The 144,179-nt window shown below is 36.3% G+C and overlaps 7 protein-coding genes and 3 pseudogenes across 9 annotated transcripts; 1 reads left to right on the top strand and 9 right to left on the bottom strand.

Moving 5' to 3' along the window:
* Nucleotides 1-46,981: 46,981 nt before the first annotated feature.
* LOC143540250 (hyoscyamine 6-dioxygenase-like) lies at nucleotides 46,982-48,796 on the bottom strand. Its single transcript, XM_077033361.1, has 4 exons — nucleotides 48,580-48,796; nucleotides 48,222-48,463; nucleotides 47,822-48,137; nucleotides 46,982-47,218 (listed from the first exon to the last, which is right to left on the bottom strand). Exons 1-4 carry the CDS (start codon nucleotides 48,787-48,789, stop codon nucleotides 46,982-46,984), a joined length of 1,005 nt encoding a protein of 334 aa, XP_076889476.1. The 5' UTR covers nucleotides 48,790-48,796.
* A 3,132-nt stretch (nucleotides 48,797-51,928) lies between these two features.
* On the bottom strand, nucleotides 51,929-58,451 carry LOC143540258 (hyoscyamine 6-dioxygenase-like). Its single transcript, XM_077033366.1, has 4 exons — nucleotides 57,958-58,451; nucleotides 57,606-57,847; nucleotides 57,203-57,518; nucleotides 51,929-52,243 (listed from the first exon to the last, which is right to left on the bottom strand). Exons 1-4 carry the CDS (start codon nucleotides 58,165-58,167, stop codon nucleotides 52,007-52,009), a joined length of 1,005 nt encoding a protein of 334 aa, XP_076889481.1. The 5' UTR covers nucleotides 58,168-58,451; the 3' UTR covers nucleotides 51,929-52,006.
* An 8,808-nt stretch (nucleotides 58,452-67,259) lies between these two features.
* Nucleotides 67,260-68,686, bottom strand: LOC143540249 (uncharacterized). Its single transcript, XM_077033360.1, has 5 exons — nucleotides 68,510-68,686; nucleotides 68,365-68,437; nucleotides 67,705-68,136; nucleotides 67,594-67,662; nucleotides 67,260-67,519 (listed from the first exon to the last, which is right to left on the bottom strand). The coding sequence occupies exons 1-5, from the start codon at nucleotides 68,684-68,686 to the stop codon at nucleotides 67,260-67,262; spliced, it is 1,011 nt and encodes a 336-aa protein (XP_076889475.1).
* Nucleotides 68,687-76,154: 7,468 nt separating this feature from the next.
* Nucleotides 76,155-80,555, bottom strand: LOC143540259 (hyoscyamine 6-dioxygenase-like). The gene is made up of 5 exons (XM_077033367.1): nucleotides 80,539-80,555; nucleotides 78,172-78,391; nucleotides 77,842-78,083; nucleotides 77,436-77,751; nucleotides 76,155-76,451 (listed from the first exon to the last, which is right to left on the bottom strand). Exons 2-5 carry the CDS (start codon nucleotides 78,379-78,381, stop codon nucleotides 76,218-76,220), a joined length of 1,002 nt encoding a protein of 333 aa, XP_076889482.1. The 5' UTR covers nucleotides 78,382-78,391; nucleotides 80,539-80,555; the 3' UTR covers nucleotides 76,155-76,217.
* A 7,761-nt stretch (nucleotides 80,556-88,316) lies between these two features.
* Nucleotides 88,317-89,732, bottom strand: LOC143540248 (uncharacterized). The gene has a single exon (XM_077033359.1). The coding sequence runs from the start codon at nucleotides 89,730-89,732 to the stop codon at nucleotides 88,317-88,319; it is 1,416 nt and encodes a 471-aa protein (XP_076889474.1).
* A 114-nt stretch (nucleotides 89,733-89,846) lies between these two features.
* On the bottom strand, nucleotides 89,847-93,198 carry LOC143540247 (uncharacterized). The gene is made up of 6 exons (XM_077033358.1): nucleotides 93,027-93,198; nucleotides 92,521-92,890; nucleotides 91,830-92,317; nucleotides 91,487-91,729; nucleotides 90,160-91,377; nucleotides 89,847-89,980 (listed from the first exon to the last, which is right to left on the bottom strand). The coding sequence occupies exons 1-6, from the start codon at nucleotides 93,196-93,198 to the stop codon at nucleotides 89,847-89,849; spliced, it is 2,625 nt and encodes an 874-aa protein (XP_076889473.1).
* A 4,033-nt stretch (nucleotides 93,199-97,231) lies between these two features.
* On the bottom strand, nucleotides 97,232-98,655 carry LOC143540246 (uncharacterized). Its single transcript, XM_077033357.1, has 6 exons — nucleotides 98,577-98,655; nucleotides 98,426-98,510; nucleotides 97,998-98,130; nucleotides 97,708-97,919; nucleotides 97,508-97,628; nucleotides 97,232-97,402 (listed from the first exon to the last, which is right to left on the bottom strand). Exons 1-6 carry the CDS (start codon nucleotides 98,653-98,655, stop codon nucleotides 97,232-97,234), a joined length of 801 nt encoding a protein of 266 aa, XP_076889472.1.
* A 31,849-nt stretch (nucleotides 98,656-130,504) lies between these two features.
* Nucleotides 130,505-135,047, bottom strand: LOC143540232 (hyoscyamine 6-dioxygenase-like; annotated as a pseudogene). The gene is made up of 4 exons (XR_013136566.1): nucleotides 134,752-135,047; nucleotides 132,887-133,134; nucleotides 131,789-132,114; nucleotides 130,505-130,753 (listed from the first exon to the last, which is right to left on the bottom strand). The product of XR_013136566.1 is annotated as a hyoscyamine 6-dioxygenase-like (transcript).
* Nucleotides 135,048-138,235: 3,188 nt separating this feature from the next.
* LOC143540234 (RING-H2 finger protein ATL16-like) lies at nucleotides 138,236-139,580 on the top strand (annotated as a pseudogene).
* Nucleotides 139,581-140,296: 716 nt separating this feature from the next.
* Nucleotides 140,297-143,651, bottom strand: LOC143540233 (autophagy-related protein 9-like; annotated as a pseudogene). The gene is made up of 9 exons (XR_013136567.1): nucleotides 143,062-143,651; nucleotides 142,683-143,002; nucleotides 142,374-142,596; nucleotides 142,112-142,291; nucleotides 141,824-142,031; nucleotides 141,539-141,616; nucleotides 141,379-141,449; nucleotides 141,178-141,289; nucleotides 140,297-141,100 (listed from the first exon to the last, which is right to left on the bottom strand). The product of XR_013136567.1 is annotated as an autophagy-related protein 9-like (transcript).
* Between the last annotated feature and the right edge of the window lie 528 nt (nucleotides 143,652-144,179).

The following is a 144,179-nucleotide window of genomic DNA, read 5'->3' as shown; positions in this document are numbered from 1 at the left end:
CGTGGCACCGCGCCGACCACATGTCAACACGTGGCAGGTCTACTATATGACTGGCCAAGCCTACATCGCGCTACGCGATGGGCTAGCCAAAGGACCCATCGCGTACCGCGATGGGACCCAAATTCATGTCTATAAATAGCAAGGTCCGGGTTCTCATTTCCCACACCTCAAATCTCACATAGCACTCTCTCTCTAACATCTCTCTACACCTCGAAGTACGTGCCCTCGATCCACCTCGAAAACCGTGCCCGATTCCTCGATTCCCGTGCCATACCTCGATATTCATACCACTCCCCGATGACATTCCAAACAAGAAGGTGGTGCTGTTTATACATCCCGACGATCATCTCAAAGAACGTGCCAAGAAGAATTGGTGTCTCGTTTGGTGTGTTCAAGTGAAGCGTTGATCAAAGCGAGTGTTGAAAAGATCAATCGGCGTTGAAGTGCTGTCCAAGTGTCTAGGGTTTATAAGCCGAGTAAAAGGTAGGCATAATGCCCGACTGAAATAACAATATATTATAAAGACTTAATACCCTAAGTCAGAATTATACTCGATGCTTATAAAAGAAAAATATATAACAAAGAAAATAAAAGAAAAGAGATATAAATATATTTATATATGTGTGTAAATATATAATTCTTTGTTATGAATATTATTTAAGTAATAAAGAGTATTCTTAAATAATAAAAGAAAAAAAAGAATACGTTTCTTAGAGAAGAAGAAACGTCGGGTTTTTATAATAAACTAAAGGTTTATAAATATTACTTTTTAACTAAAGGTTTTAAAGTAAAAGATTATTGAACTAAAGGTTCATCGAGATAAATAAGACTAAAGGTCTTAAGCCGGATTGTATACCCGACTAATAAAAGTTATACTTGTACTATAGGTGCGAGATAGCAAGAGAAGGACTCACGGACAGTGTTGGAAACCGATCCCTATCAAAAGGTGAATACGCCCCCACTTTTACAAACTTGTTTTCAAACAATCAAATGTGTTATGTGTAAAATTTTACATGAGATTGAGTGTCTCTAAAAACATTATGAATAAGAGTAAAAGCCTAGCCCTCAGGCTGTAGTATACGTTTGTTTGGATCTTTACATATGTGGTTAAATGCGGTGGGCACATCGCACCACGCTTGGTCACGACCTCCAGCCACGATGGTCCGGACCTAAGTACGTTCGAGTGAGAATGACCATGTGTATATTTATGGCACCTAAGTACGTCGAAACGCTGCGGTGTTTTGCTGGGGTGACCTAGTGTAGAGACTCGAATTTATAATGATGTTTGTTTTAACTTGATTATTCCTAAGTCAAGATGGGCCGAGACTTACGTGGTCTCGAGGGGTGATTAAGTAAAGATAATATTTTCGCGTCAGCATATTCACCAGCATTCGTTGATGACGTATTTTCTAATATTTTGCAGGTAACCAAGATTAGAGCTTGAAGGACGAAGGGCTCAAGAATCCGATGGCTCGGATATTTTTGTTGAATATTAAAATATGATGTTTTTGTAAAACAAGTAAACAAGTAAACTTAAATTTATAATGATGTGACCTAGTGTAGAGACTCGAATTTATAATGATGTTTGTTTTAACTTGATTATTCCTAAGTCAAGATGGGCCGAGACTTACGTGGTCTCGAGGGGTGATTAAGAAAAGATAATATTTTCGCATCAGCATATTCACCAGCATTCGTTGCTGACGTATTTTCTAATATTTTGCAGGTAACCAAGATTAGAGCTTAAAGGACGAAGGGCTCAAGAATCCGATGGCTCGGATATTTTTGTTGAATATTAAAATATGATGTTTTTGTAAAACAAGTAAACAAGTAAACTTAAATGAAACTTTTGATCCATCTTTTGTAATGTAAATATTTAACTTTAAATCCACATGTTTTATAAAGTCTTCCGCTTAAACCTGTAACTCTGATTTATTTACAAATGTGGTACCAACTGTTGGGTCACACTTCTAGGCCTAAGATGGGGGTGTGACAATAAATGATGCATGTAATTGTGTGTTTCGTGCTTGAGAGTAAACATGAACGAAAATATGTCAACAATCAATAAATAACCAAACTCAAATACAAATTTTATAACCACCTTCGAAGAAATTAGATACATAATATTATTTCGATTATATCCAGATATAATTATATTTATATATATAAAATGCATGAAGAAGAAGTTAAAGAAAAACAAAATGAAGCTTGTGATATTGTCTTCTCGAAGGTAGGTGGGTTTGAGGTATGAAGGCTAGGGTGAGGGCGGTGCCATGATTTGTTAACAGAAACTCGTTGGCGTTGAGGAATGGGGGAAGAAAAATGATTTTTAACATTCATTTTAATTCGTGAATATCGGTTGCAAAGCGTGATGTTTTTATAATTCTAAGTTATAATTTCTGTATGGTAAATGAAAGTCCTTAATTAGTACTGACGCTTGCGAACTTTATGAATTTTTTTATGTAAAATAAAGGATTCCCTTTTGGTGGTGTCATATGGATACTTTATAAAGAATCGCCAAATAAAATGTCTCGTTTTGTTAGAAATGTTATAGTGATAATATAATAGCCTCGTGAGCTTAGGACTTGTTTGAAACAAAAGATTTAATTTAAAGATTTCATTTAAACTTGGTAAAATATTATATATATAATAAGAATAATAATAGGGATAATAATAGTAATAATAGTAGTGATGATAATAGTAATAACATTAATAATAGTATTGATATAATAATAATAATAATAATAATAATAATAATAATAATAATAATAATAATAAACCATTTAATTTGACTTAAAGTATTTTTGAAGAAAATCAACTTAATTAAATACTTGTGAATTAGATATATTAAAAGAGTCGATCACTTGAAATTATAAGTGTAATGTATTCATAAAAAAAATGAATGCGGAGAAACATGTGTGGTTTAAAAAAAATAAAAATTGGTATGTTTGATGAGTAGGAAGGGACTAAGTATTGGCGCAAGGCTAAGAGTGAGCTTCAAGTGGCCAGGGAATGCGGTTTAGGGTATTGCATGGAAAAACACAAGTTAAGCGTTCCTGAGCATTGTTGGTGTGTTTGGGTCAATATAATGTAATAGGCTCGCAATATGAGCATATGGTAAAACATAAGGTGTGGTAAATGGTTGAGTAACGGGTCGTGGGAAGCATTTCGATATTGTGAGGTGATTAAGTGGTGACGTATAAACGAGCTATACCAAGGCTGTGTGTTCCGTGCAGGGCTTTTTTTGTTCGGTTGGCTTTGGGTATATTGGGTTTCTGTTGGGTTTGAGATTAGTTAGGACATAGATTTGGTGTTTGTGCTTATTGTTGTCGTTGGTGTTGATGAGTTATGATGCATTTGGGTCATCATGGTCGGGATAACGACCGCCTATTGCTTGAAAATTTGGGCTGTCACTTTACGGGTTAAGTTTCGAGGGCGAAGTCGAGGAAAATGGGAAGACATGCTGCGAAGGGAAATTATTTGCGTGACACGGGACGTAAATATCAAATTCGAATTACCAACCAAAAGAAACACTACATGAAACATTTGGAAATCTTAATTACTCTGTATAAATCATAAAAAAATAAATAAATAAAGTTACATGAAGCAATATTTGAATTCGAGTTTGAAATGTCTATGACCCAACATGAGTTTTCACAATTCAGTAAGAATTTCATAAATAATAGAATTAAAACTATATCAACCTTGAAATCAGAATATCCATGAACCACGTTAGATTTTCATATCCCAATAAAAACTTGTATAAACAGTAAAATCGAATTGAAAATCGGGTGTTCATGTATCACCATGATTTTTCGAACTTTAAATTAAAACCATAATAATAAATGAATATGTGACGCTCGTCAATTTCAGGTTAACTCCGTTAACTCAAACTCCGTCAATTCAAACTTAAGATCACTGGATCTATAACGCACATCTCATTACATTTAAACTAAGGTTTTAAATGACGCTTGACAACTACTACATGTGTAGTCTTTCGGGAATTGCACCGAAACGCAAACGAATTGACGCAAACCATTGGTGAATAAACGAAAAACATCAAAACAATAATTATGTGATAATTATGTGTTAGACTTATGTGTTATGTGATAACATTGTATGGAACGTTAACTCAATATGCAAACTAGTTTAAAATAAGCTAGAAAAGTACAAATTAGAAGTTGAGGGACCTAGATGTAACATGTTATTATTAATAATAATATTAATCTAAACCCTAACACTCCCTCTCTCTCTCTACCCGATCGCCCCCCCCCCCCTCCCCTTGCTTTTGGCTGCCGTCAATCACACACACACATACATACAAGAATTGTTCAAGTTTGTTGAAGATTAAGGTGCTAGGAAGGTATAAACAACTATTCTATGCATCCTTTATGTTTAATTTTGATTTTGAATGGGTTAATCTAAAACCCTAGGTCACGAAAATTATGAATAAGTGTTCTTATGATTGATTGTTGCTAGAGGATGATTGATTATGTGTTAGCTATTGATGTTGATGATCGTATGTGATTTTGAACGGTGAAAGATTATTGAATAATTGATTGTTTGTAAACCCTAGAGGGTTATTACTGATTTTTATGATTAATCATGCTCGTCATATGTTTTGAGATATGTCGTATGCTTAGGATGCATGTTAGACGATTGTTTGTGCTTGCTGAGTTTTGACAGCAGTGATTGTTAAACTTGAACGATGTGTAACTTGTTGAATATAAAAGCAAACTGAGCTAATTATGAGTCTACAAGATGGTACTCTGAGTCTAGTTTTCAGAAAGTCCAACCACGCCTAATTTGGAGGTGTTTTGGTTGGTCAAATGATTTAAATATGATTAAAGGTCAAAACTGGTACTGGACAGATTGTAAGTTATGTTTAGATAATTGTAACTAATTGTTAATGTGGAAATTGGTTGATGTTGTTAACACTACAGGGTGCTATGTTGAGTCTAGTTTCTATAAAGTCCAAGTTTGTAATTTTTGGACGAGTAAAAGTTAATCTTTATGATTTTACAAAACTGAAGTGCAAATCTGAGTTGTGAGACCTGCTGTTAAGTTGTTTTGTAATTACATATCTCATGAACTACAAGACCAAATGGGTTGGTTCCACTTCTGGAAGTTAACTTGTTGAGTTAAGAACCTAACCCAATTGGTCTTGCATTAGTTGGATTTTTCATTTAACGGGAATAACAAATAACATTCTGTTGCGCATGAATTTGACTGTTGTGAGTTTTCTGTAATGTTTTGATCATTGTGAGAAATCTATGAAGAATAAAAATACAATAAAATATGTTCTGGAAACCTAACTCATGTATGTTTTTGTGACGATTTTTGGTGAATTAATTGAGATGCTATGATCTGTTGAATAGAGTAATCTTTCAAGTAGAATTCTGTCTTGATGAAACTAGCTGCTGAACTTTGTGAAAATACATGAAACGTGCTAATTGCTAGATAATTGTTATGTTTTGACCAATTTGCCCTTGCGGGGAATAATTGCTTGTAATGTACACTATTAATACTTGACACGTAAATAATTGTTCACAACATGTAACGTATCACAAATGTGCTTGTTAAGTCACACACGAGTCACAAACAAAACATGAAACGTATCTTGTGCATAGGAATTATGTGCCGGGTCTAGAGACTCGATAATAGTTCCGACTCTTAGAAAATCTCCTTGTTGTTATAGAACGCTAGTGGGAGTTTTCTGCGACGCGCATCACTTGGGTGACTTGTTTTTGGGAATTCTTCGCAAACAGTGAGTTTCACTTTCCCCTTTTAAACTCTTTAAACGCTTTTCACTTGGGGGAGATAACATACTCCGAAAACGCTTTTAGATTTTGTTAGTAGATTATATATCACTTGTAAAGGCTAAGTGACAAACGAAATAATTGAAGTCCTTCACACATCGAACCGTTTAGTATTGGAAAATAGCGAGTCATTGTTGAGTAGTACTACTGGGTTTGACAAACCCCACCCAATGCTAAGCTCGACTGGAGGTCGAGTGGGTGTAATCTTGGCTAAACACATTACCATGGTCGGGTTAGACCTGGTGGCAAGGCACATGATAAACAGTCAGCTTCGGTGTCGAACACTTAGTAATACTTGTTGTATAGGCTAGCTACCTATCGATATATAATTGATTTAACACTATCTGGTAACACAAAACACTAGACGCAAAACGCTAAACGCAAAACGCTAAACGCGTTATTTTATATAAACTTGTGAACTCACCAACCTCGTGTTGACACTTTTAGTATGTTATTCTCAGGTAGCCGAGGCGGGCGCGCGGTATAGGATCATGCATTGTTTTGAACACTATTGATTATGCAAACTTGTTTAAAACTGTTACTATGTGGGTTTTTAAGTCGTCCTGCGTGGCGCAACCCTTGGTCTATGTTTTTACGCTTCCGCACTTATTTACACTTAAACGTTTTCGTGGTTTGAAAACTTTATTTATGGTTTGATTATAACTAATGATTCCGATCCTGTTAGTTCACACCCTCTGACGGTAAAACTCCGTTAGTGGATTTTGAGGGTGTGACAGAATATATAACTAAAGAAAAACGAATTGAAAACTCGACTATTCATGTGTCACCATGACTTTTCGAATTTTCAATTAACACCATAATATAAACAATTGAGTCTTTGGAATCATACATTGCATATACCACCGTGACTTGTATGCAATTTTTATGAGTAAGATGAAACCACTTTCTATTCACAAAGGAAAATAATCACGTTTGATAACTTAAAGTAGTAGTTCGTATGACGTTTGGTATGGTATGTTTTGGCCTAATAAGTTTCAGCACCTTTCCGAACCCTCCAAGTAAGCAACCAGGTCTCGCGGTTGATTGTGATTTATACGTATCGCTTATCCTTAGGTTTAATAATTCGGTTTCAAGCACTACAAGAAATTGGGGTGTTTACCCACACATAATCTACCTACATATGTAAATGTGTGGGTAAATACCTACACATGTCTGTATATGTGTGAGTAATGGTTGATGATATTTTTTTCTTAATATCTAACACTTAATATGAATTGGTAATATTTTTAGCCACACTTGGTATTGGTGGGAAAGTTTCCCCCCAAAAAATGGTAATACATCAAACACTTAACACCCACAGATGTGGCAAATTTTTGTCATGTGTAGGTAAATTATCTACACATATGTTAAAATATAATATAAGTGTGGGTAATTGATTATATTTACTAACGCATAGATTATGTAAATATATATGTAGATAAATTAAATAAATAATTTTTTTACTTTATTTTTGATAATGACATGTCAAAATGAATGCCCACACTTTATTTTTGATTAAATAGATTTATTTTTCTATCACATATATTTATCTTTTTGTTGTTTTACGTTAAACATAATGAAAACAATTTCTTAGATAATCCTTTTTTTTATTGTTACTTTTTGTCAAGGTCGGTTTGTTTTACAATAGTGTGCTTAGGACACCTGGCGAAAAAATGTTTAATAAACTTTATTATGTATATATATTCTAATTATCATTTATACTCTAATCGTAATTTACATAAAAAAAACTACTTTATTGATCCTGCTTTCTATTCCTAAGTCTCGTTCCTCTTTGGTACCTTAGGTACAGACTATCTTTTATAACTTCACGTAAGTGTTAAATTACTCAATTTTTCATTCTTTCACTCTAACCACCCGTGTTATATTACTCAATGTTTCCCTCTTTCACTCTAACCCACCCTTAGGAAACGGTTTACCGCATTTAAGCCTAGTGGCATCTTGGTGGTGGGATAAGGCTCAGGGACCATAAGGTCCTGGGTTCGAATCCCATAACGGGGTTTTCCCAAGATTAATTGGGTTTCCTTATGAATTGGTGATTAGGCATTATTGCCTAGTGGAGATGGATATGATCGCGTGGTTCTGCTGGTGACACGATGATACTCCAGTGGTCCGTGAGTGATCCTAATTTACCGTTCAAAAAAAATAAAAAAAAATTAAAATAAACGAATCTGTAAAAAAATGAAAAAGACCAAGTCCATTGTCTTAAAAAAATAACTATTTTAAAATTCAAATATATATTAGTAGCTCTAAAATCCATCTTTAAGCCCGAACCTATAATTTCTTTTGAAATAAAGGCCCATCAATATAATTAGGGTATTATAAAATCATAAAAATCATCCGCGGTCTTCCACAATCGCACAGACACAAGAATTCCAGTTCAGAACCACGCTCTCGTGGATTTGCGCGGCTACACAAACACGCCATATCATGGATGAGAGGGAGATTGGCCTGGATTGCGGTGACCCTCTCATGATGCTTTGAAGCTTGCCATTTAGTTAGCGATCGATGATTGCCCACACCACTTGTATATACAGGTTCGTTTTGTAACTTTGTTTATTCTATCCTTCGATCTTCATGTTTATAATCAGTAGTTATTATTTTGTTTTATTAAATTGCTGCAGGCTGGTGTTGAATGCTTAGGTAAAAAAGTGTTGATTTTATATTGGTAAAGGTGCATTGCAGCACTTGTTTCACGTTTTGTTTTTAAATTACTTTATTTTTAGACTAAAAGAACTTACCAAATGATCAATCCATATATTTCTATGTTTGTACAGGTAGGCGTTGATAATTAAAAGAATTATAATGGCTTGGCGACTTTTTACGATTACCGACTATGGAAATTTGAGAAGACAAAATCACAAGATAATTTTTTTATTATCATAGGATGTGGTTTTACTAGATATTAATCTAAAGTTGTAACCTTTGATAGTTAAAAAAGTGTTGATTTTATATTGGTAAAGGTGCATTGCAGCACTTGTTTCACGTTTTGTTTTTAAATTACTTTATTTTTAGACTAAAAGAACTTACCAAATGATCAATCGATATATTTCTATGTTTGTACAGGTAGGCGTTGATAATTAAAAGAATTATAATGGCTTGGCGACTTTTTACGATTACCGACTATGGAAATTTGAGAAGACAAAATCACAAGATAATTTTTTTATTATCATAGGATGTGGTTTTACTAGATATTAATCTAAAGTTGTAACCTTTGATAGTTAATTATGATTTTCTTGATTTCTAATTCATTATGTTGGATTTTTTATGTAAATTTTGTATTTGTCAAAGCTCAATATATATTAGATGTCTCTATTTAGTTATTTTTTATAAAACTGTTTTGTTCATTTGCACTGGTACTGACTGGTCAAGGTTTACACGTAAACATATATTTACTAACATATCTATAATTATTTGTACATATATTGAAATCAATATCTACACATAGACTACCTTTATCCACATATAATATTACTTTTACCCACACATATATTTATAACACGTGTCAACAACACTTTGTAAAGGCATGCCATGTCATTATTATAACACGTGTCAACAACACTTTGTAAAGGCATGCCATGTCATTATTATAATCTTCGTCATATGCCACGTCAGTTGCCACATCATTTCCCACATCAGTTGCCATGTCATCAGCTACGTCAGCTTCAACCTAAACAAATTGTTATACTTCTAAAAACACATATTTGCTAGTTTTAGCCACACATATATGTGTAGGTATAGCATGCCATATACCTACACATAATTAATGTGTGAGTAATGATCTATCTCAACAGTCCCGAGGCAACACATCACGGCACTTAATTTATGTGTAGGTAAAGAAAACTAGAAACACATAACACGCTTTCACCAACACATACTATGTGTGCATAATGACCCAAATTTCTTGTAGTGAAGGTTTAAAAAAAACAAATGTAACCTTCCAGCTACTACATACCCGTCATGTAAAACCATCATTAATGACAACGAAATATCGAAACACAAATTATTTACATTAAACATCAAAAATTCGTTGAAAAATATAAAAGGTTAAAAAATTGCTTAGGCATAAGCCTTAGAGTTTGTTTGTGAGTAAGTGTACATGCGACGTTATAAAATATTATAAATATACTTGAAGCATATGAACAATCTTAAAAGATGCGGGCACATAACACATAAAGTATGCATGCAATCGGGGCCCTAAAATAAACTATAACTATACTAGGTCGTTACGTCTAACCACGTATCTTATAGTCACGGCTCTGATACCAATCTGTAACACCCCGTCTTTAAGCGGAATATGCCTGGGTGCAACGTACAGATCACTCATAAGCTCGTAACACTACTAAAAGTGACAATATATTTATTTTATTTCATAATTTCACAAGTAGACAAATAGTTTGATAATGAGACAAAAAGAACATCACATCTAAATGAAGCAAATATTATTTATTGAAATAATCCTATGGTATAACTAATTTTCTTGTCCTGTCACTTCATCGTATCAACCTGCAGCACGCTTAAAATAATATATTTTGTCAACAACACATTTTGGTGAGTTTTCATAAGTTTTTGCGTATACAAATATATATTAAATATGTGATTCAACAATCGTCATGCAATAAACATTCAAACATAATGTAAATGAAATCAAATAGTGTCGTCCTCCCGTTCATTCAGCCGAAGCCGTAGAAGTCGGGGAAATGAGAACCACCTTACGTAAACAACCGAAGTCGTAACGTTAGACAGCGCAGGTACGTCCCGTCGAACCCTCCCACTATGTGTATGCGTTTGCGTAACTTCCATCATAAAATCAGTAAACATGTTGCAAGCAAGTTGTAACACCCCGGCTAAAGCGGAAATGCCTGACTGTGACGTACAGATTGCTCAAAACACATGTGACACTATTAAGTGACAATATTATCATTAATTCATTCCAAAGCATCAAGTACACAAGTTATTTCAAATGAACAAACACAAAGAAGAAGGAACAAAACATATGTCTTCTTGTTTATTATTTAAATAACCTAACTTCTAGCATCTTCGCCAATTCATCCTCTAACGAAAGTTCCTGTAGCATATATATAAATAAAGTCAACTAACTGAATAGTTGGTGAGTTCACACAGTTGAAAATAATATATAAAACCCATACAATTCCATGAAAACTTGTGAAAATCACATAAGGGTTCTTTACACTAGAAACAATGGTCCATGAGTGTAAAGAATAAATGAAGGTCTTTTCCGGTTGGATTGTGCACCAACGTACTCAGATCGAAGTCCCTTTTCCACCAGAAACAAATGGTCCATGGGTGCAAAGGGGGGCGTATGATCATACTTATCGAATAAATCCATGCACGTAATAATTGAGCAAGTAACAAGTAAACACACAAGTCCATGATGCGAACTGTAGTTTGTAGATAATAAATAAATAAATTGAATTTTTGATAGGATATATATGCTACCCCCAAAATAGTTAAAAAGAGTAAAAAAGGGGGGGGGGTGTGAGAAACTCACCTTGATGTTGAAGACAAACTTGAAATAAACCGGAAGTACGTAAATGAAATCGAAGCAATTGAACATCACGAACTAGAATTAAAAAGGAAATACAAAATTTAAAGACTAACTATTGGGATTATAAAAGTTAAATAATATTAGTTTTAGGAATGAGGCATTAATTATAATATATATATATATATATATTTCATTAACCTATGGAAAATGGGGACTTGGGGATTTGTAATGATAACAAAAATGAATAAAGTTTATATAAATCATTTGATGCTTATTAGTTGAAGAATGATTTGTATATAAATAATTATGACTTATTAATATAAGATTAAATAACAATATTAGTAAAAATTTATGATTAAACAATTTATGTTTCTTCTAGTAACATAATTAATTAATTTACTAATTAATTAACTTAATTGTTTTGCATGAAATTCTTTTAAAGAAATTACAAATATAGTTTATGTTGAAATAAAATAAACAATAATTAATTTACTAAATTATTAATTTAAAGATATGAAGTATGTTATATCTATTGTAAAATATTTTAAATAAAAGAAATTTTTATAAATCATTATATTTAAAAGAAAGTATATAAGTTTATGATGATCAAAAAATCAAAAGATTTAGATAAATATATATATTCATGCTTGTTCTTGCACAATAACTAGGTTTGATCCAAGATTTAGAAAAATCAAAGTGTTTATTTTGGATATCCATGATCATAATGATTCTTAAGACCATAATATAAAATTTTTATGATAAAAGTAACATGATCATGAAGAAAAAATTATAAACATTCAACATTAAATCAAAACAAAACTATAAAATACATGGAATTATAAAACTTACTTGTTATTGCTTTCAATCTTAAGAAATAGTGAATTGAGGTGTGAAAATAATGGAGGATTTGTCCTCCTTTTATAGTGAAGTAGTTATGTCTTGTGGGATTTATGAAATTAATCATATTTAATATAATTAAAAAAAATTAAAATGGTTTAAAAGGTTTTCAAAGTGTTTTAACTCTTTTAGTAAATTTTATTTAATTAAAACATTAATTGCTTTATTTTTATTAGTTAATAAAAAAATAACAAATGAAAAAGATGGTAATAATAATAATAATCCAAGATTTATTCTAATGATTTGCATGGGAAAAGTTCATGAATAAATAATCTTTAAATGAGTATGCAATACTACAAGGATGGTAAAAAGTATATTTGCATAGAAATGATCACATAAAATACATCTAACGAAAATTGAGATTAATTAATAATATTATTAAAGTATATGAATTTAAATAGAAACAAAACCGAAAATTTCAAATGGGTCGGGTTTTCGGGTTTGAAAAGTAATGAATGTTACACAAGTTCACGTATAATCATAAACAACATGCAAGAATAATATTAACATGTACGATAAATGTGAATCGTTTTGTAAATAAGCGCATAACTAACGAAATAAAAACTTGTGACATGCTACACCCCAAAAATATTAAAAGAGTTAAAAAGGGGTTATGAAAAACTCACTTGTTAAGTAAGCGAGTCGAGAGCGAAAAATGCCTTTAAACGAGTGAACCGAAAAAGTTCGGTTTAACGAATGGCCCTAGATAAATAAATAGCTAGGCTTAAAAATAAGTTGCGTAAAGAAAATAATTTGGCGAGGACGTTCGGTTTATGGCAAAGCAATTAATAAGAAAATATATATATATATATAGTTTGGGTTTATAAAAAAAGGCTTTTGGTTATTTGATTTGTTAAGTTAATTTATTTTAGTCTTAGAAAAACAAAAGGGCTATAATAAATATTAATTAATTAAGATGAGTCCGGTTTGTTCCAACCGAACAATTAATTAAGAAAACTAGTTTAACAAGTGGTTCGTTTTTTGGTCGGACACGAACCTGGTTATTGAGTCGGGTTTGTGAGTAACATAATTTGAAAAATATGAAGTAGTATGTTAAAATAAATGTTTATTCTTGATTATTAGTTTGTTAAAATAAAACTTGACTTTTAAACATAAAATTCATAAACCAAACAAAAGTAAGCCAATTACGCAGGATGATATGTCTCCATGAATGTCGTTTGGGTTGTCATCATGGAAACAATAGTTATGTATAATGACAATAAATAAATATTACCCGAGGATTGTATCACAAAAGAAGAAGAAAATAATAATTTTTGAGCAATTGTCTTTTGAAAGTCAAACTTGAGACTTGAGAGAAATTGACAAGCATGAATGATTTTGAGTGTAAATTAGTTGTTCAAGAAATGTAGAGAACGAGTGAGCTTTATATAGGCTCAAAATCGTTAATAACAAGGTCAAGTGAGTTAACTTGATGGCTAGTCAAGAGGCTAGTCATAAGACTTGGAATCATGGATTTTAACTAATTGAATGTTTAAACCCATTTAATGTCTTTAACTCAATTGATTAAAGAAAGATAATATAATACTTAGAATTAAATTTGTAACATCAAAAATAATAAAACAACATTATAAACCTAAACAAATCATGAACATAAATATAAAAACAATTCACCATTTTATTAATAAATGAAGATCCGAAAGATGTCGAAATTTTAAAATGGGTCAGGTTTTTGGCTTTCAAAAATGACGAATGTCACACTATAAGCATTTGAATTAGACTACACATGTGACGTGAATAAAAAAGGCTGCAGGTGCCATCTAAGCTAAGACTCCAGAGGTACCCAAGAAGCCATACAAATGCAACCTCCCTATCCTTGTTTGCCTAGGCAAGGAGGCCGTCATGACAGAGCTTGTCAGACACCTCTAGAACCTTGATAGACAAGGCATTTGCGTAGCCCATTTAAAGTAGGTGCCAACTTACATTTGAATGAAATTTGGTCGGTGCTATCATGGTGAATACAGATGCACAAGCGAGTTGCGTGTTCTGTGGGTTATACCTATTTTGGTTGGGTTTTCTCTTTTTTTTTTCCTTATCTACTTTTAATATAATTTGTTTAATCACGTCTATTTTAGTAATTTTCTCGCTTTTCAAATTAATTCGTCACGTACAATGTTGTTCTAACTAAAATATTAATGACCTCCAAATAAATCCATTATAAACGGTGTTGATATTTTCTTCAATCTAATACAAGAAAAAGTTGAACTCCTTTTATTGTATTGTAAATAAAGTAGTCTAATAATTTTTAGGGGAAAATTAACGCATAAATAAAATTAATGTGCTAATTGTGAAAATCAAGTAGAGTAATTATGCAATTAAGTCATAGAGTAATAATAACACGTTAATTTTATTTATATTTGATCCAATCCCTACATTTTTAAAATCTCTTCTTAAATTACTGAAGTAGTATGAAATATGCATCGTTCAACTACTCGTTTACATATTTCATATTTCATGTAAAGTAACATTGATGGAAATGTTAGTGATAAGATAACTACGATATAAAATAGGATTATTGGATTTAAATAATTCCATCTTTAATGAATTGGCCAATCATAATCCCACCTCTGGTATTTTCCCGCTGGCAGTCCCACCTTTTCAATGTTTTTTGTTTTATAAACTAGCGTTAAAAAAACTTAACGGGGTTAACATTTTTGCTGATGTGGCTGTTGAGTTGGCAGTGTTATAATCCTACATGGCTTTTCCCTTTGGATTCAAATGCAATTACTATATTTTATTATATTAAATCCTATTATCCAGATTTATTAACTTGGATCTGACCCAAACCCGCGACCCGATTAGCGAACCCGGATACCCAAATCACTAGCTTGCCCTATAATTCTCGTCCTAAACTTAGAAATTGAATCTTGCATATCCTTATGCATACCATAACGAGCCCACCGACACCATAAACATGGAATGAGATCAATTATTGATTCGTAATACTCGTTTGAACGAACCGACGTAACCTGTTAATCAATATACTTTATATTGTTCATAATAATTCAATTAAACTTTCAGAAAGAACCTCACATACATCGCCTACAATTACCCTATAATTAATTATATTATCATTGATGTTTTGATGCGTGTTCTTGAGCCCCTTCCGCCGTCACTGCCGGGATCAAATTAACCCTCTTCCAATCATCTTTATAGGTAACTAATTATACCTTTGTGTTCGTCATCATTCATTCTTTAATAGCCCTAATTTCAATCGGCCAATCAAATAACGACCTGGCCGACTGATGATATGGGGTTCATAATACTCTTTGGGTTGCGAATGTCTGGTTATATAGTTCTGTTTCTGGATTTTTATCAAAGGATAACTCAGATTAGTTGGCTTATGCATGTGGGTGTTGACTGCGGGGCTGGAGGCGCAGGTTCAAATCCCCTGCGGCCCGTCTTTGTAGGATTAATATAGTAATTGCATTTTAGGATTAAAAGGGAAAAAACATGTAGGATTATGACACTGCCAACTCACCAGCCACATCAGCAAAAACTTAACCTCATTAAAGTTTTTTTAACGCTGGTTTATAAAACAAAAAACATTGAAAAGGTGGGACTGCCAGCGGGAAATACCGGATGTGAGATTATTATTGGTCAATTCATTAAAGGTGGGATTATTTAAATCCAATAATCCTATAAAATATGAGGTAAATGGTTTAGTAAAGTGTAATATCTAATTGTTAAAAAAAGTGTATTTATGCAACATTCAAATATATGATATAAGCATACAAACAGTAAGATATTTCAGAGATAACATATTTTAAAAGTAACACATTGAGATATCACTTTTTGTATTTATAATTTATCATAATCACAATCAAGAAGATCCTCTAACAACTTATCATCAAAGTACTCGATTTCAAAAACTTCCTTTCCTCGCACATTACAACTAGATGACGTTGCCCCCATGGCCGAAGCGCTATAAGCCGCAGCCGAAAATGTAGGTGGATATTCGGCAGGAAAATTAAGAACAGCCATGTTGCCTCTCATTTGATAGGCTGCTCTATCATAAGCTCTAGCTGCCTCCTCAGCCGTTGCAAATGTTCCTAGCCAAACCTTGGCACCATTCCTATTAATGTCACGAATCTCTGCTGCGAACTTCCCAGACGGCCGCATCCTAACACCACGGTATTTCATCACTTCCTCTGCCCCTCCTCCATCGTCCTGGTTGTGGTCCCTTGAAGCCCCGTGACGATCCATCAAATAGTTGTTATTATTATTATTATTATTGTTGGTGGTTGTATATACAAGATGAATATATAGGTAGTAATTAATGGCCATGCATGCAGGCATGCAAGTTATAATATAAAGGGGGGAAATAGTCAAGAATCAAACCAACGTGACAGGTAGCGGCGGAAATACGAGAATGTTTGGAAAAGTGGTTTGCATTTGAAACGTGGGATAATAGACTTCTTTTGCTGATGGCATTTTGTCTATCCATGCATGCAATGTGCATGCGTCATATTAAAAAAACTTTTACTTTTACTAGAATATAGCTTTGTTATTAACTTACTTAATAATGTCTGATATGCAGTTATATATTAGTTTCTAGAGTTTTAATTATAGATTATAAAATATGTTTATGTTTATATGTTAATTTCTAACTTTTTTAAAGGATATAAGTATTCTATATATTAACTTTTTAATTTCTTTGAATATTTACATTCTGTAAATTACGTCTTTTAAACAGTTTATTATGTTTTTTGTATATTTAATTTAAATATAATTAGGAAATATATTTGTTTTTCTTTCTATCTCAACATTATGTTTTTGTATAAAGTTAAAATACAAATGGAGACAAAAATGAGAAGGGTGAGAATGATTTGTGGCAACACAAAAAACCCTTTAACAAAAAAATAAAAAATATAATTAAAAAATCATAACTCAAAATATAAATAAAAAACGAAAAAATTAAAAAAGTACCCAAATGTTTCCCTCGTCATTCTGGTTTAAAAAAACGACGAAAAGACACAATGTAGACAAAAAAGACATAATGCCGAAAATGAACAAACAACACAATGATAAATAATAAAAGACACAATAGGTCGCAAAATTTAATACAATGTCGAACAAATTATAACACAATGTTGAGTAGTATAACACAATATCAAGAAAAAAATACACAATGTTAAGAAAAAAAAGACACAATCAATTACGAAAATAAACATAAAACACAATGATAAATAAAAAAGACAAAATGATGTTTTTTCATCAACATTGTGTATTTTTCGAGTTTTTTTTTCTAGAATCAGGAATACGGTGGAAACATTTTTGCGTTTTTACATTTTTAATTTTTTTTAATTAAATTTTGATTTATAATTTTTTTTATTAGTTTTTCATTATTTTTGTTGAGGTTTTTTTTTTGGCTAGAAATCGTTATCATCATTCTCAATTTTTTCCCCTTTGTAGAATATTATTTAGTGTAATTAAATATTAACTTTTTGATCAAGTTAATCGTAATATGAATTGAAATAAGTTAGGTGAAGGGTGTACCCTTATTTGATCTTATTACGATTTAATACTATATTGAAACTTGGGGCGAAACCTCTAAATAATTAGGGTTCCAGGGAGCAACAATCTCTTAGCGGGGATTCGGAGTAATGCCCCTGGTAGAGTCAAAGGAACAGAGTCCCTGACTGACTGGGGTTGAGATGATTAATTTAAAAAATGCATTAGAATTTAATATTTAAAAATTCGTATGCATTTTATATGTCAAAAATTAGGAGCGTATTTGATAAATATTAAAATTTAAATATGTGATAATTGCAAACCAGTTAAGCAGTTATCATCGACCGTAACCCTAATAACTATTTTTTGATCATATGAGAAAACTTCTAGTTCATCAAAGTCTCTCAATAATCCATACTCAATTTTTACTCTCAATCTGAGTTATCCGGTTAAAACATTTGGGAACCACAAATAGCTTTGATCTGAAAGTGCTTTCACGACTCTCAGATTTCTAAAGATGCCCGGTTTTATGCAAAACATTCCCCAACATGTGTTTTATAATTTATTAGAATATACTAACTCGTGATTCATTTAAAAAATGCATTACAATTTAATAATTAAAAATTCGTCTGCATTTTATATGTCAAAAATTAGGAGCGTATTTGATAAAAATTAAAATTAAAATATGTGATCATTGCAAATCAGTTAAGCATTTATTATCGACCGTAACCCTAATAACTATTTTTTGATCATATGAGAAAACTTCTAGTTCATCAAAGTCTCTCAATAATCCATACTCAATTTTTACTCTCAATCTGAGTTATCCGGTTAAAACATTTGGGAACCACAAATAGTTTTGATCTGAAAGTGCTTTCACGACTCTCAGATTTCTAAAGATGCCCGGTTTTATGCAAAACATTCCCCAACATGTGTTTTATAATTTATTAGAATATACTAACTCGTGATTAATTTAAAAAATGCATTACAATTTAATAATTAAAAATTCGTCTGCATTTTATATGTCAAAAATTAGGAGTGTATTTGATAAATATTAAAATTTAAATATGTGATAATTGCAAACCAGTTAAGCAGTTATCATCGACCGTAACCCTAATAACTATTTTTTGATCATATGAGAAAACTTCTAGTTCATCAAAGTCTCTCAATAATCCATACTCAATTTTTACTCTCAATCTGAGTTATCCGGTTAAAACATTTGGGAACAACAAATAGCTTTGATCTGAAAGTGCTTTCACGACTCTCAGATTTCTAAAGATGCCCAGTTTTATGCAAAACATTCCCCTAACATGTGTTTTATATTTTATTAGAATATACTAACTCGTGTATTACACGGGCTAGATAAAGAATATATAATGTTAATAAAAAAGATGCTTATATATGCGAAATAATTTAGTAATGTAAAACAATTTCTAATATATGAAATAAAATATTACATTATATATAAGTTTAAAAAAAGATTAATTAAATACAAAAGATTGTCATAAACTTTCAAATTACATTATATATAAATTTTAATTTGTTAATTTATATTAAGAAAGAAATCATCAAAAGTTATTACATTAGGAATTCAAGTCTTTGTGACATGTTACGTGGGCATCCTAGTTAAAGGACATGTTTCTCTTAGGACTTTTAATAGAATAGATAGATGTTAGTTATTTGTAAAAAAAAAATGATTAATTTAATAATAATATTTGAAATAAAGTATATATATTTAAATTATTAGTTTAAAAACCTAATAAATCAATAACAGAGCTAACATCCAGAGAAGAAGGTCCACGTTAGCAAATCATTAACAGAGTTAGCATCCGTTAGTTGCGGTCTGTTAAAAAAAATATCCTTTTAGTTGGAACCGCCACTAGCCAAGTTTAAAGTTGGGATTGTTATCTGTCAATAGAACATAGTTGGGATTATTATAAAGCCAATATTCCTTAATTGGCTCCCATTGTGTCCCATATAAAAAAAAGTCAACGACGTTAACTTTTTTCCGTATTTCAAACTGATTTTAGGGCTTTTGATCAAAATAGTGATATGGATCGATTAATGTAAAACTTAGCTTGAAATGATGCTATAAACGGCTTATTTTTTGTTAATTGGAAGTTCAAACACCCTATTTGAAGCACTAATCAAGCCATTTGGAGCATCGTTTTGAGACAAGTTTTACGTTAATAAACTCGTATCCTCCTTTCGATAAAAAAACCCTAAAAAGTCATTTTGAAATTCGGGAAAAAAGTTCGTTGTTAAGTTTTTTTTAGCGGGTGACCGCTGAGAGTCATTTTTTAAAAATTTGGAACCACTAGTGACGTAAAATTAGTTGAGATTAATTACAACCAATAGCCTTTAATTGGGATTATTAAAATCCGATAAACCATTTATAAAAAACTAACCAAACTCAATTTTCCAAGCCAAGCTAGAAACAAACAAAACAAAATGAAAACCCAACTTCGGACCCGCCCTTCCAATGACCCAATTCTTACACAAGAATGTCTTCTAAAAGTCACAATAGCCGAAGGCATCATAGGATGGCCATATCAGCCCACGAATGGCCCGATGCCTGTCTATTGTTCTTTGGCAATTAGTACTCATGCTCACGTGTCTTTTGTCGTTAAGGTAAGCAGAGGCTGCTGTGTAAGGTAAGCTAACATGTCTTTTGTCGTTCTATTAATTTCCTACTAGAAAACGAGGAATTTATGACGGTAATATTAGTTGCAAATAATCTTTTTGGATTTATTTATAAGCGAAATTGATGTGGAATGTTAATCCTATTTTATAACTGCGGTTATTTTGTGATCGTTTTTTCGACCGACCAGTTAACTTTATACCACAAATATTTCATTTTTCATCTTTTTGTATCCATTTTGCAACCACCTCTCCAAGGCTTAAGTGGTGGAGAATTTAGCGATTGGTATTTATAATTTGATTATGATTAAACTGCCTTTTATGACCTTTGTAAACGAACTAAGACCAAAATTAAGCACTCACAAAATTTGCAACCGATTTATGACCGACTCTGGGTGGTGTCTACTTTTTACATCGCTGTATATTAGGTCGTAACTTGATCGCCAATTTTTTAACCTTTTTTTTAATTACAATTGTCTACTTTTCTAGGAAAGGAGTGATATTTTAATTTGTATAAACCATCCCATAAAAAACTTTTTCAACCACCCAAACTATAGCAACATTACCGACCGGCAGTGGTGTTCAAGAAATCCGAAATCCGAATAAAACCGAAATCCGAATCGAAACCGAAACCCAAATAAACCGATCCGAATTCTTATTTGGATATTCGGATCGGATCAATCCGAATATCCGAATAACTAATTCGGATTCGGATCGGATTCAGATATGGAACTTTAAAAAATTCGGATTGTTCGGATTATTCGGATAGTTCGGGTTAATCCGAATAAAAAACATGTTTTTAGTGATATTTTCCGGTTTGGTATATTAATTAGACTATTATTTGAAGTTTAAACTTTAATTTGTGTTAAGAGTAGTTCGTATTTTCAGATTTGTATGTTTATTATTATTCTAAACTATTAAATGTTATGAACAAAAAAATAAGAAAATTTTTTAGGCTTATTTCGGATTATTCAGATAATTTCGGATTCTTCGGATATTATCCGAATCCGATCCGAATTGAACTCGGATAGGATAGGAATATTCCTAATTCGGATCGGATCGGATTTCGGATAGGGTCCAAACATTCTCAAATCCGAATAACCCGAATCGAATACCCCAAATAATCTGTTATCTAATCCGATGAACACCCCTACCGACCGGTATTTGGAATTAAGGTAAATTGGATTTTGATAATCTCAACTTACAACACCAATAATTTGATCTAGTGGAAAATGCGTATGGCTTTCTATTAAAAATGTTATGGGTTCTAATTTCACTTAAGATTGTGGTAAAATATATGTAAAAAAGTACTAGTTGTTCCAAAAAAAATAATAATCCAAACTTAATACCATTTGGTCGATAATAATTGTTATTGGCCGATAATAATCTCAACTAGGAATATTCCCATTGATCTTCCCAAATTTTAAAAAACTACTCTCATTGAACATCTGTTTAAAATAAAAAAAATTAAAAAAACTTAATGGCGTTAAGATTTTCTGAATTTCAAACTAATGTTTTAGGGCTTTTGATCGGAACAACGATACGAGTCAACTGATGTTAAACATATATCGAAAGATGATCTAAACGGCTTGGTTTTTGTTAATTGGAAGTTCAAACACCCAGATTGAAGCATTGTTTCGTCGTCTGGAGCACCATTTCGAGCTAAGTTTACGTCAATTGAATCGTGATCCTCCTAATCAAAAGTTCTACAATATCAGTTCGAAATTCGGAAAAACTTAACGTTGTTAAGTCATTTTTAATGGAGGTACAATGAGACCACCATCGGGAATATTCCCAGTTGGGATCATTGTCGGCCAATAACATATCGTTGGGATTATAAAATTCAAATTTGCCAATAATTAACTACTTTTTATGACTTCTGCAAACAAAAGCACTCTCAATATTTGCGACCGATTCACGACCAAATCTGGGTTGGTTGTTACTTTTACGACCGCTATGATTTCGGTTGCTATTTTTTAGCTCTTATTTTAGTTGAAAATACCTAGTAATATGCCAATGGAGGGTTCGGTTCATTTTAATATGTTAAAGGGATATATGATTATAATAATCCAAACTTTAACTCATTAGTCGATACTAAGCTCAACTTAAAATATGTATAACAATCTCAACTTTAAATATATTTTTCTCCAACAAACCTTTTACTAATGGAGTTTAACACCATTAATTTTTACTGACATGACTGCTTACTTGGAGAGTTATGTGGAAAATAAATGTTTTCATAATAATAATAATATAAATATATATATATATATATACACGTCCCCACTACAATCAATGACCACCACCATCAAATATGTTTTAAATATAATTAGATAAAAACGAAAATAAAATACGTATGAAAATAATATTGATTTGTAACTTGACTTCAAGTTAGTTATAGACCCAATGTGAATTCATTTGCTTGTGTAATTCAATTAGATTTGCACTTTGGTTTGTTGTAGATCAAATTTCATAAATAATAACTTCGTGTTCTACTATTCCAGTCAAGGTTTTCCAAGTCAAATTGATCCTAATAAAGACACGTGTTAACTTTTTTGAACCCTCCATAATCGAGAAACAAATAATTAGGCTGGCCCATCTAAATGTTTTTTCAATGAAAAAATAGTGTTAATCCAAAATATTGTTATATTGTCGACGCTGTTGGGTTGTCTCTTAATACTATTGTTAGGAGCTTAACTCTGAATCGATATTAGACCAAGTGTGTGTTGTTCATTAAAAAAGCACCCCTTAGTATTCATGAAGCTTCTTGATAGTAAAGTTTCAAAGACATATTAAATGATTCAAATTTCATCTTTTAATCAATTATATCTATTGACGGTACATCACAAAATTGACAAATAGCCCATTGTATTTGATATATGATGTGGTGTAAAACCCACATGTTTTCCTAATAGTTTTTATGTTATTTTGTGCTTAAACGTCAACGAATATCAATAGTTCTTGCGTGAATTACACGTTTGTGTATGTGATAGGTCACATGTTGAAGAGAGCGAGAAAAAGAGTTAAATGGAGAAAGAATAAGCTAAAACGGAGCTCGGATGAAGCCGGTACGCGCGTACGAAGATAAACGAGCTGGAAGTCGAAAAACGTCAGAAAATGGCATGGGCGAGCTACGCGACCAGGTCATACCATTCAAGCAGCATGTGGTGGATTCCAACATGTCCCAAGGCTGCCAAGAACATCCAGAAATCATAAAACGTCTATTTTGTCATCTAGTGGGCCTTGTGGGTTTGTTTTAGCCTGTTTTATATTAGGAAGGGGTGTTTAATGATATATTTAAAAAACCTAAACCCTATGAACGATTTGAGACCATCATTCCAGCCTTCTAAGATCTTCTAAAATCGAAATACCAAGGAGGGAGCAGCCGGTTTGTTATTTAATCACCCGGTTGCCGGTTTTGCTTGTTTTAACGTTTTTGAGTTCGTTTTTGAGTTTTAGACTTTGAAACAAGTTCTAATCAGTTTGTAATGAATACTTTGAGCTTAATTATCATTATTATCTACTTTTCATTCATTATGGTTGGCTAAATTTGTTTGAATCGCCTAGGTTTGATGTTTAACGGTTGCTTTATCACTTTTCGGGTGCTAATTTCGTGTTTGATTGTTTAGTTATTGTAAAGTTCATAATTTGTGATATTATTCCATGAACCTTGCTGCAATTAGATGTATTTTAGGTTGCATGAGCCCTAAGTAGTTTATTATTGCATGAATTTGTTTCGTGTAGTCGTTAATGGCTGGTTCGGTTAATACTGAGTGTGTTGATTGATTGTGGTAGACGCGTGCCATTAGGGTTTGTGTTTCTTGAATCATTTAGGTCAGTAGGATCATTCCCTTTGAGTTGGACCAAGACCTTAGGGGTTAGCTTATCTCTCTGCTTTAGTTGATTTAGTTATCCGTTGCGAGACCACGTGCGGTTTTCTAGCTATCGACTAGGTTAGTTTGTAAGTTGAGTTATTTTATCCTTATTATTGAATTACCCCTCTCTTCCTAGGTTTGTAATTAGCTCGAGACTTAGTGAGGATTGTGATTTTGATACGGACCAAGTAATAAATCATTAGGGTACGTAAATAAACAACCGTAAAATAAAAGCTAAATAGACGTTGTTAGGGTTTTCTGGTAAAACTGACCATAGGGACCCAGTTGCCTTGATTCTATCTATCTTAGTTCATCTTTAGAAGCCGGTTTCAAACACTTGTTAGCACCTGAGCCATCCTATACCCGTTAAGTCATCTTGCCTAGGTGATTCGTTTTCTTATTATCGTTAGTTCCGTTAAGTTTCACAGTTAGTTAAGTTAGTTTTAAATAATTAAGATAAGTAAATATATTATTTAGGCAGGACTTAGATTAGGGTTAATTATCTAAGCCGTTCTCACGTGTCTTTGTGTTCGACATCCGGACTTCCATTAGACTGCGCTGCTGCGCGACCGGTACACTTGCCGTTTGCGTGAAGCTTAGTTAGGTTTGTTTGGTTTTATAAATTTAAGACTTAGTATTGAATTGCGAGGGAGAATTAGTTATTAATATTTAATATAGCTTTTCGCACATCAATATAATTTATTGCCTCTTAATGGAAGGTCCTGGATTCCGACCCAAATAAATGATGGATGGTATATTGATTCACTAGTTTGAGACCCGTGTACTACACGAGTAGTTCTTAAAAATACAATATTTAATAAAGGAATATTGGATTACCTATTGAATGGTATTAGCCGATAATAATCCCTATTCATTTATCGCTACTGGCGGTCCCAAATTCAAAAAAGTTGGCCCCCAATGGTCCCCCGTTAAAAAGGACTTAACGGCATTATACTTTTTTCCGAATTTCAAACTAACTTTTTAGGGCTATTAATCGGAAGGAGGATACGATTCGAATGATATAAAACTTAGCTCCAAACAATGATCTAAACAACTTGATTTTGGTTAATTGTAAGTTCAAACACACGAATTGAAGCATTGCTTCGTCATTTTGAAGCACTGTTTTGAACTAAATTTTACACCAATCGACTCGTATCCTCCTAACGATCAAAAGCCCTAAAACATTGGTTTGAAATTCAGAAAAAACTATGACGCCGTTAAGTCATATTTAACGGGGACCATTGAGAGTCAACTTTTTTGAATTTGGGACCGACAGTGATGATAACAAGAATAAGGATTATTATCGGCCAATACCATTCAATAAGGATTATTAAAATCCAATATTCCTTTAATAAATAATCAGTATACAAGAACCATTAAACCCGTAAACACTATTAATATAGTCGTAGTACAATAGTTTTTAAAATAATTTTAAAGTAAAAAATAAATATAAATATCAAATGTTTGAAAAAAATAGAAAGTAAATATTAAATTAATAAGTTTGAATCATAAATTTTAATAATGATAACTAATATTTTACTATTATAAATTTATTAAAAATGGTGAGGTTTAATATAAGAGTGAGAAGTGGCAAAACTTATAACCTTTTATTAGAGAGTATAGATTGTAGTTGTAAAGTATATTAAAAGTATTGTAACTTTGATGTTAAAAAAAAGTAAACTATTGACTATTACCAATACTAGTATGAGAGCCCGCGCGTTGCGGCGGGACACAATATAAATTACAGTCCGTTATGTTGCCAACATTAGTTTCGAGTGGCGAGAGACTTTTACGTATGGTAAGGAAGAGCTTAATCACATGTTGCATTACTTTTGGTTACACATTGGTTGGTCCAACATATTTGATGGTAGAGAATCAATATGATGCCAAAGTTTGGTCCACATAAGCAAGATATGAGGAAATTTTGAATCTAAATTTGATGGTCTGGAACCAATTTTGTTTTGTAATATTCTTGAAGAACCCAATCAATTTTCTATCTCAAATACAACAATTTATACACAATAAAATTAACATTTTTATTAACCCATTGAGGGTTCATGATAGGGTAAAAAATAGTCTCGGCTTTGATAAAAAATAATAATAACTTTGTTTTCACATACTAATGAAGAATATAGTCAATATTAAAATAATAATAATAAGATTACATAATTAATGGTTTTGCAACTTGAACAGTTCAGGCTAAACACAAGGGTAAAATAGCGGCTAACAAATTATTTATATAGACATATTTTTTTAGGGGGTTTTATACAAATATAGAATAAAAAAGGTTATAACTGGTCTTACAGTCCAGCATGTTAACCAACCAACATCAAAAAGCCAAGCTCCTTCAGCAGCCTTTGGATGTAAAATTAGAAATGATTTGAAGTGTTTCAATCACCAAAGCATGTTAACACATTTCCTAGCGTAACATAAATCAAGAATACCTACAGCATTGTATCACATTGTTATTTAAACCACCTTCTTCATCATGTTTTTATAATAAAACAATTATATTATATGATTGCAACATTTGAAAAAAAATAATAATGATTTACTAACTTGACCATCGATTTGCATCTCACTGTTAATTCCATTCTCCAGCTATGTTGTGAAGGGAATCCAAAAACGATTCAATTGAAATCCTCTTATATGTAAAGCTACAATTTGAAATGCCTTTGCATGTTACTTTATTTGCATTTATAATTCTGAAAATACTCTTAGATGCAATAATACCCATTTGTATAAAACACAAACTACCCAAACCCTTTCTTACACGCAACCAGTTCCGACCCGGAAAATTACCCTTTTTATAAGTCGACCACTCGACCAGTTATGACACACACCCACATTATGTAACTTTGATTAATTAAAAGTCAAAATCCCGGTTACAAAATGAGCTACTTCATAGAATCAGACTTAAACCCTTGTGCGTCACGTCATCAAAATGCTAAAAGCCACATCAACAATGTAAGCAAATAATGAACGGCTTTAAGAGCTCTACAAAACTTAAAAGATTCAATTTTTTAAAATCCGAACACATCCAGGCAGCAATAAGCAAGCAAAACAGACTCAAATGATAATACGATGAGAGGATCGACCTTAGCTTGAGCTAAAGTTAAAAACTGGTAGATTTCACAAGACAAACCTACCAAAAAAAAAAAAGAAACCAGAGAAGGAATAAGTTAAAAGAAAAAATAAAGTAACAATGGGTTACTTGTTTATCAGTTTTTGTTTCTTGCATTTCAGAGTTGTGTGGTTTTTTGAAGTTTGATGTCATAGAACTGTGATTAATTGATTATATCAGAATTTTAAATGGAATTAGGCAATTGTAAATATAAAAAGCATAATCAATATTAGTATTACTTATCGAATGGTATCATATGACACATTTTAGTCACTGAATTTCTTGTTTAGTATCCTTAAATACAATTATAAGTACGAACTAGCATATGTGATTCTTAAGTTATAACTTATCTTGCTTATATGTATCATATGATTCCATTTTTATCGTATGCAACTATTAAATGTTCTTTTTTTAATTATAGATATGACCAACCGCAAGGCCTGGGATTAGGCAGTGAAGGAACGGTAGGCGGACACAATGACAGTGGTGGTGGTGGTGATAATGTCAGTAACGTGCAGAGTCTCACACAACCAATGATGCGTTGCATATATGAATGAAGTAAAAAAGATATATTTCAAGACCAACGGGAGAAATATGACATGTTTCGTGATGTAATGGGAGATTTCAAAGCTCAAAGATAAAATGGTAAATAATTTTTTGTTGGAACTATGTGTCATTGCGAGGGTGAAATAATTGGTTAAATGACATAATAAACTAATTTTTGGGCTTTTAACACTTTCTTTCCCCAACAGTTACGAAATAACCGTCATCGAGGACGAGGAGAACCCACCAAAGAAATTTGTGGAATTTGAAGAGGCTATAAGTTTTGTAAAAAAAAATAAAGATGGAGCTGATTTTTATATTTGGTGAAAGAAACTTGGTTGTTTGAAATTTTGATTATAACTATGCTACTATTTTATTTGCATAGACGCTTTTAAAACAACGATCATGTTTACAAGTGGTTTTTGGACATCGTGAACATGTATAGAGGAGGACGATAAGGGTATTAACGAAGTCTGGATTCAGATGACTTTTTGTAATAAATTTCTATTCATATTTTCATCCATATATGAAAAATGTGTTACTCGGAAAGAAAACGAAGTATTCAGAAATTTGTAATAAGTTTTTAAATATATTTTTATTTTTTATGTCATATTAGGGGGGAGGGGTGGTACAAATCTCCTCACACACCACACCCAATCAAATTGTGCCACATCGCCAACCCTAAATCCATCACATTTTGATGGAATTTGGTAGGAGTAGTGGTGTGCTGTGGTGTGGTGTGGTGTGGTGTGGTGTGGTGTGAATATTTTTGTTTTGTTTTTTATTGCAACTTAAAAAATTAAAACAATATTTGACTAGAACTTAAAAAATAAAAACAATAGTTTACTAGAACATAATTCAACTTAAAAAATAGAATAAAAAATAAAAGTTACAATAAACGTCTACTCCTCGTCTGAATCCGGAAATTTTAAACCTAAAGAACTTATAAGCTCAACTAGATCTCATCTCAACCGATGATGAATATCTTCATCACGCAAGTCTAATTGGACATCATCGGGAACGGGAACTTGAGTAGGAGGATCCGGTACTCAATCTGGAGAAATTGCATTTCCATCTTCTTTTATTAATATATTGTGTAATATGATGCATGCATACATGTAGTTAGAGATCGTGGGTTTTTTCATTGCAAGAACCGGTCGACTAAGTATGCACCATCCACCCTTTAAAATACCGAAAGCTCTCTCGACACATTTCTTGCCGATTCTTGCAACGTCTTGAACGCCTTTTCATTGGTCTCGACAGGAAACGAAAAGGCTTTCACAAAAACAGACTATTGCGGGTAGATACCATCGACAAGATAGTATCCACGTCTGTAATATCTCCCGTTGACAAAATATGGACAGAAAGGTGCGGTACCATTTGTTACGCTCTGAACCAACGGTGATGTGTACAGAATAGTGATTGTGACATCTGCCCCGATCCGACCCGACCCAGGTACCCGTTTCTCTGATCCGATCTCTTTCTTTTATGATTTAATATTTATTTATACTTATATTTTACTTTTAATAATAATATTTTCCTTCCCGCCTCTTCCTCTTTTTTCCTTTCCTCCGTCCCGTCCTTCTTCTTCTCTCCGCCTTCTTTCTCTCTTGTCGCCGTCCCGCCCTTAAGCCTTGAACCCCTTCTCTTATTTTTGAGTCCTTTGTTTCTTCCCGCCTAAGGTTGTCTGCGCAGCTCCACGCGCCAGACTCCTTATAAGGAAGCCTGCGCGAAGACCAGTTGTTCCTGCGATACGCGAGGCGAACTGTTCTCGCAGCGCGCTAAGAATTGTAGTTCTTCTCGCAGCGCGCTAAGAACAGAAGTTCTTCCCGCGACGCGCTAAGAATTGTAGTTCTTCTCGCAGCGCGCTAAGAACGGAAGTTCTTCCCGCGGCGCGCTAAGGATAATAGTTCTTCCCGCGGCGCGCTAAGGTTTGTTCTGTCAGCCTCCGCCCTCGCGCGTAGCGCTCGAGCCTTCTCGCGCTAAACCCTTTGAGTTTCCTTCTGTTTAATCTAGCCATTTGCTTTTGTGTTGTCTTATCTTCTGTGCTGTTGACCTAACCTGTCTTATGTCTGAAAAGCCACTTTTGGCGCAGCATGCGCACCAACCCCTCTGGTTGACAGAAAAAGTGACTGACATTATCTTTTGAGATCTGCTTTTCCATGCTTGACCAGTACCTTTATCTGACCCGCCCATGCCTGTTTACTGTTACCTGTCAGCTTTTCCTTGCCCCCTGCAGCTGCCATATCTTTTGATATCTTTTGCTGTTGGAATCTTTTACTTTTTGTGATTTTTCCCCTTTTCTAGGGATTGTGTTCCCTAGGGTTTCTCTATAAATAATAATCTTATTTTTCCTAACACATCACACACAAACACTTAATTCAACCTCCTTCTCTCTCTCTGCCTCCGTCTTCCTCCCTGTTCTGCCCTGCTTTTCCGGTAATATATATTATAATTTACTTATTAATTATGCTAACTTATATTCAAGACTTAAAGCAAATCGTTAAAACAATAATCTTTAATTATAGGTTAACTTGTGCTTGTTTAAAGTTGGTTCTTGCTTTATCTTACACCGCATCGTTTATCAAGTGAGTAATCTCGTACCTAATCCCTTTTTATTTTTTAATGTTTTGGGATGTTCATGTGTTCATACAAACTTAGAGTCTTAAACTTGTTTATGAACTTTAGTCGCGCAGTATCCCATGTGTTGAGGACGTAGACTTGGCTGTTTATTTGTATGTGTGGATCATTAACCGTCTTGTCGGTCTATTCCGCAGTTCTCATGGTACCATTAGATGAACACGGGAGAACAATCGTTTATGATTTTCTCTTTTGTTTACACTTGCACAGTCTTTCTTGTTTGTGAGCTCAATTGTGAGCACTGGCAGTCTATGAATCTTAGAGTTGGTCCCGATCAGATTACACCCTTGTTGAAAACCAGACATACACATGTTGCGCGCAGATTTATTGTTATCTATGTATTGTATTAAACTTGATTTCTCACAAACACGCAAGTGTTTGACGTTTATTTTAACACATGTTCAGGTTTGCTGTAGCTACATTTGGAGCTTGTGGACACGTAGGACGTTTTTACTTTTGGACCTAGATTAAAATGTATCAAGACAAGTTATTGTTGTTCGAATATTTTGCCTTATAATATATTGAATTATGTTGCTTTATGTTATCTTGTGTTTACTTTGCGCGTGCGCGAATGAATGTATTTATTAAATATTGACACCCAATAGTGTCACGAGTAATGAAACAATATGTGGCGCCCCGATGTATAATCCGCCTTTGGTCGGGGTGTTACAGATTGGTATCAGAGCTACGTGACTTTAGGATAGGTGGTTAGACGTAACGGCCTAGAATACCTAAGAGTCCCTTCTCGCGCATGAGAGAAATCTCATGTTTGCGCGCTTATTGTTAATTACTCGTTATTTATAAATATGCTTGCGCAGACGCAGTATATGATTTTATGATTTTCGCGATATTTCGATTTTTGCTGAATTTCGATTTTTATTGATTTTACTTACATATTCGTTTGTTGGATTTGAAAATCCGAAAAGTCATGGTGATACATGAATAGTTGATTTTCAATTTCCATTTACGATTATGTTCTGAGATGGGAGACTTGAAAAGTCATGGTGATACATGAATTGTCAACCTCCAATACTCATTTTCTTGTATATTTTATATTGAGGATTGAAAAGTCATGGTGATACATGAATCGTCAATCTCCAATACTCGTTTGCTCGTATATTTTAAATTGGGAATTCGGAAAGTCATGTTGATACATGAATTGTCGATTCTTGATTCGAATTTGTTACCTTTATTAAGTCTGCATTTAGGGTCATTTATTTTACTTTAACTTTTGACAGTAACTGACTCCGCGAAACCAAGCTTTATAAGATTAAACTTTGCGCTAAAACCAAGATATTAACAAAAATTAAAACTTTTATAGAATGCCTCCGCTATCTCGCCGTCATCAGAGGAGAGAAGCCTCGCGCAGGCGTAGACAGCAACGTTCCCAGGAAATGGCCGCCGCAATAGCCCAAGCTTTGAGCCAAAACAATACCTCCAGTTATAACATTAAGTCCTTTAACGCGGGTAACCCTCCAAAGTTCACAGGTCTTGAAGGAGCCACCGTGATGCTCCAGTGGCTTGAGAAAATAGAAAACACTTTCCTCCACACCCAATGCCCCTCAGACAGACGAACCCTATATGCTTCCAGTGTCCTGGAATCCAGAGCGCTTACATGGTGGAATGGAGTAGCTCATGCGCGTGGCGCAGAGGCTGCTACCAGCATGCTCTGGGAGGAATTTAAGGATCTCTTGACGCGAGAATTCTGCCCTCCCAACGAAGTTAAGCGCCTGGAGGAGGAATTTTGGAATCTTAAGCAATACAGCGGTGAAGCGCGCGAGTACGCGACGCGCTTCCATGAACTAAGCCTGCTTGTCCCTCACCTTGTTACCCCTTCCCGCCGAGCCATAGAGAAATTCCTTGGGGGTCTCCCCATGGAAATCCAAGATTCTGTTTGGGCCAGAAACCCAGCAACCCTCTCTGACGCCATCGAGTTGGCCGCTGTGCTCAGCGACAACCATGTCAGAGCAGGAACCCTGTTCCTGCGGGGAACTGAGAAGACCAAACCCACCAAGACTGCCCCTGAACCAACAGAAACCAAGCCAGAACCCTCAAACCGTAACAACCTCAAGCGCAGGCGCAAAGCCTATGCGCTTACCAACCCGCCCATTGTCCAGCAACCCGCCTACCAACCTCCAGTTTACGCGCCTAACCCACTGTCGACCTACCCAACACCTCCTGTAGTCCACAACTATGCCCTAACCAATCCCGCACTCCCTGCCCCGCCAACTAAGAAACCTTACACAGGAAACCACCCCTTTTGCCCAACCTGTAGATTTCACCACCCAACCCAAACCCCGTGTCGACTTTGTCACCGATGTGGCCGCGCTGGTCACATGGCGGAAAACTGTAGAGTTCTTCCCGCCAATCCAATTGCGCCAACACCACCAGTCTACCCGCAGAACCCACAACCAACCTACCAAAACCCACGACCCAGATCGTGCTTCAACTGCGGTGATCCCAGTCATTTCCGGAACGCGTGCCCGAGACTACAAGTTCAGATTACACAAGCGAATCCGGTGAACCAAATTTCGAACCAAGTGGCGCGCGGACGAGCTTTTAACATAACCGCGCACCAAGCGCAAGCGAATAATGACGTAGTTAATGGTACATTTTTGCTTAACGGATTTTATGCTTCTGTACTTTTTGATACTGGCGCCGATCGAAGTTTTATCTCTCGCGCGTTTGAGCAGAAGCTTGCGCGACCGCGCAGCGATTTAAAAGAAAATTTTTCAGTTGAATTGGCTAATGGTGAAACTGTTTTAATTAACTCAGTGATTAAAAATTGCACGCTTAACCTTAACGAAAACGATTTTCTAATCGACCTCATCCCCATGCCTCTTGGAAGTTTCGATGTTATTATTGGTATGGACTGGCTCTCGAATAATCGCGCCGAAGTTATTTGCGCCAAGAAGATGATTCGCATACCTCGAGAAAATGGTGATCTTCATATCTACGGCGAAAAACCCTCCAGTGGTCTTAAACTTATGTCTTGCGCCGAAGCCCGACGGCTCATGCGGAAAAGGTGTATTGCATTCTTAGCCCATGTGGTCAAACCTGCTGAAGAAAAGAAGAAGCTTCGCGATATCCCTGTTGTGCGTGATTTCCCTGTAGTTTTTTCTGATGATCTTCCTGGTATCCCTCCCGCTCGTGAAGTCGAGTTCAGTATTGATCTTGTCCCTGGTGCTTCCCCCGTAGCTAAATCTCCTTATCGTCTTGCACCCGCTGAAATGCAAGAATTAGCAAGTCAACTTCAAGAGTTGACCGCTAAAGGATTCATCCGCCCTAGCTCTTCGCCCTGGGGTGCTCCGGTGTTGTTCGTTAAAAAGAAAGATGGATCGTTTCGCATGTGTATTGATTACCGCGAGTTGAACAAGCTCACCATTAAGAACCGGTATCCCTTACCGCACATTGACGACCTCTTTGATCAACTCCAAGGTGCCTCTTGTTTCTCCAAGATTGATCTCCGCTCTGGCTATCACCAGTTGCGCATCCACGATGAAGATGTTCTGAAGACTGCTTTTCGAACTCGTTATGGCCATTTTGAATTCTTGGTCATGTCCTTCGGTTTAACCAACGCACCCGCCGTTTTCATGGATCTAATGAATCGGGTGTGTAGGTCTTTCTTGGATAAATTCGTGATTGTGTTTATCGATGACGTTCTGATTTATTCTAAGACCAAGGCCGAGCATGAGCAACATCTTCGATTGGTATTGCAAAAGCTTCGAACCGAGCAGCTCTATGCTAAGCTTTCCAAGTGTGAATTCTGGTCTGATGAAGTACAGTTTCTTGGCCATGTTGTGAACAAGATGGGTATTCATGTCGACCCATCCAAAATTGAAGCAATCAAGAACTGGATTACGCCATCCACTCCTACCGAGATCCGTTCCTTTCTGGGCTTAGCTGGTTATTACCGGCGCTTCATTTCGAACTTCTCGAAGATCGCTTTGCCTTTAACAGCTCTAACGCACAAAGGTAAACCGTATATTTGGGGCTCGAAGCAAGAAGAAGCCTTTCTAACGCTCAAGCGTTTGTTGTGTGAAGCTCCTGTTCTTGCGCTACCTGAGGGTAATGATGATTTTGTCGTATACTGCGATGCCTCCAACCAAGGTCTCGGTTGTGTTCTTATGCAACGAGGCAAGGTTATCGCTTACGCATCGAGGCAACTCAAGGTTCATGAAAAGAATTATACAACTCACGACCTCGAACTAGGCGCAGTTGTTTTTGCCTTGAAGATCTGGAGACACTACCTTTATGGTACTAAGTGTATCCTCTACACTGACCATAAAAGCCTTCAACATATCTTTGATCAGAAGGAACTTAACATGAGACAACGCCGATGGAACGAACTCATCAGCGATTACGATTTTGAGATCCGGTATCATCCTGGTAAGGCTAATGTGGTAGCCGATGCGCTCAGCCGAAAACCCTGCCAGCTTAACTGTATCTTGCCGCGCACGCAGCTTCACTTCGCGCCGATCCAAAGCAACCTTGAATCGCGCATTCGTGACGCGCAGCGCGCATCCATCAGTAATGGTAACCTTCGCGCCGAGTTAGCGTGTGGCGCGGAAGCGCATTTTGTGCCCAATCTGAGTGGAATTCTTTGCTATCTTAATCGCATCTGGATTCCCTTTGATGAGAATCTTCGCGCTGATATCCTGAGTGAAGCGCACAAATTTCGGTATTCTATTCATCCCGGTGCCGATAAAATGTACAAGGATTTGCGCATTACTTATTGGTGGCCCGGTATGAAAAAGGATATTGCTGTGTTCGTAGCTAAATGCCTGACTTGTTCTAAGGTAAAAGCAGAACACCAACGCCCATCTGGTTTGCTCGAACAACCAGAAATTCCTACGTGGAAATGGGAAGGTATAGCGATGGACTTTATTACCAAGTTACCTTTGACAGCAAGCAAACATGATAGCATTTGGGTAATAGTGGATCGATTGACTAAGTCTGCTCACTTTCTGCCCATTCGTGAAAACTACCGTGTTGAGCAACTCGCGCAGCTTTATGTCAAGGAGATTGTCTGCCGTCATGGTACTCCTTTGAGCATCATATCCGATCGCGATGGCCGTTTTATATCTCGCTTTTGGAAATCTCTCCAATCTGCGCTAGGAACTCGCTTGGACATGAGTACGGCATATCATCCTCAGACTGACGGTCAGTCTGAGCGAACTATTCAAACTCTTGAGGATATGCTCCGATCTTGTGTTCTTGATTTTGGAGGTAATTGGGATTCACACCTGCCTTTGATCGAGTTCTCTTATAATAACAGCTATCATTCCAGTATCGGTATGGCCCCATTTGAAGCACTTTACGGTCGTAAGTGCCGCTCCCCGATTTGTTGGAGCGAAGTGGGTGAAACTCAAATCACAGGACCCGAACTTGTTCAAGAGACAACCGATAAAATCGCCAAGATCCGTGATCATCTGCTGACTGCTAGAAGCCGACAGAAGAGTTACGCAGATCGCAGGCGAAAGCCTCTCGAATTTCAAGTTGGTGATCTTGTTCTCCTCAAAGTGTCGCCCTGGAGGGGTGTTGTCCGCTTTGGGAAGAAAGGTAAGCTTGCTCCTCGATATGTTGGACCATTTAAGATTCTCGCGCGTGTAGGAAAAGTTGCCTACAGACTTGACCTGCCGCCCGCGCTCAGTAATGTGCATCCAACGTTCCATGTATCCAATCTCAAGAAGTGTTTAGCCGACGAGAACCTTCACATTCCACTTGATGAAGTTCAAGTTGACGAATCCATGCATTTCGTTGAGAAGCCTGTTGAGATTATGGATCGCGAGGTTAAGCAAACCAAGCGCAGTCGTATCCCTATTGTTAAAATTCGCTGGGAGTCCAAGCGCGGAGCCGAGTTTACATGGGAAAGGGAAGATCAAATGAAGATCAAGTACCCGCACCTGTTCTCTGCGCAACCTACTTCGAGATAAATTTCGGGACGAAATTTCTTAAAGTAGGGGAGACTGTGACATCTGCCCCGATCCGACCCGACCCAGGTACCCGTTTCTCTGATCCGATCTCTTTCTTTTATGATTTAATATTTATTTATACTTATATTTTACTTTTAATAATAATATTTTCCTTCCCGCCTCTTCCTCTCTTTTCCTTTCCTCCGTCCCGTCCTTCTTCTTCTCTCCGCCTTCTTTCTCTCTTGTCGCCGTCCCGCCCTTAAGCCTTGAACCCCTTCTCTTATTTTTGAGTCCTTTGTTTCTTCCCGCCTAAGGTTGTCTGCGCAGCTCCACGCGCCAGACTCCTTATAAGGAAGCCTGCGCGAAGACCAGTTGTTCCTGCGATACGCGAGGCGAACTGTTCTCGCAGCGCGCTAAGAATTGTAGTTCTTCTCGCAGCGCGCTAAGAACGGAAGTTCTTCCCGCGACGCGCTAAGAATTGTAGTTCTTCTCGCAGCGCGCTAAGAACGGAAGTTCTTCCCGCGGCGCGCTAAGGATAATAGTTCTTCCCGCGGCGCGCTAAGGTTTGTTCTGTCAGCCTCCGCCCTCGCGCGTGCGCTCGAGCCTTCTCGCGCTAAACCCTTTGAGTTTCCTTCTGTTTAATCTAGCCATTTGCTTTTGTGTTGTCTTATCTTCTGTGCTGTTGACCTAACCTGTCTTATGTCTGAAAAGCCACTTTTGGCGCAGCATGCGCACCAACCCCTCTGGTTGACAGAAAAAGTGACTGACATTATCTTTTGAGATCTGCTTTTCCATGCTTGACCAGTACCTTTATCTGACCCGCCCATGCCTGTTTACTGTTACCTGTCAGCTTTTCCTTGCCCCCTGCAGCTGCCATATCTTTTGATATCTTTTGCTGTTGGAATCTTTTACTTTTTGTGATTTTTCCCCTTTTCTAGGGATTGTGTTCCCTAGGGTTTCTCTATAAATAATAATCTTATTTTTCCTAACACATCACACACAAACACTTAATTCAACCTCCTTCTCTCTCTCTGCCTCCGTCTTCCTCCCTGTTCTGCCCTGCTTTTCCGGTAATATATATTATAATTTACTTATTAATTATGCTAACTTATATTCAAGACTTAAAGCAAATCGTTAAAACAATAATCTTTAATTATAGGTTAACTTGTGCTTGTTTAAAGTTGGTTCTTGCTTTATCTTACACCGCATCGTTTATCAAGTGAGTAATCTCGTACCTAATCCCTTTTTATTTTTTAATGTTTTGGGATGTTCATGTGTTCATACAAACTTAGAGTCTTAAACTTGTTTATGAACTTTAGTCGTGCAGTATCCCATGTGTTGAGGACGTAGACTTGGCTGTTTATTTGTATGTGTGGATCATTAACCGTCTTGTCGGTCTATTCCGCAGTTCTCATGGTACCATTAGATGAACACGGGAGAACAATCGTTTATGATTTTCTCTTTTGTTTACACTTGCACAGTCTTTCTTGTTTGTGAGCTCAATTGTGAGCACTGGCAGTCTATGAATCTTAGAGTTGGTCCCGATCAGATTACACCCTTGTTGAAAACCAGACATACACATGTTGCGCGCAGATTTATTGTTATCTATGTATTGTATTAAACTTGATTTCTCACCAACACGCAAGTGTTTGACGTTTATTTTAACACATGTTCAGGTTTGCTGTAGCTACATTTGGAGCTTGTGGACACGTAGGACGTTTTTACTTTTGGACCTAGATTAAAATGTATCAAGACAAGTTATTGTTGTTCGAATATTTTGCCTTATAATATATTGAATTATGTTGCTTTATGTTATCTTGTGTTTACTTTGCGCGTGCGCGAATGAATGTATTTATTAAATATTGACACCCAATAGTGTCACGAGTAATGAAACAATATGTGGCGCCCCGATGTATAATCCGCCTTTGGTCGGGGTGTTACAGTGATGTCGTTGTTTGAGCCGGGAACACCAAAATAAGAATGCCAAAACCATAAATCATTTGACGCAACCGCTTCTAGTGAGATGGTCGGTCGTTTGATATCACCCCTAACATACGCCCCTCGCAACTCCTGTGGGCAATTCCTCCATTCGATATGTGTACAATCGATGCTACCAAGCATCTCTGGAAAATGTCATCTAGCCTCGTGCGCGGCGTAAAGACGTGTATTGTCGTGTCTTGTTGGTTTTCGTAGAAACTCTTTGCCATACAATTTTATAATCGCGTTACAAAAGAATTGTAAACATTCACGTGAAGTTCTCTCAGACATTTGTAAGTATTCATCGAATTGGTCGGGTGGGTTACCTGTCGCTAATTGACGAATAGCGGATGTGCATTTTTGAAGCGCCGTAAAACTTCGTTTGCCCCTCGCGTCGTAAGATTCTTGAAACCATTCTTCGTTTGCTTCGACGTCGGCTACATATTTAAAAATAAAGATTTCGGCAAACGAATGCGTTCCCTAAACGTCTCGTCATTGTATTTCGGCTCCTCCACAAAATGGTCGTTCATTAGTACTTCGTGGGCATGTATACGATCATGCTCCACCATTTTTTTCTTTGGACGGCTTGGGCCTTCAAGTTCGTTATATAACAACGGGAACCATTTGAGAATGTCATCGTCCGAAGACGAAGAGCTATCGGTGTCTAAGGGAACCAAGTATTTCGGAAATTCCATATTTTTTTGTTGTGAATAAAGGGGAAGATTGAGAATGTTTTGAGATGGATTTGGTTTATGTTTTGGTATTGGTTTTATATTGGTTATATTTTTTTTTATTTAACCCCCACCCCTCCCAACGGCTCCCCAACGGTCATATTCATCTCGAAACACACCCCCTCATTGCGTGATGGCTATCACGCACGCCACCCCCATCACGCGCGTGATGGGGGGACCGACGGCGGTGTGCAATGAGCCATCACGCGTGATGCCAGCCTCCTCACGCACCAGCCCGCCCCCTCTCAATTTAAGTTAATTCGTTACATATCTATTTGATTTTCAAAAGTTCATAGATTATACTTTTCAATATAATTTAGAAATTATTTTTTCAACCCGTATGTCACACGAGCATATAGACTAGTATAAAAATAAAAAGAAATCATCACTTGTCAAATAAACCATTTTTCATTTATTTATTAGTCCTAGCATTTACTGTATCGAAGAGAAAAATATTAAGTTTTTATTTCTTTATTGTTTTTTTTTTGTGTTTATTATTATTAATACTATTAATTGTATTTTTAACATTATCCAATATTGGTAAAGGTGGATTTTTTCTTATTACAAAAATCATTTAATACACATAAAAAATGAACAGACTTTTAGTAAGATAATAAATTATTAGTAATAAAACCAATAATTGTTGTAAAACAACAAGCTATTAGCTACATATAATATGTATGTAATCATAGTATAGAGAGAAAGTAAGAAGTAAGAAAGGAGAAAAGTTCTTATTCATCGATATATGTGTCTAATACAATAACAAGAGCTGCTTGAAAAACCCAGTGGGATAAAACCATAGCTAAGTGAAAAAGAGTGCAACGCGTATAATACTCCCCCTCATTTATACATCCTTTAAGTGACGGGTTTTGATCTTCTTCGAAAGTTTATCTAAGACTCTGGAGTTGATAATTCACCACTTGATCTTGTAGTGTACACTTCCTTATTCGGTGAAATGATGTACTATCTTCATGTAAGACTTTCTAATCTTGTAAATAAGTGACTTGTAATGCGTCTTCTAGTAAATAAGTACCACAACATCCATAACTTTGTTGTATTGCCTTAATACATAAATAAGGTGTTGATTATAAATGTTTATCATGATAATCAAACTGACGTTTTTTTGTTTCATATTATATAACGAAGGAGTAATATACAGTTTCAATTAGTACTTTTCTTGAAATTAGTGTTTGCTACTGGTTTAGTTATTTTTGAAAGTGTTTGCTAGCTAGTGTTTGCTACTTCTTGTTTTATGAAAGTTTTTTTATAAATATTTTTGAAAGTTTTTTTTATAGTTTGCTACTGGTTATCTTCAAAAGTTTTTTTTATATAGATAGGTATACAAAGGCACAATGAATTTAAGATCTTTAAAGATGAAGTTCAACGCAATTGATTAAACGTAATTTTGTTATAGCCAAGTTGATATCATAATGGAATTTTTACCATGTGGTATGAAAACAATATATTTTTCTTCACGTTCGTAATCTGTATTATAGATTTTTTGGGGTGGGTCCTTTTGACTTGTCATGGTAAGTTCTTTTATTATACTCGTTTCTATGCACCTCAAAGGCACCCGTATTTAAAAGATTAGGAAGAAATGATTTAATGTTTGGTGTTTTATCATTTAAGTATCATTGATGTTTTATATTCATAACTATTAGATGTTTCAAATGCATAGTACTTTATTAGTGATTAAAAAGCATCTTAGTAACATCTACATAATGTTTTTAATATTTCACATTCATAATCATTCATAGTTATTAGATGATTTTTGATGTTTCATGTTCATAAAAGTTTAATACTATATGTTGATGGTAGTTTCAAATATGATAATTAAGATATTAATTATGTAATTAATTTTGATCACATATACGAGACAAGTGTTATTAATATTTATTTGGAATTGATTTGCATGAAGATGTTATAGTATGATACCAATATGACGTTTGTTTAATTGCTAAATATATGAGAATGTTAAACTTGATTTGTCTATATATAAATGAACAAGTCATCATGATATATGTCCAATAGATGTTGCATAAAAATGAGTGCATGTAATTTAAAGTTACATAGTTTGATACAATTTGTTTGATTTAGTATGTTGAACTCATTGGTTATCTGTGAGCATTTTAAAAACCAATATATAGTATAATGAATGCAAATCATGAATTGATTAGTATGCATGAGTTCAAGAATATAGTTTCATTATTAAATTGTAGCTTTATGTAATGGGGTCAACTTCATTTGAGATTTACATTCTTTCTATATGTATGAATATGACATGTATTTGAGATATACGCGATTGATTATACCGTGATAAATTAATACCTAAATTACATATTTTTTATAAGTTTAGGTACATTGTCTTCCATATGTCATTACTTTTGAAGTATATAACAAAATGATAAATGTTGTGGTATATAATAACAAGTTATGAACACGAATGAGTTATGGTAAAGATTATGTGATGAGAAGGTTGGAAATATATATGAGCATTACCCATCACAATTATTTCTCAACTGATATTATGTAATGAGAAGTTAATTAAAAAAAAGGTTGAGTAAAACAATTTCATTTGTCACACCTCATATATGCTCATTAAGTAGCAATATTATCATAAAAAGTAAAAGAGGTTTGAAATAGCCATAACATGAAAGTTGTGTGGTTCTAACCATTCCATGAAGTGAATGTGATGACGAGAACAATCGATGAAATTATTTTCATGACTAGATCAACTGAGATTGAGGAAAATTGTAATGATGCCACCATGAAAGTTATGTGGTGCAAATCTATTCCTTGAAGTGAATATGATGATATAATGATCAGTGTAAGAGCCATGATCATGTACATAATTGAGAAAATTGTTATGATGCTAGCGTGAAAATTATATGGTGTTAATCCATTCTTTGAAGTGAATGTGATGATATAATACCCATTTTAAAGATCATGGTCATGTAAGGAATTAAGGAAATTATGATAATTCTCATATTAATAATGAGGACATCAACCATGTTAATATTTTAATTGACCACAAGAAGTGGCACATTAAGGAAATGATTATACAAGTTATAACATGGATATGAGAAATGTGTTATAACATGAATTTGTAATATGTTATCCGCTCGCATTTCAAGTCGTGTATTAGACAAACACGAGTGAAACTAAAGTCTATATGATCATAAACCAGATAGGTTATGGATCATGAGTATATATTAATTTGGCATGACCGGTTAAGACCATCCCGAGTCATTGATGATGTGAGATAGATAGAAGAACCAGAAGTTTCGTCCTGGTAATTAAACATGCATTTTTAATTCTTGCTCTCAATGGAAGTTGATGTATAACAACTAAAATAGGGTGTGAATCCCTGAATATTCTGGAAATAATTAAAGGATATGTATATCCACACATGATACCATTTAGTGTTTTAAAATCGATGCATCGTCTAAATGGTTATCAAATTCGCAACCTGAAGTTTGCGTGACTTGTGACTTAGCTGATAGCAAGCACATGCTTATAGACTATTTTGATAAATGTGGTGATCTTAATTCACATTTTAGTAATGATTATTGTAATAAGTGTTAATTTACATGTGACGAATATTTTTAAAAAAAGCTTTCGCCGAAGACGATGAACAAACGTCTACTATTGATTAAAAATCCAATAATCATGAGAGCAGAAGTTCATATTTGTATGTTGGAACATGTGTTTTTACATGATACAATATTAATTCACATCAAGCCAATAAGTTGTAATACTCCTCCCCATTACATTTAGTTTCGGTATGGAACCAAATACATCCTATATATAGTTGTTTGAAAGCGCGGTATATATTGCAAATACTCCATCAAAATGTACAAATATGGGACCTTAAAGAAGGTTGGGATTATATGTTACATATACATGAATAAATATTGATCAGTAATTTCTTATAGCCATTAAAGGCGAGATTCGCTTAATAACTCAAATGATTGATGTTTTATTTCAAACAAATCAATACTCCCAACATGAGGGGGAGATAAAAGGTAGTTGGAGAATAAAAAATAAAAGGATTGGAATGAATTATCATTATGTTAATTGATCCTCAAACTGAAAAGTGTGAACCGAAAGTTCCAATGATAATTCATTCATAAAGGTATACGAGTGAATTATTTGACGCATTCACTAACCTAAATAAAGTTACTAGCCAAGTCATATATACCAACTGCTAGTGCTCCAATTAAGATTAGAGTCCTAGAAGGACAACCATACATTGGTAATGAGTCAACAACACGCTTGAAGCGTAGTATACTATTCGGTTCCTAAAAAATATCCTCGAAATGGAGCAAGTAATAAAAATGGTCAAGTCGAGGTACAGTAAAAGGGTCTCCCGAAGAGACATTAGACATGATGGTTCCAGAAGAACCTAAGATACATGAATAAAGAGATCTCAATAGATTATATCATGTCTGAAAATACGTGGAACCGACAGAAAACCGACGTCGTTGATATATTGTATGGCGCTTGATATAATGAAAAAGATGAGGATCAAGGTTTTGCTGATAAATGAAATTTGAAATGAATAAAAAGAAAAAGACACAAGTGAGACAAATGAAATCTCTCTCGAATCTAGAAGTTTTGGGCAATTAGTCCCTATAACTAACGGTTGTAAAATACGTTAGATGCAAATGAGCCTTTGTGCAGAAGTATAATGAGAAATGTGACATTATAAAATATAAGGCACAAATGGTGGCAAAAAGTATTTTCTAAAAAACTCATAAAAAATTATGAGGAGACTTATTCTTCAATGGTGGATGCAGTAAGTTTAGTCTGGTGATACAAGAGAGATTTGATATGCGCCTAATATATATTTAAAATGAAATTTATATGAAATCACTAGGATTTAAGTTGCTAAAATCATATAAAGTTCTCGAGAACGGTATGACTGCCATATATATATATATTCGAATCTGAGCACATTATTATTCTTGTAGACGGTGATGAATGAAATACATATGGAAATCCTTGCGAATTTCCTAAGATAATTCATTGCTTAAAAGTAAATATTTTAATGATGTAAATCCTATGCATCACTAAGCATATGGTGATATTCAATAAACTATGTATACGAATTGTGCAATATAAAATGAAAATAAGATAATTGTTGATGGCATCTTGAATATGATATAGAAAATGATGTGGTAAAAAGATGAAGTTTATGTGCAAAATTCTTGGAGAGTAAAATTTTATACATGATTAGTTAACATGGAAGGAAGTCCATGACATATTATACACGCATGAAACATTTAAACTAAAGCTCAAGAAATTTGCTATATGAAGTTAACATGTTCTAATGTGAACTAATGTACCCGAGTCAAACATGTTATAATCAACTCGGTGATTATCTCGGGGGAAAGAGGTACGAATATGATATACTTGATCCATTTTTTGAACATTTTAAAATCATGTTGATGATTACATTGTATCCCATAAAGTGATGATATGCGGGCCGAGCATTTGTATATTAATATTTTTATACCAATCAAACTTCAAATAGAAGATATTGGAACATTTAATACGGATGAAATTCATCTTATATAGAACAAATTTCTCTTATTTTAAATAGAAATTCTTGGTCGAGAAGTACCATAATTTATTGCAATTTATGCAATATCTTTTGCTAGCTATACATAACTATATATATTATTTATTTATAAGATATTATTGTTTCAAGTGAATAGACACTTAAATGATCAAAACAAAGATTATGACACATACAAGGTATGTAGTATATGAATTTATATTTTGCTAACCTGTAAAACAAAGGTTTTGTTAGTCGTATTAATGCAGGGAATTCAATATAACAAAGTTATGGATGTTGTGGTACTTATTTACAAGAAGAGTAATTATAATAAATCTCTATAACAACCCAAAATTGTACGACTTATACCATGGTTTATGTGTGAGAGAATGAGGAAAATAATAGTAAATAATGAACCTTAATATAATATAAAATTGTATGGATTACAATATAAATATTGTTTAAGAGGATTAAGACAAGAACAATTAATATGAAATCTCAACATAACCCAAAGTCGTATGAATTACAAAATAGATCATATTTGAGAGAAAGAAGACATAAATAAACTTAATTACCTTATGATTGTATCACCCAACTCTAAAAGCAATTCGTGTTGATAACGTGTTGTAAAACAACAACATATTAGCTACATAGAATATGTATGTAATCATAGTATAGAGAGAAAGTAAGAAGTAGAGAAAGGGGAAAAGTTCTTATTCATTGATATATGTGTCTAATACAATAATAAGAGCCACTGTTTATAGGGCTATAACATTATTACAAACATAATAAAAAATAGAGGTTATTAATGTGGAGAGTCACTACTTATGGTGTATTTATAACAATAAAGAAATATAAAAAGATTGAAAAACATAAGTAAAACCTATTAGTTTTTTATTTGATATTTTAAAAAGTTGTAAATATATAAAAAAAAATTTAAAAAAAAATAGAAGGACTAATATGCCATCTAAAGAAAATGAAAGTTAATGGAAATAGTATGTTAACAAGGGTCAAACACGTTTGACCTTACGCTGAAATTAAAAGCTTGATGTGCTTCATATACAATCTTTTTCTTATTTCTTTTGTACTGAATAATAATAAGTTTTGGATGACACTGAAAACGAGATATCAAGATCAAGTTGCATAAATAGATGAAAGCGAAGTCATTTAAATCGGACGGTGTCATCATTTGCCTTTATTTATCCGTGAACTAGATTCATTGTTTCTATATGAAAGCGACGATGAACTCATTTATATCGCGAGGTGAGTGAGGTGACACCATTTGCCCTTTTTATCTTGGGATTGCTTATTTTCATCAACTTATAATTTATTAATTTTTTGAAAAAGAATAAGGTGTTAGAGATTGATTTTGTGAAATGAAAAATTCCATAAATTACACTTTTTTAACTTATTAACTTATTGAAAAGTTATAAGGAGGTAAAATAAGGAATCCCAAACACCCCCTTAACCGCTTAGTCCGTGTTCATGTAAACTAAACTCGTGTCTCGATGAGTTCACTCATTTAAATAAATCAATATTTTATATGTTTTTGTTTATATAAGTCACAAATAATAAATTAAAACAATTTTTAATGATACTAGTTTCATATAACACAATGCAGTCTTGGTGTGCGAAAATTTGGTTCGGTTTGGTTAGGGATACTTGACCATAACCATAATCGTTAGTCGGTTAAGCACTGATCGGTTAACGTAGATTATGGGTTGGTTTCGGTTAAGTTCAGTTAATTGAAAGTGTTTCAGTTATTATGTTCCAAGCTCGGTTATGGACATTTGCAGAATGAATTCAAATGTTTGAAGCTACAACTGGAGGTGTAAAAGCTGGAAATAGAAGCGTAAAAGCTAGAAAATGATCACAAACATACCAGGTTTGATCTGATTTCAGTTAAAGTCGGTTGACGAGTACACATTAACCATAACCACAACCGAATAGTCAGTTAATCAATTCCCTTATCCGATACACAAATAACAATTTTTCTAAGCCACTGTCTTTTAAAAGTGGTTGTTAAATTAATGCATTCTATTCTTGTTTACTAAAAAGAAAGTTGTTTTGGAAATCCCATAGTTCAACCACTTGAGTAGTCAAGGTCCCAAGGAGAGTAGGAAGTGATTATGTGATTATGGTACAAGCATAAAACACGCAGAAGTTAAAGCTTAAACATCCCAACGTACAACAAATTAAGCACAAAAATGCCATAAATTATTATTAGTATATATTATCAAAGTTATATAACAAGACCACAATATCACCTACTTATAACCTAGCATTGTACCGGTGTAGTCTCCAAATGCGTTGAAGCGGTGAACATAATCTTTATATACGCTAGCGGTGTAAAGTGGTGGTTCTAGTTCGTTCATCAAGTGTTTTGCGGGTCCAATGATGCAATCAGGAGATGGGTTAACAAAAGTTGCAATGCTTAGCCTTGTCTCATTCGTATTATTCACCACCCGATGTTTAGCACTTCTAAACTTCCCGTTGCTAATTATCTATATCAGTAAATTAAATGCAAAATTTATTACTCGTCAACTGTTAATGCTAAAAAAATGTGTCTTGAGCTTTAGGGACAATGTTACATTTATATATAAACAACACACAAATCCTAGTAGAGTAACAGGTAAAATAGATGACGTTATTAAGTACATGTCGAGGTGAATGTCGTAAGATATGTATAAAAAATAAAAATTTTGTCCAAAATGGACATAAGTTTACATACAACTAGAATGACTGTTTTTGTCCCTTTAATTTCCCCTGATTGAAAAGTTAATATATCTTCCCAAATAAATTCAAGAATACATTCATGGAAGAAAGACTTCCCATATTAGGCACTAATATTTTTTTTAATGATTTATTTTTCTATGAACAGGTACAACGAATAAGGTGCCAATGATTAAATACACAATGTCCTGTATATCAATATATTATAATTTAACTAATGGGTTCAAATATAAATACCATTTAAAAATATTATCAAGTAACAACTATTTAAACAATCTCAAAATGTTCCCCACCACCTACCACCCCACTAGATTTCTTCAAGGGCAAACTAGTCACATTATGGGTTTTTAACTTTTTATAGTAACTACACATACCTCAAGTTGATTACCTAGGTTAACAACAAAGGCATTAGGACTGGCTCCAACATTAACCCATTGACCATCCTTCAAAAACTGAAGCCCAGTTGTACCCCCTTGATAAACAAGGGTTATAAGACTAGGATCAATGTGTGGTAATATTCCCAAAGTTAGACTCGGGTCCGGGCACGGCGGGTAGAAGTTAGATGACAATAGCTGAAGCTCACTTGTATCTTTAAAGTACCCTTCCTTCAACCCCAATCCTTCACAAATCATGTCTAAAAGCCTTGCACTCAGTTTTTGTATTTCCACTAGATACGTGGCGATTACCTCCCTGAAGAGAATATTACAATAACACAATTAAACAAACATTACTAAAGTGATGTTTATATGATTGAAATGAAATATTAAAACATACTGATATTGTGTTGGTGTATCTGGCCATAGATGAATGCATTGCTCTAATGGATGACAAGGAATCTTATGATTTTCCCTCCATAAATACACACCGTCTTTCGCGTAATCAGTGCTGCTTGTGTAAATATAACTTTTTTTAGGTGGGATGATTCCACTTTTATCTTTGGGCCGCATGTCAAAGAATTCCTTAAGAACATTCATTGCATCAGTCAGTGTCTTATCTGGGATTCCATGATTTATCACCTGTTTCAACATTTAAAGTTTACAAAAACTAATCTTTTGTATACAAAATTCGAAACATGAAAAATAATAAAAAGATAGAATTTTTATCATGGGTTAAACTAATTACTAATACGTACATGAAAGAAACCGAATTCTTGAGAAGCTTTCAAGATTTCTTCGACTAGTTGACTATGTTCATTTCCAGGCTTTGATTTTGCAAGATCTATAACGGGAATCGAATCACAAACAGGAGTATCAAGATTTTGGGGTCTGTAGTCCTTTGAGAATATGTACTCCTTCGGTACACAATCGAGTTCAAACCACCTTGAATCTTGATATTCCCTCATCTCAATATGCAAATAAAATGAACACACACAGTGTTACATACACAGATATATATACACGCAAATTTATATATTTGTTTTCACATATTTAAAAATTAGTGCAGATCTATGACTGTTATTTAAATGCACAACTTGGCACGCTCAAAATTCCCACCTGGAAATACTATAAAAAACAAATAAAGTTAAAAGCTATTTTCACACCTATATGTGAGTTAAAATCATACATTAAGAATTGGAATCAAGTGGTTGGACCCATGTGGTTACTTCTTGGATTTGCACTTATGCAGTTATGCTATGATTTAGTTGTATTATTCTACACACCACTAAGAAGCTGATGTTGTAGGCACTGAGTATATTTATTTATTAAGGACCAATCTTGAAGAAAGTGGTATAGATATATATATATATATATATGTTCTTCTCATTGGGCAAATGTGTAATACATTGAGACAGAAAGTTAATATTAATATAGCTTTATGAGGACATAAGGACAACAATCATGCAAGTTAATACAAGATCAAGAACCAAATATATAAATTAATTCTTAATTATCTGGTCCAAACCAGTAGTAAATCAACAAAAAGCCGACAACGTAAGTATTCTGCTAAAATGTTTAATAACTTTCTGCAACTTAGCCCCTAAAGCGTATGGAGTGTGATTATTAAAATGGAGTTGTTTTAACTTCAGATAAGTCAATGAAACTCAGTTGATCAGAACTTGGATTCAATGAAAGAAAATGCAGCAAACTTTGGAAATTTTGAAGTGGTGAGATCAGGATTTCAATATCACTGCAGTATAAAGACTTAGGGGGTGTTTGGGATTGCTTATTTTCATCAACTTATAACTTATTAACTTTATGAAAAAGAATAAGGTGTTTGGGATTGCTTTTGATGTGAGAGGAAAAGTTCCATAAGTTACACTTTTGTAACTTATTAACTTAATGAAAAGTTATAAGGAGGTAAAATAAGGAATCCCAAACACCCCCTTAGAATTCCACGCTATACACCGTCATCATAATTAGTACTAACTGCATTAGCTTCATAAGTATAAAGATTTTATGAATCAATTCATTTAATTAACTTTATCAATAACCTCTTGCTAGAGGCCGATTACAGGGATAATTATCTAAACTAAAATTGTACCATTTCTGTCAATCTTAAAGACTAAATATTAATGTTGCAATTGAGATTGATCGAAAATTCCGTCTTTGATCACTCTTCAAATGTGCCAACAGTCCAACACGTAATGCCGAATATTACTTGAACCACTTTCGACATCTCCTTGAACGAATTTTGTTGAACCAGGTATTCCAATAACTCCTAAAGCGAACCAAAGTAACTTGAACTTGGCGATTTTTCCCATTTAAGTATTACAATGGCCCATTTAATGTCCCCCTTTGTAGTCATATACTAGAAATTCAATCTTTGGCTATGACATTAGTTTAGAATACTAGTGTAATTTAGAAGTATTGTAGTTTGTCTCGCCGTTTAAAGAAATGCATAAGTATTTGAAAGTGATGGAGTCATTTAAATCGCATGGTGTCATCATCAGGGGCGGACCTATAGGTTTAGAAGGGGTAACCTCCGCTACCCCTTAACTTTTCATTGGTAGTGCAAAAAATCTTTTATTTTGACGGTGTTTTTATTTCGTTACCCTTTGAAAAAATATATGTTTCTCCTTTTTTGTTTAAAGTTCAGTCAAATTAAAAATTCAAATAAATTAAAGTCCAACCAAAGTTTAAAGCTTAAACCAATTATTACCTATTGACCTATTAACCACGTTTGTTTTATGTTCATTGTTTTGTTTAAAGTTCAAAATTTATATATTTTATCGTATTTCATACAATGTAAACGAAACAAAAATAGAAAAACGACAATAAACAAATTTAAACACACGGGGTGTAGATTTCTCCTATTCGGTTTTGAAAGCCTAAAATCGAGCCGTTACAACCTCTTATTTTACTTTATCAAACGTTTCTTTTTAGACCGCGTAAATTAAAGCATTGTTCAAATACTCATCACCCATTCGATTGCGCAATTCGTCTTGATACAGTTGAAGTTGCAAGCGGTAAAACCAACGCTAGGTTCAATGTTCGGAAACCGAAAAGCACGCCACTTTTCCTTTGGTTGTCAAATATTGAAGCTAGTGTTGGTTTTACTGGTTGCAATCGCAAACGTTGAAAGGTGTTTTTCTAAAATGAAGTTTATCAAGACGAATTTGTGCAATCAAATGGGTGATGAGTTTTTGAACAATACTTTAATTTGCGTGGTTGGAAGAGAAACATTTGATAATGCAAAAGAAGATTACGTAATGGCTCGATTTCAAGCTTCAAAAACAAAAGAAGAGAAATTTGCAACTCACGTGTTTAAATTTAAATATTATCGTGTTTCTATTTTTGTTTCATTTACAATGTATTAAACACAGTAAAAAAATTTAACGTTACTCATGAGATTTTGTTCTAGATAAGTTAACTAAACTTGTGTCTCGATAAGTTAACTCGTTTTTCTAAAAGATTTCATAATTTTATATGCTTTTGTTTATACAAGCCTTAAATATAAATGATACAAGTTTCATATAACACGATACACTAGGAGTGTGCAAAGTCGGTTCGGTTATATGGATGGATATAACCATAATTAATTGTCGAGCTTCGGTAATGGAAGATTGCTGAACCATAACCATAACCAAGGATACTGGTAAAGCATGGGTCGGTTAACGTTGGTTATGTGCTGGTTTTGGTTAAATTCGGTTAAACTTTGCTTTGTTCGAGCTGAAAGTGGTTCGGTTAAATAGCTCCAAGCTCGGTTATGCAAGTTCCAAACTTGGTTATGGATAGTTGCAGCATGATTTCAATTATTCGAAGATAGAAATGGAGGTATAAAAGTTGAAAAATCACAAGCATACAAGGTTCATTTTGGTTCAATTAAAGTCACTTGACGAAGACACGTTTACCGTAACCATATATAACCGAATAGTCAGTTAACTAAATAAACTTATCAAATACACCAAATAACAATTTATTTAAGGCATTGTGTTTTGAAATTGGTTGTTAAAATTAATGCATTTTTTTTCTAACAAAATGTTAGTTTTAGAAATCTTGTACTCTACTGCTTGGGTATTCAAGGCCAGTAGGAACAACAAATTAAGCACATAAATGTCATACATTATTAACTTATTATCAGCATATTGTCAAAGTTTTATAACAAGACCACAACATTACCTACTTATTACCTAGCATGACACCAGTGTGGTCACCAAATGCGTTGAAGCGGTGGACATAATCTTTATATAAACTAGCGGTGTAAAGTGGTGGTTCTAGTTCGTTCACCAAGTGTTTTGCGGGTTCAATGATGCAATCGAGAGATGGGTTCACAAAGGTTGCAATGCTTAGTCTTGTCTCATTTATACTAGTCACCACCCGATGTTTAGCACCTATAAACTTTTTGTTGCTAATTATCTGTAACAATAAAAATAACTTGAACTGTACGTCAACATTAACCGTTAACGCTAAAAATGTCTCACGAACTTTATGGGCAACGTTACGTTTATATAAATACGACGAGCAGGTCCTATTTTAGTAACTTTATTTAGTACGGGTACGAATGGATTGAATGTGATAAGATATTGATAAAATAATGAAAACTTTGTCCAAAATGGACAAGTGTAAGAGCATTCTCAATGGGATCTCTATATTTATCTTTAAAATTTAACTAAAATACACAATTTCTTTAAGTTATACATCATTTTCTAACACCTCCCCCCCCCCTCAATTCATTCTCCATTCTCCATTCTCATCTCTATATTCTTTTTTTTATTCTTTTTTCTCTTTCTTCTATTTATAATCTTAGTTCCTAACTATTTTGTCTTAATATCGTTTTCAATGTAAACTGATTTCTAATATATATTTATAGAATGGAAGTTGGAAATGGAGTGTTGTGAGAAGTGAAAACACTCTGAATTTGTAGGCTACATATACCATTTCACTGAAATTAGGAAATAGAGATTGGAGATAAAGAATAGGTTGAAGTGGTTATTTAAATGATTTTTTAAAATTTTAGAAATGAAGATGGGTATGAAAACAATGCTCAGGATAACAATGTTGCCCTAAATTGGAAAGTTTATAAATATTTTCTAATAAAAAATTTTTTATGTACAGGTACAATGAATAAGGTACCACGATGATTAAATACAGTTTCCTCATCAATATATCTTAATAAACTGGCTCAAACATTAAAAAAAAAATCATTTTCATTATATTAACAAGTTACAACTATTTTTACATTTATTTCTTCAAAAGGGCAAACCAATCAAATTATGGGTTTTTATTGCGGCTCATTAAAACCCTTTGCTAAAGAGTTTAATTGGTAAAGATTGATAACCGGATTAGAACACAAACACAGACCGCAACCGGAATTGGCTAACACCCAATTTTATTGATCAAGAAATCTTAACTCAAAAACTTGATACTAATTGTTACATACAATATTTATAGCTAACCTAACACGTTATACTATAACCGAAATTCTATTTAATCAATTCCATAAAAATTATCTTCCAAACATGTATCAAAGTAGGAAACTAGATAAAATCCATAAATTGATTAATATTGTGTAATCATTAATTAACTTGCACACCAAGTTAAAATCCTAGTCGTCCCCACGTACTAAGACACGGGCCGATTCGGGAATTCCCAACAATCACCCCCTAAATTTATGAGTCGTACAAGGGAGATCTTCCAACTTTTGAAAAGCTTGCATCTCTTTAAAATTAATCCACGCAAGAACAATTAAAAACCGTATCTTCTCGATTCGTGCTTTCGGGGCGAACACTTCGTCATAGTCAATCCCGGGTTATTGCACGTATCCTTTCGCCACAAGCATCGCCTTGTGTTTGTTTATCGGATTCCGTTTTGTTTTGAATACCCATTCTTAAACCGTTTAACTCCTTTTGGTAACCCTGTTAAACTCCATTTTTCTTTTTCTTGAATGAATTGATCTCGGCTCACATCACTTTCATCTACTCGGGTTTCGATTTCGCTTCATCAAAACTACTCAATTCATCATTCAATAACAATAATTCTTCGATTTGTTCATTAATATTTAACTCGCAATCACCAAATTTTACAGGTAGGACCAAAGAGCAAGTAGAACGTTTAACCGGGGTTTGGATAAATGTTGTATTAGTGCTGCTAGCGACAGGTTCTTTGCTGGTAGCGACACTTTTGTCGCTAATGCTGCAGTATTCGTTTTTTGTAAGTTGGTTCACATCTCAAATCTAGCAATCTATCAATTTTCGATTAAGGAGCCGAATGAAACCAAAGTTTCATGTATGTTCGACAGTTTCATCATCACTATTGTTGTAGTTTGTACCAGACTTATCGTTATCTGCTATTGGTACCAGACCCATCGCTATTACTGTTGTTAGTTTAGGCTGGATTCGGATTCACTGGTCCAGACCAGACATGTATTGGCCAGCAAACACCGGAGAAGATACCTGGTAATTTTGCTTGTAAGCAAGTTGGGTTCCCAACATTTAGTTGGATTTTATAAAGCATGTTGGGGTTCCTCATGACCTTCATTAGTAACTTCCCACTACTATCATGCATCGTTAAATAGTTACTCTTCATTTGTATTCACAACCCGACTTGGTTGCTTGACCCAAGCTAATCAGGTTCTCTGCAGACTTGGAATATAATAAATATCGGTCATAAATTTTTGCTCGCCACTTTTACCTTCATAAATAATCGAACCCTTTCCTTTGATCGGTACACACGAACCATTCTCGAACCTTACTCGCCCGACTATTTGTTCGTTTAATTCAGAAAAATAGTCACGGGTTCCCGTCATATGGTTATTTGCACCGTTATCTAATTGCCACGTGTCGGTCTCGCCCAAATCAGTATCATACTTTGTCGGGATACTTTATCTTCGTTAAGGTATACAGTTTCCCAGACAACTTCCATCATGAAAAACGAAGTGTCTAAACCCTTTGCTTCATCCTCCTTTGTTCGGTTCAGATTTATTTCATCTTTAGGAAATCGTTTGGGGCACGTTGAGACAAAGTGTATGTATTCATCGCACATGTAGCATTTAATGTGTGACAAGTCTCGTTCTGTGCCTTTTCCTTTCTTATCATCACGCTTATTGTTGTCATCTCGACCGTGTCCCCGTCATCTTGAAACACAAGATCCTCTACCTCGACCCCTACTATACGAATCAGATTTAGTGAACATTAATTGACTTTGAATGCTCTCGGTTTGAACATTGTTTTCTCTTATCCTCTATTCATAGGCTTTTAATCGACCCACCAGATCATCAAAAGCAATCGTCTTTAAATCTAAAACACGCTCAAGTGATGCCACAATATGAATAAAACGTCTCGAATGACTCGTTATAAGGAACTTTTTATTACCCTCTTTTCTTCCGAGAATATCTCCCCGAGCGTGGCTACTTTTGATGAGTAGCTCGATGGTGTGGCTGCATACTCATCAATCGTCCTTGTTTCTTTCATATTCAACCCGTTGAACTCTGACGTTTGGGTTTGGAGCTTCGCCTCCTTCACCCTTTCAGCACATGGATGTTGGGTCTTTAATGCTTCCCACATCTCTTTCTCCGTGAATCAGATTACCAAGTTTTAAAATCTGTGCTTCGGGGATCGATTAAAAATCAAGGCGATTGCAATATGGTTTCGTTTTGCATCGCCTTAACCCGGATCGATCGTGTCCCACACGCTATCCACATTCATCATCATGCGTATGTGCATAGCCCAAACCGTGTAATTCGTTGTTGTTAGTTTCGGACACTGAAACGAGTTCGGGTTCGTGTTTGTTTCTTTTGTCGGTTGATCGCCCATCGTTAACCCATGTCTGGTTCGTTTATAGGTTACCAATGATGTACCACTTTGATCCAGCCTAGTAATCGTGGCTGATAATGACGATGCTTGTTAATCACGCGATTGAGTTGATCACGTTCTTGATGTCCCGAAAGCACGGACTATTTTCTTATTAAAGAAATAAAGAATTCTTTAATATTAATTCAAGAACTCAATTTTGGTTCAAGCCCTTTTCTCCACTGTCATTTTTATAATATTAATTCAAGATAGCAATTCAAGAATTAATATATATGATATGTGGCTTCCTTCGTAGCTTAACTAAATTCACAAAAGACAAACCGTGTTGTTTGACTTGTTGAAGAATTAATTCGCTAGTTTTCTTCTTGTCAATCCCTTGGTCGTGGACGGCAAGTTGCGAATCGTCGGATCATTGATCGACTTGTTTCTTGATCGGGCTCTGATACCAATTGGTGTAACCGGATTAGAACACAAAAACATGCCACAACTGGGATTGGGATCACCCAATTTTATTGATCAAGAAATCTTAACTTAAAAACTTGATACCCTAAAATAGGGCTGTAAACGAACCGAACGAACACGAACAAGGTCTTGTTCGTGTTCGTTCGTTAAGGAAATAATGTGTTCACGAATGGTTCACGAACACTTACCGAACGCGATTTTTCGTTCGTGTTCGTTCATTAAGGAAATTAATGTGTTCATGAACGGTTCACAAACACAAACGAACACAAATAAAATCGGCAGAGCCTAGATATTAAGACCGATGTATTCATCAATGTGAATAATGAAAGCATGTAAACGAAATGAAAGAACACGAACAAGGACATGTTCGTGTTCGTTCATTTAACTTTAAAGGAACACGAACACTTAATCGAACAAATATTTATGTTCATGTTCGTTTATTTAAAAAATGAAGATATGTGTTCGTTTCTAAATGAATATAACTGATCAAAGATAAATGAACATATATGAACACATACAAACATAAACAAACATAAATGAAACACTTAAATGAACACAAATTAACAAATATAAAACTTTAAGTATATGATTCATCCAAATACATTAACATAAATAAACAGACAGAAACGAACATAGACGAACGTTCATGAACATAAATGAACGAACGGAACATGTGTTCATGTTCGTTTGTTTAATTAAACGAACACAAACTTTTTGTTCATGTTCGTTCGTTTATTAAATAAACAAACATAAACGAACTTCCCGCCGAACAATTCACGAACAGTTCACCGAACGTTCGGTTCGTTTACAGACCTACCCTAAACACGGTATTTATAGTTACCCTAACACGTTATACTATAACCGGGATTCTAGTTAATCAATTCCATAATAATAATCTTCCTAACTTGTATCAAAATAGGAAGCTAAATAACAAGCCATAAATGATTAATACTATGTAATCATTAACTTGCACACCAAGTTAATATCCTAGCTGTCCTCACGTACTAAGCCACGGGCTGACTCGAGAATTCCCAACATTTGGTACTCATAAAATATCTTTGGGAGATAATGAACTTATGGAACTAAGTCAATTTACTAAACATACCTCAAGTTGGTTACCTATGTTTACAACAAAGGCACTAGGACTGGCTCCAACATTGACCCATTGACCATCCTTCATAAACTGAAGCCCAGTTATACCCCCTTGATAAACAAGGGTTATAAGACTAGGATCAATGTGTGGTAATATTCCCAAAGTCAGACTCGGGTCCGGGCAGGGCGGGTAGAAGTTAGATGAGAATAACTGAAGTTCACTTGTATCTTTAAAGTACCCTTGTTTAAGTCCTAATGCTTCACAAATCATTTCTAAAATCTTTGCACTCAGTTTTTGTATTTCCACTAGATACGCCGCAATTACCTCCCTGAAGACAATTGTTACAATAACACATCGAGTTAAAAAGGCTATTAACGCGATTGTTATATGATGAAAATGTAATACGAAAACTTACTGATATCGAGTTGGTGTATCTGGCCATAGATTAACGCATTCCTCCAACGGGTGACAAGGAAACTTAATATTTTCCCTCCAGAAATACGCACCGTCTTTTGCACAACCAGTGCTGCTTGTGTAAATATAACCTTTTTCGGGTGGGAAGATTCCATTTGTATCTTTGGGTTGCATGTCAAAGAATTCTCTGAGAACATTCATTGCATCCGTCAGTGTCTTTTCTGGGACTCCATGATTTATCACCTGTTTCAAGGTTTATAGTTAGATCGAATTTTTTCGTATAGAAATTTGAATCCCACGATGAAAAGACCAAAAAAGAGAGAATTTTAATCATGGGTTAAACTTATAAGTACATGAAAGAAACCAAAGTCTTGAGAAGCTTTCAGGATTTCTTCAACTGGTTGACTTTGTCCATTTGTAGCCTTTGATTTTGCAAGACCTATAACAGGAATCGAATCACAAACAGGAGTATCAAGATTCCGGGGTCTGTATTCCTCTGGGAATATGTAGTCCTTCGGTACATGTTCGAGTTCAAACCACCTTAAATCTTTCTCTTCCTCCATCTCAATAAGCAAATGAAAGGAAATACACAGAGAGATTAAATACTTGTTTTCATATATCTAAGAATTGGTGTAGATGTAAACTGTTATTTAAAATGTACAACTTGGCACACTCAAAATTCCCACCTGGAAATATTATAAAAGTACAACTAAAGTTAAAAGTTATTTTCATCTATGTGAGTTAAAATCACATATTAAGAATTGGAACCAAGTGGCCGGTTGGACCAATGTTGTTGCTTCCAAGATTAGCACTTATACTATAATTTGTAATATTCTAAACACCACTAAGAAGATGCATGATAATGTTGTTGGAAGTAAGTATGTTTATTTAGGACAAATCTTGAAGAAGTGGTATGCAACTGTGGATCGATATGTGTTCTTTGCATTTGGCGTATGTAATATAATGAGACAGAGCATTAATATTAGTATAACTATGTTATAAATTCTAACTTATCTGGTCCAAACTTGCAGCAAATAAACAAAAAGCCGTGATCATATTTCTTTATCCGTGTCATATCAATACTTTAATATGAATTCCACGCTATACACCGTCATCATAACTAACTTTATTATACTTGATAGGTAACAAGATGATAATAGACACACAAAGTTTTGTAAAAAAAATCAAGGTTGGTGAGTGGTGACACAAAGAGGAATAGACAATTCTATATAGAAAGTATATTGGTATTACTTTATAACAAATGTTAATGAACACCATCTTATAAAATATGGATTCAATCAAAAGTTGAAAAGGTAATGAACATAATACGCCCATAGTGAGATAATCATCCAACCTCAAAGTAAACGAAACAACAAATTTAAAAATGTTATGATGAAATAAAAGCTGCTAACAGCCCGGTATCTGATCCAATCAATGTTGGGATGACCCGGTTAATTGAGGATTGAATGTATATATAAAATAACATTTATGACACTAAAATCACCAACAATTCTAAAAAAGCCAAGATATGCACTTAGTAAAACTAGTATGGAGTGGGTACAGGGTTGTTTAGTAAAACCCAAGGGAAACAATGGAAAACCAAAAGTGACTCTTTATGTAACGGATGGTGTACAACATTCGCTACTAGAGTAACAAGAACCAAGATGAACTCCAATACAAATTCTTTTTAAGTTTAAACGACTAAACTGTTAAACGAGACGATATTTAAGGGCGGTTCGGTAAATCTCATGGGGTGGTCTGACGGAGATTTAAATAATAATTCGTATATTATTTATTAATAAGTTTGTCTTATTTTTATTAAGTTAGTCTTATCCTAAACCTATTTGAGTTAGATTCAAATTATGTATTTGAGTTTGATTAGGACTAGGCCAAAGGATATCTATATAAGCCTTTGGTATTTGGTGTTTTTATTAAGTTTTTTAGTTGGTCTTTTCTTAATAAAAAGGAGTCGAAGGTTTCTATTGTTTGTCAAAATAATCTTGTTTGCAAATTAAAATTGTGCAGCCCAAAGCAACGTATAGTCCTCTGTTTGGTTTTAGTGCAAACCAAGAAGTCATTATTTATTCCTTCTTGTTCGTACAGAAGGTAGAGGGTAAAGAAGTTTTTTTTCCTTGTTCTGCAAATATAATCAAGATAAGTTCTTGATTGTGAGTTGACTCCACTGTGTCATATTCAACATACACGTATTTCCTCTTTCTTTTCTAGCTATTGATTCAGCATCACTAATCATAGGCAAACATTAATTGTTATGGCTGAGTGTGTTTGAGTGGAGCTCGTGGTAGTTTTCTTTTCTCGATTGGGTAGGATGGTTGAAACCCATTGAAACATTACAGTCATTACTACCAAGATATTCACTTGAATATCGTTGTTTACATTAGAAAAAATCTCTCCTGATGAACTATACGCCGAGTGGCTTTATACCAATAAAGATAAAAATAACAACTTAAATAATGAATTGATAAATAGAATTGAGGCCTTAGAGACAGTATTGAATTTGACTTGACAGGTGGTTGAATTAATCTATTGGTTGGACAGATACATTATGGATGACGTTATAATTAATTTTAAATATAACATATTACATAAAATGTAAATATTGTATTAAATATATAGTTAAATATAAGTATGTAGTTATTAGTTATATTTAAAGCATTAACTAAATATATTTTTTTTCACTTAATAAAATGTGATAAAATAATAATTTAAAAAATAATAATAATTATAATAAATAAAAAACAGATTAAATGAATCTGGATGTATTTATTTTATATTTTAGAATGCATCCTAAATATTTTATTAATCGAGTTTAAATGAATCTAGATGTATTCATTTCATATTTTAGAATGCATTCTTAATATCTATTAATTAGGGAGTGTTTGGGATTGCTTATATTAACCAACTTATAACTTTTTGAAAAGTTAAAAAAAGTGTTTGAAAATACTTATTGTGTGAGGGGATAAGTTGAAAAGTTAAAATATTGTAACTTTACTTATCCCAAAAATAAAGGAGGCAAAAAATAAGAAATCCCAAACACCCCTTAGAGTTTGTGAATGCTCTCTGCCTCTCTCTTATATTATGAATGCTAAAAGACCATTTCTAAATTCATATTAAAAACAGAACTAACAGAATCGATCCAACCGGCTAAAGCAAACGTGCAAATCTGGTTTCTGGTCCGACTAGTCAGGCAAGTCGAGCCCGGTCATCAAAAGAGTGCTTGTAGATAATATTTTTTTTTAAGAAACAACACAAGTGCAACTATTTTATATAATTTACTATAAAACGATTACAATAAAGTGGCAGGCAAACGGGCAACAAGCTGCGCCGCAACCCCCTTTTGAATAGCAAAGCCAATCCTGCTAAAAACGAAGCTTTGGGACCTAGAAGCTGAAGAGGTTCCGTGTACGACGCGCTGAACCCTACTCAAAAATTTCACAGCCTCTGGAGCCAGAAAACCAAATGTATCAAAGGCAAATGGTAGAAAGACATGTTGATTATCTAAACAAGCTTTCTCGTGTTTAACAACTTTGCCCGATTCAGCCTTCAACGCAGCCTGACCCACAACAAACCCATGGTCCCTGAGCCCAACAAGAGGAGACACTCCTGTAAGATCCACACAGGCGTGTTTCCCCCCTGCCCACCCGAACACAAAAATATCAGCTGGTCGTAAAGTAGACCTCCCTTCAAGAGGATCCGTGAGAAAGTTAACAGGGGCCTCCTTTTTAGCATAAATCCCTGCCCGTTTAAGAACATCACACAGAACATCCCTAACCAGATCATGTCTGTATTTAAAGCCAGGCAATTCTTTGCAATGCACCGCATGGTCACTAAAAGAATCCAAACAGACCTTGCGACAAATTGGGCAAGGTTCATCCGTCGGGAACATGGGGATCATTAACCGGTACTTAAGGATAGCCCGATACTCCAAACCCGACATACGTTGGCCTAATCCTTCAATGGGGATGGCCGTTAGAAAATCCTGAGCTCGAGGAGCCCGAAGGCATTCAAACACCGCCTTTTGGCGAGGGGATAGATCAAACTTCACTTCTAAACTCTTGACGATTCCACTAAATAAGGCACTCGCCACAACATGTTGGGCTTTAGGGGGGGCGGTGTCCTTATTAGAGAACCCGCTAAGATCAAAATCTGGAAGTGAAGTACGTAAACGATCCATCGGACACCCATAATCAGAGTCCAACCCATAAATATCACAACCCCGAAGAATATGGTATTGCAAACACCACGACTGTGCTCTCGAAGCCACAAAAGCATATGTAGATACATCCTCGGCCGAACAGAGACCCAACCCCCCATAACGGGTGGGAAGTGATGCCAACCTCCATTGGAGATCCCCAAAGAACGGACCTCCACAAACCACGATATCCTCAATCGCCCTTCGAAGACCATTGTCAAATATAGAAACAGCTTCCCCACATACATAGGTTGGCACGTTCTCAAACCGAACAAAAGCTTGGCGACTCCCATACATGAGCGAAGCAAAAGAAGCTTGAAAATATGAAAATAAAGTTTATTTGAATTCCAAAAGGAGTATGAAAATAAAGTTTATTTGAAACTTGAGTAGTTGACTTCAAAGTTGGTCAAAGTCCTGATGTGAAATCCATTTGCTTGTCTAAATTAGATTTGCACTTTGTTATCTTTTTCTTTTTGTTAGTTTTATTGTAGATCAAATTTCATAAAAAAATAACTTTTATGTTCTACTTTCTGGTCAAAGGTTTCAAAGTCAAATTAGTCCTAATTATTCAAAGACAGGTGTTGATTTTTTGAATTTTTAAAACTGAGTAGGAAAAAAAATAAGCTGGTCCATCCAAATATTACCTTATGTGCTGGATAGTAAGTTAAAACATTTGCGAATACGATAGAAATGCTAACTTTTCTTTACCCGTCAAAGGGAGTCGAGACGGATTGAGCCGTTGAGTCATAGAAGTTGTTTCATACAATCATTTTATGTTAGCTTAAGGCAAACTATTTTTAATAATCAAAACTATTATTCGCTAATAGATAAGAATCTATACCTGCAGAGTGAACGATAACATTGCTAACTTCTACTTTTGTTGCCATAAACAATCACGAAGAAGTAACTATGTCTATCCCTAATTAAAAATTAAGTGATTTTTACTTACAAATGAAATTTTGGAGTGGACTGTTTTACTTTTTTTGTTAGTTAGATTACCTGGACAGCAAAAGTGAAATTTGAAATTGTTACTTTGGTCACATTGTCAAATATAAGAATGAATTATAGTTTGGATTTTCAAAATCTATTAGTCTTTATTTAATAACTAGGTTATAAATCCGTGTATTATAAGGATTTAAAAAACTAATTCTCAGTCATTTTATTAATATATGATTATGTTTTCTTCAAGTTGCAATAATCATGTACAAAAAACACATCAAAACTCTTGAAAAGTCACAAGAGCTGAAAAATGTAAAAAAAACTGTTTCTAAGTATATTGTTGTGTTAGTTTTAACATACCTTGCTACTGAGCTAACAGTTGCAATTGTTTCTATCGGTGAAAAAAAATTACCAAATGATTTAAATTGAGGGTTTAATGATATTAATTATTAACCATCCATAACCAACAAAAAATAAACGTGTGTGGCTTACTTCATGCTTTTTTTTTAATTCATACCTTAGGTTATAAAATTAAAAGCAAGAGGAGCTGCATATTTCGGTAATATCGGCAAAAAAAAGTGTAATACTAATAAAGTTATAGGCATTTTATCAAAAAAAAAAATCGGTTTCAAACATGTCATCTTATTAAACTTTTAATTTTAGATGATTTTGACACATTTTACTCAACTCCAACAACATACAAGAAACTAAACAGTTATAGTGAGTTTTATATTTGTGTGTAAATGTAAAAAAAAAGTGTAAAGAAAACAAGTTCAGAACCAAAAGTTACATTTTTATTAAAATAACCAGTTTTGACCCCAACTTGTATAGACCAAACCAGTTCTTATGCGTTGCGCCGATTGACTAAACCGGTTATTATGCGCTGCGTCGACTGAGTCCTTTTTACCAGCTATAAGAGAACACAAGTAGCATATTTGACCCATTTACTTAAAGGGTCGAATACAAGTTTAACTTGCCCAAAATGATCCAACTCATACTAAAAGTGGGTATGTTTCAGGTGAAACTTGTTATGACCCGTTACGTAAATCAGAGTAAAAAATTGTTGCAAAGATTTTATTCCAATAAATAAGTATCTCATTGAAAACAAAACCATCATTCCTCTCACATATCAAACAATTTTGAGATTATTGTATAGAAGATAGAACACAAACAAATGATAATAATAAAATACCAACTTAAAAGAAACGTATTAGTATTTCAAACACCCTACTCATGCTCTTACTCCTTGCAATGATTTTGTATAAAATTGGTTTGCAACACCCATAATTACAACCGTTTTCCTATCATCTATAATAGTCAATTTAATACTTTATGACACCTTAACTTGTATGATTTTAAAAAAATAATGAGTGCCTATAAGAGACAGGATACTCTCTTAAGAAGATATGAATTTTGTTTCATGAATATAAATGGATATCATCAAGGAAACAAAACTCACAATGACATCACTGTATTTTAGGATCAAAACAACTCATTTTCTATATCAACTTGGCCTAAAATTCTAGTTGATGCAAGTTGTGACAATGAATTTCACTATCAGTTAACATGTGACAAAAAAATGCACATAATTATTAGACCTGAAAGAAAAAGTAATGACATGCGTCATCATCATCAATTTACCATTCTCCTTAAGTGCTGAATTACGTTACTTTAGCAAAAGTTATCAATACGTATAAAAAAGTTAATTATATAAAATTAATAGTAAAAAATAATTAAATGAGATGAACCATTTTTGTATTGCTTAAAGTAACGACGAATCATAAACTTAAAACACACAAAACAAATTTAAACACACTAAAATGAGTTTCAAAAGTTCTACGTACATTATTATATTTCTAATTTTTTTTTACTTTGTTTACTACTATAAAATTATAAATAAATCATTAATATGGAATGTTTAAAATATTTATTAATTGTTTTAATTAGATATTAATGACTTTAAAAGTAAAGCAATAATAATGCCATTTGGCAAAAAATAAGACAATTAAATGTCATGTGGCACAAAAATGATTTTTGTTTATTATAATAGTAGACTAATATGTAGATATAAAATTTGTATCAATGAATACATTTAGTATGACATCCAGCCTGTGAGTCCAAAAAATCCTTTAATCTTTTAACTTCATTAACTTGATATGTAAAGATAACGTACGAAGTATAAGGCCCAAATTTTAATATGACAGCCTAAAATAAACTCTAACCCAACTTGTATCCAGCTGAAACAAAAATCCCTCCTCAGCATACCAATCATCCGATCAAGTGAATCGATGGTTATTTTGTCCCGTTAAACAACTATGCTGGTATCGGCATTGATGTGTTCACATTCACTGAAGCTGCAAATCCTGACCGGTTAACCTAGCCCAAACTAAAACCAGTTATTAACTATGGCTAGGGACCGGTTAGGCATTTTAGAACATTAAACAACTAGAAACTAATTATTTTTAATAAGATTAATTTCATATTACCCTTATAAATATTAGGAAAATTGTTTTTATTGGTCTCAACTTTTTTTTTTGTCGGCGGTGGTCCCAACTATCATTTTGGCTGACAACGGTCCCAACTTTCACATACGTTGAAACCACCGGTCCGCGACTAACGGGTTACAAACTCCGTTAATTAAAATCTGATGTGTCATCCTTGTTGTCAAAAACAGCTGACTGTGCATCCTACGTGGACCGGCTGTGTATTATACATACTTCCCAAATCCCTAACGTTCGAATACATCAAAATCCCCAAATTACACTAAAGCCCTAATTGAATCAATTTCACTCTCAAGCATTAATCACACTAAAATTTGATCACAATGAGCTCATCATCATCTTGTACATCTGCTCATAAGAAAAACCCTAAAATTTTGAAACTTGATTTACATGGCAATGTCTACTGCAAACACGATTTAATTTCAATTCGTAGGGTTGCTGGTCACAGAAGTTCTCGAAATGGGGATGAATTCTACAGTTTCCCTTTATGGCCTGTAAGTACATTATTTAGCTTCCAAGTTTAATTTTGCAAAGTGTTTCTTTGTGGTTAGAATCAACACTACAAATTCTTTCTTTATGGCTAGAATCAAGACTGCAAATTCTTCATGTGGAAAGAAGATTATGATGACTTCTTAAAGAAATGCAGTTCAATAAAAGATCAAGAAATAAAAGAGATGCAAATAGAAAATTTAAAGTTAAAGTACATGATGTTAGAAGAAGAGAACAAGAATTTGAAGCTTCAACTCTCAATGAAAAAGTCCAACTGGAAGAGTAATGGTGTTTTAGGTTTAGCAATTGTTGTCATAGCACTTTGGTGGATTTTATTTGTGTGAAAACTTTGTGTTGGAATGCAATCTGTTTCCTTGGGACCCGTTGGCTATCAAGAATATGTTGTTATAATCTGTTTATGTTAGTGTGTGAAAATATGTTAATGTTAATGTTGTTATGCAATCTGTTAATGTAAATGGATATATGGATACAAGAACATGATCTATCTGCACATGGTGTATATGCACATATGGACTTTCTTTGTTTGACCAAAATGACATACTTATCAATAATCACATATTGACTATGTATATTGACCAAATGACAAATGAGTCTATATGCACCATATTGACCAATTACCAAATGACTAAAATAAAAGACTATGCATATTGACCAAATGAAAACACTGACTCTATATCAGATTGACCAAATGAAAAGATTTATTGGTCAAAATGACCATAATGCCCCTATCAAGTTAACTTCACAAATGACCAAACCTACTACATAACCTGTGATATAGATGTGCGGATAGGAACCACAAATTTGGCCAAACCAGAGTATGTCCACAAATTTGACCAAAATAATTGTCAAAATGACCATAACGCCCCTATCAAATTAACTTCACAAATGACCAAACCTACTGCATAACATGTGATATAGATGTGCAGATAGGAACCACAAATTTGACCAAACCAGATTATGTCCACAAATTTGACCAAACTAACTGTCAAAATGACCATAATGCCCATTGCAGATTAAGTCCACAAATTTGACCAAACTAACTGTCAAAATGATCATAATGCCCATTGCAGATTAAGTCCACAAATTTGACCAAACTAACTGTCAAAATGACCATAATGCCCATACCATATTAAGTTCATAAAATTGATCAAAATAGCTATAACTAATAATCAATTAATAATATCCACAAGTCTACAAAATACATTAACCATACAAATACCATAAGTCTGCATAATTTCCATACATTAAACACAGTACATATTAAAAACATTCCATACATAAACATTACAAAATACCACATGTCTGCAAAATACATTAACCAAACTTAAACATTCCAAAATACATTAACCACTTGGCTGCAAACCAGATTCCATCAAGTAGCTTTCTCCTTGCCTTTAACCTTTGTGTTCCCCCTTGTCCTCTTAGAACTTGTTGATTGTTGTGTTGGTTGACTTGACATCTCTTTTGTCACCCCCCCCCCTTTGCCTCATAGAACCTATTGATTGTTGTGTTGGTTGACTTTCACGTGTGACTTGAGTTGACCTTGTTGACCTTCCCCTTGCATTAGTTTGTGATGTGGCTTGAGTCTTAGGCTTTGTACACCTTCTAATGTTATGACCAGTTTCTTTGCAGTTGCTGCAATTGTGTGTGAGTATGTCCTTAAATATGTCTCCGTAAGATAACATTCATCAACAAATTGTTCATCATTTCTTCCAAGAAACCCAGCAACTGAACACACATGCTTGCATGGTATACCTGTCAAAAAATAATTTTTATATACACATATGCAAGACCTGTCAACATATCTAAATCTTTAATGGTTAACATACCTGTTAAGTCCCACTTTCTAGATGAACATCTTTTGCTATTCAAGTCCACAGCAAGATCCTCATCGAAATCTTTAACTTGGAACACATTATATGCTTATGGGAACACTGTACATTTATGAGCCCACTTTTTTCCCCTATCAAGTTTTTTTTGTATCCTTGGGCACACAACCACATCTTGAGCTAACATTTCAGAATGCTTAGTAATTATCCTGGTCATTGTTGATACCCTGATAGTCTCTAACATGTTTATAATATGCATAGATCTTGCTTCAACTATGGTCCCATTAAATGTCCCAGCCATGTTACTCACTATGACATCACAATATGTATTATTCTTAAGAAAACACCTTACAAAGCAATTAGGATTCTGTTTCATGAAAGCCTCCACTGCATCAGTTGATATGTCTCTCATCCCCTTGATAGCATCATTGAAGTCAGGCTCATTGTAAGCCCTACATGCTTGCCAATAATACATCTTCAAATCTTTACCCTTGAACATCTTTTTCCAATTTGCATAGATGTGCCTTGCACAGTTTCTATGCTCTGCATTTTTCCAAATCAGAGACACAAAATTTACTAATCCATGCATATTTTCAGTTTGCATAATCAATTTAGACATCTATAACTTACAACTTGTTTCTTACATATTAACAAAGTAAAGACTTACCTTTTGTTGGTCAGACATAAGTGTCCAGTCCTTTCCACCATCTTAGACATCTAGGCATTTTCTTAGTTCTTCCATGAACCATTCCCAACTATCATTAGACTCACCTTCAACTACAACCCATGCCACAGGGTACATTTGGTCATTAGCATCTCTCCCAATTGCAGCTAACAACACCCCCTAAAATGTTTTCAAAAAACAACCATCCAAGCACAAAAATTTCCTACAACCAGCCAAGAACCCCCTTTTCACCCCATCAAAGCACACAAAAAACCTAAAGATTGTCTCCAAGTTTGAATCTGGCTCCTGGTTATTGAACCCTGGGGGAGCAGTCACCAACTCAAAGGTTGAATTTGGATTGAATTGTTTTAAAGCTGCCAAGTAAGACCTAATTTGACTGTAGTGCTCCCTTATTGACCCATGAAGCATCTTAAATGCACATTTTTTGGCATTGTAAGCCAACCATTTACATATAAGCACCTTATGTTTCTCTTTGACTGCATCCTGGATCTCTTTTCCTTTCCATAGAGGTTTAGCTTTGAATAAAGCCAAAAAGTCTTTAGCTATATGATGTGTGGGTAAAAGAATGTGCCTTAAGTGTTTTATATTGTGTGTTTTACTTGTTTATATGTATCGAACACAAATACTTTGATAGGTTTTATGTTTACAGGTGTGCGGAGCTTAACGGAGCTTAAAGAAGCTAATTTGGAGCATTCATGATGGAGTGGAAATGAAAGTGATGATCCATAAGATGATAGAGAATTGAAATACGAATACGTGGCCGCAAACGGGGAGGAAAACGGAGTTGAAACGAAGATTCTACGAAGAAAACAAGATTTATGCTGGCAGACCGTAAAGCAGAGTCTCCAGACCGTAGCTTACGGTGGCCAGACCATAGCTTACGGTCTGGTCTGACGGAAAAAGGGATTTTGGTGATTTTTCTTCCATATTTAAGCCCAAAAACCCTAAGGTCAACCCCATTCATTCATAATCAGTTTTGGGACTTCTTGGAGGCCATCTTACACCACCAATACTCATCCTAATCACAAGACTGATCCATGAACACCATCTCCAACATCATAATCAAGAGCATGAAGATCCAGATGCAAGGCTAAAGGCTTCATAACCATCTCCGGGTGTAGGGTTGAGTTGCATGTTAGGTTTTGATATTCTAAAACTTTAACTTTGGATTTGTAATTGATCAATCATTCGGTTGATCAATTGTTTGTGTTTGATTTTGTGCGTCAACGGTTTTTATTAATTGATTACTTAATCTTTTATCAGTTAATTGATTTGTGGTCATCAATAATTAGTATTAAGTTCTTTCGTCATTGACCCGTTTATCGTTGACCATATTATTGATTTTGTGTTTCAACAAGTAAAACCATTTATCAATTAGATTTTCATTAAGCCGTGTCAATTGTTCGGATTCAGTTCTGACGATCAACATAGCCAATAGTTAAGTCTTTTGATTTACATATTTTAACGCGAAAACGTCCAAAGAAGTTTATCAATTTCCTAACTTGTTTCGAAACCCGAACCCTGGAGTTTGGTTATTTTCACATAATTGTTTACAAACTACTCATTTAAACCGCTTGACATCGTCTGTCCACTTTTAAGTATTTTTATAATAGAAATTGAGTTCCACTTGCACTTTCCACTGATTCCCTGTGGATTCGACACCTTACTTGCCCTAGCTAGTAAAGGTATTTTACAAATATTTTTGATTGACCTTTCGACATTGATCAAAATGGAGCCGTTGCCGGGGAATCAACGTGCAAAGTGCTAGTTTAGTGTTTTGTTTACTTTTAGTTTTATTTTGTCAGTTTTACGTTTGGTATTTGTGTGTCTCATGTGTGCAGGTAACTCAAGATGACGTGGAGCCGAGTCTATGACCCACATGAAGGATATAAGGTCGTGGAGGATGATGACTCATACCATCCACATTCATATCATGAACCACCTTCAACAAGCTCTCAAGGCTTCTACAATCCAGATAATTATAACCAAAGGAACCTCAATCAGCAGGATCGTAACTGGCAGTACCATAATTATTCACCACCTCCACTAGATTATCAACACAACTATGAGTCAAGTGAATATGATAGTGATGAACATGAAACGCCAACTTTTGTAAGTTACCGAGAGGAGGAAGACTACTATTATGATGAGTACCCCCAACCGATATACAAAGAACACCCTCAATATTATAATCATGTTGTACATATCAAAGGAATTATCCGCAAGACCAAGAAGATTCCTCGGGTAACAAAGACGAATCTATTCAAGACATTATGGAGTTATTGAAGCAAATGAAGGCATATCAAGAGACTCATAATAGAAATCAAGAGGCTCAAAATATGGCTTTAAATCAGAGGTTGGAGCTTCAAGAAACGTATAATGCTGCCCAAGATGAACTGATGAGTCAACTATTTGAAGATGTGGCCCAAATGAAATGAGATTGGGAGCAGTTGGCTAGTGGTGCCATGGTTGATGAGGAAGTGACAGAAGAGGTTCTTGATATTTCAGAGAATGAATTTGAGGATATGGTTTTGGAGAATAATACCACACCAATTCCTCTAGTTACCGAAGAGCCAATGAATGCATCAGTTGTGGTTGATGATGAGGATATAAAATGGGAGAGTTCGGATCTTTTTAGGCATGAAGTTGAAAGTTTAGACCCGGTTGAAGACATAACAACCTTTGAAAGACTGGTGATTGAAGTAAACTATGTGAATCCTAATTGTTCTCCCATACTAGTCACACTGATAAATGAAGTTGGTGGAAATAGTGCAAGTTCAAGAAAAAGAAAGCTGAGTCTAGAAGACCTTGAGCAAAATTTGATGAAATGGCCTGGTATTCGGTCTCACGAGTATTAACCATGAGAAATAAGGTGTGGGTCCTACATGTCACTTACCGAGCTTACATGGGAAACTCAGTAGGAAAATGCTTGGTTCAGCCCCGATCAATATTTGATGTTTCAAAGATAAGAAAGAGTGTGTGGGCTCGGCATGATCGTTACCGAGCGTATGTTGGAAATTCTGAAGGTAAATGTTCATTCACACTGACCCGTAATTGTTTATCAAACATCTTGAACATGAAGGAAGAAGCGGAGCCGAGGTGTGTCAACTACCGAGCTTTTATAGGGAATTCGGTAGGGAAGTGCCCGCTTAGACCACCGTAAACGTCATACCAGGTAACGGTCCAGCTGAAGACCTTGACAAAAACTTAGCGCTAACCGGGAGGCAACCCGGATTTTATTTTCAATTAGTATTTTATGTTATTTTTTTGTAGTTTGTTCAACCGTTATTTTTCAAGTGTTCCATTGTAGCAAAAGCCAAGTGTGGGGATGCCACACATGGAAAAGTCGGAGTTTGCAATGTTATAGTAAAGAATCATCTTGACATGAGTTGCAGCTACCCAAGGTGCGTTCATACTTTGCTACGATTGATTCAGGTACGTGTATATATTTGTTGTATTTGAACTTTGTGGGTGTAGTTCACTATAAACCCTCACGAGACCTCCCTCGTCCACCCGGGCTACCGCGGGGTTTAAAGGGCTTGTTGCATACGCTAAATGCAATCATGATTCCTACGAAAATGAGTTAGGTCTTTTAACAATTTTACTAGTTAAACAAATTTTATTATGAAATTTATTTAACTTGGCTTGGAAATTAAAATTCACGATTTTGCAAATGATTTTGAATGGGGACATGTTAATGGAGGTATGGTAGGAGGTATTATAGGAAAATTCTGCCAAAAACAAAAAACGTTCCCAGGTGGCCAGTTTGTCAAAGACAAAGGCACGAAGGTAGGTTTCCAAACACCTATTCACAACCTTGGTTTGGCCATCGGTTTGGGGGTGGTATGCGCTTGAATGGAGGAGTTTGGTGCCCATTTGAGTGAAGAGGGCCTTCCAGAAGTGACTTAAGAATGTCGGGTCTCGGTCCGACACAATAGTTTTAGGAAGACCTTGCAAACGATAGATTTCACGCATGAAAATGGTAGCAAGAGTGATAGCGGTGTAGTGAGCCGGTAACGGAATGAAATGAGCGAACTTGGAAAGGCGGTCAACGATAACCCATATGTTAGACTTACCTTTTGAAATTGGCAATTTGGTGATAAAATCCATAGAGATATCTTGCCAAGTGTCAATTGGTGTGGGTAAGGGTTGTAAAATGGGCTGGCAATTTGGTGATAAAATCCATAGAGACCTCTGAACTAGGGCTCAAGCAAGCTTTTTGTTGGCTACTGGGTTGGGCTGCAGTGATAATGGACTGGCTGTAGGGATAATGGGCTGGCCTGATAATGGGCTGGGCTGGAGAGATAATGGGTTGGGCTGGAGATTTCATGGGCTGGGTTGTTGCAGGGGTATTGGGCTGGAGAGATCCGGTTGTGGGCTTCCTTAACTTTTCAGTTTGAACATACAAAACCATACCTTGTGTAGGCACGGAACTAGAACCAATCAAAGACAACAAATCGAATACCTCTTTATCACTAACTAACTCCTTTAAACGACCATCATCAGAAATCTTGTAATACAACCAAAGGCCATTTTTCGATTTATATGAACCATACTCCATTGCTAATCCAGTAGCTCAAAGTAAGATAGTTTGTCAACATCTAACATTAATGAAGTTTTTTTTCCACCAACATACCTTAAAATCGGTGGTGCAACATCAAAGGCTCCATTAGTGTGGAAGGAAACTCATATTTGATTATTCATTGTTAAAGATTAGGGCTTGTTCGTCTTTCAATCGGCTGAAGTGGGAATTAGGGTTCTTGAGTTACAGAGAATTTGGGGATTTAGGGGTGTATAATCTGGGACTTTAAGTTTGTATAATGTTTAAGTATAAAACGGATGTTTTAATACACAGCCGGTCCACGTAGGATGCACAGTCAGCTGTTTTTTTACAACTAGGACGACACATCAGATTTTAATTAACGGAGTTTGTAATCCGTTAGTCGCGGACTGGTGGTGTCAACATATGTGAAAGTTGGGACCGTTGCCAGCCAAAATGATAGTTGGGACCACCGCCGGCAAAAAAAATAGTTGGGACCAATAAAAACCAATTTTCCTAAATATTATAAATATCATATATACCCAAGCAAAACTTAAAATATCATATATACCCTTACAAAGTAATTAAAATATTATATATATACCCTTATAAACACAATTAAAGTATCATATGTACACTTATTTATTAATAGTAATTTAATAAAGATCATTTTACCGTTATTTAAGAAAAATAACTTTCATATATGCTCATTTTTAATGAATAAACCATTTGACCCATTTTTATCACATATCGTGTTTATATCCTATGTTATTATTTTAATTTTAATCGATGTTTCTCACCTTTAACGACAACCAAATAGTCTCCCGTCACTTTTTCAAAATTGCAAACCATTCGAAAGTTTATTGCATCGAATGGTCTATGTTGTAAACCTTATATCGCATCTAATCAAATGAGAGTAATATGGTCATTTTTTTAATGAATTGGGTATATATGATATATCAATAACTTTGTAAGGGCATATACGATATTTTTAATTTTGCATGGGTATATATGATTTTTTTTAATATTTGTAAGGGTATATATGAAATTTCCCCTTTTTAATATGTTAATAACCGGTTAGAAATAAAATTTTGCTCATTTTTAAACTGGTATATTGCCGTTAGAAACCGGATTCTGTTCATTTTGCTTTCATGTGTTGGTATAAATAGATATTGGTGTATTGGTTTGGTGGAATAACTTCTCTGGCTCTAAAAAAGTCTAATAGATGCAAAAACGCTAAAAAAACTCTATAAAGGTCTTAATCCTCAAAGGCTCTAATGGCAACTGAAACAGACGTGGTAATAATATTACAAATAAAGAGAAATCCTGAAATTTTCACGAAGTTTGATTTATATCTAATGTCAGACAATACTGAAATGACTCATTACAAAATTTGTAACGTGTTCCTCAAAACAATCGGTTACAGTTTCCAAACAGTAGAAAAACAATAACCTTTGTAGCCAGCTAGGTTAATAATCAAACTCGATTAACATATATTCAGTTAAAATAACCAACTTTTTAAGAAAGGATTTAAAAAAAATTAAATTAACTACTAAAAAATAGTCATTTTGTTAAATTAAAACGGAAAGTAAACGACAAACATTGTAAAAATCTACCTATACTAATAAAATAAAATAATTCTGGACACATGACATTATGAGGTTAATTCTCACTATCAAATTCCCGTCAAAATCGATTCTCTTCTATTGATGGAAAAAAAAATTGGTTCTAAATATAGTATTGATTATAAATTCAATATACCATATTAATTGGTCAATCTCTATTAATTGAATTATTAATACCATAAATTATATTCTAAACATACTTATTATAAAAAAATATTAATATAATATTATGGGTCATAAATATATTTTCTTTAAAATTAAAATGTATGTATAAAAGAGTTTATGTTTAAATAGTAAATTAACATTCAATTTTTGAGACATCTTCATATTGAAGAAAACTATAATAACTTTTTTACAAATATTCTGTCTTAAAAATCATAGACAAATTTTCCATTTTTATTTCTATTATAAGACTATTGTGATAGTTGAACATAAGTGTGTTTATAAGGACAACATGAAAGCTGTTCAAAAATGAAAATTTGGTGTCTTTTTCGTCTATGACGGGTATGAAATGTAAAACATTTTTGTGAAAGGTCTCATTGTTTTAAATGTTGCTTCCAGTGACATTGCTTGATTATTGTATACCAATGATAAAACAATTCATTCTCGATTTAAAATTCAAATATATCTGATGATACAAAACGACTATATTTGTAATACATTTTTTACATAATATAAAGAGACGTAGTTATCTTTTTTTTATTTGTATTAAACTATTCATTATAATTTATACACTAATTTATCTCGTATAATACACGGGTTTCCAAAGCTAGTTAAAAAGATAAACAATAATACATTTTTACTTCATGTTATACAATCATCGTTGCCCTCAAGTTTTTTAAGAAACATTATCATCATCTAAAACGTTTTTATTTAATTTGTTATGAAACAAAATATTGAAGATTATACTTGCATAACATAGAATTGTAATAAATAAAGAACCAAGGTCGGCACTATTGTATAAAAGGAATAAAATTAAATGCTTAAATGTACTACACGAACATAATCTTTTCTTATTTAATCATGTAATAAATATTTAAACCTATAATAAGTTTTGGACTTATCTTCAAGAATGGGATATATCATTATATCAAGATCAAGATGCATAAATAGAAGAAAGCGATGAAGTAATTGAAATTGCATGGTGTCATCATTTACCTTTATTTTTCCATAAACTAGATTCATTGATTCTAAATGAAAGTGATTAACTCATTTAAATCACGATGTGACATCAATTGCCTTTTTTATCCATGACATATGAACAAGACATTTTAAGCTTGGCCGACGTTAACTTAAGTTAATTACAACACAAGTCAAGTTGTCTCGGTTTGTATTCTTTCAATCCGGGATGTAAACTTAGTTTGCATCCATGTAAGGTCGATGAGTTGACTCATTATACCAAAAAGGTTTGATGATTTCGTATGTTTGTGTTTATACAAGTCTCAAATAACATATTAAAACAGTTTTAAATCATACCATTTTCCTATAACACGATACAAAATAACTTTTTTTAATCTAATGTGTTTTAAATTGACGGTTAAAATTAGTGTTTTTTTTTGTTTAACTAAAAAGATGTTTCGTAAGTCCCGAATTCAACCACTTTGATAGTCGAGTCGGGTAAGAACTAGGAAACGATGATTTATGGTATAAGTGAAGCTACAACGAAGTTACAACTTAAACAGCACAAAATTCAACGAACTAAGCACACATATATCATATGTATTCTTATCAGCATATTCTCAAAGTTTTATAACAAGACTATCATATTAACTACTTATGACTTTAGTATGGCACCAGTGTAGTCACCAAATGATTTGTTGTGGTGAACAAAATCTTTATATTGAGTAGCTCTGTAAAGAGGTGGTTCTAGTTCGTTCACCAACTGTTTTGCTGGCTCAATGATGCAATCCGGAGACGGGTTTAAAAAGGTTGCCATGCTTAGTCTTGTATCGCGTGTACTATTCACCACTCGATGTTTAGCACTCTTCAACTTCATGTTGCTAATTATCTGTATCATTAAAAATAAAACTCACATCGTCAATAACTAATGCTAAAAGCTTCCTTGTGAACTTTAAGGACAATGTTACCTTCATATATCGGCAACGAGTTATTCAAACTGGTTGAGTAACATAAAAAAAATAAAAAATTGTTCTGGTCGAAAATGATTGAATATTGTAAGATATTTATAAAACACAACGTACCCAGTAAATCCCACCAATAGCAAAAGCTATTAGTAGGGTCTGGGGAATGTATGATGTTGGCAGACCTTACCTCTATCCATAAGGATAGAGAGGCTATTTCCAAAGAGACAACCGGCCCCAAAGTATGCAACATACAAATACATATGTACCAATAACAAAACGTATAGTGATAAAGTGGCGTAATCAAGTACCAGCACATAAGATATTTATAAAATAAAAGTCCATAATTCCCATATTGTATTACACATAAATTAGTTGAAATTACCCACATACCACTAGACCGACTCTTTTGCCCTGAATGGAAACTTTATAAATCTACCCCTCATAAATTAAATTATTTTTCTATGTACAGGTACAATGAATAAAGGTACCAAATACCAATGATTAAATATATAGTGTCCCTTTATATCAATATAGTATAACTTAATAAATGGGCTCGCAATCACATATACATTAAAACAATATACAACTTAAAATATTAACAAGTTTCAACTATCTAAACATTCTCAAAATCTTCCCCACCACCTATCACCCCCAATATAAATTTATTAAAGGACAAACTAGTCAAATTAAGGTTTTTTATTGCGGTCTATTTATAGGGTTCAAACAGGGACACCCAGACACCCCTCTATACGTCTCGTATATACGGGGCGTATTGGGTCCTCGTATACGCCCAGTATAGAGCTATATACATGGCATATATGAGGGCCTATACGTCCCGTATAGCTCTATATTCATTTAAAATATCTGCGGAAAATAATGAACTTATGGAACTAATTAACTACACATACCTCAAGTTGGTTACCTATGTTAACAACAAAGGTATTAGGACTGGCTCCCACATTGATCCATTGACCATCTTTCATAAACTGAAGCCCAGTTGTACCCCCTTGATAAACAAGGGTTATAAGACTAGGATCAATGTGTGGTAATATTCCCAAAGTCAGACTCGGGTCCGGGCAGGGCGGGTAGAAGTTAGAGGAGAATAACTGAAGTTCGCTTGTATCTTTAAAGTACTCCTTTTTAAGTCCTAAACCTTCACAAATCATCTCCAAAATTCTTGCACTCAATTTTTGTATTTCCACTAGATACGCCGCAATTGCCTCCCTGAAGACAATATTACAATAATACGTTCAAAACGTTTATTTAAACCATAGTTATATACTGATATGATGAAGATGAAATATTAAAACTTACTGATATCGGGCTGGTGTATCTGGCCATAGATGAATGCTTTCCTCCAATGGATGACAAGGGAGCTTAATATTTTCCCTCCATAAATGCACGCTGTCTTTCGTGAAACCAGTGCTGCTTGTGTAAATATAACCTTTGTTGGGTGGGATGATTCCACTTGTGTGTTTGGGTTGCATGTCAAAGAATTCCTTAAGAACATTCATTGCATCAGTCACTGTCTTTTCTGGGACTCCATGATTTATCACCTGTTTCAAGGTTTATAGTTTACAATATCCATCAAGAACACGATTATTTTGTATAGAAATTTGAAAAATAAAAAGATAGAATTGTTACATGAAAGAAACCGAATTCTTGAGAAGCTTTCAAGATTTCTTCAACTGGTTGACTATGTCCATTTGCAGCCTTTGATTTTGCAAGATCTATAACAGGAACCGAATCACTAACAGAAGTATCAATATTTTGGGGTCTGTATTCCTTTGAGAATATGTAGTCCTTTGGTACATATTCGAGTTCGAACCACCTTGAATCTTTATCTTCCTTCATCTCTATAACACTATAAGCAAATAAAAGTGTGAAATATAATGAACACACAAGTGTTACATACACATATATACACACAAATTTAAAAACTTGTTTTCACATATTTAAAATTTAGCACAGATCTCAGACTACTATTTATAATGTATATATAACTTGCCACACTCAATCTTCCCACCTGGAAATACTATAAATAAAAAAAGAAAATAGTAAAAAGTTATTTTCAACCTATGCTAGCCAGATGGGTAATTGGATAACTTCCTAGTTGGGTGTTAAAAATTGGAATCAAGTGATTGGCCACATGTGATTACTTCTAAGCTAGATTAGCACTTATGCTATAATTTGTAATATTCTAAACACCACTAAGAAGATTATAACCTTGTAGGCACTGAGTATATTTATAAAAGACCAATCTTGAAGAAAGTGTAGATATATGTTCTTTTCATTGGGCAAACATGCAAACAATGAGACAGAACAATAATATTAATATAAACCTATGAGGACCCAAGTCTTTTATAATGAAAAGGACAACAATGATACAAATTACTACAAGATCAAAAACGAGACATTCAAACTGTATATTATGTGGTCCAAACCTGCAACAAATCAACAAAAAACAGACGTCATAACGCACTGTCATTAAAATTAACTCTATTATACTTCATATGTAACAAACTTATAATAGGCAAAGTGTTATAGAAAAATCAAGGTTGGTGAGTGGTGACACAAAGAGGAATAGACCATTCTATTTAGAAAGTATATTGGTATTACTTTATAACAAAAGTTGAGGGACACCATCTTATAATATATGGATTCAATCAAAGAATTTTCTCTTTAAGCCACTTTAATATACACATTTGGAGAAGATTGATAAGTTGGTTGATAGAAGACAAATGAAAAGTTAAACGAACATAATACGTCCATGGTGAGATAACGATTCCCACTTCAAATAAATGAAATAACAAATTCAAAAGTTTTGATGAAATAAATTTGTGTCACATGGATCAAACAAGTTACTAGAAAACAAAAGTAGAGAACATCAGACCGACCAACTGAAGAAGTAAATCAATATACGGATGATACAATATCCCAATTTTTTCAACTATATTGATCTTCCTCTGGTGAGAACGCTAGCAAAGACTAACAACTATATTGATTCTCACGCTGAAGAATGCTTACATGAAGAACCCTCTTCATGTAACGAGGCTAAAAGTGTTTGTTTCGCAGGATTAGTTGTTATTCTTTGCTAGTGTTCTCACCAAGAAGGTCTATTGTTGAAAGGATTTGGATATTGTATCATCTGCATCTAGACCCCTTTCTTCACCAACAAATAATGCCACTTAATTATCCAAACGAGGTCATGCACTTTCAATTGGGTGGTTGTAAAGATTTACTTTCAAGATCCCAAAAATGAAAACAAAAAAAAATAGAGTCATGTGAATTAGCAATCAATAACTGGACCTTACTTTATAAAGACAAACAAGGGAAAGCCGAAAGTGATGGTGGTTGTAAAGATTTACTTTCAAGATCCCAAAAATGAAAACAAAAAAAAATAGAGTCATGTGAATTAGCAATCAATAACTGGACCTTACTTTATAAAGACAAACAAGGGAAAGCCGAAAGTGATGGTGGTGCATGTGAACTACACTCTTAATGAGAACCTATGGTACCACAAAACACATTAGGAATGTCCCAACTTTAATCCATCACCGATCCTAAAATTGTCCATGCCAGTTTTCATCCCAAAAATAATGTCACTGTACTTTTGATCATATTATATTCATAGGATAAGATTCCTAGAGCAATCTAGTACTTGAATCACTTCATCACTTAAAATCAGGCAACATTTTGAATATATTAACTCACCGAAAATACACAAAGTGACAAAATTGATTAAAATATGTTGTTTGGTAACCTTTTAATGGGTAATTTTAGAAACATGTTGACCGATCCAGAGATTACCTCTTGATCTTTCAAGCTTCTTAATGGCTTAGCACAAGATTGTCAATAAGCCTCTATTAATATATGAACATCAAGCCAGTAAGCGAACTGTTTAATGATGAAATTAGATTTAGGTCCGATGTTTGTGGATCGAACATGAAGTTGAAAAATTAAACATTTTGTGTGTAAAAATTAAGGAAATCGAATCAATAGTATGTATACCTTTGGAGTTTGAATGATCTTGGATGCGAATCGATTAACCTCTTTGGGATCACCGCATGCAAACTGATCACTCTTGCGGTTGCACAAACTTGGAGGCAACCGGCCTTTTATAAGCGTTTTCCAAATAAATATTCATTGTTTTTTTTGTTTGTATCTGAATATTTTTAAAAAATTTTATATTAATTACATCATATGTCAATATTATTCAGATCACCATGGTTTATCTAAATGTATTTTTAAATTATTAATTTTACTTTATGATGAAATTAGATTTAGGTCTGATGTTTGTGGATCAAACATGAAGTTGAAAATTAAACATTTTGTGTGTAAAAATTAAGGAAATCGAATCAACAGTATGTATACCTTTGGAGTTTGAATGATCTTGGATGCGGATCTATTAACCTCGTTGGGATCACCGCATGCAAACTGATCACTCTTGCGGTTGCACAAACTTGGAGGCAACCGGCCTTTTATAAGCGTTTTCCAAATAAATATTCATTTTCTTTTGCATCTGAATATTTTTTAAAAGTTTCATATTAATTACATCATATGTTAATATTATTCAGATCACCATGGTTTATCTAAATGTATTTTTAAATTATTAATTTTATTTTACTGTGTAAACGAGTCGAGCCACCTGTGAACCACTAGAGATTGTCTTGTTAAAGGTTTGAACCGATCCGAGCTTAAAATGAGTTGAGGTTAAATGAAGCTCATTATAGTCATATGATGATCATCATGATCATATCGTATCATGCCTTGCCTTACCTTGTCTTATCTTATCTTAACTTTAACTTTATCTTATCGTATCACATCATATATATTCATATCATATCCAATCGTACCATATCGTATCATATCTTAATGTATCATATCATACACGTCATAATAACAAACAACATGGTTAAACTATAAGTTTTAAAAGGCAAACAGTATGGGTCAAACACTAAGTTTTAAAAGTGTCCAACTAGGGAATGTTGTTTGTTATTATGACATGTATGATATGATACATTAAGATATGATATGATACGGTACGATTGGATATGATATGAATAAATATGATGTCATATGATAAGATAAAGATAAAGTTAAAGTTAAGACAAGGTAAGGCAAGGAATGATACGATTTGATATGATACGATATGATCATGATCATCATATGACTACTTTTAAAACCTAGTGTTTGACCCATACTATTTGCCTTTTAAAACTTATAGTTTAACCAATGTTCACATCATATGTATTCATATCATATCCAATCGTACCGTATCATATCATATCTTAACGTATCATATCATACATGTCATAATAACAAACAACATTGGTTAACTATAAGTTTTAAAAGGCAAATAGTATGGGTCAAACACTGACTACTTTTAAAACTTAGTGTTTGACCCATACTGTTTCTGCCTTTTAAAACTTATAGTTTAACCAATGTTCACATCATATATATTCATATCCAATCGTACCGTATCATATCATATCTTAATGTATCATATCATACATGTCATAATAACAAACAACATTGGTTAAACTATAAGTTTTAAAAGGCAAACAGTATGGGTCAAACACTAAGTTTTAAAAGTGTCAAACTAGGGAAGCCCAATCAAATCCCCCCCCCCCCCCCCGAGGTTTTTTTTTCAAAAAATGGCAGGTGTCTCTAAAAACCCGGCCTTTTAAAATTACATAATAGCGATCTCGCATGACCCCGATGATCTTTGAAAGCTAACATTGTTCGTAAGAACCTATATCCATAATTTTTTCTATGCCACAATAACCATATGTGTAATTGTAACACCCTACAAATTTTCATATCAGCTTTGACAATTTAGGAGGTTGAGGGACTAGTTAATCATTTAGCTAAAGAAATATGGGAGTGACACGTGTCCTATGAATCTTCTCCATGAAACGACACATGTCACGTGGTGGAGACACGGAAGAGCACATGTCAACATCTAATGCCATGTATCCTCTTGAAGTGGCATGTGGCTAGTGACTAATCAAGTTAGCATGCCACATGTCAACACCATAAAGCACGACTCGTCACATGAGTGACATGTGGCGAATGGTGGTGATTGACAGTCCGACCGAGGATGACTATAAATAGTGAGCATAGGCTCCTCATTTGTGGCAACGCGAACACCAAATCACTTCCACTTTCTCGAAGTTCGTGCCACCGAGTTGGAGTCCCGACGCCACTCTAGAGTTTCGAAGTTCCATACCCCGACACCCAATGTATAGTTGAAGTATTGCATGTTCGTCCTTAAGCGTTATACACATTTAAGGTAAGAATTATGTTTAAGATATTTCAACTCATAGCTTACATCCTAGTCGTAGGTATAGTTTAAACCTTGAAAAGGTTATAGATATATTTAAGCTTATTATATATAAAGGTTTACAAAAATATACATTTCTTAATTAATAAGAAACATAAAGTTTTACATACAAAAGTTATTGTCAATTGACATTCGTCTAAAGGAATAAACATTATTTTTTTTATAATTGTAAACAATTAATCAGAAAAACATGACGGGCATATAGTAACTGGAAGGGTGACAATACCGGTAGTCGAGTCTCTTGTCTAAGGAAGGTAATTCCTATAAATCTCAATCAACCACAGGACCTGTTTACTTTTCTAGAGAGCTTGATGAGAGTGTTCGAACCTATTAGGCCAAAACATGTTACATCAAACGTCATATGAACTAAAAGGTTTTAAGTAATCAAAGTAATCATTTTGAACAAATAATGTTTCTTCTAAATGAGGAAACATAAAATTTTTATAAACACAATTTCTTCTAGATGAAGAAACGAATAATTTAGATGATTTCTTTTACAGGAAGAAACGTCAATATTAAAATAAGATTTTATTGACTAAAGATCTAAATTAATATTTTAACAGCAAAATATTCAATCAAGGTTTAAAGCTATTTAATCCGACTAAAGGTCTGGAGCTAGATTATTTGATCTAGATAGATTATTAAACTATTATTCTCGAACTATAGGTCTGAGGTAATCGTTCATCAAATACAGATAAGTTGTTAATTGAGCAACTCATCAAAAAGGTGAATACGTCCCCAACTCATTTAAATTAATTAATCGAGTCATTTCAATGAGTCAAAAGTTTACATGGGATTATATCCCTAAAACTTTAGTGGCTGTTGGCTCTCAGGCTAGATATACGTGTGTTTGGATCCATACATATGTGGTCAAAGGTTAGGCATACCCCGCCACCTTAGCATCATGTCCATGCTCATTGAGCCGATATATAGGGTCGTTAGGGCTTGACTATGTGATATATTTGGTACGCCGATCTATAGGGCTGCTGAGTTGTTACGAGTGAAGCTAAAGGTTTATATAAATGATTTAGTGTCAGCGTGTTCACCAGCAATTGTCGCTTACGTATTTTATAAAACTATTTTACAGGTATGTAAAAGATGTAGTAGAAAGGTGTAGTAGAAGATGGAGGATATAGCCGTTAGACGCATCTGATGGCTTAGTTTGGTTTTAATTATGTAAAAGATGTACATTATTAACGTTTTATCACTTTTAATGTTTTCTAAGAAAATACCGGGTATTTGATTCTTGAGTTTTCTATAGATGAATATTTTAATCAACAAAAGATTTTCCCTATGCAACACATACTTTGATGTATTTTCAAATCATGTATAACTATGGTCACACGCCTAAGTCCATGGAGTCAGGTGTGACGGTAATTCACTCTAGCTAGTATATATATCTATTATCTATTACAGAAGATAAATGTTTAATTATTGCAAGTCACCGGCCAAATGTGTATTACCTTTCAAATTTACTAATATCTAAATCAAGAATAATCTTTTAGATTGTTTTAGAATCCCTAACTTGCACTCCCTCTAAACATACCTTTAGATCTATACTAATGTCTATCAGGCTATGCGTAATGGAAGGGCTACAAATGAGGGCGAATTGCGACACGTGGCGCCCAGTCAGCAAGGGGTGAAAATTTGTTTTTGGGGTATAATGGTGTAAGGACTACAAACTGGACCCACTATATCTTTTTTTATTATTTTCTTTTTATAATTAAACTATACAAATAAAAACCAAGAAAATTAGATAATAAAATAAAAATGTATTAAAATTAAAAAGTAATACAAAAAAAATACAAAACTAAAAAAAAATACATAACTAAAAATAAAAAAAATACATAACTAAAAATTAAAAAAAAAATACATAACTAAAAAAAAGAAACTAATATCCGTAATATTCGCGCATTTTTTCACGTCGTCGTTGATGCACTAATGCGGCCTCCTCGTGAAACCCCTCCGATTTGAGGAATTCGTGGTCTTCTTTCATTTGACGTAATTCCAACGTCTGGGCCAGCTTTTCTTGGTGTTTGTTGGATGCTCTAATGTTGTTTCCTATTTCTGTGGCATTTGTTTCCAAACGACCGACCAACTCGTTTAATTGTCCGGCATCTTCACCGGGCACCGTATTGAATCGTGATGACGACGAACCTTCCCCCTTATTTTTTCTCGATCTCCCTCGTGGTCGAGGCAACTCATGTACTTCTTCGTCGTCGGCTAAATTAACCGTGTCGTCCACGAAGAAGCTACGAGCATCGGAGGGTGTGTTTGGTGTGCTCGGATTTGTCGACGACGATGTCTTCGACTTTTTTGAAGGCCGGGATGAGCCCGCTTGTCGGGCGACCGGAACGGTTGGTGCCCCTTTCCATTTCGTGCAACCGCGTAGTTTTTTCCAACAATTCAAATACTTGAACGGTTTCCCGGACCGCTCGAAAGTCGCTCAAGGCTTGAGTTATAATGTCGCTGTCGTTATGCCCGCTACGCCAGTCAGGCCCCTGCAACCAGTCAATTATCCCGACAAATTTTTGACAATCGGCGTTAAGCCCCTTCCAGTTGGCTTACACCGCTTCTATTCCCCGGTAGTCTTCGGGTTTATCGGTTATCGCGAGCCAAGCTTCAAATACTTTCTTCCAAGACACCCCGGTGGCTTGAAAGTTAGCTACAAATTAAAATTATTTGTCACAATTAGTATACATTTTAATAAACACTAAATATATTTTAATAAATACTTAATATTAAAAAACTTACCGGCGTCGGGATCCTCCGAAATGACGATCCAAGCCCTTGCGAGGGCCACCTCCTCCTCGCTCCAATGCTTGTATGGATCACGTTGCGCCATCGGTCCCCCGGTTGTTTCTTTTTGTGTTTACGGGTCGGCTTTTGGCTTGAACCGGAGGCCCGCGCCGTTTGCGTCTCCGGATCCGACTCCGACTCCAGTGGTGTAGACCCAAACGCCGGCATTAAGTTTTGGGGCATGAAATAGTTGGCGTACATGTTTATGTTCGGGTCGGGAAATTGAAACGGATAGCTCGGTTGGTTTATCGGGTTCATCGGGTTCCATTGTAAGTTCACGTTCGCTTGGTTTTACGAACCATGGAGTTGACCGAAAGGAGGGAATGGGTGGTTCAGTTGGTTCGGGTTGTTTCTAGGATTCATTCTGCTAATTTTTTGTAAGAATTTGAGTATGAATTGTGTATAAAATGGAGAAGAAGGTGATGATTATATATATATATATATGGGATGGTTCAAGAGTAAGGGTGCAAACTAGCCGAGCCCGAGCTCGACTAGGCTCGAGCTCGGCTCGTTTAACTTACACGGAGCTCGAGCTCGAGCTCGGCTCGTTTCGAGCTATATTTTCAAAGCTCGAGCTTGGCTCGTGAATGGATTTTGAAGCTCGAGCTCGGCTCGGGCTCGGCTCGTTTACTATTTATCATTTATTTTTTTTATATAATTATAATTGTTTTATATATTTTTTTTCTATTATAATTTCATATATAAAAGAATATTTATTGTTTAGTAATTTTTCTTTATTTTTTCATAAAGTTATATTTATTAATTAATATTATTAAATGTATATTTTAAAAAAATTATATAAATGGCAGGCCCGTTTAGGCTCGCGAGCCGGATCGAGCTCGATAAATAAAGGTCGGGCTCGGGCTCGTTTATTAAACGAGCTTATTTTTAGGCTCGAGCTCGGGCTCGGGCTCGATAAAGCTCGGCTCGATCGAGCTTTTTAACGAGCCGATATCGAGTAGCTCGCGAGCAGCTCGGCTCATTTGCACCCCTATTCAAGATAGAAATGATATTATTGCAAAAAATGTAAGAAATGAATATGGACCACTAGTTTTGTTTTAAGTTTTAAATGCTTAAAGCTAAATAAAGAAACTATTAATTATTCTCTTTCTTCAATTAATATAACTAATAAACCATAATACTTATTTATTTAATTAATATAACTAATTAAATTATTATAATTAGAAAATATTAAGAACTCATTTATTTTTATAACTTACTTTTTGTTTCTTGAATTTTTATCTTACACAAGTATAATTTATTCATACATTAAAATTTCTTTCTATCCAAAACTAATTTCTTCCAACTCAATATATTAATATCCATCAACACATACTTACATTATGATGAATAATACCAAAAAACAATTTTACATGTTTTTGCATTAGATATCAACAAAATACATACAACCTACACAAAAGCGTATAATCTACACTTGTTCTAAGAATAAGACAACATATAACCTACACACGAAAAACATTTAACCTACACACAAAATTCATCATCAATAAAATACACACGCACATGAAAACATATAACCTACACACAAAAAACATATAACCTACACACAAAAATTTTATCTTACACAAATACAATTTATTCATACATTAATTTCTTTTCAAAACCAAATTCTTCAAATTCAACATATCAATATCCATCAACACGTAGTTACATTGTGATGAATAATACAAAAAACTATCTTACACATGGTTGCATTAAATATCAATAAAAATATACAACCTACACAAAAACATATAACATACACTTGTTCTAAGAATAAGAAAACATATAACTTACATACGAAAAACATATGACCTACGTATGTGTAGAGTATGTGTATCTTTGTGTAGTTTATATAATTGTTGATGTCGAATTACATATGTAAGTTATATATACTTTTTGTATGTTGTACGTTTTTATTGCTCAAAAGAAGTGTAGGTTATTTAACTTTGTGTAGGTTGTATATTTATTGAACTTAAATACGTTGATATATGCTAATATATTGAGTGGAAATTATTTTTTAATATAAAGAAATAGTATTATATGAATAAATTGTATTTATGTTGAATAAAATGAAGAATGTGTAAATAAAAAATAAAACTAAAGTAGTGTTTTTATCTTTTTAATTATTGTAGTTAAATTAGTTAGATATATTAATTAGAGATATTTATTATGGTTATATTAGTTGTATTAATTGGAGAGAGAGAGTGCATTTATTGTTGCATTTATATATTTTTTATTTATTTTTAAATAATTAAAACCTAAAATAAAAATAGTGGCTCATATTCATTTATTTCATTTCTTGCAATAATTTGATTTATTTCTTGAACTTAAACCTATATATATATATATATACTAGGTTAGTTGCCCGTGTAGAACACGGGTTTAAGAAATTTTATTTTATAATTCTAAAAACATTTGAAATATTTGAAGAAACAATGTGGTATTAAATATTAAAGGTAGAAGCATATGTTTAATTTACTAACACATTAATCTTAAATATTATATGGTTGGACACAATATAAATGGTAACATAAATGATAGATTTATTCATGTAAAGTGAAAAAAGACACAAAAACTGATAAATTGTTGAAACTAAGGAAGAAAGTAAGTTACAATCAAATTTGACAAAGTGAAACATAAATTACAAATCTCGAAATATCTCTTTGTAAACAACATTAGATGTCTTATTTGTAAGTTTGCCATCTGCGTCGAATATTAATAATTTGACTCCGTCTCTACTCTTTACTCTTGATAGTGCCACATATAACTGTCCATGGCTGAAAACCGGATGCTTTAAATACAAACCAACTTTTGATAGTGACTGTCCTTGGCTTTTGTTAATCGTCATTGCAAAACATACTGAAATTGGAAATTGTCTTATCTGAAACTTGAAAGGAATCTTGTTATCTGTAGGTATCATATTTACTCTGTGAATATATGTGCGAGTACCAATATTACCTCCAGATATTATTTCAGCTACTACGACATGTTTTTTAAGAGATATGACTCGCAGCCTAGTACCATTACACAAACCAATTTGATGGTCAATGTTTCGGAGTAACATAACAGGAACACCCACCTTTAAGACCAATCTATGATTTGGCAATCCGGAAATTTTAAGACCGTTTAACACGTCGGGCGAGAATAAATTTGCTTGCAATGGATCAACGAAGTCTTCTGTTGGACAGATACTATCTGAGCTAAGGTACTCCTTTTCATCTCTGGGAAAAAGTGAGATCAATCGATCATTAATGTCTTGGACATCTTCATTGGTAGGTGCAAGTATTGCTCTTTCACGAAAGAATTCAATATTTTTGATATTTTGTAGAATTGAAGGATAAACAAAATCAATTAAACTTTGAATCGGATCATACGAGTCATTGATCAAAAGATCATGAGGTATGTCTATTGTTGCTTCACCATCATTTGAACCACCGACATTTCCCTCGCCTATATCCAACAGCCATTTAGCAAACTGGTTTGTCTGCTCAATATCAGATGCTTGAGCTCCGATGGTTAACCGCATGTTTTTTGTTAACCTAAGAAGTTTGCATTTACCCCAAATATAGGAAGAACATAAAGATGCATTCACAATCTGTTGTCTGCTTCCGTTTGTAATAACAGGAAGAACTTGCCTAAAATCACCACCAAAAACAATAACTTTACCTCCAAATGGGATTCCCGAATTGATAGAAGTATTAGGAGTTAATACGTCCGTCATTGTTCTATCAAGAGCTTCAAATGCATGTTTATGTATCATTGGGGCTTCATCCCATATAATCAATTTTGTTTCCTTTAGTAAATGCGCATCATCACTTCCTAGTTTTATGTTGCAAGTTGAGTCCTCGTTAAGATTTATAGGAATATGAAATCTGGAGTGTGCTGTTCTACCTCCTGACAACAGCAATGATGCAATACCACTTGAAGCAACATTCAATACAATTTGACCTTTAGATCGTATTGCCACAGATAATGTCTTCCACAAAAATGTCTTTCCTGTTCCACCATAGCCGTAAAGAAAAAATACACCTCCTTTGTTAGCTTCAACTGCGTTCATGATTTCGTCAAACACTTTTCATTGTTCATCTGTTAATGAACTTATAAGGCTGTGAGACTCATTTTGTAAAGTGTTTGTGTCATAAGAGAGTTCGTCAACAATTAAACGATTGTTTTAAGAAGCTATAGAATCGTGATCAGGATACGGCATAGTTTGAAATCTACGTAGGCTTGAGTTATTTCGAAGTAGGTACTTCTCAATCTCACACAAAGTTAAGTTCTTAATTTGTGTTTCTGGAAGTGATAAATCTGCAAAATTGTATTAATAAAATATAAACAATATTATATGAAGTACGTATATGAACAAAACATAAAAACGAAAAACCAAATTCATTAAGGATGGTAAAAATTAAAAATTTATAATTAATCTTCATTTGAAAGTATAATATGGTTCATATATTTTAGTACTGAATAACGAATTGGAGTACCTGGAATATTCAATATTCTTTGTTGTGTGTAAATAATGCCATCTGATAGATATTCCCATGTTTTTTCCCACACAAAATCAGGTCTAGAAAGAGAGCTGGACAATAACATTGATCCAAATAAAGCACGAAGATAATAACCAGAACCGGATGCACTCGCCTCCTTAATTGCTTCGATATATTCCATGTCATCATCGAGTAGTCCACGTGCATAGCAAGCATCTCTAAATGTAGGATATGTCTGGCCATCTACCGTTCGAATATCATCAAAAGATTTTGGTCCTTTGACTTTGTTTAGAAGAATTCTTAAGAAATACGCATCACCGAGAGACGGAGAAACTTGATGAATTCTTCCAATTGAAAAACCCTGCTTTCGTCGTTCCCACTTTCGTTGTTCAAGTTTCCAAACAAACTTAGTAGGAAATTCAACATAAGTAAGGTTCCGTGCTTCGTCATTAATTTGGTTACACAACATCCAAGCTGAAAACATTGATGAAGAAACTGATGGTTTGTTAAGGACATCATCAATATCATCATCGGGCCCGTACGTAACCTGTTGTTGACCAGGGAGATGGAAAGGAAGCCTAATTACTGAAGGCGAGTTGTAATGTACTTCAAATGCAAATATCCTCCATGCTGCTTCACACGCAGAAAGGTATCGACAATCATAATATTCTCTAATTTTATCTCTTGCTTTATCTTGATCATCTTGATTGTCAGCGTCTACAACAGCAACTGTAGCCTTGTCAGGACCTTTGTTAATGTATTTGAATAAATACTTTATGGATGCAGCCTGATTACACCACTCAACGTTAATATGTGCTTGATATCTTTTCAGAAGCGTTTTATTATATGGCACGACGCTTCTGTTGTCTAAGTCCACAACAGACTTTTTAACTGTGCATCCAGAATCTCTTCTTCTGTATATAGGATAACCATTTGAATCAATAGAATTGTGAGGTGTAAACTTTTTAGGGAACTTTTTAGAACACCTTCTATTAATCATGCATGAACAGTTCATGTTATCATAACCACAAGGACCATGCATCATGAATTCACTCACAAGGGAATATAATTCATGATCTTCCTTCTTGTCTGGAATCTCGGCCGAAATAAACGGGTCAATATGATCAACGGTAGGAAGCTTGTGATCAGCATGCATGAATAAACATATATGGGCATGAGGCAACCCACGCTTTTGAAACTCTACGGTATAAACAACTACATAAAAAATGAATATTATTAATGTTCGATATAAATTGAAAGTTGCTAAAAAGAAGACTATGTTTAACAAATACTATTATATTAAGTAAATAATAAAGTAAATCACCTGCTTGAACCTTTCCCAGAACTTCGTCTTTTTTTAAGTCTTTGATTATTGCATCAAGCTTAACTTTAAATAATCTACACATGATGTCAGGCCTGTCTTCAGGATTAATGGTGGTACTATTCGGGAATCTTTTAACTTCAGGCCATTTAGGATTGCATGTTATAGTTATGAAAAAATCTGGATATCCATACCACCTACAAATAGCCATGGCATCTAGGTAGTTTTGCATCATGTACCGAGAACCTCCGGTAAAAGATGAAGGTAATATCACACGTTGACCAACGCGGGACATGTCTTGGTTTTTGGTGTTTTTTTAAGTTATGAATATTCTCATATGACTCACATCTAAGAACCTTTTGTTTTTTACGTATGTAGTTGAGTATTTCGGTTTCAATCATTGTGTATATATCAACTAACTGTTGTTGAAAAAGTCTTCTTCCATTCAGAGGCAATGAGAAAATATTTGGCCTATCTTGAATTCTGTACGCTAAAAATTCTCTCATGGTGCTGTTTGGCCGTTTACTTTTTTGTAAGCTTCTAAAATCTCTATGAGGGATGTCAACCCTGTAACAATCATCACCGTAAATATAGAAAAGTGGATATTGAAGAGGAACGTATGAAGGATGCAATTCACTTATATGCTTTAGAGTTCCCGTTTTAGTTTCAACAATAATGTCTCGAGGCTCAATATTACCAATATCACCAACAATCAGCGCAGCAACTTCAGAAGAACTCGGCAAGTTGTATGTTCTTCCATCTTGTTGTCTTCTTCCAATAAGACGCAACTTAAGGTTAGCATGAGGATTTTCTTGAAAACGATCTATTGCCATCCTATAAGATTTCACCAGCTCATTATGAGAATCTAACATACGCTGTAGATCCTTTATTATCTCAAGATCTAGCAAGTTGGAACCTCTTGTAGATTGTTTTTTTGATTGACTGGTAGGAATAAGAATATTCGTTTGTCATTATTTAAAAAAAATGACATAAGGTCAAATGTGTAAAAATAGTGAATTAATTGAGTTAATACATACCTAAATAAGCATTGTCTATTTGAGACTTCATTTTCCGTGTCATATATGTATAGTTGCGAAAACTTTGGTTTTGATCCATTCTCTGGCAAAAGACTTCCAATAGAATGATAATTCTGACCGCTAATCCTAAACACGAATGGAGCGTTACCTCTATTAATGGAGGAATCAACCTTTCCGCCCATTGATGTAAACGCGAACATAGAATTGTAGCGTCTAATGTTCTTTAAGAAAAACTTGCTTTTAGGACCAACATTGCTAAATAGATCTTTGTAAGCTGGCGGAGCATCTTTAAATTCAGGTAGCTCGACCTTACCGTAACCACAACATAGGAAATAAGTTGTTTTTCCTTCTTTTTTTTTCCTATTCCACCCTCATTTTTCCACAATTTTGCATGGCATAATTCACATATAAGATTCTGATCACCATGATCCAAGTAATCTGTTAAATTAACTGGTGGTCAAAAAATGTATGTGCATTATTAATTGGAATTGTTGTATTATAAGTACCTGTTGAGATTCCTTTGAATGGGTCTTTAACCAAAACTTTGACATCAACTTCTTCATCTGACGTCAAGTCAAGCATAGGTATAGGATTTGTAATCCGCGAGTTACTTATTAGTTTACGCTTTCCTGATGATAACTTTGTTAAAGAAGTAGATGCACAATTGTTGGATGCCATGATAGGTGAAGAAATATAAACTCGACGAGTATCACATAATGAGGTAGACCTGTTGTTTTTGGAAGTAGATGCCCCTGGGGAAAAAATTAAGATTTAAAATATGGTAACATGAGCAAGTTGATAATAATTGATATTATCGTTTATGTTTAAATTATGAAAAATAACCAGTAAACGGGTATCTTACCACTATTGATATCACCTAATGAAGTTGGATTCTTTGTATTTTCATGAAAAGTTTGCAAACTGCTTTGATTTGTAATCATTGTATTTGGTGTCACATTTTCTTTGCCCTATGTAATTGATGTAGAATTTATTGATGACGAAAAAGGTTTATTAGACTTTTGGGTGTTAGGAGCAATATTAGATCTCCTGCTATCTAGAAGTAGCTTTCTTGATTTCCTGGCCTCTGAAGCATTTAACTTACGAACGTCGGCTGAAGATATAGCGGTTCTTTGCATGTCCCCTACATAAAGAAAATAATTGTAGAAATGTTGTTCTACACGGACAAATTTAAATTTTCTGAATTACAAAAATGAACGTAATATAATACAAATTGAAAACTTACAATTTGAAGCATGACTGTTGACAGGCGCTTTAGAGGATGATGCACTTTCAGGGGTGTTGCTTTTAGACATTTCCTTGTATAATAGAGTGCAAATAGAAGTATAAGAAATAGATTTACAAAGTAAAAAACAACTATTTAATGTTATCTATTGATTTTATAATATCGATAAATTAAAATGTTTTTGTAATATGACTTCGTGTTTTAAAATTACATATACAATTTCATTGAGCATTTACAGTTGAAAACTTGAAATTCATGCTAATGACGTAAAGACAAGGAAAATAGTTTGTAGATATTACAAAGTACAAAAGTTTTATATCTAATACGAAACTATAATAATTATGTTATATATATATATGTATATATATATATATATTAAAAATTAAACTTGTATTTGTGTTTTAAATCTATTGTAGTTAAGGACAGATTGTATATTCTTTTAAAGGTAAAACGTGTATAAATGACTTGAAAAAAATCGATGCTAAAAACTAAACACATTCCCAGTTTAGACGGATTGAAACTTATAGCAGTGGGAGCAAGGAATTATTTACTTGAACAATATTGGATTTATTGATATGTAGATCTACTTTCCTGAATTTTACCGCCTCTGAAGCATTTTCATAACGAACGTTGTTTACATAAGCTGTAAAAAATAAAAAAAATAAAATAAACATATTATTAGATGATGAGTTAAGTTTAACATAAGTAACAAATAAATTTATTTACCATTAGAAATGTCAGATAAAGTAGTTCTTTGCATGTCCCCTACAAAAGAAAAGAAAAAAAAAAGATAAAAAGTTGTTGTAAGGGTTATATAATACAAAATGGAAATCTTACAATTTGAAGAATCGCCGGTGTGTGACGCTTTAGAGGAAGATGAAATTTGAGGGGTTTTCCTTTTAGCCATGTCCTTGTATATCTATAAGGTGAAAATATAATTAAAGTCAACAGTATGCAGTCAAAGACTTTATATTTAGAGGTGATGGGATTCCACCGTTTGTATTACACGATTGAGCTTAATTAGAATACAAAACCTTAAAAGTTATAAAATCGAAAAAGGATTTATTAGTACTATATTTTTAACAGTTTAGATGGTATTGGTTAATAAATGCCACTAAAAAAGGTATTTATTTAATTCTTATTATTGTTAATTAATCTTTGTTTTGTTATAGCATATGCATGCAATCATACGGAAGCATAAAATCAATAAAAAAAGCCTTTTTTTATATAGGTAACATATGGGTATTTTAGTGACATGAGGACTTAAATATTTCCTCTTCTAATTTAGGTCTAGAGTGTTATTTGTGCAAAAACACTACGCACACGAGATATGTAGGAATGCGTGTTTGTTTTATAACTTTTATTTTTAGATATCAGATATATGATCAAAGAAAAGAAATAGAATATTATTATTAACATGTATCAATTAGAAAAAATATAATAAAATTCTAATTTGTCTTGTAACATATTAAATTTGTTATGTGAAATTGCATATATTTATAGGATTATTCGTCCGAATAGACTCACATCATTAACCACTTACAACGATGAAAAGTTATCACAACTCTAAATGCCAAACAAATAATTATATGCATATATACGACAACTGAATATAGTTGTTTTTGAAGCATAACGTAGTGTTATAATGGTCTATGGTGTGCCCTTGATTGGTGTAAAAGCCAAGAAAATAAGAGCAACCAAGATTACAACCGGAATCAAGAGGAGCAGTTGCGGTGGCAATACCAACGGTAGAACAACCAACATGAATGCCTAACTTATTTAATGTATAAAGTATTTATTATGAAATATAACATTTTACTAAATAAAAATAAAAGAGTAACGAATTAGTTACTTGAATGACGAACTTTGGTGTAGTACTATGATAAAATATCACACCCGGTAGAGAAGAGCTTTGTGGAACACTTTGTGTAGAGAAAAGCTTTGTGGAACACTTTGTTTATTAAAGAATATAAAGCAAGGGCAAACAATTTACATATATATGCTATTTAAAGTTGAAATTAGTTAGGTAAACTTTTCCATATAGGCTTACGTTAGGTAACAAAATTATTTGATATGACAAACATATTCTTTTATGTTAACAAAAATAGATTAAATTTAAAAGTTAAAAATCAATCTATGCCCATGATTTACGTTAGTAAATTTTGTCCTTAATTAAAACAATTATAAATTGGGGTAAATATATATTTATATAAGTCAAAAGTTAACATAGATAATGGATTGAGCATAAACCAGTCAACCTAAAAAAGTATATATTTAAAATAAATTTACGTAATTAAAGAATTATTGAATGGGCGTATATTAGTCCGAATCTTTAGCTGCAGGAGTATTGAATTTTCGTCATCATAAATTTAAATTTAATGTCTATACGAAAAAAATTATGTATTATATTGTTTTTGAATGTTTATTTTTTTTAAGTTTTTCGTGTCTCATGTTATAAAAAAATTCTCTTTTTAAAAGTCCAGACTTAACAGTGTAATTTGATTGAGCATAAAAATAGAATTTTTGTCATCATAAATATAAATTTGATGACTTCAATGAAAAAGTAATATCCATGTAGGTAGTTTTTTCTAGAAATATAAATTTTGTTAAAGTTTTTCGTATTTTATCTTAATTTTGCATGTAGGTACTTTAAAGTCATACATATACCTACTAATGTAGAATTGTATTTTAATGAAAAAATTAATTAATAGTAATTGGAATATTTTTTGTAGTAATTTATACTTTAAGGAAGTGAAATATTATTTGTCTATAATATTAATTTGAAGTTTTGCAAAACATATGTACCACATAAAAGCATAGCAATAACCAATCATAAAATTTTATCAAAAAAAGGAATCTCCATGTAGTCAAACAAAAAGAAAAATCCCCAACACAATCAAAACAGAAAATATAAAGAAACATAGTCTCAGCAAACCATGCAAAAAAAGACAATAAAAAGGAAAGTTTTTTAAATTAAATAGGAACCGACTACTACTTCTCGGTTTTAGGAATCAACAGCGTCTCATTCCAATTTGCATCACGCAAATCCTTTGTGTGAATCTTCTGTTGTTTAGTTGATGACAGAGCGGATGACTCGTCAACGTCGTATACATCTTCAAGATTACGCTTCAAATCAACACTGGCAGCCGTGCCCATACTTTCATTGCTATTGGAAATCGGGGTCCCATTGTCAGCGGTACATGAAATAGAATCCTATATAATAAAAAAAGTAAGGAATTATAAGTTCAATATAGTTAGTTTGATTTAAGTAGATAGCGAAAACATAAGTAAAAATAGTAGATAACCTTCAAAGAAACATCCGTCTGTAATGGCAACTCTGAGTTACTTGGGTTCACCGAATCAGAATCTTCAACCTTCATTTTGTATGTAAACTCACATGCTTTACATGTACAGTTTTGACCGGTTTATTATATATAAATGAAGAAATCAACAAATTACCTGATTATTTTAGAAATTCTTTTCGAGCTTTGAAATAATGTTCAGATCTTCAGTCAGTTTTGTAATGGAAAAATACTCAGCATTGTTATCAAGATTATAGTTCTTGATCTCGATCCTAAAGGCGAACTTTCTTTCTAATAAAACGTTGAAGGCAGCAGGAAGAGTTAAAAATTCAGCCGACTGTGAAAAGCATCAAATGTTTTAATTTCAAATATAAAAAGTTATAGAATTTCACTATTATAGTAATGTTATTATAAAACGATTCAAAAAAGACAAAAAGTTTACTTGTTCCTGTTCGTCCAGCACGTCTTTAGCAATTCGTCCTATAAGCTTGTTAGCCTCCCGCTCAAACATTGTAAGAGTCACAGTCCCTGTGCAATCCTGGACTCGTATGGGGATCTTGTATCTTAAAAATATGATTAAAATAAATTAAAAAGATAAAGCATGGTTAATATTGTAAAAAAAAAGTTAAAAGATTTGAGAACCTAATCATAGGAGATGATACAATAGTCTGAGTGCAATTGTCATTGAGACATTTGTACTGCTTCGCCACTTCAAAATCGGCTGGATTCTCTCCCTTATCAATTCTGACGGTTGTGGTTTCAACTCCATTTTTACATAAATCACAACTACGATAATTCCATGATTTCTCAATGCATAGAGCTTTGATCTTACCAACAACAATAAGGGATTTAACCTATCCAGAAATAAGAGAATTTTAATAATGATGTTTCAATGAATCTAAAAACAAAAAATTTAAAAAACAATGACATACCTCTTTGATTTCGTTAATTTCACGAATGTTGATTAAATCAATATCATTAAGAAATTCGTCTTCCAGTGACGAGACCATAGAGGTACCAACGGACCGATGAGAGGATGTTTCTTCCCCAATGTTAGACAGGAAACTGGTGTGATGAAACATTATTTGTTATAATGAGTAGGTAACTTTTAATAAAAAAAAATCAAGACTTGTGGATGGTCTATTTTCATGTGTTACCGTGTTTTCATAATAGCTTTTATCAAAACATAATCAATTTTTAAATAATACCATTACAATTGTACGATCACAAATTTGGTATGGAAGAATGGGCTGTACAGATTATATTTTTAAATTATAGCATTACAATAATAGTATTACCTTTAGAAAGTAAAGGTAAATATAAATGGTAATTATTTTAAACATATATAATAACAATGTACCTTTTCTTAAATTCTAGGATTTCATCAATTGGTGAATTTATAAACAACCGCGTCGCATCATAAACATTAGAAACAGTCCTGTTATCTGTAATAACATAAATTCGTTAGTTATTTAAAGTACAATGAAATAATGACATGATTTTTTACTTACGTCCGTATATATGCAGATTTCCGAATTGAAGAATTAGGAAAACATGAGCCTGTTGCTTATTTTGCATGTAGTTCAACATTTGCTGACAATATTCCTCCTACAAGGTTAATATGATGTGTCTACCTCTGTAAGATTGTTGATATGGATAACATAAATATAGTTAAGTGCAAATGAATAAAAAAAAGTAAAATTTGAGTTGCTTACTCCAGATCTTCTAATTTGATCTCCATCTTGATTGCTTCTTTGCCACCTCTTACCGGTTTCTTCTCCACCTCATAGCATTTGTAAACATATCCAATAATATCTAGTGTGAAATAAAGTTAGAGCGTTAAGAGTTTTAATGTGTGTTAAACAATTAAGAGTAAATAATAAATAAAATAATACGGTATCTAACCGAGTCTAGTGTACTGAGGTAGAGGGTCTTTTAAAATGGAACCAAAATTGGTGAATTCAAAACCATACTTGGAGCCTTTGAAGGTGGTGCATTTTTTTAGGTCTGTTTGCCAACGGAAAGAAATTTTCTGGCCATTGTCCACATGCTTGATTTTTGCGTCATTGTCGGCCAGTGTGGGCCTAAAAATGAAGTAGCACTCATTCTCTCGGAGATGTTCTTCAAACTTAGGAAAGTAAGTTTTGAACACGCTTGCCTGCATCTTTGTTCCCTAAAAATTTATGTAGTTGAGAGTGCTGAATATTATAAAAAGAAAAAAAATTTGGTAAATATTTACCTCCTCATCCATTATAATCATTTCAATCGACCAAATTTCGTTAGGGTTCTTGTTGTTTGGTTTTCTCCATAGTCTAACAACTCGAACTTTATTGTTGCATTTATATATTTTTTATTTATTTTTAAATAATTAAAACCTAAAATAAAACTAGTGGCTCATATTCATTTATTTCATTTCTTGCAATAATTAATAATTTGATTTATTTCTTGAACTTAAACCTATATATATATATATATCTTGTTTTAATTAATTAAATTTTTTTTATTTTTTATTTTTAAACCGTTGTAACGGTCATAATAATATAATATTATTATTATTAAACCAATTCCGGCGACAAGAAAACCCCGCCCCCGCCCTTTTCGCCCACATATCGCGGTGGGGGGGAGGGGCGGTGTTCCCCCTTCTTCTCGTCCCAATTCGTCCCAACTCACGTCCCATTACGGATAGCCTCATGGATCAACAATCTCAACTATTTTGGGAAGACATAAACTATACACTTTAATACTCTTTAAAAGCATTAAGAAAATTTACTTTATAGATTTGTGGGCTTAGATTTTAATTTTTTACTGTAATTGACAAAATATAATGCATGGTTTATTAGTAATTCCATACATATGCGTACTTTTTAACTATCAAAATCTGAGTACTTTTATATGAATATTTAAGGAATTAAGGTGATTTGTCATTTGTTTTATTGGACTCTATGGTAAGGGACCCGAGAGGCGGTGGTTATTTGATAATTTATTTGAAGATTAGGATTTAGTCATGTTGTTTACTAATGATAATGATGTATACTAATGAGGTCGTGTACAATTAAAACTCATATTACGGGTAAGATCATTCACAACTCTTTCTATATATTTTGTGGTGAGGTTTTGCAAATTATAGGATGTGGTTAGGAGTATAGGAGAAGGAAAATGTTATGTGCAAAGTTAAATTTGAGAATTCATTATTCACACCGTATAACTTTTTAATATTTTTTTTAAAATGCTTGTGAGTTGAGGATAAAGAAAAGCTAATGATAAAGATATAAAAATGCATTATTTAATTAAAACGAAAAAAGAAAATGAAATGATTTTTAATGGAATTATATGGATATGGATGGAAAATGAAGCTAGGAATGTTCTAAGGGTGTTAAGAGGAAATTTTTCGTACTTTCAGGTAAAATTCTTCTTTCAAGGATAGCATTTGGAACTATCCCTAATATCCGAGTAAGGCTTCTTGACCGTTCATACTGATTTTGACGTTTCAAACCTAACTCACCCAAAGACACATTTAAGGAGGAAACTCACCGGTCACCACTGTAAGAAAACCCCATTGAGACAGATTTTGAACTTGAGACCTTAAAGATCTTAAACCATCACCTTATGCCAATGAACCAAAAGACCAATTGCGTTATGTGGTGAAACTTAATACAAGTGATGAAAGTTAATACTGAAGTCTGGTTAGTTAGTTTGTGAATGAGCCACATATTTGTCGGAGTCGAGAAAAGGAGGGTGGTCTGTGAGATAGAGGGAGATTGACGAATAAGAGAGATGCTATAGTCAATCACGATGGGTGGGAAATGTGAAAAACATCACACTTATAATGTAAGAGTTAAAATTGGAGCTTAAATGATGAACTTTGATTAAAAATAATGTATTTAGAAGTTACTTAATTGGCTTAACTAGCAGGCGTACTCGCGCTTCGCGGCGCGGGCATGGAGGTGCGAGTTATGGCTTCGAAAAGGGTGCCTTGGCTGTTGTGTCTTTGTTTGCTATGATTGTACCATATACATGTCAATGAACACATCACATTTATTAAGGAGAATATTTCTTTACAGCATGCAGCTTTGACCTTTAATAACTCAAGACTGCCATTATGCGGTTTTCAAGCTTTGACCTTTAATAAGCAAACCGTATACCCTAAAAGTCTACATATGAATGCATCACGCAAAAACGCATCGCGCATCGGATTTTTGGAACCCAACGCATCAGAGGCATCACACAATTTAAAACCAAGATTACCTAAGAATTACATCAGGCTGACAAATGCTACACAAATTTATAACAAACACTTTATTCAAAGTATGGAAATACACATAAAATTTATTTGCATCCAAGGTAATTGAATATTGCCTCAAAACTCATTATTTGATATGAGATCGTTTCAGCTTTGTAACTTATTAACATAATTTTAATAAATAAAGTGGTTCTCACAAAATATGATGAAACTATAATCAACCACTAAACATCATCTGTTGGAAGGGGTCGGGTTGCGCCGATATCGATCCGTGCAAAACAGATTTATGGGAACGGGTCACACTGAAATATGAATCATCAACTGTTGTATGTAATAAATTATTTTAAACCACAATGATCCGTTTAGTAAATCATTGACTACAACTATTATAAATATTTTTAGGCTTTCTTTATCTTTACGTTTAAAATTGCCGAAACTGTTTTTGGTCCAAAGGTATTCTGGTAAGTTATAATCCCAATCTACATGTTACCAGCAAAACATTATGACCAAAGATATATCTGGTATTTTGAAATATTTTAAACCATAGTTTATTTGAAAGCAAATTATTTTAAGAATATAGTAATTTTACTAAAAAAATGTTACACCATAGTTGCCTGTTTAACACTTGAACCATAACCTCTGTTAATCGGGTCACAAGTTTGGTTTTCGGGTTAATAAAATCATACAGTCCCATCTTTCTCTATCCTGTTTACAGAAGGCCAAACTCCAATGCTGCTAACTAAAATCATATATATACACTTGAAACCGGTAATTTTAGTTATTAGAGCATCTAATCCTCTGAATAACCAAGTGATAGGCCTTGTTTTAGTAGGCTATACTCCAAAAAATTGCAGAGAAGGAAACAAATAAGTGGGACAATTTTCTGGTTTTTTTCATTAAACAAAAACTAAATATATACATGCAATGAAACAGGAGGGTGAACACCCACGTTCCTTATTCAAAGTGAAACATGCACACTTAGTAAAATAAAGAGAGAAAATAGGAAACATGTGATCGTGAAACTTGCAGCTTAATCCAATAATTTGTTAGGCTTCTTTATGTTTCTCTTGGGCCTGTTGTACTCGTCCGACTTGTCTTGGGTATGTGCGTCTGCTGATGGGCCAGTGTGGTCCGTAACATCACCTTCCCTTGAAGAATTTGCATTGTCCTCAATGTCGATGAAGAACGGATAAAGTTGTTTCAGTTGAGCTTCATCTTCCCAGGTTGACTCTTCAAAAGGCAATTTCTCCCATTTAACTAGAAGTTTTGTCTTGTTTTCACTATCCTTGCGCGAGTCGAGAATTGCTTCCGGTAGGAGACTGATGTCGGTAGCTTCAAAGTTGTCAAGAGAATCTGAAGTAGGCTTAGCACGTCCGATACATTCTTTCAGTAATGAAACATGAAAAATTGGGTGGATTTTCGAAGTAGCCCGGTAACTCCAATCGATACGCAACCTTGCCAATGCGATCTAAAATCTTGTAAGGACCAAAGAAACGCTTGGATAGCTTCTGATTTCTGCGTTGCTGAACCGAGTGTTTGGCGATATTGTTGAAGCTTCAAGTAAACAAAGTCGCCTATGTTGAACTCCTTCTCCAACCGTTTTTTGTTAGCCTGCTTAGTCATACGAGCCCGAGCTTGTTCCAGTGAAGACTTTAAAGCTGCCAAAAGAACTTGATGATTGTTAAGTGATAAATCAATTGACGCGTTCGAGTTGGATCCCGGAGTGTAGTCATGAATGGTGTTGACATCCCGGCCATAAAGAGCTTTGAATGGGGACATGTTAATGGAGGTATGGTAGGAGGTATTATAGGAAAATTCTGCCAAAAACAAAAATCGTTCCCAGGTGGCCGGTTTGTCAAAGACAAAGGCACGAAGGTAGGTTTCCAAACACCTATTCACGACCTCGGTTTGGCCATCGGTTTGGGGGTGGTATGCGCTTGAATGGAGGAGTTTGGTGCCCATTTGAGTGAAGAGGGCCTTCCAGAAGTGACTTAAGAATGTCGGGTCTCGGTCCGACACAATAGTTTTAGGAAGACCGTGCAAACGATAGATTTCACGCATGAAAATGGTAGCAAGAGTGATAGCGGTGTAGTGAGCGGGTAACGGAATGAAATGAGCGAACTTGGAAAGGCGGTCAACGATAACCCATATGTCAGACTTACCTTTTGAAATTGGCAATTTGGTGATAAAATCCATAGAGATATCTTGCCAAGTATCAATTGGTGTGGGTAAGGGTTGTAAAAGGCCATAAGGCTTGTGGGTTGGAACCTTAATGGCTTGACAGACCTGGCATTCTTTGACAAAGCGAGTCACATCTTTTTTCATGCCCAACCACGTAAAGGAAGTGGAGAGCCGTTTGAATGTCGCATGGATACCGGAGTGGCCACCAAGAGTGGAGGAATGAAATTCAGCTAATAGGTTTTGACGAAGGGTTGGAATGGGAGGGACCATGATGCGACCGTTCAAGAACAAGAGACCGTCACGAATTGAATTGTTGGGAAAAGCCTCCGGTTCAGCGGTGACTTGACAAGTCAAATGCTTACCGTTGACGTGGTTAGCAAAATAGGATCGGATCTCGTCTAACCAAAGGGCTGTTGGGTGCGACAAGGCCAACATGGTTGGCAGATCAACCCGACTCAACGCATCAGCCACAATGTTTCTTTTCCGGGTTTAAAGTGAATTTCGAAATCATAACCGATGAGCTTTGTAACCCACTTTTTTTGCTCTGGTGTTTGGATCGTTTGGGTGAGTAAATGTTTAAGGCTATGATGATCGGTAAAAATTCGAAATTTTCTACCCAATAGATATTGACGCCACTTGCGGACCGATTCGGTAATGGCGTATAACTCTTTGGTGTAGGTTGACTGACCCTGCATGGTAGGACACAATTTCTTTGAGAAGAAAGCAATTGGGCGGTTATTCTGGGAAAGAACAGCACCAATTGCTAAGCGTGATGCGTCCGTGGTTACATCAAAAGGTTGTGAAAAGTTGGGTAAGGCTAGAGTAACAAGCTTATGCATGTGGGTTTTCAAATTGGTGAAGGCAGAGTGGGCTGCGTCTGACCATGAGAAGTCTTTTTGCTTCAAAATGTCGGTTAAGGCGGCTGCAATATGGGCATAGTTGGGAACGAAGCGACGGTAATATCCCGTAAGACCAAGGAAAGCTCGTAAAGTAGTAAAAGAGTGCGGTGTAGGCCACTGTTGAATAGAATCTATTTTGTCTTGTTCAGGGGAAACACCCAAACTAGAAATTTTGTGGCCTAAAAATGAAATATCCGAAACTGCAAAGGTGCATTTTGATGATTTGGCATAAAACTGACTGGTGGTCGGTGCTTCGAATACGTACCATAAATGAGCATAATGATCATCTGGATTAGCAATGTAGATCAAAATATCGTCAAAGAAAACTAAGACGAAGTGACGCAAAACGGGCCGAAACAAGTCATTCATGGCAGATTGAAAGGTGGATGGTGCGTTGGAGAGACCGAAGGGCATAACAAGAAATTCATAATGTCCGTCAGAAGTTCGAAAGGCTGTCTTTGGGATGTCCGGTTCAACGACTCGGATTTGGTGATAGCCGGAACGGAGATCAATTTTAGAAAAGATTGTGGCACCATGTAACTCGTCCAATAACTCGTCAATTGTGGGAATCGGAAAACGGTCACGTATTGTAACCGCATTAAGGGCCCGATAATCCACACAAAATCACCACGTACCGTCTCTTTTTTTAACAAGTAAGACTGGAGACGAAAAGGGACTGTTAATAGGACGGATGACACCATCACGGATCATGTCGGAGATTAACTGGGTCATTATTTGTTTTTGAAAATGTGGGTATCAATAGGGTCGGACATTAATCGTTTTGGTATCAGGAAGTAAGGGAATATGGTGATCATGAGAACGAGACGGGGGAAGGTGTTGAGGTGTGTCAAAAAGAGTGGGGAACGACTCAAGCAAGTTAGCCAGTTTCGAGTCATAGGTGGGTGTGGACTGAGTGACCGATGGGGAAGAATCCATGAACAGGGCGTGCATGGATGCAACCGAATCATGTCGAATCATAGAGGACAAGGAGCCCGGGTGGTGGGGTGAGACAACGGCTCACCGCGTAGGGTGGTGGTGGTACCAGCGAAGGTAAATGAGAGCTCAGGGATAGAGAAATCAGCAGTGATTTGTCCTAAACTCCCAAGCCATGTGACACCCAAAACAATATCAGCTCCTTGAATTTGGAATAAAAAGAATGGGATATCAAATTGAATGTTATGGAGCTTAACCGGAACGGACGAACAATGACCTTCACAATGAATGAGTTGGCCATTTCCAACCATGACCGGAAACGGATGCAAGGGTTGTGTAGAAATATCGAGGCAGGCTGCAATACGAGGTTGCATAATGTTGTGGGTGCTCCCGCAATCAATGAGAACGGTGACGGGTTTACCCAAAATAAAATCGGTGAGACGTAAGGTCTGTGGTGAAGACAAACCAAAAAAGGCCGCTGGAGACAGTGACATGAATGTGGGGGTTGATGAACCAGACTGATCAAGAGGAGGGTCTTGTTCAGAAAAGTCGGCATCGCCGTGATCGACGATTAGAAGGAACTGCGGAGGAGAGAAAGTGTGACCCGGAAAGTAGCGAGCTGGACAACGAAAGCACAACCCTTCTTTGCGGCGCGGTTGAATTTGCTCCGGAGTGAGTTTATGAAGGAGAAGTGGTTTATTGAGTGTGGGTAGCAATGGGGTCGTAGTGGTGGATGAATTGGTGACGGGTGTGGAGGATGATGCATGGGAAGTTGTGGAAGTGGTGGTTGGCTGGGATGAGAGAGCAGACATCGAAGAAGATGATCTGTAAGGGAAAAAGGGTTTAGGTTTTTGTACATGTGCCAATTTGTCCTCCATTAAACGGGCCAGACCCGTTGAGTCATGCAAATTGGTTGGTTTGTGAACCGCCACTTCGGACCTAATATCCGGTTTTAGGCCCGATAAAAAACAATTGAGGCAGTTTTGTGGGGTGAGGCAAGTAATGCGATTACTAAGATTTTCAAAAGCAAGTAGGTAATCAGGTACGGTGGATGTTTGTTGAAGTTTGTAAAGGGCCACCTCATGATTCTCATAAGACGAAGGACCGAAACGAGTTTCAAATTGACGTTTGAAATCCGTCCAAGTGCCCATCAGGTCATTCTCTTTCTGGTGTTGGTACCAAGCAAGAGCGTCACCGGTGCAATGGAAGGCGGATAGGGATACGCTTTCGGCGGGAGGAACATTAAAATAGGCAAAGTAATTGTCGGCCTGAAAAATCCAACTGAAGAGGTAGGTCCCAGCAGAGCCCAGTTGGACCCGCAAGACTCACCTTGAAGAGAGACGTCTGCGCAGAAACCAACTGGATCCGCAGGACCCACCATGCTCAGAGACGTGACGTCCTTACGCGCAGTACGCAAGCTGTTCCCGCAGGAAATGCCTCCCAATGGTGAAGTACTCCGCCTGTTCCCGCAGCTGCGGATACAAGCCATCAGGGAAGGCCACCCGCGCAGCAAGGCTACACGCACAAGGCACTTAGCTCTCAATAATTCAGTTGTCACCTGAAGGAATGAGCAAAGCCGGGAGCAATCCCGCACAAAGGCGGGAGGGGGAATACTCCCGCCCAAATAAGCCAGTCCGTACGATACGGGAAGATCTTCTGTACTGTACCTGACGAGGTATGGGCAAAAGATCTGACCAAAGATACGACAGCTTATTGACAACAGTATGGCGAGCAGCATGCTCTTGTACTGTATGTCACTATTAGGCGCTGCCTACTCACCAACTCCTGTCATACCACGTGCATAGCCGGCAGTTGGTGGAAAAGGAATAGTACACAGCAGGCCTGGTCACTGTCAGCCGCTGCCTACCCACCAACTACCAGCATGGCACGTGCGTAGGCCACAGTTGGTAGAACAGGAATACTATTCAGCCGGCTACACCTTCTTGGAAACCTACCTTCGGCTATAAATACCCCAAATGGTATGATCATCTCATCTCATCATCTTATCATCATATACTATCTCGTATTACATATTATACCTGATATCTGCTCTAGCAATCTCTTAATATACATTTATATTCAAGAGCAATCTAGTCTGATTCTCACGCCGGAGGGTGGTCACAAGGAGGAACCCCCCCCCCTTCTCAGTGACGAGCTCACGGTGTCTGTTTTGCAGGTTATCAGAAGATCCATCTTTGCCGGGTCTAACCCCTCGTGGGAAACATCTATCTAACCCCCAGGTTACCCGTAATCTGCCCGGGGTCCGGTTAGAGATGGTCAAAAAAACCGGTTCGGGAACCGGTTTGCCGGTTTAAACCAGAAACCGGTTTTTACGAAAACCGGTTTTCTAAAAACCGGTTTGACCGGTTTACAAACCGTCGGTTCGTATTTCGGTTACAATTTTTAGATCCAAAACCGGTTAACAAACCGGTGAATGAAAAAACCGGTTTTTTTTAATAACCGGCTATGGAAAAACCGGTTAACCGGTTTATAAAAAAACCGGTTTTTGACCGTTGTGGAAAAACCGGTTAACCGGTTTCTCCATAACCGGTTAACCGGTTTCTCCATAACCGGTTAACCGGTTTTTGACCGTTGTATAACGGCTATATGGCCGTTTTTTTTTTTTTGACCGTTTTTTTTTTTACCATTTTACCCCCACAAACATCTATATATAGTTTAGGTTGGGTATTGGTTAGATCACACTCGATTATACAACTCCAAACGCTCTAAACGTTTATTTCATACGCGATTATTTTGTTATCTCACGCTCAATTATACCACATTACCACTCCATACGCTCTTATTTCGTAGTCGATTATCATGGCCTCCCAAAGTGCTGCTTCATCCGTCAACATGGGTGCCTCGAACACGGGAGAAACGGTCGTTCGGGTCATCCCCACGAAACGAAACCAAGATGTTTGGCAACATTTCGACCTATGCGAAATGTCTAACGGTAGCCAAAAAGCTCGATGCAAACATTGTTTGAAGTTTTATGGCAAAGATGCAAACTCCACTTTAAAAGCGCATGTACAAAGGCCCTTTTGCAAGGCCTTGAAGGACGAATCGGGAAGTAGTTCGCAGCCGGAGATGACGAATCAAGGAGCGGTGTTTACGTACGACCTTGAAGCGGTACGTCAAAAGTTTTCAAACTTTGTGATTCAACAAACACTTCCTTTCAACCACTTCGACAACCCTCAATTCACGGAGATGATGCAAAAGTATGTTCAACCACGCTACCAACACGTAAGTCGTTCGACCCTTAGAAGAGATTGTCTTAAAGCATGGAAAAACGCTAAATCCGAACTAATTTCATACTTTTCAAACTTACAAACTGGTGTAAACTTAACAACGGATGTGTGGTCGGTACCTCATGGTTCGCCCGACTCATACATTTGTGTGACGGCTCATTGGGTTGACCCCGAGTCGTGGCAAATGATGAAACGAACCGTTGCGTTTCAATTGTTTGATTACCCGCACACGGGTAGAAATATTTTTAAACTCTTGGATAAAGTCATTCGACAATACAAGATTGAACATAAAATCTTTTCAATTTCGTTTGATAACGCGTCCAACAATACGGCTGCGGTTGGCCATTTAAAATTAAAGTATAAACCTATTTGTGATGGAGCGTTTTTTCATAGCTGATGCATTGCACATATTATCAACTTGGCCGTGCAAGATGGGTTAAACGTGATCGAAACGCAAAGAAACAATTTTAAAAGAATGTTACGAGATGTTTTTAGCAACAATAAAACATTTTCAAGATACAAAAAATTTTGTGTAGAAGCTAATTGTCAATGGTTGGGGCCAAATTGGGATTGTCCAACAAGATGGAACTCGACTTGTGATATGTTTGAGAAAGCCATCCAACAAAAAGAATCATTAATTGCGTTTCATCAAATTTTGTCAAGTAGGGGTAAATGTGCACCGTACGATCCTAGAAACTGGTTATTGATTGAGATCGTTACGGAGGTCCTTCAAATTTTTAAATCTTGCACAACTAGTTTATCCGGGGTTTACTATCCAACAAGCCCCATTGCTTTACCAAAAATTGCTGTCATGTGCACAAAGTTGAGTGAACTTCATTGTAGGGGTGCACCTTATTTTGATATGGGTGTAAAAATGAAAGAAAAATTTAGAAAATATTTTCAAGAACTACCCGCTGTTTTGACATGTGCTGCTGCGTTAAACCCTTGCATCAATGTTGGTGGTGTTGAAGCTTTAATAGAAAAAATTTGTGATGAGCTAGAGTTAAACGACGATCAAAACCCCTATTATAGCCAAACTTTAAAGAATGCTTTCAACACCACCTTGTCAAACATGTATGATGTTTACCTTACAAAATACGGGTCGTCTTCCCAAATTCATGACTCGTTAAGAGCTGTTGCCCAATCCCAATCCCAAACCGACCTTAAAATGGGGATGTACTACATGATTTGGGAAGACGCCGGTAAACGTCAAAAGGTAAACACCCCAAGCAGTGAACTTGGAAGGTATGGCGGTACCAACTTTGTGAAACACATGACTCCGGATGAATTTAGAAGTCTTGATTTGCTGGCTTGGTGGAGAGGTAAGGAGGATGAGTTTCCGATCCTCGCCGCCATGGCCAAAGATTTACTAACGGTCCAAGCTTCCACGGTAGCTTCGGAGTCTGCTTTTTCTGTTTCTGGCAGGGTTATATCGATTAGGAGGACTCGACTCACTCCACCAGCTATAGAGATGTCGATTTGCTACAAGGATTACTTGGACTCTTTAGATAGGGCACAACATCAACGCTCACTCGAGGGGGAAATGGAGTATGAGGCGGGCTTGTATGAAGACGAGGTCAATCAAGGACACACTCAACCAATGACCGATGAAGAAGCCGCGTACGACGATTACCTAAGGAATAGCTCGGGATCGGGTAGCGAAGAAAATTAGTTAAAGAAACAGCAAACATGGATGCAAATAATGGGTAAGAAACAGCAAGTTGTTCATGTAATCGTGTCTAAGCATTCTTTAATGTTTGTATTTTTGAGTTACGAATATGCGATAACGATTTAATGTTTGTATTTTTAATGTAAAAACTATAAATGAAAGTTATGTGTTTTTAATCTTCCAAGCAAAGAACCCTAACAACGAAAGCAAAGAATGGCTTCGGTCAGTCCGTTTTGCCTTGTAGTTACCGGTTTGCCTTTTAATTACCGGTTTGTTTATACTGTGAAAAAATAATGGTTATTTAAAAAAAAAAAAAAAAAAAACCGGTTAACCTAAAAACCGGTTATTAAAAAACCGGTTAATAAAAAAACCGGTTTATTAACCGGTTCTAACCGGTTTCTAAACCGGTCCTAACCGGTTAGACCGGTTAAGGTTTTGACATACAAAAACCGGTTATTAACCGGTCCGGTTATTAACCGAACCGGTTTTTTTCCGGGCCAAAAAAAACCGGTCTGGTTAATAACCGAACCGGTTTTTTTAAAAAAACCGATTTGTGCACCTCTAGGTCCGGTTAGTGTTTCTTCATTGGCGTCATCCGTGCATAAAAGCTAGAACTTCATTTCTTTTCAGTTTTTTCAAACTTCTGGAAAGATGGTTAAAGAAACTCCGGTAACCACAACCCCACCTACTGGGAGGAATACCGGCGACTACACAGTTTTTACGAACACTACCCCGTTTACCCAAGCGGGGGCAAGTGCAGTAAATTTTACGAACACTACCCCAGTTAACCAAGCTGGGGCAAGTGCAGTAAACAACCATCCCCTGGGATTCAATAATACCCAGGCGGAAAGACAACAGACGAGACTCCCCCGCCAAACACTTGAACAAGTTAAAGCGTGGGTGGAGGCACGTCAGAAGGAATTCCAAGCTGAGTTGGACGAACGCTTGCGTTCCGTCCAACAGGCTGACGAATTCGGAGAGTACTGGGACAATGATTCGGAGGAATCCGATAGTGACGCAAACCCTCGTCATAGGGCGAAAGGGAAGCGTAAGGAAACGGACTCCCAACCGAGAAGGCATTTTGAAGAAGCCTTCAAACCGAAAAACACAGGTGGAAATCCACGTGACTTCTCGAAAACATTTACACCAACTGCTGCAAAGGCGGGAACGTCCAAATTTGCAAGGGATATTGCGGAAGCAATCGTCCCGAAAAGTGCCAAACAGATGTCAAACATCGGCACTTACGATGGTATATCTGACCCAGACGATCATTTGAACAGGTTCATAGCGGGGGCAACCGTCACTAGCTGGACGGAACCTACGTGGTGTTACATGTTCCAAATGACGCTTGTTGGGGCAGCTAGAGCGTGGTTCGATCGGGAAGCTAGGCAACGTCCTTACCGCCCGACTAAACAAAAAGCGGAAGCTAGGCATTTGGCAGTCAAGGGTAAACTTTGACACCTCATTTGGCTTGCAACATCGGTTAGGCGGAAGGGATAACGTACAGTCGAAACAGAACTCCAGATGGACGCCACTCACCAAAAGCGTCACCGAGATATTCGCCACTGAGGAGCTCCCATGGCCAAAGGCTCCAATAATCCGACATCGTCCCAATGCTGATCGGGGCAAATACTGTGACTTTCACAGGACAAAAGGCCACAACACTGAAGAATGCACAGACGTTAAGGACATTGTCGAAGCATTTGTCAGAGATGGGACGCTCGCACACCTCGTGGCGCAATGAACGCTGAGCAAGCTGATGCGTGTAGAACCCCAGTTGGGGAAAACACGAATAAAATTACAGCTTCAATGTTGGAGACTACATACTGCGTAAACAACGAGATCCCGAACCAGGTGCATATCGGCTCGATGGCACTCCCATCCCAACAACATGGAAGGGAGCTCAATTACACAGTTTGCATGTAGATCAATTCCAAATTTGTAAAGAAAAGGCCCAGAGCCACTTCTAATGGAAATGATTCTCCTTAGAACATCGACGCTGATGATTTTACATTTATACTTTTATGAACTTCCAACACTGATGCCGGTTTTCACCGCATACATGTGTGAAAGTCGTTGCGTGGGGCAGGCGGCAAAACCCGCATAAACCCAAAAAACGGCAAACCTTCACGCAGGTCAGTTAAAGGTAAAGTTCAGTCATCCCACTAAATGAAAGTGCCGGTCTATCCGCATGAATCATGATAGAGGAAACTGAACACTAACCTATTAACAACCGTGCGTCGAACGGTTAATTCATTCAACACTGATGCCGGTTTTCACCGCATACATAAGTGTGAAAGTCGTTGCGTGGGGAAGGCGGCAAAACCCGCATAAACCCAAAAAACGGCAAACCTTCACGCAGGTCAGTTAAAGGTAAAGTTCAGTCATCCCACTAAATGAAAGTGCCGGTCTATCCGCATGAATCATGATAGAGGAAACTGAACACTAACCTATTAACAACCGCGCGTTGAACGGTTAATTCATTCAACACTGAAGCCGGTTTTCACCGCATACATAAGTGTGAAAGTCGTTGCGTGGGGAAGGCGGCAAAACCCGCATAAACCCAAAAAACGGCAAACCTTCACGCAGGTCAGTCATAGGTAAACTTTGGTCATCCAACTAAATGAAAGTGCCGGTCCTAACCGCACAAATCATGAGAGGAAACCGAACCTATTGACAACAGCGCGTCGAACGGTTAACTTATTCAAAATACATCAGAAAATTTCTAACGGACAGATGAGGAAAACCTCCACGCAGGTTAGATGTAGGTAAAGTTTAGCCATCCTAAGTGCAAGTGACGGTCCTACCCGCACAATCACGAAAGAGGAAGCAAAACTTCAACCTATTATCTACCACGTTCAAAGGTTAACTTATCCTAAACACTTGGAAATTTCTAAAAAGATGAGGAAAACCTCCACGCAGGTCAGATGTAGGTAAAGTTTAGCCATCCTACTAAGTGCAAGTGACGGTCCTACCCGCACAATCACGAAAGAGGAAGCAAAACTTCAACCTATTATCTACCACGTTCAAAGGTTAACTTATTCTAAACACTTGGAAAATTGCTAATTTAAACTAAAGTATGCAAGTCATATAACGTTTATAAAGCAAGGAATCCAGTGAAAGTAACGGTCCTACCCGCACAGAGATTTATATTTCATAATATTCATTACAAGAATGGTCGGGTAACTACCCGCCTACAAGAATGTAAATCTATACAAGCTAAATCTATCCTAGCAGTGGGAAGGGATCTTCAGGATCAAGCTTCAGGGCCACTTCCACTTGGACCAGCACCATCAGTAGAGTGTGGCGGTTCAAGGAAAGCTTTAAGGATAGCTAGCCCATCATCAGCAGCAGCAACTTCGTTCACCTTCTCCACCACCGGATGTGGGAAGGCGGCATACTGATTCACTGCTTGGTCGTATACAGCTTCAGTATCCACATCAAATAAAGGGAAGTTGGAAGGCGGGATGCCTTTCTCAACGAACCCTAGACCAAGCAGGAAGCCGGCCTTTTCCCCATCCTCATGAGAAGCGTTGAGGGCTGCGCTCATAGCATCGTCATAAGACGTATCTGCGAAGACCCGATGCACAACCTACAAGAGAATACAAGTATCAAAACCTTTTCTATTTACAAAGAAAAGCGTGAAGACATGAAGCTAAACATACCTGAGACAACGCTTCTCGAAGAAGCCATTCCTTGGCAACCAGAGCCTCCTGGAGGGCAGCTTGAGCTTCGTTACGGGCGCGTTCGGCTTCACTTTTGTTGAAGTTGGCAAGCAACACTTCTTTAGCCGCAGCCTCTTCGACGCCCTTTAGCTTCCGCTCAGTGTGGTCAAGCACCCCCCTCTGGTCCAAGATCTCTTGGAGCTTTTTGGCGTCTTCCATCGCCAAGGCATCATGAGCCTGCTGGAGAGCCTCTAATTTGGCTTTAAGCTCCTCATTCTCCACGCGTAGAGGCTCAGCAACAGCTTCAGCCTTGGTGGCCCTTTCAGTTGCGTTCCTAGCAGTTTCCTTAGCCAGCCGAAGCTGTTCATTAACAGCTTGGGCAGCCTCGGAACGGGCCTCGAGACGGGCCTGAACCTCAACTTCAAGGGCCTTGAACGCCTTCTCCTTCTCCGCAGCCGCGGCGGAGAGCCTCCTATTCTCCTCCCGGACAGCCCGCGCCTGAGCTACTTCTTGAATGCGAGCTGCTTTTAACTTGTCGTTTTCACGACAAAGCAGCTCGACGCGCGGCTGCATCCGGGCCAGGAGAACCCGAAGCTCATTGGTTAGCCTACCCTCCTGGTAGCTAGCCATGGCTCCCCCCAATGCACCACTGGGAGCTGCGTGACGAGCCCACTCCACGCACTCCACAGGTGTGCGAAGGGTTGTTCCTCGGCGGATGTTCCATCGTGGAACATACACTTCATTGGAATCCGACACTGCAAAAAACAAAAAGCAGTTAGGAAAAGATGATATATAAAAAAAAAAAAAATAGGCCTAAAGAACCCTACGCACCTGTAGGGTCAATAACAGGCCGATAGCCGCCAAACCCATCACCTGAACCCAAGGGAAATCCGTCCAAGAGGTCAGGTAGATGGGAAGGAGGCAGAGGTTGGCGAGAAGCCCCATGCATACCTGAAGGATCGGCCGTCGTTGCCGATGACGGAGGAGGCATGGTGAAGGCCGCCGCGGCCGCCGCGGTCGCCGCTGCGGAATCCGCAGCAAAAGTAACCGCCGGCTCAGTGAAAGATGCGGTAAAAATGGCACTGACAGCCGGCGGTGATGTCATCACAGCTGGAACAGTTGGCTCAATGGAATGAGCAACTGAACCAGCGGAAGCAGGCGCAGCCGCCTGGGTCGTCGCCTCAGGTAGGCTGACCAAGCCTACCGTCATGGGCGGGGGGGTACTCCTCCCCGCTCCACCCTGGAATGCGTCAACATCCACGCCTGCACAAAGAAGATAAGTATTAATGATGGAAAGCTATGCAGTTAAAAATATAGTTTGTACTTACGGGTTTTCTTGAGCCTAAAAGTGCGGACAGGCGGGGATGAACCCGATGGAGCCGGCCTCTTCACGCCGGTCACCGTTGTCATCTTGGACTCTCCGGAGGTGACAATCGTCGCAGCCTCCGGAGCAGTGGTCTTATCACCACCGGGGTTCCCCGCCACCTCCTCGCTCTCGGCCTCTGAGTCAGACCGAGGCACTGGATCGGCAGTGGAGGCCACCTTCTCCTTCCCCTTCCCGCCGGCAGCCTTCTTCTTCCGCACCAACGGAGGACCATCTGCGGATTCCTCATCAGAACATAAGATTAGAGGAATGCCAGCAGAGGTTTCAGCATTGAGGGGTCGAGGGTTGAATAGCGCCTTACCTGGCCGCCTGGCGCTCAGGATCTCGTGGCCTGACGGGTAGACCTCCACGAACCGATCCGCCGTCTGTTCAAGGATGGGCAACTCGGTCTCATCTAGAGCGCGAGTACCCATCCGAGCGGGACTGTCAGCCTCCCGCGGATACAGGAGCGACTGCAAGTCGTTCCCCTCTGAAATAAACAGGAAAGAAGTTAGAAAAGATTCTAAATCAACAAAAAGAAACAGAGCATACCGTAAGGAACAGAGTTCAAACCGTATTCGAGGACGATCGGGATCTTTTGCGCATCCGCATCCTTCCATACCCGGCTCATCCCGAGCATCACCATCCCGGACTCGGCAAACCGGTAAACCGGAGATTGGACTCGGGAAATCTTTGAAAACCATTCCGCCTCCTGGTAGTTGGAGGCGTGAAGACTGGGAGAGCTTGCCCATTCTTAAATTTCATGGCAAGGGGGATGGCACGAGCGGAGATGTAGAAAAACTCCCGCTTCCATGAACGAAGACTGCGCTCGGTTGCGCAAATCTTCAAACCCTTGATCCGGGTTATCAGCGTATACCACCCCTGGATGCACCTCCAAGAGTAGAAGGTCATCAGGCGGTCGACGAAGGGCTCAATACCCAGAATCCGGCACACCCACTCGAAGTGGCGAATCTTCGCGATCGCCATCGGGTGCACCTCGGTCAGGTGTACACCGTGCCTCTCTAGGACACGGTACACAAACTTTGTCAACGGGAACCTAAGATTCCCATAGACAAAGAATGCAGCATATACCCCGATCTTGCCTCTGGGGGCATCATACACCGTCTGATGGGGTTCAGGAAACTCAGGCTCGAGAGACTCGAGCATGAACTTCCTGACGATGTACTGATATAGATCGACAGGCAGAGCACACTGGCACTCGCCAGCAGTACTCTTGTCATCGGCGTACACCCGAGCCTCCTGGGCTGTAGCCTCAAGATCATGAGAAGACATCTTGCAGATGAAAGAAGAAAACGATTTCAAGAGAATGCTCGACTGAAAAGGAGAGTATTCGCCGGAAATCGTTTTGAAGATGAAGAGAAGTGAAAGTGTGGATTACAAAGAACCCTCTCCCCCTTTATATACTAATCGCAATTAATGCGATGAATTTAATGCGGAAGAGAGAGAAATCGAAGGTGCAATGAAACTATGACACGTGGCAAAAAGCAAGCTGGCAACAGCTGTTGAAAGGACGCGTACCATTAATTTCGCGGCCACGCGCCCGAAAATTCGCGCCCACGCGCCTGAAAAAGCGTCTGGAATGACCATGTACTGTCACGTCACCATAACTTCCTGCACGTCCTGACACAGTCAGAAGAAACCGTCGCACAACGTTTCAGAGGTTTGGACTGTTCTTATCCTTTCACCAACTCTTCGAATTTCAAAAAAATTCAAAAAGATTCAAAAATAAGCGGGAGAATACCCCTTACCTTGGCAACCAAGTAACTGTAAGACAGGTGCGGGTACAGTGTCAAGGCAAAACCCTTCACATACTTAGCACCTGCAGGGAATTGAAGCCAAGAATACCTCGGCAACCAAGTAACTATAAGACGGGTGCGGGTACAGTGTTAAGGCAAAACCCTTCACATACTTAGCACCCGCAGGGAATTGACGCCAGGAATACCTTGGCAACCAAGTAACTATAAGACGGGTGCGGGTACAGTGTCAAGGCAAAACCCTTCACATACTTAGCACCCGCAGGGAATTGACGCCAGGAATACCTTGGAAGTAAAGTAACCGTAAGACGAGCGCGGGTACAGTGTTAAGGCAAAACCCTTCACATACCTAGCGCTCCGCAGTGAATTGAAACCAAGAAGGATCTTCTGGGCAATGCTTGCGGAAACGGGAATAACATCCCCGCATAGCGGGAACGTCGAGAACTACATTGTTTGAAGCTCCAAGATGGAATTGGTGGTTTAAACATAATTGATCACTATGTTCAAAACTACCAAAACCTCATGGAGAATCCACACAAGTGGGACTCAACGCTCCTGACTTGCGAGGAGGTTACAGACCTACCCGCATCATACCCAAAGATCAAGCAGGAAAGTCGGGAATTTCTGCGAGTGACAAGGACTTCCGCGGGAAGAATCCCCTGGAAAACCTTAAAACTAAACCCTTTTCAAAACCCTTTGCTTAAGTCCAAAAGTTCACCTCACTTTATTAAACATTCATGAGAAGAACATTGGACTGGGGGGACTTGAAGAGGTAGGTCCCAGCAGAGCCCAGTTGGACCCGCAAGACTCACCTTGAAGAGAGACGTCTGCGCAGAAACCAACTGGATCCGCAGGACCCACCATGCTCAGAGACGTGACGTCCTTACGCGCAGTACGCAAGCTGTTCCCGCAGGAAATGCCTCCCAATGGTGAAGTACTCCGCCTGTTCCCGCAGCTGCTGATACAAGCCATCAGGGAAGGCCACCCGCGCAGCAAGGCTACACGCACAAGGCACTTAGCTCTCAATAATTCAGTTGTCACCTGAAGGAATGAGCAAAGCCGGGAGCAATCCCGCACAAAGGCGGGAGGGGGAATACTCCCGCCCAAATAAGCCAGTCCGTACGATACGGGAAGATCTTCTGTACTGTACCTGACGAGGTATGGGCAAAAGATCTGACCAAAGATACGACAGCTTATTGACAACAGTATGGCGAGCAGCATGCTCTTGTACTGTATGTCACTATTAGGCGCTGCCTACTCACCAACTCCTGTCATACCACGTGCATAGCCGGCAGTTGGTGGAAAAGGAATAGTACACAGCAGGCCTGGTCACTGTCAGCCGCTGCCTACCCACCAACTACCAGCATGGCACGTGCGTAGGCCACAGTTGGTAGAACAGGAATACTATTCAGCCGGCTACACCTTCTTGGAAACCTACCTTCGGCTATAAATACTCCAAATGGTATGATCATTTCATCTCATCATCTTATCATCATATACTATCTCGTATTACATATTATACCTGATATCTGCTCTAGCAATCTCTTAATATACATTTATATTCAAGAGCAATCTAGTCTGATTCTCACGCCGGAGGGTGGTCACAAGGAGGAACCCCCCCCCCCCCCCCTTCTCAGTGACGAGCTCACGGTGTCTGTTTTGCAGGTTATCAGAAGAACCATCTTTGCCGGGTCTAACCCCTCGTGGGAAACATCTATCTAACCCCCAGGTTACCCGTAATCTGCCCGGGGTCCGGTTAGTGTTTCTTCACCAACCGAGGGGGTTGGATCCGTCAAACATGGGAAGGGAAATTTTGAGATGGCGGGGTTGGCGTTGTGGTGGGAGTGGATCAGGTCTATCGAGGCGTTGTGGTGGGAGTGGATCAGGTCTATCGAAACGTTCGTTGTTGGGGCGTTCGAAACGGGGTCGGACCTGGAAATTGTCGTCGGTATTTAGGGAGTCCGACAGTCCGGTGAGGTGGGTGGTTTGGGAATCGATCTTTACATGTAGGTTATCGGTAGCTGTGACAAGGGCTGCTAGTTGAGCATTGGTTTGTTGGTGGGATTTTGAAGCTTCGGTGGCAATAGCAATGAGTTGGGCTAGTTGGTCGGTGATAGTAGGGGGAAGATCATCGGAACCCGATGGATCCTTGCGAGGAGGCATGGCGGAAGGTGAGACGTGAATGAAAGCACCAAGATGATAGGCCTTGTTTTAGTAGGCTACACTCCAAAGAATTGCAGAGAAGGAAACAAACAAGTGGGACAATTTTCTGGTTTTTTTCATTAAACAAAAACTGAATATATACATGCAATGAAACAGGAGAGTGAACACCCACGTTCCTTATTCAAAGTGAAACATGCACCACTAACTAATCTTAGTAAAATAAAGAGAGAAAATAGGAAACATGTGATCATGAAACTTGCAGCTCAAACCAATAATTTGTTAGGCTTCTTTATGTTTCTCTTGGGCCTGTTGTACTCGTCCAACTTGTCTTGGGTATGTGCGTCTGCTGATGGGCCAGTGTGGTCCGTAACACCAAGCTTCAAACAAAGTTAGATCCCTGATTTCAGAATCAATACCAAAAGTTATTAAGCAACAGCAACGACGATTAAACGGCAACAAAACAAAAGTAAGAAAGGTGTGACTATGTACTAACCGATTTAAGAGGGCCTGAAATCGATGGGGCGTCGCTCCTCCTCTTGCCGCCGCCTGATACCGATACATTTTTCGATTACAAGTGTAAGTGAAATCTATCAAATGAAAAGTTAATTGCAAATATGGTCTATGTGATGAAACCTCAAACGCATGTTGCAACCCCGTGGTGTCATTTTCGCAGTGTGGTGGCACTTTTATTACACGTTTGGTCCATCGTCAAGTCACAGCGTTAGTTAGTCTGTGAAAAGCCATCACCACTTTGGTGGGATGGTAAAGGCTTTGGCCTTTTGGTGAGAGGTCCAGGGTTCGATTCCTGGCATTGGCGGTATAATGTAAATAGTAGGAGGAAAGCTTGAATGTTCAAAAAAAAAGTTAGTCTGTGAAAAGACACTAATACCCTTGCAATTTGCAACACTATGTGTTTTAAATAAAGGCAATTCAGACCCTCGTTTTGTTTAACGATTTCTCTCAAAAAATAACAAAACCATCCACAATGGGTTTCAAACCCGGGTCTAGCCACCACACTAAGTAAAACACTCGTAACCAAATGGACTAAAATGATTATTGGTAAACCTTTGATTATATTTATTAATATACACAAGTTCAAAACCCATTAAATTAACACATATAAATATTTGATGAGATAATATTTCAAATCACACATAATATGTTTTTCGAGGAAGCTAGATAGTTTTATCCATCTATATGTATTCTGATAAAGTTTTAGTTCGGTCTTGATCTTGAATGCAAGATCATGTCATGATTTTATTTTATTTTTTATTTTTTTATTTTTTTGCTCCATTCTATCCCATCTCACGCTTTAACAAATTGTTATATAAATAAAAAAAAAAGTAGTGATAAATTAAAGAGATGTGGTCAGGCTTTTGTTAGATCACTTGATTAAATTAATTTGTTATTAAATAATCAATAAGCATGCGACGAAAACTAACTATTTCTTAGCATTTTCCTCAATCAAACTCGTATTATTATTATTATTATTTAAGTAAGTTAAATACAATTGAATAAAACAACTTATCATGTGTTTTGTTAGGAAGATTCTATATGTTGATTTGATTGATAAATGTTAATTCCTCCAATATATATTTTAGTCTATTTTAAAAAATAAGGATCCTTGATGGATATATATATTCCTATAATACGTATACATACTACATACTTGAAGACTGTAGCATTTGTACCCTTGGTCTTCCCTTCATCATAAATTAATTAACCAACGATAAATAAACCAACAAAAATCAGAAACTACGTATATTTTTTGGATTTCGTGATCGTAATTCATTTCCGTTGATAACACAAGTCGTAGGGAGAAGGATGTCTATATATTGAGATAATGTAGATACGATGCATGCATGTGATTAACAAGATCGATATTATTACTTTTCAGTTTTCAAGTTTGTTAATATTAATTTATACAAAAGTTAACATTTTAGATAACATGTTTTGAAAAGTGCATTGATCATTGAACTAGTCACGCTACTGGTGCACTTGTTGGAAAACAATGAACCGCTTGAATTGAATGGACTCGATATTAATATCCGGATTGCGTCATTGTTAGTTTTATTTTGTATTTTTGTTTTAAATGTAATAAAACTTAAATTTTTATATTCTTATTTAGCTATAATTAAAAGAATAAAAAATTAATTATAAAAAGGTAATAATAATAAAAAGAAAGTGCTTTAGTTGCCTTAAAAAAACGCAATCATCATCTTTCTTATTAAATGATGAAACACTTTCAAATATAAATCTCATGATATTTGTTAAATAAATCATGATAAAGGCACATTCTTAAAGTGACTAATTTGAAGACAGATTCTAAAGTGCACCTTCAAGTTCATCTTCACGCATAAACCTAAAAAACGGCAAACCTTCACGCAGGTCAGTTAAAGATAAAGTTCAGTCATCCTACTAAATGAAAGTGCCGGTCTATCCGCATGAATCATGATAGAGGAAACTGAACACTAACCTATTAACAACCGCGCGTTGAACGGTTAATTCATTCAACACTGAAGCCGGTTTTCACCGCATACATAAGTGTGAAAGTCGTTGCGTGGGGAAGGCGGCAAAACCCGCATAAACCCAAAAAACGGCAAACCTTCACGCAGGTCAGTCATAGGTAAACTTTGGTCATCCAACTAAATGAAAGTGCCGGTCCTAACCGCACAAATCATGAGAGGAAACCGAACCTATTGACAACCGCGCGTCGAACGGTTAACTTATTCAAAATACTTCAGAAAATTTCTAACGGACAGATGAGGAAAACCTCCACGCAGGTTAGATGTAGGTAAAGTTTAGCCATCCTAAGTGCAAGTGACGGTCCTACCCGCACAATCACGAAAGAGGAAGCAAAACTTCAACCTATTATCTACCACGTTCAAAGGTTAACTTATCCTAAACACTTGGAAATTTCTAAAAAGATGAGGAAAACCTCCACGCAGGTCAGATGTAGGTAAAGTTTAGCCATCCTACTAAGTGCAAGTGACGGTCCTACCCGCACAATCACGAAAGAGGAAGCAAAACTTCAACCTATTATCTACCACGTTCAAAGGTTAACTTATTCTAAACACTTGGAAAATTGCTAATTTAAACTAAAGTATGCAAGTCATATAACGTTTATAAAGCAAGGAATCCAGTGAAAGTAACGGTCCTACCCGCACAGAGATTTATATTTCATAATATTCATTACAAGAATGGCCGGGTAACTACCCGCCTACAAGAATGTAAATCTATACAAGCTAAATCTATCCTAGCAGTGGGAAGGGATCTTCAGGATCAAGCTTCAGGGCCACTTCCACTTGGACCAGCACCATCAGTAGAGTGTGGCGGTTCAAGGAAAGCTTTAAGGATAGCTAGCCCATCATCAGCAGCAGCAACTTCGTTCACCTTCTCCACCACCGGATGTGGGAAGGCGGCATACTGATTCACTGCTTGGTCGTATACAGCTTCAGTATCCACATCAAATAAAGGGAAGTTGGAAGGCGGGATGCCTTTCTCAACGAACCCTAGACCAAGCAGGAAGCCGGCCTTTTCCCCATCCTCATGAGAAGCGTTGAGGGCTGCGCTCATAGCATCGTCATAAGACGTATCTGCGAAGACCCGATGCACAACCTACAAGAGAATACAAGTATCAAAACCTTTTCTATTTACAAAGAAAAGCGTGAAGACATGAAGCTAAACATACCTGAGACAACGCTTCTCGAAGAAGCCATTCCTTGGAAACCAGAGCCTCCTGGAGGGCAGCTTGAGCTTCGTTACGGGCGCGTTCGGCTTCACTTTTGTTGAGGTTGGCAAGCAACACTTCTTTAGCCGCAGCCTCTTCGACGCCCTTTAGCTTCCGCTCAGTGTGGTCAAGCACCCCCCTCTGGTCCAAGATCTCTTGGAGCTTTTTGGCGTCTTCCATCGCCAAGGCATCATGAGCCTGCTAGAGAGCCTATAATTTGGCTTTAAGCTCCTCATTCTCCACGCGTAGAGGCTCAGCAACAGCTTCAGCCTTGGTGGCCCTTTCAGTTGCGTTCCTAGCAGTTTCCTTAGCCAGCCGAAGCTGTTCATTAACAGCTTGGGCAGCCTTGGAACGGGCCTCGAGACGGGCCTGAACCTCAACTTCAAGGGCCTTGAACGCCTTCTCCTTCTCCGCAGCCGCGGCGGAGAGCCTCCTATTCTCCTCCCGGACAGCCCGCGCCTGAGCTACTTCTTGAATGCGAGCTGCTTTTAACTTGTCGTTTTCACGACAAAGCAGCTCGACGCGCGGCTGCATCCGGGCCAGGAGAACCCGAAGCTCATTGGTTAGCCTACCCTTCTGGTAGCTAGCCATGGCTCCCCCCAACGCACCACTGGGAGCTGCGTGACGAGCCCACTCCACGCACTCCACAGGTGTGCGAAGGGTTGTTCCTCGGCGGATGTTCCATCGTGGAACATACACTTCATTGGAATCCGACACTGCAAAAAACAAAAAGCAGTTAGGAAAAGATGATATATAAAAAAAAAATAGGCCAAAAGAACCCTACGCACCTGTAGGGTCAATAACAGGCCGATAGCCGCCAAACCCATCACCTGAACCCTAGGGAAATCCGTCCAAGAGGTCAGGTAGATGGGAAGGAGGCAGAGGTTGGCGAGAAGCCCCATGCATACCTGAAGGATCGGCCGTCGTTGCCGATGACGGAGGAGGCATGGTGAAGGCCGCCGCGGCCGCCGCGGTCGCCGCTGCGGAATCCGCAGCAAAAGTAACCGCCGGCTCAGTGAAAGATGCGGTAAAAATGGCACTGACAGCCGGCGGTGATGTCATCACAGCTGGAACAGTTGGCTCAATGGAATGAGCAACTGAACCAGCGGAAGCAGGCGCAGCCGCCTGGGTCGTCGCCTCAGGTAGGCTGACCAAGCCTACCGTCATGGGCGGGGGGGTACTCCTCCCCGCTCCACCCTGGAATGCGTCAACATCCACGCCTGCACAAAGAAGATAAGTATTAATGATGGAAAGCTATGCAGTTAAAAATATAGTTTGTACTTACGGGTTTTCTTGAGCCTAAAAGTGCGGACAGGCGGGGATGAACCCGATGGAGCCGGCCTCTTCACGCCGGTCACCGTTGTCATCTTGGACTCTCCGGAGGTGACAATCGTCGCAGCCTCCGGAGCAGTGGTCTTATCACCACCGGGGTTCCCCGCCACCTCCTCGCTCTCGGCCTCTGAGTCAGACCGAGGCACTGGATCGGCAGTGGAGGCCACCTTCTCCTTCCCCTTCCCGCCGGCAGCCTTCTTCTTCCGCACCAACGGAGGACCATCTGCGGATTCCTCATCAGAACATAAGATTAGAGGAATGCCAGCAGAGGTTTCAGCATTGAGGGGTCGAGGGTTGAATAGCGCCTTACCTGGCCGCCTGGCGCTCAGGATCTCGTGGCCTGACGTGTAGACCTCCACGAACCGATCCGCCGTCTGTTCAAGGATGGGCAACTCGGTCTCATCTAGAGCGCGAGTACCCATCCGAGCGGGACTGTCAGCCTCCCGCGGATACAGGAGCGACTGCAATTCGTTCCCCTCTGAAATAAACAGGAAAGAAGTTAGAAGAGATTCTAAATCAACAAAAAGAAACAGAGCATACCGTAAGGAACAGAGTTCAAACCGTATTCGAGGACGATCGGGATCTTTTGCGCATCCGCATCCTTCCATACCCGGCTCATCCCGAGCATCACCATCCCGGACTCCGCAAACCGGTAAACCGGAGATTGGACTCGGGAAATCTTTAAAAACCATTCCGCCTCCTGGTAGTTGGAGGCGTGAAGGCTGGGAGAGCTTGCCCATTCTTAAATTTCATGGCAAGGGGGATGGCACGAGCGGAGATGTAGAAAAACTCCCGCTTCCACGAACGAAGACTGCGCTCGGTTGCGCAAATCTTCAAACCCTTGATCCGGGTTATCAGCGTATACCACCCCTGGATGCACCTCCAAGAGTAGAAGGTCATCAGGCGGTCGACGAAGGGCTCAATACCCAGAATCCGGCACACCCACTCGAAGTGGCGAATCTTCGCGATCGCCATCGGGTGCACCTCGGTTAGGTGTACAACGTGCCTCTCTAGGACACGGTACACAAACTTTGTCAACGGGAACCTAAGATTCCCATAGACAAAGAATGCAGCATATACCCTGATCTTGCCTCTGGGGGCATCATACACCGTCTGATGGGGTTCAGGAAACTCAGGCTCGAGAGACTCGAGCATGAACTTCCTGACGATGTACTGATATAGATCGACAGGCAGAGCACACTGGCACTCGCCAGCAGTACTCTTGTCATCGGCGTACACCCCAGCCTCCTGGGCTGTAGCCTCAAGATCATGAGAAGACATCTTGCAGATGAAAGAAGAAAACGATTTCAAGAGAATGCTCGAATGAAAAGGAGAGTATTCGCCGGAAATCATTTTGAAGATGAAGAGAAGTGAAAGTGTGGATTACAAAGAACCCTCTCCCCCTTTATATACTAATCGCAATTAATGCGATGAATTTAATGCGGAAGAGAGAGAAATCGAAGGTGCAATGAAACTATGACACGTGGCAAAAAGCAAGCTGGCAACAGCTGTTGAAAGGACGCGTACCATTAATTTCGCGGCCACGCGCCCGAAAAATCGCGCCCACGCGCCTGAAAAAGCGTCTGTAATGACCATGTACTGTCACGTCACTATAACTTCCTGCACGTCCTGACACAGTCAGAAGAAACCGTCGCACAACGTTTCAGAGGTTTGGACTGTTCTTATCCTTTCACCAACTCTTCGAATTTCAAAAAAATTCAAAAAGATTCAAAAATAAGCGGGAGAATACCCCTTACCTTGGCAACCAAGTAACTGTAAGACAGGTGCGGGTACAGTGTCAAGGCAAAACCCTTCACATACTTAGCACCTGCAGGGAATTGAAGCCAAGAATACCTCGGCAACCAAGTAACTATAAGACGGGTGCGGGTACAGTGTTAAGGCAAAACCCTTCACATACTTAGCACCCGCAGGGAATTGACGCCAGGAATACCTTGGCAACCAAGTAACTATAAGACGGGTGCGGGTACAGTGTCAAGGCAAAACCCTTCACATACTTAGCACCCGCAGAGAATTGACGCCAGGAATACCTTGGAAGTAAAGTAACCGTAAGACGAGCGCGGGTACAGTGTTAAGGCAAAACCCTTCACATACCTAGCGCTCCGCAGTGAATTGAAACCAAGAAGGATCTTCTGGGCAATGCTTGCGGAAACGGGAATAACATCCCCGCATAGCGGGAACGTCGAGAACTACATTGTTTGAAGCTCCAAGATGGAATTGGTGGTTTAAACATAATTGATCACTATGTTCAAAACTACCAAAACCTCATGGAGAATCCACACAAGTAGGACTCAACGCTCCTGACTTGCGAGGAGGTTACAGACCTACCCGCATCATACCCAAAGATCAAGCAGGAAAGTCGGGAATTTCTGCGAGTGACAAGGACTTCCGCGGGAAGAATCCCCTAGAAAACCTTAAAACTAAACCCTTTTCAAAACCCTTTGCTTAAGTCCAAAAGTTCACCTCACTTTATTAAACATTCATGAGAAGAACATTGGACTGGGGGGACTTGAAGAGGTAGGTCCCAGCAGAGCCCAATTGGACCCGCAAGACTCACCTTGAAGAGAGACGTCTGCGCAGAAACCAACTGGATCCGCAGGACCCACCATGCTCAGAGACGTGACGTCCTTACGCGCAGTACGCAAGCTGTTCCCGCAGGAAATGCCTCCCAATGGTGAAGTACTCCGCCTGTTCCCGCAGCTGCGGATACAAGCCATCAGGGAAGGCCACCCGCGCAGCAAGGCTACACGCACAAGGCACTTAGCTCTCAATAATTCAGTTGTCACCTGAAGGAATGAGCAAAGCCGGGAGCAATCCCGCACAAAGGCGGGAGGGGGAATACTCCCGCCCAAATAAGCCAGTCCGTACGATACGGGAAGATCTTCTGTACTGTACCTGACGAGGTATGGGCAAAAGATCTGACCAAAGATACGACAGCTTATTGACAACAGTATGGCGAGCAGCATGCTCTTGTACTGTATGTCACTATTAGCCGCTGCCTACTCACCAACTCTTGTCATACCACGTGCATAGCCGGCAGTTGGTGGAAAAGGAATAGTACACAGCAGGCCTGGTCACTGTCAGCCGCTGCCTACCCACCAACTAACAGCATGGCACGTGCGTAGGCCACAGTTGGTAGAACAGGAATACTATTCAGCCGGCTACACCTTCTTGGAAACCTACCTTCGGCTATAAATACTCCAAATGGTATGATCATCTCATCTCATCATCTTATCATCATATACTATCTCGTATTACATATTATACCTGATATCTGCTCTAGCAATCTCTTAATATACATTTATATTCAAGAGCAATCTAATCTGATTCTCACGCCGGAGGGTGGTCACAAGGAGGAACCCCCCCCCCCCTTCTCAGTGACGAGCTCACGGTGTCTGTTTTGCAGGTTATCAGAAGAACCATCTTTGCCGGGTCTAACCCCTCGTGGGAAACATCTATCTAACCCCCAGGTTACCCGTAATCTGCCCGGGGTCCGGTTAGTGTTTCTTCACCAACCGAGGGGGTTGGATCCGTCAAACATGGGAAGGGAAATTTTGAGATGGCGGGGTTGGCGTTGTGGTGGGAGTGGATCAGGTCTATCGAGGCGTTGTGGTGGGAGTGGATCAGGTCTATCGAAACGTTCGTTGTTGGGGCGTTCGAAACGGGGTCGGACCTGGAAATTGTCGTCGGTATTTAGGGAGTCCGACAGTCCGGTGAGGTGGGTGGTTTGGGAATCGATCTTTACATGTAGGTTATCGGTAGCTGTGACAAGGGCTGCTAGTTGAGCATTGGTTTGTTGGTGGGATTTTGAAGCTTCGGTGGCAATAGCAATGAGTTGGGCTAGTTGGTCGGTGATAGTAGGGGGAAGATCATCGGAACCCGATGGATCCTTGCGAGGAGGCATGGCGGAAGGTGAGACGTGAATGAAAGCACCAAGATGATAGGCCTTGTTTTAGTAGGCTACACTCCAAAGAATTGCAGAGAAGGAAACAAACAAGTGGGACAATTTTCTGGTTTTTTTCATTAAACAAAAACTGAATATATACATGCAATGAAACAGGAGAGTGAACACCCACGTTCCTTATTCAAAGTGAAACATGCACCACTAACTAATCTTAGTAAAATAAAGAGAGAAAATAGGAAACATGTGATCGTGAAACTTGCAGCTCAAACCAATAATTTGTTAGGCTTCTTTATGTTTCTCTTGGGCCTGTTGTACTCGTCCAACTTGTCTTGGGTATGTGCGTCTGCTGATGGGCCAGTGTGGTCCGTAACACCAAGCTTCAAACAAAGTTAGATCCCTGATTTCAGAATCAATACCAAAAGTTATTAAGCAACAGCAACGACGATTAAACGGCAACAAAACAAAAGTAAGAAAGGTGTGACTATGTACTAACCGATTTAAGAGGGCCTGAAATCGATGGGGCGTCGCTCCTCCTCTTGCCGCCGCCTGATACCGATACATTTTTCGATTACAAGTGTAGGTGAAATCTATCAAATGAAAAGTTAATTGCAAATATGGTCTATGTGATGAAACCTCAAACGCATGTTGCAACCCCGTGGTGTCATTTTCGCAGTGTGGTGGCACTTTTATTACACGTTTGGTCCATCGTCAAGTCACAGCGTTAGTTAGTCTGTGAAAAGACACTAATACCCTTGCAATTTGCAACCCTATGTGTTTTAAATAAAGGCAATTCAGACCCTCGTTTTGTTTAACGATTTCTCTCAAAAAATAACAAAACCATCCACAATGGGTTTCAAACCCGGGTCTAGCCACCACACTAAGTAAAACACTCGTAACCAAATGGACTAAAATGATTATTGGTAAACCTTTGATTATATTTATTAATATACACAAGTTCAAAACCCATTAAATTAACACATATAAATATTTGATGAGATAATATTTCAAATCACACATAATATGTTTTTCGAGGAAGCTAGATAGTTTTATCCATCTATATGTATTCTGATAAAGTTTTAGTTCGGTCTTGATCTTGAATGCAAGATCATGTCATGATTTTATTTTATTTTTTATTTTTTTATTTTTTTGCTCCATTCTATCCCATCTCACGCTTTAACAAATTGTTATATAAATAAAAAAAAAGTAGTGATAAATTAAAGAGATGTGGTCAGGCTTTTGTTAGATCACTTGATTAAATTAATTTGTTATTAAATAATCAATAAGCATGCGACGAAAACTAACTATTTCTTAGCATTTTCCTCAATCAAACTCGTATTATTATTATTATTATTATTATTATTTAAGTAAGTTAAATACAATTGAATAAAACAACTTATCATGTGTTTTGTTAGGAAGATTCTATATGTTGATTTGATTGATAAATGTTAATCCCTCCAATATATATTTTAGTCTATTTTAAAAAATAAGGATCCTTGATGGATATATATATTCCTATAATACGTGTACATACTACATACTTGAAGACTGTAGCATTTGTACCCTTGGTCTTCCCTTCATCATAAATTAATTAACCAACGATAAATAAACCGACAAAAATCAGAAACTACGTATATTTTTTGGATTTCGTGATCGTAATTCATTTCCGTTGATAACACAAGTCGTAGGGAGAAGGATGTCTATATATTGAGATAATGTAGATACGATGCATGCATGTGATTAACAAGATCGATATTATTACTTTTCAGTTTTCAAGTTTGTTAATATTAATTTATACAAAAGTTAACATTTTAGATAACATGTTTTGAAAAGTGCATTGATCATTGAACTAGTCACGCTACTGGTGCACTTGTTGGAAAACAATGAACCGCTTGAATTGAATGGACTCGATATTAATATCCGGATTGCGTCATTGTTAGTTTTATTTTGTATTTTTGTTTTAAATGTAATAAAACTTAAATTTTTATATTCTTATTTAGCTATAATTAAAAGAATAAAAAATTAATTATAAAAAGGTAATAATAATAAAAAGAAAGTGCTTTAGTTGCCTTAAAAAAACGCAATCATCATCTTTCTTATTAAATGATGAAACACTTTCAAATATAAATCTCATGATATTTGTTAAATAAATCATGATAAAGGCACATTCTTAAAGTGACTAATTTGAAGACAGATTCTAAAGTGCACCTCCAAGTTCATCTTCACGCATAAATTAGGAAGTTAAACACGAAATTCAAACAACCCAATTAAAAACTGACACGTGTCTCTCAATCTCATCGTCACGATGAGATTGAGCCCAATTCACACTCTAACCTTAAAATCCTCTAATGCTCCTTCATTGTAATCTTTCTCCACTTCATAGGTTTTAAGAAATTCTCTAAATGGGAAGGCTCGATATAGCGCAAGATTGGATTTGTTAATAAAAGCTTTAGCAGGTTCTGTGATGGTTTTGGGTTTCGGATTTATAGAATAGACAATTGATGTGCGATGATTTGTTGAGTTCGTGATCGCTCTATGTTCAGGACTTATTAGCTTTCCGTTGCTGATAACCTGCATTTCAATTAGTAAACATGTAAAGGAAATTAAGAGGAAAAGTATTTGAGATACTAAAACAACATCAAAATATAAAACACACTTCAAAAAAAGATATATATAACAAGGGTAGAGATACTGTACGCTAATGCCTTAACGTACGAGAGGTACGCGAGACGCTCAAAGGCAAAAACCTAAAACGCTCAGAAAACGCTCACAAAAACTTAAACGCTCGGCCAAAAACCTAAAACGCTCAGAAAACGCTCAAAAAACGGTCTTCGTGAAAAAAGTAAAAAATTGATCGATTACGATCCAAAACTGTTTTTTTCGGTTAACCAATGATTAATTGGATATGTATTGACGATTCCGAGATGTTGGGATGTGATTTCATGGATCGATTCGTGAAAAACGGGATTCGCATACGTTAATGTACGTTAAGGATTAATGTATTGGATCTTTTCACTATATAACATACTACATTCAAAATAAAATAAAGATAAAAACGGTTTGCTTTTAAGATATATTCTTTTTTAAACAATGACACAAATGGTAGAGGCGCACAAAAAAACCCGAATATGAAACTTGGTTCGAAAAATAACCCGGAGCCGGGTTTTAACTACCTGAACTCGTACTCGACCCTACCAGTAGGGTACGGATAGGGTATGCATGTCAATACCAAAACTCGTACCCGGAACCAGACCCAATTATACCCGATAATATCCGAAACCAGAACCGGGTTTTCACATACCCGATCTATACATTAAAAATACATGAAAAGAAAACCCGAAAAATACCCCCCAAAAATTGCAGCCCCTTAAAAACCCAATCTATACCCGAAAATATGTTTTTCTCAATACCCTAGAAATAGAGGATTCAAATACTCGCTTTTAGAATATTCGTTTCTATGAACCCGAACATATGGTATGGTTTTTAGAAATAATTTCCGTCCCGAACTTGGCCCTGATATGACTAATATCTGATTTTTCAATACCGGGTCATACCTTGAAACCGGGTATTAGAGATACCCGATTTGTTCACCTAACGGTAACTAACCTGGGCTTGGTGACCAAGAATAACAACAAAGGCATTATGAATGGGCTGAACCCCAGCCCATTCTCCATTCCTAAACACTTGAAGCCCTTATATTTCATCTTGAAGAAGGAAAGTGATGAGATTAGCATCACAGTGTTTGGGTAAGCCCAATGCCAAACTTGGGTTGGGGCATGGTTGGTAGTGTTTGGCTGAAAACAACTGGACCCCAGTAAGTTCATCTCCAAAATACCCAGGCCCAAGCCCAAGTCCTTCACAAATCAAATCCAGTATTCTCGCTGACAACTGACAAGTTACCCACTTGAAGTGAAAATTCCCCAACAACATCCCTACATAAGAAAAAATAAAACAAAAAAAAAAAGCAAGGTTGTTACAATTAGGAACGGCATTTCGTGACACAACACGAAATAAATTAGGTTTTAGATCAACTAACATGACTCGTTTTCTCAAGATAAACACCATCCTTTTATGATACGAGTCAGCCGAAACACAACATGTGAAAAAATGCGTTGACATGTTAACTCATTTAAGAGTTTAGAGAAGTTGACACTTTATAAGTGTTAAATTTTAAAGTTAAATATGTTATTTTTTTAATTTTTCATATAACTATTAACTTTTGTAAGTAATTTTTTTTTAAAACTTTTTTATGTACTCTTCACTACTAACATTTTTTATTTTATTAGTTCTAAATATAAATATTTGTTCTATTATTATTTCTGTTCGCATCCTCTAATTATGAGCTAAATTTGTAAACCCAAATATGTTAATTGGGAATGAGAGACAAATATACAAAAACAATTGAAAATACCACAGATTAAAAATTGTTTTATATGAATTAGAGTAACTAATTGCTTAAATTGTTACTAAGTCATTAGGTTTTACTCATATTCATAAATTAACGTAAAATGGGTCGATCCGAAACACGTCACGAATTTAAATGGGTCAACATGGAGCGAAAAAATATGGGTTAGGTTAGGGTTGATGAATCTCAACACGTCAACCCAAAACCCTACCCGGCAAGATTCACGCCCCAAGTTAGAAATAACCTAAACTTTCAGGGTCTAAAAAAAAGAAAACAATAATAAAAAGAGCCCCATTTACCGAGATCTAGCTGGCTTTTGAGGCCACAAATGAATGAAGTCTTCAATTGGGCTACAATGGTGTCGTAAGTTGTCTCGCCATAAAACTTTTTCGTTTTCATAATCGTAGGTGCTTGTGTAGAGCCTACACTTGTTAGTCGGGTCTTCCGAGTAAACACTGGCCTTGTCCTCGTTTGGCATGTCAAAGAACTCGTGCACGACACTCATTGTGTCATTCAATAACCCATCATCAACTCCATGGTTGATCAGCTAGTTTCAAAAGTTTACAAAAATAAAGCATCATTTCAAGTAGGTGTTTATACATATTTTTGTGACAAGTAAGATAAATCAAAAAAAATATGTGACTTCCCCTTACTATTTCTAAGATTATCAAAAGCCTTTTTTACATTGATAGTCGAAATAAAGTCCATTTTATTTATTTTATTTTATTTTTCTTGATTTGTTTCGTTATTGTCAATGTATTTCTTAATAATAGTTTTTGTTGATTCCATAAAAAGTTGTAGAGCGATTCTGCGCATATTAATGATACATAGAAAGATATTTATGTATATCTTTTCAAAGAAAAATTGAACTATTAATTCAATATTTTTTATTTTGAATATTTTTCAAATTTTTGGCGGTGATTTTCCATTATTCTTTTTATTATTTTTTTTATTTATGGCTTGGTTCGGTTTTGGGCTCAAACCAAATTCCAGCTTTTGAGTTTTTAAAAAACATTTGGTTTCTTTTTCAATTTTGCCAGACTTGAAAAGTAGGCCAAGATAATAAATTTTGGCCTAAATACTTTTGTTAGTTAACAACTATTTGATTATTATACATTTGGGATTACATAATTGGCTAATGTTATACATTAAATTATTATAACTTAAAATTCAAGTAGAAAACGAAAATCCATAAGTTCGATTTGATATATTAGTTTTAGTTACACGCAAAACCGAAAAGGAACCAAAAGTTTGATTTAGAAGAAAACATAAAACCTAATCGTCGTTTTTTGTTCCGGTTCGGTTATTCCGGTTTGGTCTTTTCAGTTTATGCTCGGTTTTTCGGTTTGGTCTTTTCAGTTTATGCTCGGTTTTTTCGGTTTTGCGTAAACCTTAAATTTGAGAGAAAGGTATTCAAGAAGAAAACATCTTGAGTCCTAGCTGGGTGTTTATAGGGTTTGCAAGATCTCAAGTTCAAATCCATTTTGTTAACTTTTGTTAAAGTTAACAAAAGTCAAAACCGGTTTTTGCAACCCCCCCCCCCCCCCCCCCCCCTCTTCCGGATTGGAACCGAGTTGAAGAAAGTCAAATTATCAAATGATAGGTTTTACCAAAAAAGTATAGGGTTAGTTAATGCAAACAAAAATAGTGGGGCCACTAGTAAGTTATACTAAAATGATTAAAAATCATCAATGATTCAACTAAATTTCATGAACCAAGCGGGGCCTTAGAGTAGTGTGGTGCATTTGCCGCATGTCATAATCATCATCATCATCATCGTACTCAGTATATCCCACCAATAGCAAAGCTATGGTAGGGTCTGAGGAGGGTAAGATGTAGACAGCCTTACCTCTACCCCATAGGGATAGAGAGGCTGCTTCCGGTGAGACCCCCGGCTCGATAGTAGTTTTGCATCAAGCCTTGGACATAAGGCACATAGCACTCAATCATCGGGACACCGGCTGATCGGTGTATGTACCCTTATCTTTCAGCTATCAACGCCACTACATGATGCCTGATTAACCGTCCGTCACTTTTAACGTTATTTTCACGAGATTAGTAAAATAACGTCAAAATTAGTGCAATTTCACTTTTGCCCACCCGAGGGTTCACACATATATACATCATATGCCGCATGTCATAAGAAAACAGTTATATGACAAACCTGAAATAAACCATATTCTTGACAGCTCTAATAATTTGTTGAACCGCAACATGTCGACCACGAGCAAGTGCGTGTTCAAGGTCAACCACGGGTATCGTGTTGCAAAAAGGCACGGTTGTATCTCCAGGTCTTGAATCGATCGGGAAAACGTAACTTTCTGGCAAGGTTTTAACAGTGGAAGACCAGCTTGAAAGTAGCTTCTCCATGGCTTTTGTTGATGAGAACTTGTGTGTCCTCTACCTTCTTTATAAAGTTAGAAGTCAATGGTCAATGGTTATTTTTATGTCCCAAGTTTAAGATGTGAGTTTTTGGTATTAGAATAAAACTTAGGAAACAGATTTGAAAAAAGTATAAAATACTATTGTTGGGTATTTAAAAAATGAAATTGTCTGGAAACGGTGGATTATTATAGGTTATATAAACAAAATTAGTTTACAACTCAATACAATACAAAATGACGAAACAGATAAAAACAAAATGACACTTGTTTGAGTGATTTGTTTTAATTCGGAATCTATAATGTATGCAGTTAATCAAGTAGTTTGTTAATTATATATCTTCGAGTCTTAACAATGTGACTGAGTGAAGGCTCATGTTCATTAAATAGTAGCCATAAAACAGTATTAAATAAATATCACCGATCCATGATCCAATTTGTCAGCCCAATTTAGCCTTTGTTACAGCCCAAGACATATATAATCAAAAGTGTGTTTTCTCATTGATGTTGCCACGTCACCAACAACTTCACCACCAATAATTCTTATTTTGTTCGGTTTATTTTAAAACCAAAAATGTAATTATTTACAAACCATCTCTAGTGACACCAAATTCTTATTTTGTTCGGTTTATTTTAAAACCAAAAATGTAATTATTTGCAAACCATCTCTAGTAAAGATTGAACCCCTGACTCATTTTAAAAGTAAATCACATTGGTCATCCTTAAGTTGTAACCAAATAGTATTATTCATCAATGTTAATGTCTTTCTCGTCAGTGTGGTTTTCTCATTTAACTTCATATGGTAAAAATTGAATACATCTTATTGTAAAATTTGGAAGTTCTAAACATCGTTGGTTATGTGGCACAACGTATATAAGATAATTACAATTATAGTTGATGTTAAATCAAATGTGATGGTTAAACCACCACCACCCATCCTTCAACTCCATGTCAAAACACCATCAACCCACCTTATGCCACAAGTCAAAACCATCATCACCTCACCGTCATTCACAGTACTCGCCCTCTTATCATTTTCATTGGTAAGAAAAACCCGCCCTGGTTGGTGAATTGTAGTGCAGTGTGGAATGATGTTGACCTTCTAAAAAAATATACAAAAACAGGACGAAACCAAAATAAGAAAAAACACAATATATTATTTTTTTTTGCTTTAAAATGGCTAATTTGATAAACACAATGTATTTAATTTTAATCCTTGACAAAGTCTCTGTAAACAATTTGACAAAAGTAGAATGTTTTTATTGTATCATATTCCTATTCTTGGCCAAGTCAAATCTTCTCATGACTAAGGCTGAGGGTAGTGAGAGGAGAGCGGGGGGCACGGCCGCCAACGTGGCTCGCGAACACCGCTACATCCCTCAGGTGAGCCGGGGCACGGTGGTCTGGCATGGGTGTGACCGCGGGAGCAAAATAGCCGTTGGGATGTTTGGGTTTTCAAAAAAATAGCCGTTGGCTATTTTTAATTCCTTTTTTTTTAATAAATAACACATTATAAATAACTACCTCATCTTATAATAACAACACACCATTCTCACTACATTTCTCTCTAATAATTTAAGAATCTATCAAGTTACAAACCATGTCGGGTTGGGGCAACATCAACGACACTCAATTTCCCGAGGAATGTAACTACATGGACGACGATTCGTTTCAAGAGTTCATTGGGATGTCACAACCCGATTTTTCGGTCCCGGAAACACAACCGGAGCCGGCAAAACGACCAAGCGCTAATAGAGGAAGAAAAAGAACGTATTCGGAAGGAATTGGCAACACAAAAAATAAAAGCACTATTTATATGTATTTTTTTATTTTCCTTTTTATTTATGTTTTAATGAAGTATTTTAATTTATATTTGTGTATATAACAAACAAAATAATAAATAAAAAAAAATCAATCAAGCCCCTGATCACCTGAACCACTACACCCTCTGGGGCTTGGTTGAGGGGCTTGATCTTGTGCCACATCAACGCCTACGTGGCGCAAATATATTGGATCACTTGGGGCTCAACCAAGCCCCACTACCCTTAGCATAAGATAACCTAAACCTCGTAGAGGAGATGATCTTGAACTCATGTGAAGCAGTAAGTCAGGACACATTGACTTACGAATTTATGTTAAGCCTATCACCACTAATATCGTATCAAGCTTTCCGGTATTCCTACCTCCCTTGAACTAAACTAAGCAAAACATAAAATGAAATAAATCGTGTCACATGCAATTGTTTGAACAAGAATTTCAATATTAGTGTATCAGATTCTTTTTCTTGACTAGCAAAGCAAACTTTCATTAATCAACTATGCTAAAAACATACAAAACACCAACTTATAACCGGACTGTAACCACAACAAATGGATAACCAAGATATTCCACCTACAAACATTTTACAGGGAGAACAACACCTAGTGGACTCGACTTCAATATCAGACGGAACTGAGTAACCGGAGATGTCCCGAACTATTGGGCAGGAACTAAAGGAGGGCTTGAATCTTGAGTCGCCAGTCATCGCAACACACATAACCATTCCATACCATTAATATAAATAAGTTGACTTACTTGAGTGCTGAGGACAAATTAATTTAAAGTTCTGAAGTATTTCCGATCTAACTAATATAAGTACGCGGATCCACATATAAGTTGTAGTCATATAATGGCTATATTTGTCGTAACTTCACACGATAATGTTAGCCATGCATACTTTTTTTCTTATTTTTTGGGAACGACAATTAGACTATCCTCTAAGGTGGGTGGGGGGGGGATCAAAAGCCCCTCCACAGTGTCACGTCAGCGCCACGTAAGCAGCGGGGGCATCGAAGCCCCAACCAATAATGTCCCGCTATGGTTTAATGCCCCAAGGACGCCCATTTTTACATATATATATGTGTGTGTATGTATGCATCTGTATGTATGTGTGCGAGAGAGAGAGATGAAGAGAGCCGTTGGAGGGGGGGCACCTCCACACCCATTGGCCCCATCGTTGGAACGATCCGACGCCCCACCACCAAGGGCGCCCCTTGGTGGGGTGCCGCGCCCAACGGCGCCCAGCCAACATCTCATCCGCACCCCATACTGGAGGGTCTTATCCTTTAAAAACCTAACTTTCACCCTACGTTTGTATGCATAACCTCACATTTGTAAGAGGACACCCGAGTCCTTGTTTGTCGCAATTTAGTCAAGCTAATATAATAAACCTAACTTTAAAAAAAACCCAAAAACACTAGGTGATCAACAAATGCTGAGGTGGAGTTCATGGCCTCCAGCTCATCATGCCATAGTGTAAAACCACATGTAAATAAAAACCAAGTAAAAAAATATAAAGAGGCTCTCAAGAGGTTACCCACGCTAGCAATGATACAAGCCCCCCATATTAGGAACAATCTAGCATTAGCCAATTATCATGCTACATCCTTTACCTGGATTTCCCTTTACTTTCATTAAAATAACCAAACTTTCAAATCAACCTTGAAACATTAAAACACTAATAATAATTTCATGATTCGGTATTTAACAACTATGTCTTCTCATTCTCAATCTCACTGTCTTATTATACTTATAATAATATACCCCAACACAAACTTAATTTCAAACCCATCCACAAATGGACATTACTTCTGTTCACAAACATGTCCACAACTTCAACCACCGGTCCATCACAAACCACCAAAACACCACCTACAAACCATCCGCAACAAACGCCGCCGGGTTCCCGCTACTAGCCATCGCGATAGCCTGCATCACCGCCATCACGTTCCTTATACTTAGCTACTTTTTAATCACCAAATGTTGCTACCCGTTAACTAGATTCTTGATGACCCGAACCACCGCTGTGGAACCACCACCGTCAATCTACTCCACCCCGGTGTGGCAGATCACCGGGCTCGACGAGTCGCTGATCCAACAAATACCCGTTTGTCGGTATAATAATCGGGATGGTGATTATAAAAGATTACACAAATGTGTTGTTTGTTTAAATGAGTTTCAAGATTCGGATACTTTGCGAGTGCTTCCTAGTTGTGATCATGGATTCCATTTACACTGCATTGACATTTGGCTTCGGAGCAACCCCAACTGCCCGATTTGTCGGTTGAGCATCTCGGGTGATGCCCGGTATCCAACGAGCACATTGGGCACGATGGTCCCGACTACTTCACCGCAAGATCCGCCATCATTGGCCCATAACAGCCCGGCAAGTAGCGATCAAGGTTATGTAACAATTGAATTGGGCGAGTACTCACATGAGTCAAGAAAGTGTCACATTGAACAGGAATTAGTGACGAAAGGGGTGGTGTCACGAAAGATGAAGAGCTTGTAATACAGCCGCTTAGGAGGTCATTCTCGATGGATTCTGCAGCTGACTGTCACGTTTACTTATCGGTTCAAGATATTATACGGAACCATGAAGAAGCAAACAGAACGAAAAGACCATTTTTCCTCGTTCGTATATAACACGCGAGGGTCACGGAGCGCTATCCTTCCTCTTGAGATGTAATTACAATATTAGATGATTGTTTGATTTCTTGTTTTTGATTTATTTGTTCTTTTTGAGGTGTGGCAAAGATATTATTATAGTCACTTTTCACTTGCAGAAACTGAATTGTGACAGAAAGAAATTTGTCACTAAGGATCTTGATTTTCTGTGCATTTTTGTTTTGCTTAATGTTGATGTTTGTGAAAAAGGTATGATAGACTTAACTAAATCTTTGAAGTGACTATGCCACTCATTTGCAAAAAAGGTTAGCATTTAGTGGCATGACAACAAAACTGTATAAATTTTTGGGATGCAAAACAATAGTACAAAAGATATGGCAATCTCCACTTTTAACCCAAAAGTGGATTGTGTAGGGTTAAATGTTGATAAAAATATGTAAAATAGTAACATAATAAAATAGCCATTATAGTGTTTATTTAGTGTTAATGTCTACAAAAAAAACATGTAATAGACTAATAGAAGCAAGTACAGTAAGTTATGAACGTTGGTTTATATTGTTAATCATCGTCATTAAATTAATAAGTAACCAAGCAAACTGCAAAAGGAGATGGTGTATGAACTAATGAACACCAATAACATGTTCAACTTAAAATGTTGTAAAAGTACAAACTAGAAATTATAGATGATTGGAGATCTTAAGGCATTGAGAGGCGTGTAATTCTCTGACGTGCAGTTTTAACTTAAGTTTCTTAACAAACGAACATGAACAAGAAAATTCATTCATGTTTGTTTGTTTATTCGGTTAAAGTTGAAAAAAAATATATTAACAAATCATGTTCTTGTCCGTTCGGTTTGTTTACAAGAAGCCTATCAAACATTGTAAAAAAAACACTGATTTTCATATTACCTGTTTTAACATGTAATCTATCCTGCCTATTTTGCCGTCTGTTAAAAGTTTTCTTGCAAAATATTGATTTCATAATAAATTCAAAGGGTAAAAATTCTGCACAAAAACATTTACAGAACAAAATACCTGAGATCCCAAATGTATCTCTTAAAAAGACGTTCTTGGCGGACTTTGCGAATGTGCATCATATATATCATCAAATAATAAATTAAAATCCTCTTCCTTTATCCCCCGACCGAACCGCCTGTCTTGTTCTTGAAAGCTTTTTTCTGATAAATTATCGTGGTGGCCATAGTAATTGTTGTCACGGAAGTTTGGAGGTTCAAGAAAGCTAGCCTCAGACCCCGCAGAAGTCCTAGCCACCGGCGAGCCACCCCTCCTGGCCCACCAATGGCTCCGTGTAGATTGGCTCGGGTTCCTAAAGTCAAAATGTTGTATAACTGTTCTAGATGTAGAAGCTTCAAGATTGTTATTGATTCGATCATCAATAGGTATACGCAAGTTGTCATCAAACTGGTCCTGGTTAGATTCTATATCAGGCGGGGCCCATGTAATTGTAATGGGTTCATCCTCAACGTTAACAAGTGTCTCAACGTCTTTTGGCCTATGATTATGATGATGTGATGTGTAGTAGCAATCGAGAATGTAAGGGTGATTTTTATGATCAAAACTGACTTGCATTTGATTTGGGCTTCTTTGGGCCTGAAATTTCATCAGTGTTGAAAGAAACTGTTTTCCATCTACGTTCGGCTCCCACAATGGGTAGCTACCATGAAATCTGATAATTATACCAACATAAGAAAAATATATGCTATTTATATTCATTAATGGAATAATGTGAGGTGCAAAGATTACCTCAAGAATGATTTCTCCATTTTTCCCCTGAGAACTCCTAAAGATACTAGACGAGTTGTGTGGCGATGCATACTTGCTATTGCCATGGTTTTTGAAATCAAATAGACTAAAGCTGCAAAATGTAAATCATGAATACAACTTTACGCATGTTTCTATTACAATACTGAAATATAAATATGTAAATAGTAATTTCTACTTCACCTGCAAACATCACCAACACCTTCAACATTCACAGTAAAATCCCTAACGAACTGCAAAATATCATCCGCCCGCTGCACAATGGATTAGTGCAAATTGTTAAGCCTTTATTTCTATTATTATTTTAACTGAACAAATATAAGCACAGATGGTAACATAATACCTTTGGGACTACAAAGATAAGCATGTAAGGAGTTAGAAATATTGACGCCATTTCCTCCAACAACATCTTCCCGGTGTACTGCGTATAAAACATATTCTATTAAAAGATTGGAATTATATTTGTTTCATAAGGTGTTCATTAATAGTAAAAAGATTTGAGAACAAACAAAAAATGTAACTGTTGTGACCACTCGTTCATTTTGCCACCTCCAGTTTTCACATTTTAGCTATAAAAATCACAAGTTGCAGTTGCTAAAGCTAATAAATTGTACAAAACAAGACATACCTGAAAAAGAGTTTCGAACTCCATTCTGACAAACTCGTTTTTTTCTTTCGCAACGCCATCTTTTAGGCATAAAATGGGTATGTTGTGAAAGAAGAGACATAGTCCCATGTGGATCAACCACCAAAAGCGCATCTGAAACCGCAGCTCGACTAATAGCTGTTATGGCTCCAAAAACAGCACCATACCATAAAAGATTACGCCCAAAAATCTGAAATAAATAACTTATAACGGGTTGAAATTGTCATCTGTAACTTATATGGTCAAAAATCATGTAAGAAAAAATATTACATGGCCTTCCAGCAGAGACTCTTCAATGAAAGCAATTATGATTAAAACAGCAGTAAAGCCACCAGACACAAAAGATATAAACTTTGCAATAATTGATAAAATAGGAGACGGAAACTGTTTTAGGTAATCAGAAGCTGGTGCTACACTACTATTGATCCGCTGCTTGAATAAATGATCAACCTAAAAGCAATTGATTAATGACATGAACAATAAAGCATAACAATTTACAACAAGCATACAAATTAAATGAATAAGTGTGTACCTCGTTAAAATCCCTTAATACCCATTTTGAAAGATTTGACCATCGTCTAGATGATGCTGTACTAGGATCTTTATAGAACTGTTCAGCATGTCTTAGAAATAGATATACGAGCATGAATACAACAAGACATGGTGAAAGTAGAAGCATTGCAAACCCAACTACCATTAACGTTTTCTTTAAATTCTTGGAGTCAGTAACAAAGTCGCGTCTGATACAGAAGTTTCTACAAAATACACAAAAGGAAATACTTCAAAACATAAAAAACACAGATTATGAATTTATTTATTATTAAAAAAATATATTACAAACCTATCAAACATGTTTTGCAAAATGCACCAACTTAACGTCCATTCAAGAGTCTTCGTTAACATTAGACGACTTCGTGTACCATTTGGACCTTTTTTGAAGTGGGACCCGCACCTGGGACCCACTGAGAGATCGGGAAAGCAAGCACCCCTTTGTTCAGCATCCCAATCAAGTAATTTTCTCTCCTCATCATTCTCATAATAATATCATGACATGAAAGGTCTTTGATTACACATAACCGTCTGGATTCTTGGACTTGAACTACTTTTTCAAGAATTGTTGACCATGGTGTTGTGTGTATCTCATTATCTTCTACATTGAGACTGAAAAAAAAAAGGTTATATACTAAAACTAGCTAATAATAATATTTGTTAACTTATACCTGTTAATGTAAAACTCACGAATATGTAGTATATCCTTCAACTGAGCAAAAAACCTTAGAAAACAAAATATCCAGTAACTTGAAGTGATTCCCAAATAACCAAGAATCACAACTTTAGAAAAGTCAAAGGGGTCAACGGATGCTGATGAAGAACTTCTTTAGCCAAATCACACGGCTTTTTACCCGACTCGACTGCATCCATCCCACATTTTACATTTCTTATACCGTTCCAATTAAAGAATAATAAGAAAAACCCCGAAAATAATATGATAAAACCAAGAGTGAGAAGTTCCACTATCCACTTTATGATGATACATTGCAGGCCTTTCCCACAATAATAGCTATAAACTCTCTCAAAGAAAAGGTCTAAATCTGCGATTGGTTCTGCTTTCAAATGTTCACCGTTTAGAAGCCATGAAGGACTTTCAGTTTCACTACCGTTGACTAGGGGCTTTTTGGTAATCTGATAGCTCGATTTCATGTGCCACGTCACTAAGCAATCTTTTTGATAACGATGATTCACCAAGAACCTTTCGTTTTAAATTATTCAAAAACGCGCCGTGTTTTTGTCCACCAAACATCATTTACATGAGATGATGGTATGCAGAAACAGACAGTTCTGTTCATCCCCTAAAATAGTTAAATGCTTAAAGCAAATTTCTGAGAAAAAAGAAGTAGAGCAACAATTTAATATCGGAAACTTAAAAAGGAAACCAAATGAAGAACGTCACAAATAAAAGAAACATTCGTCATTCATAACTTCATTATTGGTCTTTTGGTAAGATAACAAACCAAACATACTTACACTTACAAAGATTTGGACTGACAGCAATATGACGATACGTGTTAAGATAAAATACAAACAGCTTTTAACATGTGAAATGTACAAATAACTAGAGTAATTCTTATTCGGTTATTCCTCTACTTCAGTACTTCATTATTGTGATTACTCTAATTCAAAACTGTCGAGTAATAATAATAATTAAAGTTATCGGTACGTTTAGTAGGTTAACTTCATTTGTACCGAATCACACCCGTGAAGATTTACGATCACTAACAAACTAAACCTAAATAATTAAATATCTAATATATATCAATATATAATAATCACAATAGCA

The sequence above is a fragment of the Bidens hawaiensis genome, unplaced genomic scaffold (genome assembly GCF_021521415.1).
Source record: "Bidens hawaiensis isolate Kalapana, Puna unplaced genomic scaffold, B.hawaiensis_p1.1 tig00012184_1, whole genome shotgun sequence".
NCBI lineage: Eukaryota > Viridiplantae > Streptophyta > Magnoliopsida > Asterales > Asteraceae > Bidens > Bidens hawaiensis.
This window is presented reverse-complemented; position numbering and strand designations above follow the sequence as displayed.

Excerpts from the sequence above, each read along its gene's own strand:
- LOC143540250 (XM_077033361.1), bottom strand. The coding sequence starts at position 48,789 with ATGAGGGAATATCAAGATTCAAGGTGGTTTGAACTCGATTGTGTACCG. Across the intron at positions 48,464-48,579 it reads AAGAATTCGGTTTCTTTCAT|GTGATAAATCATGGAATCCC; the intron begins GTACGTATTAGT and ends ATGTTGAAACAG. Across the intron at positions 48,138-48,221 it reads GATACACCAACACAATATCA|GGAGGTAATCGCCACGTATC; the intron begins GTATGTTTTAAT and ends TATTCTCTTCAG.
- LOC143540258 (XM_077033366.1), bottom strand. The coding sequence starts at position 58,167 with ATGGAGGAAGAGAAAGATTTAAGGTGGTTTGAACTCGAACATGTACCG. Across the intron at positions 57,848-57,957 it reads AAGACTTTGGTTTCTTTCAT|GTGATAAATCATGGAGTCCC; the intron begins GTACTTATAAGT and ends ACCTTGAAACAG. Across the intron at positions 52,244-57,202 it reads ACATAGGTAACCAACTTGAG|ATAATTAGCAACAAAAAGTT; the intron begins GTATGTTTAGTA and ends TTATTGTTACAG.
- LOC143540249 (XM_077033360.1), bottom strand. The coding sequence starts at position 68,686 with ATGCTTCATGGGTCAATAAGGGAGCACTACAGTCAAATTAGGTCTTAC. Across the intron at positions 68,137-68,364 it reads GGCATGGGTTGTAGTTGAAG|AGCATAGAAACTGTGCAAGG; the intron begins GTGAGTCTAATG and ends GGAAAAATGCAG. Across the intron at positions 67,520-67,593 it reads TAGAAAGTGGGACTTAACAG|GTATACCATGCAAGCATGTG; the intron begins GTATGTTAACCA and ends ATTTTTTGACAG.
- LOC143540259 (XM_077033367.1), bottom strand. The coding sequence starts at position 78,381 with ATGAAGGAAGATAAAGATTCAAGGTGGTTCGAACTCGAATATGTACCA. Across the intron at positions 78,084-78,171 it reads AAGAATTCGGTTTCTTTCAT|GTGATAAATCATGGAGTCCC; the intron begins GTAACAATTCTA and ends ACCTTGAAACAG. Across the intron at positions 76,452-77,435 it reads ACATAGGTAACCAACTTGAG|ATAATTAGCAACATGAAGTT; the intron begins GTATGTGTAGTT and ends TTAATGATACAG.
- LOC143540248 (XM_077033359.1), bottom strand. The coding sequence starts at position 89,732 with ATGAACGCAGTTGAAGCTAACAAAGGAGGTGTATTTTTTCTTTACGGC.
- LOC143540247 (XM_077033358.1), bottom strand. The coding sequence starts at position 93,198 with ATGGCATCCAACAATTGTGCATCTACTTCTTTAACAAAGTTATCATCA. Across the intron at positions 92,891-93,026 it reads ATTCAAAGGAATCTCAACAG|GGTGGAATAGGAAAAAAAAA; the intron begins GTACTTATAATA and ends TGGAAAAATGAG. Across the intron at positions 91,730-91,829 it reads AAAACAAAAGGTTCTTAGAT|GTTCTCGGTACATGATGCAA; the intron begins GTGAGTCATATG and ends CTTTTACCGGAG.
- LOC143540246 (XM_077033357.1), bottom strand. The coding sequence starts at position 98,655 with ATGTTGAACTACATGCAAAATAAGCAACAGGCTCATGTTTTCCTAATT. Across the intron at positions 98,131-98,425 it reads ATCCTAGAATTTAAGAAAAG|TTTCCTGTCTAACATTGGGG; the intron begins GTACATTGTTAT and ends TCATCACACCAG. Across the intron at positions 97,403-97,507 it reads TGCTGGACGAACAGGAACAA|TCGGCTGAATTTTTAACTCT; the intron begins GTAAACTTTTTG and ends TGCTTTTCACAG.